Source organism: Eptesicus fuscus, chromosome 19, assembly GCF_027574615.1.
Source record: "Eptesicus fuscus isolate TK198812 chromosome 19, DD_ASM_mEF_20220401, whole genome shotgun sequence".
Taxonomy (NCBI): Eukaryota; Metazoa; Chordata; class Mammalia; order Chiroptera; family Vespertilionidae; genus Eptesicus; species Eptesicus fuscus.
Genome location: NC_072491.1, coordinates 8,755,033 through 8,880,007, shown reverse-complemented (window position 1 = coordinate 8,880,007; position 124,975 = coordinate 8,755,033). Strand labels below are relative to the sequence as shown.

Sequence of the window (124,975 nt, the reverse complement as noted above, 5' to 3'; positions counted from 1 at the left end):
CAGGGACCTCTCATCGCTTACGGGTGGAGTTAGGGCTCGGTGAACTCAGAAGGGGGAATTCTGATGGTGGAATTTCGGGCAATGCGACAGACTGCCGTGGGAGAGGTTAATGCTATGGGCCGTGGGCTCCAGTCCCAGCCTTGCTCCTAGCTCGCTGAGTGGCTTTAGCAAGTCAGTTTACTTCTTGACTTTGTTTTCCTTCTCGGTACAAGAGCATTGGCCTTGATGGTCTCTAAGGGCCCATCCATGGTAATGAGTTTGGTAGGGTCTGGCTGTCTCTGATGTTTCCTAGGAGGCTGATACTTGTCAATTTTATTTTTCACTTTATTGAGGAATAACTGAAAAATAGAGTTGTATATATTTCTAGTGTGCAATATGATGACAAATATATATATGATTACAGAGATCAAGATAATTAGCACATACATCACTTGATAAAGTTACTTTTATTTTTGTGAGAATGCTTAAGATCTACTTCCAAGTAATACCATATTAACTATAGTAACTGTGATATGCATTAGATCCTCAAACGTTATTTAAAAAAAAACACAACATTTTATTGATTTTTTTACAGAGAGGAAGGGAGGGGAATAGAGAGCCAGAAACATCGATGAGAGAGAAACATCGATCAGCTGCCTCCTGCATACTCCCCACCGGGTTTGTGCCCACAACCAAGGTACATGCCCTTGACCGGAATTGAACCTGGGACTCTTGAGTCCACAGGCCGACACTCTATCCACTGAGCCAAACTGGTTAGGGCCTCAAACGTTATTCTTATAACTGAACATCTGTACCCCATCCCCCTCTCCCCTCAGCCCCTGGCTACCATGAAACCCCTCAGCCCCTGCTTCCCTCAGCAGAGACCACCTCAGGACACTGGCCAAGGCTGGACCCCAGGCCAGGGCTTGCTCTCCATGGAAGGTGCAGTGGTATCTGTAACTCCACTGCAGCCCCGAGTAGGAGCATGGCTGCATGTAGGCCTCACTGACATTGGGGTGGCCTTGGCCCAGACTTCTCTCACATCAGCATTCCAACCCCGTCCCTGCTGTGTCTTCTTCCACAATAAATCTTCCTTTGTAGTGTACAGTGTGTTAAATTAATAGCATCCAGTGAGATTGACCGTTGGGAAGACGCACCCGGGGTAGCCTGTAGCTTCCATGTCAGTAGGCCCATGTGGACCCCGGTTTGAGAAATCCAGAGGTAATACATTTTGGTTAATATTCATTGCAGAATTCACTGAAAAGCTTTTCAAAAATGGAGGAAGTCCAAGAGAAAAAGGTGAACCCCCAGGTGTCTAGGTTCCCAGCTCCTTGGGGGGAGGTAGTGGTAGAAAGTGTGGTGATGGTGCCAGGGGCGGGACTATATCTGGATGGAGAGTGAGGGGCATGGCCAGTCCTGGACTAGGATGTGAGGGCCTGTGACGCAGAGCCCCGGATCCTGCTGTAGCAGGAGGGTGGCACTCAGAGGCCTGGCGCAGGGGTGGGAGGGGGTGGCATGCTGGGAAGGCGTGTGTGTGTGTGTGTGTGTGTGTGTGTGTGTGTGTGTGCAGTGCACATCTGGGTTTAATCAGCTGTCAAGTGGTTCATAAATACTAAAATGCCCATGGAAGATGTCTTTGGCTTACCAGTTTACAGCTGGGTGAGAGGTGCGTGTGCTTTGCCACCCTGGGGCATGGCATTGAATCACAGAGGATTTGTTTTTCATTCCAGAGATTAGCTGGAAGTTGGCTTTCCAAGGGATAACATTTTTGTTTTTGTTTTACTTTGAATCAAGTGGTTCTTTTCAAACAAGTACCTCCTCATGGTCAGTATTTCTCTCCTCTGGCCAAGGGAACAACTCCTCCCACTCCTGACAGGCCCCTCCTGTAAGTGCCGGAGAGGGTCATGGGAGGGCCTGGCTCCAGGGCCAGGGCTTGGGAGGAGGGGGTGAGGGGAGCTGAGCTTTCAGGTGACAGGTAAGGGCCTCTGTCTTGTGTGTTTTTTCCCAAATACCCGTGTGTGTGTTTGTGTAGCTGACAGGGGTCTAATTGCCCAAGAATGTGGTATTTCTCAGTTGCCTTCCTGTCCGTGTTTATTCTAGAGTGTGTAGAGCAAGCATGTCAAACTCGCGGCCCGCGGGCTGCATGCCTCGTTTATTTGGCCCATGTTAGCCTTTGAGTTGGGCATGCTTGGTGTTGAGGTATAATGCTGTATGCTGTAGGGATGCTGAGAGGCAGAGGACTGAATCTCTGCCCTCTGAAATGGAATGTTCCAGTTCAGAAGGCAGGGCATATACATCTACCATAACTTGGCAAGACTTAGAGCAAGAGTCATCCCCTGTGGAAACATGCTTACCTGAGGCGAGGCCGGCAGCTTAGAAGGGGGGCTGAGTTTCCCGTGTTCAGTGGGAAGTCAGAAGGTGGGACAGGGGGGCTTCTACAACGGGATCAACTGTGCGGGGCTTTAAAGACTATGGAACGTGGACAGTTGGATATGGTGGGAGTTCCCCATGCCTCTGCTGTGTTTCTGCATGTCTGGTGAGTAGGCACGGGTGACTCTGGTTTCTCTTTGTTTGGTACTATCTTTTCAAAGGTCTTTGGACAGCAAACGGTCTTGGAAGATAGCAATCATGTCTCCTTACAGAACACGAGGTAGGCATGCTCGCTGCTCACTATAAAAGACTGAGGTTCCCTCAGCGTTGGGCTCCTCTCCTTAGTGCCCTCCCTGTGTGAGCGAGTGGGCCTCTGTGTTGGGCTGTGGGAACTGGAGGTGGGGGAACCAGTGCTGAATATGCTGATGCTCAGGCCACGCGCTGCGCCATGAGTCATAAAGTCCTTTATCTCTGACCGGGGAGTTTGTGCCTTCTGCCAGCATCAATGAAACTGTGGGAGACTCAGTTGTTAGATTGCAAGTAGGGCACATCTCAGACCCTTCATAGTTCTCTTTTTTGTTAATCCTCACCCGAGGACATTTTCCCATTTATTTATTTATTTATTTATTTATTTGTTTTAGGGAGAGTGGAAGGGAGGAGGAGAGACACACAGAGAGAGAAACATCAATGTGAGAGAGACACATCTATTGGCTGCCTCCCACACCCACCCTGACTGCACCCTGACGAGGGCCGGGGATGGAGCCTGCAACCGAGGTACATGCCCTTGACCAGAATCAAACCCTCCACCCTTCAGTCCACAGGCTGACACTCTATCCACTGAGCTAAACTGGCTAGGGCCATAGTTCTTGACAGAGGTGTGTGTGTGTGTGTGTGTGTGTGTGTGTGTGTGTGTGCCTGCCCCTGGAAGGCTGGTGCGAGGGAGTAAGGGAAGGCACTGGGTAGAACTTTGCCGGTCAAACTATGGAGGCGGGACATGGGAGCCTTTGCTGTGGGTTTGCCCAGCACGGAGCGTGTGTGAGGGAGAAGTGAGAGGTAAAGCCGAGGGAATCAATATAGATAGCTTGTGAACTTCCTGCAAACTCAAAACGTGAGCATATGAGGGAAAACTGGCAGGGACAGAGTTGGCGCCTGGGAATGTCCATTCAGTTCTGCATAGGGATGGGTTTCAGTGTCGCCCACCCCCAGCCCCTGACAGCACACTCTGAGCACTTGGCCTCAAGGACCATCAGCCCATACCCAGTCCTGCCTTCCTCAGCTGCCTCGTGGTTTGTGGACGAACCGAGGCCCTGATTTTCCCCACTTCCTGCCGGCCTTCCCCGTTCTCTGTCCCCACACAGATCCGGGCCTCAGCGGAAAGCACTGAGGCAGCCTCAGCTCCCGGCTCCTGGTCCAGGGCTGGCGTTCCCAACTTCTGCTTTGCCTGGCCCGCTGGTTTGCTTGGACTGTGGCTGAGGATGGCGGCCTGCCTGGCACCCTTTCCTTTGTCATCCAGCCTGTCCCTTGCCTCTCTGGCTCCTTTCAGCCTCCCCATCCTAGTTCACAGGCCCGTGGCGGCCCCAGTTATTCTCCTTGCCTGCCTGGTGTGCGTGTAATCTGCCAAGCATCACCTCCGATACCAGGATGGGCCGTGACAGAGATGAAGAAGCCTTTGTGTGGCTGGCCATCCAGCAGCAGGAGGAGATAGCTAGGGCTGTTTGCACAGCCTTCACCAGCGCACAGCGTACCCCTGTGCATATGGCTTCCCGTTCCCCTTCCTGATTTGTACATGCATTCCTTCCTGCCCCTGAACCTGCGAAGGGCATGATCTTTTACCTCAGGGTGCAGATGCCCTGGGCATATCAATGGACTGGGGTGTTGGTGTAGAAGTCATAGTGGGATCTGGAACTAGGAAAGGGAAGGTTTGAGACAAAAGTAGCCTTCGGGGCTCTGCTGGTATCTCCTTGGCCGCCATTTCTATTTATGCCTGTCCTTCTTCCAGCTGCCAACACCCCCTCTCTTTGCCTGAGGACTTATTTTGGCCGCCAAGGCTTACTTTCCCCACTTACCAGGCTGAAGATTCCAGGGCAGTAATGTGTTCAGGAAACAGAGAGGAAAGAGTGAGCATCAGTGAGTTCTGGTACAACTCAAGTGGTCTATCACACACTGAGTGGCCAGATTACTATGCGTTCAGAGATCATAACAATCTGGCCACTCAGTGTATATCTCTAATGGTGTTACAGAAAACTGGAGCAGAACCAAGCAATACTTAGAGAGATGGAGTTACATTTGTTACGCGTGGGTCCAGAGGAAAATGTCTCTCAAATTCTGGGCCCCAACATGGAGGAACTTTCCCTATTTATATGTTTTTACCTTCTTTGTCTCCCAAATATGGGGTGTTTCCGGCCCCCTGGCAAGTTCTTAAAGAGCCCCTATGTGCTGGGGCCTTGAGACCTCAATCAAAGGCTTGGCCTGGTGCCAGCACTGATAATTTTGTCCGGGGAAGGTTTAATGGCCTCCCTGAAGTGGGAGTAGTCTTATTTTCCTTATTATTTAAGCAAGCAAGCATTTACAGAAGCCAAATAGCAGGGTTAAAATTTCAAACAGCAGTTTTTATATAAGATGGATGCTTCAATGAGAGTCTTTGAAAGAGGATGGGGCAGAAATATATTTGGGAAAAAATGGCTGCATCCTAGTTCATTGTATTAATGAACTAGAATTTATTTAATCAGTTTCTGTTGTCGGGCATTTAGGTTCTTTCCAATTTTATAGTATTAGAAACAGAATTCTAATGAACATTTTTACAAACAATTTTTTTTTATATCTTTCTATTTTCTTGGGATAAATGCCTTCAAGTGTGTATGCCAGGCCAAAGAATATAAACATTTTCTGATTTTAATGGCTTTTGGACTTATTTTCAGATGGCTCTGGAAAAACACTGACCCATTTTACATTCCCACAAGCAGCCCACGAAGGGCCTTTTACCCTATACCCACGCACACACTGGCTGATCTTGACCCATTTGATAGGCAGAGTGGTGTTTTTATTATTGCAAAATTGCATTCCTTTGATTATTACTGAAGTTGAGCCTCACTTTTACTTTCCATTTACAGAGCGCTCTGATCATGTCCATTTCCCACTTGAGCTTTGTATCCATCTTTTTTCCCCTGTTGTATGATCTTTCTTTATATGACAACTTTCATCTGTCATATGTTTGGAAATATTTCTCTCCATTTTTCATATTTATCTTTGGCATTTTGGATCAATTCCCATTGTGGCTCATTTCTAATCATCTTTTGGACTGATAGCACCTGTGAAAAGATAAACGGAGACATATTAAAATTATTTTAAAGTTTAACTGAGCAAAAATTAATTCAAATTGGGCAGCAGCCAATCTAGCAGATAGTAGCTCTGAGAGCTGCACAGAATGAAAGACTTCTGCAGGCAGGAGGAGCGGAAACGAGGAAGCTATGCTATGCAAAAAGCAGGTTGGTTGTTGCAAGGTCACTTTCCTTTTGGGGGATGGCACGGGTCTATCGGGAAAATTACCTTAAGTAGTTAGTGCTGATCAGGTGATTCCTGGCTTAAGATGGCATTTCTGGAAGAGCCGAAATTCATTAAGTTAAGACTCGGTTTGGTGACATCAGATTTAGCACACGTATCCATTTTGGGCCTGTTGTCTTATTTTTTAACAATATCTATATGATTTAGAGAGAACTGTTTTTATTCATCTCTGTATTTCCAGTACTTAGCATGGTTGGTGAGCAACAGATATGAAATGAATGAATGAATGAATGAATGAATGAACGAATGAGTAAGATTCACTGAAGAATCTCAGACCCTATGGATGCCTGAATTAGGATCAACGTTTAATTTAATCCCCTGAATGCAAGTCCTGTGTGCTCTCTTCTGGATTTGTTACAAGCTGGGTTTATAGAGGCCATCATAAAGTTTGCTCATTCTGGAATTCCCCCCAGCCCCAGGGCTGATTCCTTCCCGAACTGGCTCCGATACAGGGTCTAGTTCCACTGTCTCCGGGCTGTTTACAAAGCCAACCATCCCTTAAACAATCTCTTCTTTGAAATCCTCCATAATGAACAATGGAGAGCTGCTGCTGGGGGGAACAGAACTGCTCCAGGGCTGTGCTTTGGCTGGCCTGTCCCTCAGCTTCAAGCAGCAGAGAATGCCAGAAGAATATTGCCAGGACCTGGGACCAAACTTAAGGTAATTAAATAAAATCTCAGAATCTTCCCAAGGAATAAACAAAACCTTACATAAGGGACTAATTGTTAGAAAATCTGTAGGTACTTTGCAAGTCTTAGTAGCTGGGGCTATTTTCTTTAATTGCTTCCCTTTGGATATATTGAGTATTTTTCTCAGGTATCCCTGCCTCCCCGCTTTCTCTCCACTCCAATAGCTATAGTTGATTCAGTTCACTTAAGATTTTACTGAGAGTCTGCAGAATACTAAGCCTTTTGTGGGGACACGAATGTAGGTTGTGGCATTGCCCTGGATAGCCTATCTAATAAAAGAGTAATATGCAAATTAACCATCACTCCAACACAAAGCCGTCAGTAGGACATCCCCTGAGGGCTCTTGGATTGGAGAGGGTGCAGGTTGGGCTGAGGGACCCTCCCTCTGCCCCCCGTGCACGAATTTCATGCACCAGGCCTCTAGTAATGAGTATAATAGTAAATAACTTACAATGCTCCAGACAGTGTGCTAACAATTTTATATGCATCATTATATTTGCTTTTTGCAGTGACACTAGGAAGTAGTAGTCTTACTGTTTTCCCTTTACAGACAGGAAAACGGGGTACAGAGTTCCAATAACTTGCCCCAGTCACATGACCAGGATTCAAGTCCACGTGTGTGGCCTCAAAGACTGAGTTCTTAGCTGCTGCATTGTATTCCCCTCTCAGGACCTGCCTGGTGATTTAGACAATAACTTACTGGACTAATCACTTCATAAGGTAGAAAAACGTCTGGTCATTAAGTTGCACACCTGAAATGAATATAATATTGTGTCAATTGAAATTAAAAGATAAATGTAAAAACAACAACTAGAACAGAGCCAGAATGGGAGAACATGAGCAAAACATTTTTAACTGTTTTCAGTAGTGGTGGCATAGGGTTATTATAAAATACATACCAAAAGCACTCAGGAGCGTGAGAGGAGGGTAATTCTGACCAGCGTTTCTCCCTGTGGAGAGAGTGTGTGAAGTAGGATCAGACTCCAGTGCCATAATGGAATTACCATACATTTCTGGGATGCAAATGAACCCTCCCCTGCCCAAGGTTCCTTGAGTGGCGTGTAGAAGAGATTGCCCTTCTGTGGCTATTAATCAGATAAAACTCACCAGATCTCAGTGGAGTTTTCTCCAGCGACAAGCCCGACAAGGGCTGGGACACCGAGGGTTAGCTTGTTTCTAGTCCTGATGGCAGGGCCCCCCTCCCTCAGCAGAGGGCAGTGATTTCCCCCACGTTCTGCAGCAGGCACAGTGGTGTGTCCCAAGACATTTAAAAAAAAAATGTTTTCATTGATTTATTTTAGAGAAAGAGGAAGGAGAGGGAGAGAGAAACATCAATGTGAGAGAGAAACATCCATTGGTTCCCAACTGGGACCAAACCCACAGCCTAGGCATGTGCCCTGACCTGGAATCGAACAGCGACTTTTCTGTGCACAGGACGATGCTCAACCAACTGACCTATATCAGCCAGGGCTGCCCCAAGAATTTTTCAAACATGCAATACTTGACTATTTAGTCAGGGGCACCGACCTCTTTTCCCTTAGATGGTCAAATTAAAAAAAAAAAAAAAGACAACAGCCCAAACAATAGCCATTCGGTGTGAATGAATCAAAATCATACCTATTTTTTTGTCAGATCAGCAAAAAATGTATTTTTTGGTGTGCCAAAGAATTTTAGTGATTAGTTTATGTGTGCCACGAGATGAAAAAGATTGAAAATCTCTGGTATAGGGAGGTACTTACCAGTAACTGGATGCTTTAGGCCATAAATGAATTAGAAGCTGGGCTTGTATCTAGGAGATCAAAATATTTAGGCTCTTTTGTAAGATCCTACACATCTTGTGTAACATGATGTATCTGTCTCTCTCTAAAACTCCCATTGGACTATGTTTTGTTCTCATGACATTCTTGCCTCTGACTTCATTTTCCCCTAATTTACATTTCTCCCTAATTTATAGGGAGAGTTGAAACAGTGTAACATTTAATATTAATTAGCTCATTTCTCAGTGCAGGGCAGGAGAGAGATACTGTTTGTCTCTACTTGCTTAAATAAGCAATTTATGGAGGATTTTACAAGAATCACTATCTTACCACCAAGAATGCAAGGCCGTAGTCACCAAGAAGTACTACAACAGTCTTCATAATTTTGTGGTGAGGAGTCTTTAATCTGTCAATTACTTTCCCCTTTTCACCTTAATATTCTCAGAAGTATAATGAACAACATAAACGGATGAACAAAACCAGATCCAGAGTCAGAGAAACATCGATCAGACCATCAAACCTCAGAGGGAAGGTAGGGGAGAGTGGGGGGTAAAGGGGAGAGATCAACCAAAGGACTTGTATGCATGCATATAAGCCTAACCAATGGACACAGACAAGAAGGGGGTGAGGGCACGAGTGGGGGCGGGGGGGGGGATAGGGGAGATAATGGGGGAGTAAGGGCACATATGTAACACCTTAATCAATAAAGAAATTTTTAAAAAAAGATTTTCAGAAGTACCGTATTTTCTGGCATATAAGACGACTGGGCGTATAGAAGATTTTCCTGGGTTAAAAAGTCGTCTTATACGCTGGAAAATATGATAGGTAATTGAAGAGTATAAGTCTTATTAAAATACCAGTTGAGGGTACAAAGGTACACTGTATAGTACAGTAGTAATTTTAGTGAGTATATAAGGAATGCTAAACTAGTTGTTGTTTGAAAATTTAAAAAGCCCATAGAGATCCCTAAGCAGCTCATTTTATGTCCAAAGGGTATTTGGAGACAGACAGGTATTTTATGGTCTGAGTCCTAGAAGCCCCTGGTACCTTTTGAGGAAAACGGACAGGCCCTTAGTTCTCTCCTGGGAAAAGCAGAAGCAGACAGTTCTTTATTCTTGGTTTCTGTTCCGTGGACTCGTAACTCCACTACCCAGGCCACAGTTGATAGGACTAGGGGTTGATGAACCAGTGGATTAATGACTGACCCAAAGAGAGCGCCAGGTCAGTTGAGATCCAACCCAATCTACATTTGGGGAGGGAGAGTGAATTCCATTCACTCAGAGAGATGTTGGCCAGTAAAGTGGTGCAGACGCCAAGGGCCATGGAGCCTGGCAGGAAGTAGAAATGGTAGTCGCTGTAGGTGAGCAGACGCCATGAGGTAGAGGATAAGAGAGGGGAGAAACTGAGTGAGGGTAGCAGAGACTGTCAGTTTCTGAGTCACCATAGAACAGTGCCCCTGCACAGGGAGCGAGGGACGCTTTCTGTGGAGAGATGACAAGACACCCAAAGATTAGTAGACACCTCTCGTAGTGTTGCTTAGTGCACAGCTAACCCTTCCGCTGAGACTGCCCTTCTGTCACACTCTGAAGGCTCCTAGGGACAGGCATGATTGTGCTAGATAGTTCCACCTTCCAGGCCTCTCTCTCCCTCTCCCTCTCTGAAGGAGATTGAAACCAAGGATGAAGGTTTCATCCGAGCTGACCCAACCAGATGCTCTTCCCTGGGACTTTGGAACTGGGTCTGAGAGGCTGTCTCTGCCTGTGTCTGGAGCAAAGGGATGTGAAGCTGTGGCAAAGCTGGCATGTGGCGAGAAAAGGAAGAAATGGATGTACATCGTGAAGCAGACATGGAGAGGCCACGTGGAGAGAGGGAGGGAGACCGTGTAAGAGTCTTGGCTTCTGATCCTTCATCTCCATTTCCTGGCTCCAGTCCCTCAAAGATGTCCCTTAGTGCCTCAAGTACCTGTGGTTTTATAATACCCACCACCATCTTTTAAACGATTAAGGTGGCTTAAGGTAGTGCCCAGTTTTTGCAATGAAGAGTCGAGATGAAAACAGAGCCGGCGCGGTAACCTGTACGAACTTGTGCTTCGTGAAACCTAGAAGGGCAGCTGTCAAGATGGTTTCATTCCTCTCTTACAATAAACTCCCAGCTGAGCATTTAAAAAAAATATATTTTTATTGATTTCAGAGAGGAAGGGAGAGGGAGAGAGATAGAAACATCAATGATGAGAGAGAATCATCAATTGGCTGCCTCCTGCACACCCCCTACTGGGGATCAAGCCAGCAACCCAGTCATGTGCCTCCGACCCGAATCAAACCCAGGACCCTCAGTCCACAGGCTGACGCTGTATCCACTGAGCCAAACCAGCCAGGGCCCAGCTGAGCATTCTTATCTTCTTGCGTCAAGAAGGGACTAACAAACAAATATACCTGAAGAATCTGACATAATGGAATGAATGAAGTTAGATCTTCAAACACCAAATACCAATTTCTATTTGAGGGCACTTCTGCTGTTCTCTCTTCTCATTACCTTTACTTGTTACATGGCTGTGCTCCTGGAAGTCAGCGTCTGTCTTGGTACAGTAGGAATGGGGTGCCCCTGCTCAAATCCTCAGGCTCAGAGGTTCCCCTGCCCCCAATTAAAGTCTCACTATGATCCTGCCCATCCATGCTGACAGGGGTTGGCCTTCTTGGTGAAAAGACACTTCAGTTCAAAATTCGGGCTCAGTGATTGTGAGTTTGTGGAGGGCAGGGATTGTGTTGCTTTTATTTGTTTACCCTGGAGCATAGCACCTGGCCCAATACCTAACAGGTCCCCCATCAGAATGTATTGAGTGAAAGACGGAATAGATTGCATTTCTCAATTGCAATTTGAATGTACAAAAAAACAGAATATAAAACCTGAAATGCTATCACATAGTAAATTATAAAATCTGAGCATACAAGCCGGCCAGCGTAGCTCAGTGGTTGAGCATTGACCTATGAACCAGGAGGTCACGGTTCAATTCCCAGTCAGGGTACATGCCTGGGTTGCGGGCTCAATCCCCTATGTGGGGTGTGCAGGAGGCAGCCAATCAATGATTCTCTCTCATCATTGATGTTTCTCTCTCTCTCTCCCTCTCCCTTCCTCTCTGAAGTCAATTTTTAAAAAATCTATAAAAATAAAATCTGAGCATACAAATAGATGCCTAATAAAATTCTTTAGGATATTAATTACGATGATGCTATCTTCACTATGCAATCTTTTAATCCTCATGGTGTGAATCCCTCACGTGGGAAACATAGATACGAATATTGGGTCTATGTGTCATTTGCAAGAAATTTCTTTTCTCTACCCCAGACTGTGCTTTAATTTTGAAAGGAAAATGGCCGGCTCAGTTGCCATTGGGTTATGTATCACTCCTGCTGAATTCCCCAGGGAGATGACTTCACAATTTCTCGGAAGCTTTTACTTATTTCACTTGTCAGAGGAGTGTTTATAGTTTGGATATAAATTTTAATGGGCAGAAACATCTGTTCCCCATCCAACTGTTTTGCGTTGGGTATAGATGAGAATTCCTTGGCTGAGCACCAACCATCGATGCTGTGTATTGGATGCTCAGAAGGATAATGTAGAGCAAGGACAAAGGAGTGAAGACGAGCAAAGTGACCGAGGAGGAGAAAGTAGAAGTGGTGAATAGATACTATTAATAATGATAAAATAGGGTTCTTGAAAAATTAAATGAGATGTTACATGTAAATTACTTAGCAAAATACCCAGCTCAATAAAGGGGAGCTATTAATATTGTTAACGCCTCAGTTTTTCTTCCCAACTATCTTGTACAGGGACTGTCTCTTATTTTCCCGTATTCCTAGAACCTGGCATGGAATAGGTTTTTCACATCTGTTTGTTGAGTTGAATTGTAGAATTGATGGCTCCCAATAGCCTACTGGATGAAGTCCATGTTCCTGGAATCAGAAATAGGATTTAAAATATTTACTTTTTAATTTTCTAGTTATTGGAATCTTGGGCAAACTAAACTTTAAAAAAAATATATATATATTTATTGATTTCAGAGAGGAAGGGAGAGGGAGAGAAAGATAGAAACATCAATGATGAGAGAGAATCACTGATCAGCTGCCTCTTGCAGGTTCCCCACTGGGAATCAAGCCCACAACCCGGGCATGTGCCCTGGACCAGAAACCGAACCCAGGACCCTTCAGTCTGCAGGCCAGTGCTCTATCCACTGAGCCAAACCAGCCAGGTCCAAATTAAACTTTGTATGTTTCAATGTCTTCATCTGTAAAATGGTAATTTTAATCGTCCTAAAGTTCATAGGGTAGTTGTAAGGATTAAAAGAGACAATCTACATTCACAGAACCTGAAACATGGAAAGATTTCAGTAAATTGATACTTTTCTCATTCGTGTTATGAGTATTATTACATTTAAAGGCTTACTGCTTCACTAATAAACTCTCTTTCACTTTAAACTCCATGCTGTCTTGTCCTGTGTGAAGCCAAGAACCCACAATGGGCTGTGGACCATCGGGTTCCTGGGTCCCTGGAATGCCTGCATCATGCCAACAGTAGATTCTGGTGAAAAGAACACCATACTTTACGCTCCTTGAGGACAGGAACCTGGTCTTAAATTTCTCTGTTCCGGGGGCATTGTTAGACTCCTGAGTGGGTGTGAACTTAAATCTTACTTTGCATATCCTCTCGAGTAGTATCATTCCCTTTGTATACTCAGATGATGAGTGAATGAATGAATGAATGAATGAGGTGATACTTTATTATTTTTCCCACCAGACTGTACATTCCACAAGTGTAAGTACCTTAGCCCTAACCCTTAGAACATGTCCTGGCATAAGGCAAAGGCTCATGGGAATTGCTGTGTAGTGAATGCGGGAATGGGAGGACCTGGACAGAGAAGGTCCTCTTTCTTCAGGAGGTTCCCTTTGGCCTTTTGAGATACATTCTGCACTTCCCCTGCAGGATTTCATTTCATTTCATTTATTTTTGTAATTGATTTCAGAGAGAAAGGGAGAAAGAGAGAGAGAGAGAATGAGAGAGAGAGAGAGAGAAACATCAATGATGAGAGAGAATCATTGGTTGGCTGCCTCCTACACGCTCCCTACTGGGGATCAAGCCTGCAACCTGGGCATGTGCCCTGACCGGGACCTCCTGATTCACAGGTGGACACTCCACCACTAAGCCACGCCAGCCGGGCCCCCTGCAGGATTTTAGAAGGACCCCTAAAGGCCTGCAGCAGGCTGAGCTAATGAAGTGGAGGAAGAGTGACAGCTACAAACTTTCTTTCAATGGAAAGTTAAATCTGTTCAGCAGGGGTCTGATGAGAAGCTGGGGCTGGCCTAAAGAAGGCTGCAGCTGGAGGAAGTACCCATCTGGCTCCCACAGGCCTCTAGATGTTCAGAGGTTATTCTTAGCCATCCTTCAGTCTCGGTTTTGTCTTAATCAGGGCTGTCTTGATTTTGCAATTGGAGCTCCCCCCTCCCTTTCTGTAAAGCAATAATTTTCCATATAGTAATTCTTTCCTTCTTTACACCTCCTGGAGGGGGTGGGTGGGTTTTTTGTGCTCAAACTCTTTGCACATGACCTCCCACTCATTCAGCTCCTCGTCAGCCTTTGTAGCTGGTAGACACCTATTCCGTGTGCTGGGGATTTGGCCATACCACTCTCCTTGCTAATTGCTTTTCCTTACAAACAGCAATATGAGGATATTCCCCACCCTCCCTCCCTCTGCTTCATGTGTCCTGAATTCTGCTAGATTAATTTGAGTTGTAACAGGCAGCAAAACCCAGGGCAGGTGGCCAAGCTCTAATCCTTGGCTCCTGCATCATAATCATAATCACTCACATTCACACGGCGCTCTGTGGTTAACAAAGCCCTTCCACTCTCAGTAGCATGGATTGTGCCTTTAAGTGGAAAAATCTTCCCCATTAATGAAATGTGGTCCAATGAAGGTCATGGGCTTTGGCCAATCAAGTAAGATTGATTTAAGGGGAGTTAGGGAGTGGGCTGAGGTGAGGTTACCATGGGAACCAGATTGAAGTGTATCGCCCATTCTAAATAGAACAGTGAGTAAGACTGTGGCCCGGGGAGCACAGTTGTACTATTTATTAGCTCTGTGACCTTAGACAAGTTATTTCACTTCGCTCCTCTACATCTTCACCCATGAAACATGGGTAAGTGCAGTGGTGATGAGAACTAACTGAGAGAAGGCATGCATAGAGTTCAGTAAATGGTATTTTTGTTGTTTTGAGTTTTGTCTCCTAGCCACGGTCTTCTTCTTCTTCTTTTTTTTTTTAAATATATTTTATTGATTTTTTTTTACAGAGAGGAAGGGAGAGAAATAGAGCCAGAAACATCGATGAGAGAGAAACATCGATCAGCTGCCTCCTGCACACCCCCCACTGGGGATATGCCCGCAACCAAGGTACATGCCCTTGACCGGAATTGAACCTGGGACCCTTCAGTCTGCAGGCTGATGATCTATCCACTGAGCCAAACCGGCTAGGGCAACGCTCTTCTTTATGTTAGCTAGAAACCAAGGAAGCCTTCAACTGCTGCAGAAATACTATGAACAGAATAATTCATAGAACAAGAAACTACAACATTCTGTCAGTTTTTCCTCTTAAGAACTTGCTACTTTTCCCCAAATGCCCTAATTCCACTTCCCCCCTCCCCTCCCCAGTTTCATACCCTCAGCTGGTCCCAGTGAGTTGGAATCCAATCGCTTTGCCCAGGTGTAACTGTGATTTTGCTATAAATATTCACTCAAAACTTAACTGCTATTTAGTTGAAACTTTCCCTAAGTAGTTGTTTTCTCATCTGGCTTCTTGTGGGACAGAAAACTTAAGAAAGCAGATTTTTAAAAATTCAAACACAATATGGCTATACTGCCCCAGCCCATGCTGGACTGAATGCTCACGTGTTCCCCAATCTTTATAGAGTGTGTTTTCTTCATGTGCCTCACATATACCAACGAAAAATAGTTCATAGTGGTTTTTGCCTATGCATAGAATTTGGTGCTTATTCGTGTGAAGAATTAAGTTCTTATCAATGGGCAAGAGTAGAACTGAAAGGTTATTTGATATTCTTATAAACTCAGATTTATTCTTAACTTTACCCATATACTGTTTCTTTTGAGACCAGTCAGCAAAGTTGGAGGCTCAGCATGGAAAAAGCATGGGTAATTCTGAAATGCAGATAAAGGGAATTCACAAGTTACTTTTCTTGTGTTTTAGCATGGAGTCAGCAATACACTCCTTGGTGATCTCTCTCTCTCTCTCCTTAACCTCCCTCCCCTCACCCCTCACTTCTTTCCCCACATCTCTTGCCATTTCGTTCTGGCTAAGCCCTGAAGAAAAACTTGATCGAAGTGCAGGGCACCATCCAGGAAATGATGACGGCCACGCTCTGGTTCCAGCTCTGCCATCTCCTCACTCAGTGGAGGGCGTCCCTCTGGGTCTCAGCTTCCTCGTGTACAAAAGAAGGAAGAGGTTGGGTTCAGGGCACCTGGAACTGCAGGAGCTCTAAAACCTGTGGATTCCACCTTGGCCCGCTTCGGACCACCTGGCAGCCCTCAGCAGCGATAACGTGGGTCATCCCCAACGCAGGGAATTGCCTGCAGCATAACAAAATGGACTCTGCTCACAGCCGCTGGCCACGAACATAGATGCTGGTGCCTTTGGCTGCCTCCTGGAGCCACCAGCCAGCACGGAGATGAAGCCGGCTGGAGAGGAGGATGGGAGTGTTGGCACGGCCACGGGCATCGCCAAACCCAGCATCTGGGGGTGCCTGTGTCCCCAGAAGGAGGTCGCTGACAGCCTTCAGCCGGTGGTGCAGTGCAAAGACTCAGGCAGACCAGGTTTTGAGTCCCGACTCTGGCCCTGACATGAGCTGTGTGACCTTGGGTACGCTCTCTGGCCGGGTCATTTCCCCTCCATAGAATGGGGGTAGCAATGCATCCGTCGTGTGGAACTGTGGCAAGGACTGAGGTACTGCACAGGCCCAACAGAACCTACAGATGACAGGTGCTCAGAGGTCCTTAGTAAACGGTAGTGGTGGTGATGGTCATTATCCTTTGTCCTTTATGCACAGGGATGTAGCGGGGAGGGGAGAGGACAGTGGACCCCAGTGTCCCGCTTAGGGCTCCTCCCCACGGCTGGGAGGCATTGCCTGGCTCCATGCCCGGGCCCAGGCTCCTGGCACAATGTTGCTGATTCCGACGCTGATTGAATTCCCTGCTTGGAGCCTCAGCATCCTGACCCGGAGCAGGAGGGCGGCATGTAGCGCCCACCGGTGGAGCCTGAGTTATCTGTCACAGCTGCCCCTTCCAAGGTCTCGTCCCCCGCCCTCACCTCTGGCGCCTTCTCTCTGGGTCCCTGTCCGAGAAGGGAAACCAACAGTCGTGCAGGGCTCCCCTTGCCCCCACGTCGGCCGAGCAGGTGCCGGGCGGGCACAGGCGGGTTTTGCCCAAGACCCCCTCCCTCCTCCCTGCCGCTGCAGGGGTCTCGGCGCGCCTGGCTGGCCCCTGGTTTTGTGTTTTGGCAAAAGCTGGGCTCTCAACTCCAACCTGCCGCTTCCTCCGTCCTTTTCCGGACCGTTTGCAAATGCTATTATTATTATTATTATTATTATTTTATTATTATTATTATTATTTTTGGCCGCGAAGCTCAATGAAGTGGCCCTTCGTGTCTTTCTCCAGCTCCCTGCGTCCACCAGCTAAAAGGAAAGAAACCCACATAAAAACAGCCCGGGATGGAACTGGCGTTATTTTTTTTTTTAATAAAAAGGGGGAGAGGGGCCACGTGACTGCGAGTCACCGGTGGAGCCGAGAGGCTGCAACCCCGAGCTCTCCGCAGAGCCGCCCCTCCCGCGGGGGCGTGACGTCACGGAAAAGCCCCGCGCGCGCGGCGGCCGCGCTATAAACCGCGGGCGGCGGCGGCGGCGGGCGCGGCTCGGACGGCTGCCCCGCGCAGGACCGCGCTCTGCGCCGCGATCGTGGCGCGCACCGGTGCGTGGATGCCCACTTGGCAAGGCCAGGTAAGGGGGTCCTCTGGGGGGGGGGGGGGCTCCGCCGCCGCCAGGGAGGGACCGGGCAGGGGGTGGGCTTCCCAGACCCGGACACTGTCTAAGTGGAGCGCCGAGCCCGGGCAGCCGCGGGGGGCGCTCCGGACGGGGGGACTTGAAGGTGCAGGGAAGCCGCTCCCGGCAGGCTCTCCAGCTCAGCTCAGCTCAGCGGGAGGTCACCCGCTCCTGCGGACCCGGCGGGCGGGCGGCGGGCAGCCGTCGGGGGCTCTGCAGGCTCCTGTCGGAAGGCGAGGTGCGGGCTGCGAGCGGGCGTCCGGGCTGGCGGCGGGCGTGTCGGGGTGTGGAGTGCGGGGCGATGGGGAAGGGGCGTGTCTGCGCTCTTCGCGTTTTCCCGAGTGGATGTTGCAGAGGAAGGTGAGAGAGCTTCCTCGCGGGTGGCCTGCAGGACGGGCCTCCGCGCCCGGGGCGGGGTCTGGCAGAGGGGACGCCGTCGCCAAGGCGCTGCATGCCCCTTGAGGAGGGGGAGCCCTTGACCTTCTGGTTTGCTCCGGGAAGGGGGGAGTCGGAGTTGCATGAGAGGACCCCGGGAGCGGGCCTCCTGGGATGGGAAGGAAGCGTTTTCGCTGCAACTTTGATGGGGCCTGAAGGGGAGCGGGGCCTTCCCCGCCCGGACGGACCACCAGGCTGGCGGAGGGCAGAGCGGAGGCCTGGACCTCCAGCAGATTCCTGACGGCTGCCCCCCGCCCCCCAATAACGGCGGGTTCAGGCAGCTGGAGGGCACCAGGGCAACTTGACTAAACATGGAAGTTGCAGTAAGTGCTTGTCCGGTCCGCCCGGGGAGTGATGTCATCGCCGCGTGTTTCCCACCCGCACGCCCGCCCGCGGGGCGCTCGGCCGTCCGGAGCCGGGATTAGCCGAGAGCAGCCCCCGGCCCTCGGTCCCCGCGCCGCGCCGTGAACTCCCGGGCTTTCCAGCCACCCCGGGGCGGTGCTGCCTGCTGCTGGCTCTGTGCCCAGCGCCGGGTTGGGGGTGGGGGGGGGGTCCCCACGGCTTCCCTGAGGATGCAGGGAGACCCAGGGCGGTGGGCGATGCTCATGGTACTTTTTTTCTCTTTGCAAATGACAACCTGGCCAAGGAGCTGGTGCCTAATTGTGCCTGTGCCTGTGTGTGTATGTGTGTGTGCCTGTGTGTGTGCCTGTGTGTGTCTGTGCGTGTGCGTGCCTGTGTGTGTGTGCGCCTGTGTGTGTGCCTGTGTGTGTGCCTGTGCGTGTGCGCCTGTGTGTGTGTGTGTGTGTGCCTGTGTATATGTGTGTGTCTGTGCGTGTGTGTGTGTGTGCGCCTGTATGTATGTATGTGCTTGTGCCTGTGTGTGTGAGCCTGTGTGTGTGTGTGTCCAGTTGAGAAAGCCTGTGGGACTTGGGGACTGTTTCATTGACGTCCCTTCTGTTGGGACTACGTGGGTCCCCCCCCCCCCCCCCCGCACCCACACCCACACCCACACCCACACTTAACAGAGTGCCGCGACGGCGGACTGAGTGTGCGAGCCCCCGCGTCCCCGCTCGGCGCTCACTCCCGCTGACTCCCGGCCCCTTTGCCCCCAGGACCCAGCGATGACCCTGAACCACGTGACGCTGCGCCGGGGCCCGGTGGGCGCGCAGCCGCAGCAGCAGCGCTGGAGCGTCCCGGCGGACGGCCGGAGCCTCACGATCCAGAGGGCGCCCTCGGCGCGCAGCCAGCGCGGCCCCCGCCCCGCGGCCCCCGAGGACGCCTGCCGCCGGAGCTGGTCCTCCGACTCCACGGACTCGGTCATCTCCTCCGAGTCCGAGAACGCCTGCTCCCGGGTGGTGCTCCTCGGGGCGCAGGGCGTGGGCAAGTCCACGCTGGCCAACATCTTCGCGGGCGTGCACGACAGCATGGACAGCGACTGCGAGGTGCTGGGAGGTAGGCGGCCCCGCGGCGGCCCCGCAGGAAGCCAGGGCCGGCGGGCGGGTCCTGGATCCCCGGAGCTGAGGGCCGCGGGGACGCATTCTTGGCACCGAAAAGCCCTGGCCCCGGCCCGCGGGACCGGGAGACGAACATGCTTATGGATAAAACCCCGGGCCGGAGGGGATTTCTGAGGCCCCAGCTCTAAAGGGACTGGGCGGGGTGGGCTGGGGGCACTGGTGAACCAGGACAGCTAGAGGGTCAGGCGCCCACCTCTGGCTCTTGCCAACTCTGCCCTGGACTTTTCAGGAGCTCAGAGTAGAGGCGGCTTTTTCCCGTGGCTATTCCTAAAGCCACGCCGGTTTGAGGAGCCGATCCATCACTTTATTTCCACCAACATCAGCGGGTTTGGAGGGTGTAACATAGTTTAAGATTTGTAGGTGCAATAGTGCAATCTCTTAAAAAATTTTTTTTGAATTATAGCAGTAATGATACATATGTTTGTATCGAGTCTTACCGTTGTTTGTTTTTTTTTTCCCCAAGACCATTTTCCCTGCACGATCTCATTTAAGATATTTATTATTGAAGCCAGGCCTATTCCCAAAACTGATTTGAGGTGACCTAGTCCCCAAAGTATGGGTGCCTCAGGCACGTGCAAAGCATAGCGCTGTGTTCTGGGACATAATGGGAAGATCCTCATTGTCCATGGTATTCATACCGTGTCTTTCAGCCATGGTTTCCATCTTAGCATGCCCGACCAGGGTGGCTGCATGTCCCAGTTCGCAGCTGTAGACGTGAGGAGAGAACCTTCCAGGGCTTGCCCAAGAGGCATGGTCTGTCTGTACCTTCAGTTGCGAGTCACAGATGAATCGCGGACTCCACAGAGTAGAAGATGCTCTAGTGATGGCTCAGTTCTGCCCTGCACTTGTTGCCTAGGAATCTTGCTCCATCCTTAGTACTGTCTGCCCACGTCCAGAAATGTTTATTCTCCTTGGCTGTCGCCAGTGTCAGGGAATTCACTGCGTCTTAAGGCAAGTTCCGGTTCTGGGCTATCCGTGATGACTCATTAGACCATCGATTTCTCTTCTCGTGCTGGGCTCTCAGGGACTACAGCTAAACGAGAGTCAAGGGAGCGAGAGGGTCCGTATTGGACCATTGCTTTTCTCTTTCTTTGTGAAGGCTGGTGGATGACTGGGGCTATCTTTATGGCTCATTCATTCATTCAATAAGCATTTACCGAGCCCGCACACTATTCCAGGCACTGTCCTGGGTGCTGGGGGTCATAGCAGTAAACAGCACAGATGTACATCCATGTCGTCACATTCGGAGGAGAGAGACATAAAGCAATCAAGTAAGTTAGTTCCACGGATTGCGCGTTAGATGGAGACAAGCACAACGAAGGAAAATAGAACGGGAGGAAGGGATGTTAGTAGAGAAGAGGTGTTTAAATAGATGGTCAGGGAACGCCTCACCCAGAAGGAGGTAAGGGAACACGTCTTTTGGATGTTTGAGGGAACAGATTCCAGGCAAAAGGAACAGCAAGGAAAATGATAAAAGAAAAAAAATTATAAAAATTACACGTTTTAAATGATGAGTGTGAAAACAGAGAGGGATGGGCTCAATTATGGAGATGAGAGGAATCTTATTTGCAAAAATTCCAGTTAACTCAGCGGCGCCCCTGCCCGGTGGTTTCTCTGGGACGGAGCTGCTCCGGCCCGTTGCCCTGGCTCACCCTTCATCCACATCCAGTCTGGGCTCAAGTGCAGGGAGGGAAGTTTCCGTTATCGAGTTAGAGCTGGAGGCTGCTGCCTGTGTATTCCGAGGGAAATGTATTTTTTTATTTTTTTTTAAATATATTTTATTGATTTTTTACAGAGAGGAAGAGAGAGGGATAGAGAGTTAGAAACATCGATCAGCTGCCTCTTTCTTGCACACCTCCCACTGGGGATGTGCCTGCAACCAAGGTGTATGCCCTTGACCGGAATCGAACCTGGGACCCTTGAGTCCGCAGGCCGACGCTCTATCCACTGAGCCAAACCGGTTTTGGCGGAAATGTATTTTTTTAAGGAAGAAAACAGAACAGGGATAGTCTCAAGATTTTTTTTCTTGCACGTCTCAAAAAAAAAAAAGAGAGAGAGAGAGAGAGAGAGAGAGAGAGAGAGAGAGAAAAGTTTCTGAGCTCCGAGTTCCTGAAATTGCCAGCGGATGCCCAGTCGTCATCCCACTGCAGGGCACGGTGGGTTGTGAGGCTTATGAACGAGGCTGGCAGTTCCACTGGGCAGCTAGTGTTTTCTCATGGCACCGGAGCTTGAACCTGAGTCAGAAGCTCTAAAGTGAGTTTGTGCTCAGACAGGGTTTTCCTCTATAAAAGACCCAGGAATGACGCGCAGGAGTGCCTTTCGCGGCAAGTGGTCTAGGGATACACATTCAGGGGTGTTCTGCTTGTAAGTACCGGAGGAATAGACGTAGAATACTGTCAAAGGTGATAAAAGATAGTAATTGGTCTTATGAATACCTGGTTATTTACATAATTAATTATGTATTTAGTTAATTTATTTTCTAGCAATGCTTTTTTTTTGCATGATCATCTTCTACAAAAGTGTTCCTCTTTGCCTGACAGATATCACTGTTCTTTCTCTTTTAGAAGACACATACGAACGAACACTGATTGTTGATGGGGAAAGTGCAACCATTATACTCCTGGACATGTGGGAAAATAAGGTATGCGGAGCCCAGAGCTCTCTGTGAATTCCTTCAGGGTTTGTCTTCCAGTAGGCTGTTGGGTATGAGGGTGACCTTGTACTTTTTGGTGCTCCAGTAGAGGTAGGTTCATTTTCTTGGTTAAAAGCTTTTACTTCAACGATCACATGATCTCACTCATGTGTGGAAGCTAATGAACAAAATCAACTGATGAACAAAATAGATCCGGAGACATAGAAGCATGGAACAGACGGATGAATCTCAGAGGGAAGGTGGGGAGGGCGGGGATGAGAAGAGAGTAACCAAAGAAGTTTTATACATCTATGGATAACCCATGGACACAGACAATAGTGTGGTGAAGGCCTGGGGGCGGGGGGGGGGGGCGGTGCAGAGTGGAGGGAGTCAATGGGGAAAAAAGGAGGGGACATCAGTAATACTTTCAACAATAAAGATAAATAAAATAAAGAAAATAAAATAAAATGATTTAACTTCCCAAATACAAAAAACAGAAAGCTTTTACTTCTGAAGTATGACACTGTCCTAAGGAGCAGATCATTCACAAATGAGCTCTGAATAATAAGCAAGTTGCAGTGATTTGCCCTTAGTTTTACTAAAAAAATATTTAAAAAATATTTGTTTTAGGGAAAGAGCCAACAAGTGTGAATGGTAATTTTAAACTATATAAAACCACATTATATAAAGTTGACAGTCTCAATACTACCCTTCAACATTTGCTTTTTAAAGATTGGGCTTCTGTGTATATATGCTAGACTTTCTGTTCATTGAAAAGCCTCCTAATTCTCGCAAGACGACTCTTAATGTTATCACCTGGGAAAGGCAAAGGGCGTTTTGGGAAGCCAGAAAAGGCACATTTTTAGTAGTTTAGACAGGGAATGGAAATGTTTGGCAGAGTCATTGTGTAAGTTACCAACTCAATCGGACAGTAAAAACTTTTTGGCAAGTACTTTATGGGCTAGCAGTCTGTACAGCCACAGACATGATGCATTTTGGGGAGTGGGGACAAGTTTCATTTCTATCTCAGACCAGCAAGGGTACGCTAGGACACACTTACTTTGCAAACTGATGCCTCATTTACCAACTTGCGCTCATGGGAGACCTTCTCATTCCATTAGGGGGAGAATGAGTGGCTCCAGGACCACTGCATGCAGGTCGGGGATGCCTACCTGATCGTCTACTCCATCACAGACCGAGCCAGTTTTGAGAAGGCCTCCGAGCTGCGAATCCAGCTCCGCCGGGCCCGGCAGACGGAGGACATTCCTATCATTTTGGTTGGCAACAAAAGTGACCTGGTGCGGTGCCGGGAAGTGTCTATTTCAGGTCAGAGGGCTGGTGCTAATACCATAGATACAACCTCTGGGTTTTCTTTCAGACAGGTATTCTTCCTTTCCTCCTTCGTGAAGTTGGAACTAGGGACTCACTCAAATGCTTTATGGAGTTTTATGTGTCCTCTCAAACTCCTACATCCCCAGCCAGTCATCTCTGCTGGGTGCTGCTCCCTTGTCCATCTGGTCTACCTGCAGGATTCCAGTCTCCCCACACCCAAAGGTTTCCCTGGGGTTCCTTTAGGGAAGATATCATGCTCAGGGGTTTACTGGCAATCCCAAACCTTTTCTGCTGGTCCTTTCTGTTTTCCAGGGAGATCTCAAAGAGTTCAGAGAAGCAGAGGTAGTATCTTCGTGCAAGAAGGATGGGAACTCTGACTTAGGGGAACTGAGTTTCATTGAGGATAAGAATTCTACTCAGGCTGCCTCTAGTTCCTGTAGACCAGTGGTCGGCAAACTCATTAGTCAACAGAGCGGCAAACCACGGCTCGCGAGACGCATGTGGCTCGCGAGCCGCAGTTTGCCGACCACTGCTGTAGACCCTAGAAACACCCTCCTACCCTTTGCTTCCTAAGTTTCAGTTGAGACATCTTTTGGGTTTGGTACAATGGTAAAAAACAAAATACTGCATTTCCAGGCTCTGCTCAGGAGAAAAGGTATCTGTGAAAGGCTTAACGGACACACCTTGTTTGGGAGTGTCAGGAAATGAGTGTCTATGGTAATCTTTTTTTTTTTTCAAACCAAACCTTGGACACACGGTCATTAAACACAATGGAACAGTTGCAGTTGAGGCTGTTCCAGAAAAGCTTGTACAGTTTGCTGAATTTGTGAATTCCTCAAATTATTATTTTTTTTTCAAAATAGCTCATCAAAACTTTACAAAGTTTTCTAAAGGGAGAAAGCCAAGTAGTAGGATTCTTATTTTCAATTCAGGAAAATAAGAATCCTACTGAGTCAGGAGGAAGAGTTAAGAATATGAGCTTGAGCGTGAAGCAGGCCTGGATTCACAGATGCCACTCATAGGCTGTGTGAACTCCCTCAAGTCTTTAAAAGACCGCCCTTCTCCCAGTTTCTTTCTCTCTCTCTCAGAGGGAGAATGTATTTTTCAAGATTGTGAGCATTCAAAAGGGTTTACAAAGCAGTTCCCAGCACGTGGTAAGTGCAGTAAATGAAGGCTATGGTTTTGACTGTTAACAATAAATATCCCTGTTTTGATGAGCTGGGGCCTTCGTGCAGTGAATTTGGTGGGCCAGGTCTATAGCACACCACTCCTGCTTCCAGGAAGAGACTCCTTGCTTCTGATGATGCCCTGGGAGGACGTGTGTGTGTCAGAGGGGCTTCCCATACTCCCTGCGTGTGCGACCGACTCAGAGTTACCGTGAGGGCCACCTGCCATCAGCAACCCTCAGCTTGGCCGTGTGCTGGGTGGGGCCCTCCTGTGCAGCCCCTCTGAGTTCTCCCTTCCTCTCCCCGCAGAAGGGAGAGCGTGTGCGGTGGTGTTCGACTGCAAGTTCATCGAGACCTCCGCGGCGGTCCAGCACAACGTGCAGGAGCTGTTTGAGGGCATCGTGCGGCAGGTCCGCCTCCGGAGGGACAGCAAGGAGAAGAACGAGCGGCGGCTGGCCTACCAGAAGCGGCGGGAGAGCATCCCCAGGAAAGCCCGGCGCTTTTGGGGCAAGATCGTGGCCAAAAACAACAAGAACATGGCCTTCAAGCTCAAGTCCAAATCCTGCCACGACCTCTCTGTGCTCTAGGCACCCCGAGTCACCCAGATGTCCCCCTCAGGGACATGGTTGAAGGCCATTGGGACCGATAATCTATATTAGATTGAATCCTTAAATATTGTTAGATGCGGCCTCCCCTTCTGCAGCTGGGAGGTTATGTGTTAGCCTGATGGGCCACAGAATGCCCGGGAAATGGGAGATCTTTGTGAAGAGTCGCCGTGTATTTACAGGAAAAGCCTGAGCTTGCGACTTGGACACCCAAGACATTAAGGATGTGTTTGGTGTTCACCTGTGTTTCCTCTTTCCCTTGGATAGTAGAGAATCGAAGCCTTAAAAGAATGCCTAGAAAAATAACTTTTCACTATTAAAATTTCCCCCAGGGTTCTGATATTTGAATTGGAGGCCACCGGGTCATAAACAAATAGAAGAGGGTTTATTCCAGGGAGGAAGTTCCTTATATTTGTGGAGCTAGGACGGTGGAATCGAGCTCCTCGTGACTGTTATTGCTCCATCAAAGCTGTGAAAAGAAATGGTGGACCTGCTGGGAACTAAACCTGCAGACGGTGTTTGCTCAGCGCTCACAGTTGGGGATCCAAAAACTTGCAGAATTTGAGGACTGATACGTGTACCACTATGGGGTTCAAAAACTATATCTTCACTTCTGTGTCTTATCATTTCTTATTCAGGGCAATTTATTTTAATCAAATTAACTTAGTCAAACCACCTTTTATGTTTCATTATTTTTACAACCGTGAGGCCATCATAAAAGTATTTTTAAAATCTGAATTATTGATCATCTGGAGTGCAAAGTACCCCATTTTTTAAATGCAATCAAAGGCCTGAATTTTTATGACGCAAAACATAAATACTTCCAGCACTTTGAGTTGACTCTTGTATCCCACAGCTCTGCTCTATTTATTGTTATTTTGCAAAACAATAACCATTTTAACATTTGATAAAGCATATTTATGACATGTTTCTTAATAAGAAAAATGTCCATTTTATTATCATTTTATATCTTTTTTAGAATATGCAAGTATTTACCTATATATCTTATAATAAAAGAAATAAAATCGTTGATAAAAGGCATTCTTAAGTGTTTTTCCTCCCCAGACGATGATTACGATTGCATATTTTGATAGAGCTTGTAGAATGCTTTGAGGTTCTCAGGCTAAGGCAGGATTAGTCAATTCAAACAAAAAGAGCAGGGGTTTTGGTAAACAGTGAGAGGCTCTTACCTAAGGGCTGGGGTAAGGAAGGGGGAGGGGGAGACTTGCTCACAAGGGCTGCTGGGAAGTTATATCAGAAACTTCCATTTGCATGTTACTCTGTGGGCTGCTATGTAGGGCATGTGTTTGCATGAGGGGGCTAGTGTCAGGTTAAAGTCCCCATCAGGTCACTTGGCCAAAAAAAAAAAAGGATGCAGAGGCAGCAATACCATGGAAGAGCTTAGCTAAACTCTCAACAATGATGTTTATTGATTACCCTTGCCTCAACAGTAGCACATGCAGACCTGTTGACTCGAAAAGAGGCCCCAAGAGCTGGAGCAGACCTGAAATACCAGGCCTCTTTCTCCTCTTTGCACAGAGAGAAATGGAGACTCTGACAAGTGTGGTTGGCTCAGGGTGACTTAGTAACCCAGTTGAGTTGGAACCCAGGGCTCCAGACCCCAGTTCCATGTCTTTCCACCAGAGTGCATGCCATGAACCTGAGCCAGCACAGTTGGGCTCAGGGAGGACTCTGCCACCCCCCCTGGGCCTGCCTTCTTCCTTATGCCATCCTCTGGACACCGCCCTCTCAGTACATCTGTCAAAACTTCCTTGCCATGGGCTCAGGCTTCTGCCGGAAAGGAATTGTGTAAAGAGTGTTCGTAACTGCAAATACCTGACCTCCAGAGGACACGGCTTGGAGTGAAAAGCCTCAGATACTAGTCCCAGCTCTACTAATCACCAGTGAGCTTTAAAACCCTCACATATAATGGAACTGGAGAGCATTATGCTAAGTGGAATAAGCCAGGCAATGAAAGAAAAATACCACATGATCTCACTCATTTATGGAAAATAAAGAACATTATAACCTGATGAACAAAAGATAGATACAGAGGCAGTAAAGCATCGAACAGACTGTCAAATTACAGCGGGAAGGCTGGGGAGTGTTGGGGAGGTGGGGAGGGGGGGAGAGAGGGAGGGGCGGGGAGAGATCAACCGAAGGACTTGTATGCATGCATATAAGCACAACCAATGGACACAAGACACTGGGGGGTGGATGAGGGCATGCGACAGCGGGTAGGGGAGGCTGGGGGAAGGTCAATGGGGCGGGGGGAAAGGAGATATATGTACTACTATTTGTAATACCTTAAACAATAAAATAAAATTTTTAAAAATCCTCACATATAAAATAAGAAAAGTGATACCAACACCAAAGGGTTTTTTAAATGACAGGATGAGACAAGTAAAAGTGCTGGGCAATCTCTTAAGAGCATTCAACTCTCTACAGGTTATTAAAGGGCCATGCACATTTAAGAGGGTATTAGGGGCTGTTTGCATATCAATGGCTTGAACATTGTTTGAGGGAGAATTACAGGTGTGTGTCTTTTGGGGTAGGAGGGACTCTCGGTGCCCACCCCCACCTCACCCTTTGGATTCCAGCGTGTAGACACTCACCTACTTGCTGGCATATTGGACTGGCCTTGATCATTGTCCCTTGGAATGTATAAAGCCAGTTAAAAAACATTAGCAGTTGGGAAAATGCCAACACTCTTGGCAGCAAGAGAAGGAACTTTTAATTTTATTTCCTTTATTGTGCCTTTGAGAGGACAGATTGGGCAACGAGAAATGCTATTTTAGGGGTTAAGGATGAGGGCGTTTGACTCATAAAGAGTCAGTTTGATTTTTTCCATCCCCCTGCTTTGATGCAGAATAACACTCAACAGATAAACAGGACACCAGGGTTTCCCGGGGGCCCCGGTTCTAACTGTGAGTGTGGGAAAGAAGAGAGACGCGCACGCAAAGAATCCACCTCTTGTGACCGAGAAGGGAGATGCAGACAGGGCAGCCGTGTGCAAGGGTGGCTGGGAGACAAGATGACCCATGAGGAGGGGGAGGCGGAGTCTAGTTGCCCACGTCTGTATCCCAGCTCCACCTGCTCCCAGCTGGCTAATGTGGGTAAGTAAAAACTTAAAAAAATATATATATATATTTTATTGATTTTTTACAGAGAGGAAGGGAGAAGGATAGAGAGTTAGAAACATCGATGAGAGAGAAGCATCGATCAGCTGCCTCTTGCACAGTCCCCACTGGGGATGTGCCCACAACCAAGGTACATGCCTTTGACCGGAATCGAACCTGGGACCCTTCAGTCCGCAGGCCGATGCTCTATCCACTGAGCCAAACCGGTTAGGGCAAGTGAAAACTTTTTAAAGCTTGTGTTGTTTTTTTTTTTTTTTCATCTGAATAAACAAATTGAGTAAATGAATAAGAAGGGATTTACTTCTGGGGTTTTATGGGAACAAATAGAAACATGCGTACAAAGCTCGGACACTAGCGCACGATGAAATCTCAACAACTTGTAGCTATGTAGTATTATTTTCTTTATTCAAATGAAAACAGAGCCTCCTGAGATTAGTTGCTAGGAGGAAGTCGTGAGGGTCTGCCTAATAAGATGCTGTCTCTCCTTGTTATTCTAAATTGTCATCTTTCCCTAGGGGCGATCTTAGTGCCATGGGGGAGGGTAATTCCGTTTCACGTCCAGGCCAAAGGGTAGGCCAAGCTCCCTGCCAAAGGAGTTCCCCTTGGCAACCGAAAACAGGTTAAAAATTGGAAAAGGCCTTTATTAAGTCCTGAGGTTGCTAAGCAACCTGAAATCTGAATGTAAACAGTAGCGTCTATAATGGCTGGGGTAATTAGCCCTGGTCCCTGGGGGGTGTATGTTGGGTGCAGACCGTCTCCGGCCTTTTGCCTGGATTCCTGGTTTCTAAGGTCCCAAAGTTTGCCTCCAATAAAGGGTTTCCCTGAGTCCCCCTACTCGGGAACTACCTCACGGATGTCTGGACATCAAGACTCGGAGAAGCAGATGCCATTTCTGCTGTGTTTATGGGCGCCCCTCTGAATCCCAGTTTTTACTGATGAGACGCTGGATCTTCCTCCCTTAGGTGCCGGGCCCAGCAGGTTTCTCCTCACATGAGGTGAAGCCCTCCCCCTGCTTGGCCATGGGGTTTTTTCCCTTGAAAGTCCGGACACAATGTCACATGCCAACCTTTCCCAAAGTGTGTTCTCGGGGGACCCTTTTGCTATGTATAGAATACACATAACAAAATTTCCCGTTCTAACTATTTCTGTTAGGCAGAATAGATAGCTGCCAGGGCAGGAAAGGGAGAAATGGGGAAAGAAGGAGGAGTTTAATCACCCACTAAACAAAGAAGGCAGCCGTCTTAAGACCTGCTAAGCAAGATGACCAGATGTACCACAAACATTCCAAGATCAGCCACAGCAATGAAGAAGGGGACTCTGAAAGCTAGTTTGCTACCCAAGCTATCTGGCAGGGGAGCTCTGAAACCTATAGGGGGACGAGGGTATAAAAGCCCCTGAACCCCCACTGGGCGGGGTGCTCAGACTAGCTGAGTTGCCTGCTTGTGCTTTACGCCAAGTGCATCGTTAATAAATTTGCTTGCTTTTTGGTAACATTTCTAAGTGTACACGTCAGTGGCATTAAACACATACACGTTGTTGTGCAGCCATCACTGCTCTCCATCTCCAGCACATTTTCCATCTTCCCCTGCTGCAATTCTGTGCCCACTAAACAATGACACCCCAATCCCCGTCTCCCCAGCCTCTGGCAACCACATTCTACTTTCTGTCTCTATGAATTGACTACTCCAGGTTCATCATGTGGATGGGAAAAAAAAAAAAAGGCCACATGCTGACCTGATAAGCTCAGGGGAGGCCTGCGTGGCAGTCTTGCAAACTTAAAGACCTAAAGTAACCACAAAAGGTGGTCTGAAATGAAAACTTTCACTAAAAGCAGTTATGGTGGGTAGTCATGTCCTAGGCAGGTATTTTCCCTGACAAGGTCAATTTTTACCTTAACTGAGCCTGTTGTCTTTTTTGTATCTAAGCTAACATACCTATGAAATGTCAGGGTAACTTGTAACTTCGCTTCCCCTCCTTCCCACCCCCCACCCCCCCAACCAAATGGGCCTGGGCGTCAGGATGGAGACCATAAATTCCTTCGTTGTTATCATGTTAATTGTTGACTGTTAACTATCCTATACCCACCTAAGTAATGTGTCTATCACTTTACTTTTTATCCAATCCCAGAGGTCCCAAATCCCACCCCCCTCCCCTTTGCTTTCTCCCACCTCCCTAATCTATCACCAATGGATTTCATGTAACCCACTGTGCTTTCCCATGAGTTATTACTACTGCTCTGTGAGAGATGTTATTCTCCCCACGGGGTGGAGGGCCAGTGACTTGTCTAAGCACACTCGGCTATGAAGAAGCAGAACTGGATTTGAGTCCAGATTTTCTGATTCTCACTCCTGGGCTCTTTGCTCTGTCGCTTGCTGCCGATGTCTCCGCTCCCTCCTCCCAGACTTTCCCACCCCGGGGAAAGGAGGTGTCGTTGGCCAAGTACTTCCTTTGGGTCCTGCTGCACGCATGACCTATGGGATCTCACTGCCATCTCACGAGGTACCACTAGCATTGCCATTTTACAGAGGAGGGAACTGTGGCTCAGAGACGTTGAGTGCCTTGCAGAGAGTCACACAGCTTGTCAATGGCATTTGATCCCAGGCCTGTCTGGGGCCGCTCCGCTGCGCCGCCTTCTGGAATCACTGAGAGGACAATGGACTCTGCTCTCTCTCGGAGAGCTGAAGGTTGTGCCTTTGGCAGGGTCCTTGCTGGGCTACTCCTGGAGGAAGGAGAGCCAAAGGACTCTGGGGAGCAGGTTGTGAAGAGGCCTTGGGCAGGTGGGGGCCTCCACGGGAGGACATGACAGACTTCCTAGGCCCCGTAGGCCCAGAGGCCCCAAGAGGAGTCGGCTACATGACAGGAGCGTCTGTCATTTTCCAGAAGAGATGCTGTCACCTGGCCAGGGCCGCTGCTCCGGAGGTCGAGGCCCTCCCTCCCTTTCCCTGGGCCTGCCGCAGGGTCCCAGAAGGCCTTTCTCCCAAAAGCCCGCCTGTGGTGCTCCCTCACCCAGCGCGTGGAGGCTTCGAGAACACTTAACCTCTTGGCCAGGCAGTGCCTCCTCCTCGGAGCGTCTGCTTAGCCTCATGTCACCGTGGGGAGGCTGAACCATAGTGGGTGCACCCCCACGCTGCAGGTGGGAGGGGAGGTTTAAAGGTGATGGATCAGCTCACCTGAGGAACCACTGCTGGAGGGAGCTGGGCCTGAAGCCCGACCTTAGTGCCTGAGGGCAGGGTCCAGAGCTGAGCCAGCAGCCTGGGGCAGCCACGGCTCACACCTGTCCTTTGTTCTTAGGCACCTCATCTCATCTACAGAACCCCACGGGGCAGGCAACAGGGTCTCCATTATCCAAACGATAACTCGCCCAGGCCAGGAGCCTTCTGGATCCCTCCCGGGTGTCCACTCTCCCCTCTGCTCCCACTCACACCCTGCGATTTTCTAGACTTACAAAGTTCCAGGTAAGGTTGCCAGTTCACTGGATGTGAGTGATGGCGCTTTATGGCGAGTGGCTGGTCACTGGATGTGAGTGATGGTGCTTTATGACGAGTGGCTGGTAATTGCACTCAGGAAGTTGACCCTCCAGGCCCTGAATTTTAATGACCTTGCAAGCAACCAGGAAAAGCTTAGACTCATTTGTTAACAGGAAGCGTGTGGGAGGTGTGGAGGCTGGAGGGACCTTTTAAGGTAACTCAGGAACAGTTACCCTGGAGAGAGCAGAGCAGCCCAGAGATGAATCCACAGAAGAGGAAGCTTTGACAGGTGGAGAGGTCACCCACCGGTGACAGATACTAATGGCTGAAGGTCCCAGCCCCCATGGAGACGGGTGTGAGGCGTAGTCTGTGAGTCACTGTGGGAGAGAATCGCAGGCGTGCCCCAACCCTGGGACCTGAACCAAGCAGTCTCCATAGCCATAGCCGCCCTCCCATAAAATACGTGATTAATTAAGATAAAGGTTCCTTACAAATGTGAGGCTCCAGGCTGGGTTTGCAATCAGCGGGAAGAGGAGGTGATTCACACTCAGTTGATTGCTATCTGGCCTGCCTGATCTCCCCGGGCAAGGCTCTCTCCTGCTGAAGGCTTCCGATCTCTGCCAAGGGGGAGGGAACTGCAGCTCAGGCTCCTTCCAGAATGGAAAGAGCGTTTATGAGACCTGCAAACCAGCGATGGGGGAATCATGAGCTTAGTTGTCACCCTTCCCATCCCCTGGAGACCTGGGAAGGTAACACCAAGCCTGTTCCTTTGGCGTTTGAAAGAGAAATCAGGTGGCACACTTTTTCCCCCCTCTCTCAAGAAGCATAATTTAAAAAAATATTTTATTGACTTTTTACAGAGAGGAAGGGAGAGGGATAGAGAGTTAGAAACATCAAGGAGAGAGAAACATTGATCAGCTGCCTCCTGCACACCCGCTACTGGGGATGTGCCCGCAACCAAGGTACATGCCCTTGACCGGAATCGAACCTGGGGCCCTTCAGTCCGCAGGCCGATGCTCTATCCACCAAGCCAAACAGGTCAGGGCAAGGAAGCATAATTTAAAAAATATATATCTTATTGATTTTTACAGAGAGAAAGGGAGAGAGAGAGATAGTTAGAAACATCGATGAGAGAGAAACATTGATCAGCTGCCTCCTGCACACTCCCTACTGGGGATCGAGCCCGCAACCAAGGTACGTGCCATTGACCGGACTCGAACCCCATACCCTTCAGTCCGCCGTCCGACTCTATCCACTGAGCCAAACCGGTTAGGGCAGGAGCATAATTTTTAAGGGGAAATTTCCCGTGGACACAGATGATTCGAATCCGCAATTGGCACACAGAGAGAGGCAGGAACACACGCTGTGGACTTCGCTCTTCTGAGTCCCTGATGCTCCTGGTGATCTCCGGCTTGAACAAACCTTGTCTTGGATTTCCCCTCCTGTACAGCCCAGAGGAGCAGCAGAGGAGCACGCGGGAGCCTGGGAGGCTTGCTCTGAGCTTCCCCGCCCCGCACAGGCTCTGGGGAGAAGCCCCCGTTCTCAGGGAGGAATTTGATCTCGGGAGTGCTCCGGGGCTGGTCCCAGCTCCTGTCCTGAGGGCCCAGTCCCCCCAGGTGAGGAAGGGCAGGTGGCCCAGGAGCCCCGGAGCACTGGCTCTTGTTGGAAAAGGGGGTACAGGAGGAGGGAAGCCCAGGGGACTGCTCACTGGGGTGCAAAGTCCCAGGTGGGTGGTTGGGATGGCCTGTGGATGGGACGGGAGGATTTGGATCAGGGGACTGGGAGTCCGTTTCTCCAGCCCTCAAGAAGGGACAGGATACAATGAAACACCACGGCCCAGGAGGCCTGGGCGACTGGGATTTCAGTAATAAGGGTTCAGAGCTCTGAGCACCTAATTAGATTTACTCAGCTGAGTCCGACAGACCCGGGTCCACCTCTTCCTTGTTGAGTCATCTTGGGTGGTGATTGGACCTTTAGATTAGAAATGGCTTCTCATTTATAACACGAGGGTAATAAATCTCTTCCTGTTAGGGCCCATGTCCTCACATGGAATAATGCCAGCACGCTCCAGGGTCTGCGGCAGGTGTGTTCCTGAGCCCTCCAGCCCTTGACTGGAATCGAACCCGGGACCCTTCAGTTCGCAAGCCGATGCTCTATCCACTGAGCCAAACTGGCTAGGGCTGGGAAAATAATCTTAAGGCGGGTGGAATAAAGTTGAAAGGCTCTTTAGAAAAGCATTGGAAAATACTGAAATCGCCTCTTCCCACCATCAATCTACTTAAATATCTTGATATCAGTTTTCAACAGAGTTCAAAGATCCCCCCTAACAAAGATCCCTAACCCACCTGTGTTTTTTTTTTACCCCTTGATTAGGCCACGCAGTTCTGAGCACAAACAGAGCTGGGGGTGGGATACTGACGATCTAGTCTAAGACTTCCAAATCCGTGTGGGTGAGACATTTGGGAGTCAAAGAAATGCATTAGAATCGGGATTCAGATCCCAATTTGCCAGTCTCCAAAGTCTGTGGCCTTCAACACTCTCCCTTAAAGAGTAGTCGGCCGATTTGTTAGCGATCCGAACAAACATGGGAGAAGTGAGTTCTCATTGCCTGTGTCAGGCTCAGGAACTATGCCACTGACACTGAGACCCCCTGGCAATTCTACCTCCTTTCCTTTGCTTCGTGACCAAAAAAGAAAAGCACCAAAGAGCCCTGAATCCCAAAGGTAGGAAATTAAAGTTCAAGGTCCCAGTAGACCAGCATTTTTCGACCTTTTCCATCTCACGGCACACAGAAGCTAATTACTAAAATTCGACGGCACACCAAAAAATATACCTTTTGCTGATCTGCCAAAAAGTAGGTATAATTTTGATTCATTCTGACCAGATGGCTATTGAGTTGGCTCTTGTCAGTTTTCTATTTGACAATCTAAGGGAGAAGAGGTCAGTGCCCCTGCCTAAATGGTCAGGTATTGAGTGTTTTAGAAATCCTGTGGCACACCAGTTGAAAATCTCTGCTGCAGACCAATGATAAATTCCAAAACGAAAGTCAACAGTTCAGCATTGTTGTAGTGGGGACCACAGGATACCCCAGCCACAGACAAAATGTCCCGCCGTGGGGTGGGGGTACATTTTAGAAAGCCCACCGAGTCGGGAACTATCCGGTTTATCGCTGGGGTCAATGTGTACCTCGCGTCAGGTGCAACACTTGGAACAATATTGGTGGCTAGACCTGGCTGGTCTGCACCGAGCTCCACTAACGCTCACCACCTCCTCCTTCGCTCTGCGAGGGGGTGACCTTCCGCCAGACCCGCTGAGAGAGAGAGTGGGTCAGCGGCAGACAGAACTCTGCATCTTCAGTTCTTGTCTTCTTGCAGGAACGAATTCAAACAAGCGACAGAGAGCAGCAAAAGCAGGTGAGGATTTATTTGCAGAAAAGGAACACACTCAGGTACAGTCTGAGCGGGCAGCTCAGCCGGCTGAAATCAAACCAAGTGCCCCACTTATTTGGGGGTTCAGAGGATTTATATTCCTAAGTTGGAATCACCCCCCCCTCCCTCCTTCACGTTTCAGAAAAATACATCTCCTTAAGCTTCTGGGCTGCCCTACCCAGATGCTGTGCTATCAGTTAGACCACATCCTGGAGTCTTTTTTGTGTGTTTTTTTGCCTCTCCGCTTTCTTCATATTTGCCTCTGCTGTTTTTTTGCTATTTTTGGTTTGTCATGTCTCCCACGTATCCCCTGCAGACCCTAACTACTCTTGCAGCTCATGTCTACCCAGCTGCCTACTCCAACAGCTGGATATTCACCAGCCGAGTGATACTATCGCTCCGTGGCAGAGGAGGGCAGGAGGAAACCTAAGGATATCCGCTGGAGAGAAGACCTGTGCCTGGGACAAAGTGGTTGGTGTTATCTGTTCATGGAAATGCTATCTGGGCAGGCTGATCGATTGGGGCACGCGTCCCAGCGATGGGAGTCTCAGAAAAGGGGGGACGGGAGGGACAGCTGGTGGGACTGTTACTGGGGTTGGAGGTATTGGTAGTTTGGCTGTGGATCTGTGAGCTGATCGATCTGCTTAGGGGACTTGAGCCACCCCGGATTGCTGTTCCAGGGTGTAGGTAACCAGGGTGGTGGGGGAGACGCAGTCAGCAGGCTGTTACTGGAGCTCAGCTGAGGGGAGCTGTTACAGTGCTTTGTTGTTTTAAAAGATTAAGACCTAGATTCAAACCTTGGAGAATCCATTGTTATCTTCTTTGTTCCTCAGTAATAATAACAGCTACCTCCCAGGGTTGTTGTGAAGATTAAGTGAGGTTCTACAGAAAGCGCCTGGCAAAGGTTCCACATTAACCCGGAGGCTCCCGGCCTCAGCGCTGGCGGGAGGAGAACGTTACAAATGATTGTCGTCAGGTCTCACCAAAGACCAAGCAGATCGCAATCCCGGTGATTCTGTACAGCCACGGCTGAGAGCCCTGCTCCTGAACGTGTATTGTTTGTACTCAGAAAACTCTTTTGGGGGGTAGAAAAAAGTGGTGGACTTCAGTGAACTTTTAGTCAAGTCTGCGTTGTTAACCGCTACTGGTTTTCTCTGATGGAGTGGTGATTTAGAGAAGGTATAGCCACCTGTCAGGTGTGGTTCTAGTGATTTATTTTGTTACCTAAGTCTTAACTCATCAATGATCCTTTACAGCAGTGGTTCTCAACCTTTCTAATGCCACGACCCTTTAATACAGTTCCTCATGTTGTGGTGACCCCCAACCGTAAAATTATTTTCGTTGCTACTTCATAACTGTAATTTTGCTACTGTTAATGAATCGTAATATAAATATCTGTGTTTTCCGATAGGTAGAGCCTAAGACCATTGGAAAACACAGATATTTATATTACAATTCATTAACAGTAGCAAAATTACAGTTATTCACATTACGATTCATAACAGTAGAAAATAATTTTATGTTTGGTGGTCACCACAACATGAGGAACTGTATTAAAGGGTCGCGGCATTAGAAAGGTTGAGAACCACTGCTTTAAAGAGTTCTGGTTTGGAAAATTGCCCCCACATCCCCTCAAACAACAGAAAGACAAAAACTGGATTTGCTTATAATAAATTTCCCATGCTTTTGCTTAAATCTTCTGGTCCGAGATCTCTTTCTTTGCCTTCGAGAGACATGACCCCAGGGGTGGGGGTGGGGGGCGGCAAATACCTCGGCTTGCAGTCCTGGTTATCACTGGAATCCTTGGCAAGCATCTCATGGGATTGCTTTAAAAGGAGTTTGCTTCTTGTTTGGAAACGTTTTAATAATGTATGCAAAAAGCGTTTAAGTCATCATTTTAAGTGTATATATGTATCCCTTTTAGGCACTGTTTTTCAGCCCTATTCTACAGCTATGCTAGTGGCATATTGGTTTAAAAATGTGTTTTCTCATTTCACCTTTACAACATGTTCAGGAAGTAGGGTCCCTGTTACAGACAGAAAACAGAGGCACAAAGGTGTTTGGACTCTTGCCCAAGTCACACAGCCTGTGATGACGGAACCAGGTCTCCAACCCTGGCCTGTCTGATTCAAAGCCCAACATCCTATTCACAACTACAGAATCTGCCTTTTTATTCTCCTTCCAGCTCCGTGTCAGTAATTAAAATTCCACAGGAAGAAATCGGAGTGAGCCCCTTCCTGATGGGAGATGGCCAAGGTCCTAAACTGGGCTTCCTTGTACGCTTCTTGCTACTTCTGGCCTCTAGCTTCCAAGTCGGAGGATCAGACTGATTAACTCTAAAAAGGCCAAAACCACCCCCCAGAGAAACGGACAGATGACCGCATCTCTGAATTATAAAGGCTTTTCCTGTGCTCTTCAGGATAACAGGGTGGCTGTTTCTGAGAGCTGTGTTTCACTGTTTACACATCCTTCCAGATTAAATCCACAGATTAAGAGCATGTGTGTTCTGCCCTGTGTTTCAGGGTGAACACCACAGCATTTCAGGAATCCATTTTAATGGTAGTTCAGTCGTTTAACACATACTCAGTAACAATACGAATAATAAGGAAAATTTAAGATAAAAATTACTGGTTCCTTTGATCAGAGCAAAAGAGTTGTAAATAATTTATATGACAGAAAGAAGTGAACAATTGAAAGGATTTGGGCAAATACTTCTGACTAACAGCTTCATGGTGTTAAATACTCTTTAGCACTTTTGTCTGTGGTGATGCTTTAACCATTCCTCCAACATTAGCCCTAGAAAAATCTGTAAGTAATGTTTAATTTATGGGCAATGCTAGTGAGCAAGAAACAGAGTTTGGATCATCTCCCAGGGAGAAACCTTATGAAAATTTGGAATTATTCTTAAAATTCAAATTACATTTCTAATACTTGTATTCTTTAAAACTCAAAGTAAATAGAGTCTATGAATGCTAAACTTTTCCATTTTTTTGTACTTACACACTAGTATGTACTTTATCTGTGTGCTACATATCATGCATTTTGAGAACATTTGCCATGAGTCTATCCACACTCAAGCCTCACTGAACAGAAATATGTAATAATATTTTCAATAACATTTAATATCTGTCTTGATCTTGTTAATGGGTTGCCCTTTCAGTCTAGGGCCGTGGTCGGCAAACTGCGGCTCACGAGCCACATGCGGCTCTTTGGCCCCTTGAGTGTGGCTCTTCCACAAAATACCACGGCCTGGGCGAGTCTATTTTGAAGAAATGGCGTTAGAAGAAGTTTAAGTTTAAAAAAGTTGGCTCTCAAAAGAAATTTCAATCGTTGTACTGTTGATATTTGGCTCTGTGGACTAATGAGTTTGCCGACCACTGGACTCTAGGGGTTTATATTTGCTACGATCCTGTTCTGTATTTACCCGTGTGGCCACCTGATTGATTCCCTCAATTGTTCTTGCCCAGCAACGGACCTGAACTTTCTCTGTTCCTATGGGTCGCTTCACCTTATTGTGGCAGACCCTCCCTAGTTTCACATACCCAAATCCCCCCAACCCCCGTGCTGAGTCTAAAAACCTTCTATTATTTCTGCATGGTTGGTTGCTGGGATGAGGCTGGCTCACACTGCCGTGTGTTCCACCTGCCCTTGTTTTCCCGTGGACCCCCGCCCCACCTGCCTGCGTGTCACGCTAACTCCTCGCACCAGGATGTGAAACCCACAGGTGGAAGCTATTTGATTTTATAGAACAAGGTCAATTTATTCAGCAAATGGGAAAACCCAGGTGTTAAGAATTGGAGACTGGCTTAGCCTCGCTTGACCTCATCTCCCTAAACATAGTTATGTTGGCAGTAAGACAGAGGAGGAAGGATCCTTCCTGGGCCTGCTGGTCCACCCGGTGTGTGTTGACCACTGCACGCAATTAGGTGGTTTCACTTTCAGGATCCTCAGGATAAATGAGGCTTAGAGTAATCGTGAGGTCCTCTCAAGGGATCTGGGAAGGAGGAAGCCCATCTCTACAGGGGGCTGTGCTCTTGTGGAAAACACAGCACAGCTCAGGAGAAGCCCAGAAATGAATAGCAGAAGGTCAACGAAAACATGGTGACAGGTAACACATGGGACAGAAAAATAACATTGATTCTTCTCTTCAGTGTGGATTCCCAGAGTGACTGACAGGTGGGAATCAGAAATCCGTCTAAAAGAGGCCTTGACTTAAGAAATCTGGAGCTGTTGGCTTTCATTGTTTAATCGGAGATCTCATTTTGAGTGGAAAAAAGTAACTTCTGGATAGGTGAATCCATTCTCAGAATTGTGAGGAAAAGGATATTCCTTCGCGCAGACACAGGGAAAAGCCCTGAGTCTGACAGCCTAGCTCTGTAAGCAGGAGACAGGGAAAGACTGAAGAAAGAGGCTGTCTGGTCTGATAATTAATAAGAGTTTATAAAGGGAAATTTATATACAAAGCAAGAAGAAATGGATCCTTACACAGCGTGGCAGGTGCCAAAGAATTATAGAGGGCCAAGTGGCGATAGTCATGGTACTCATTCGTGAGTGCTACCACGTCCGGTCAATTACTGTAGGTGATTGGCCAGTTCAGGACAAAACCTGTTCCAGGAACCAGCTCCTAACAGGAGGCGAGGGAGGAGAGCTGATTTATGTCAGAATGAACGTCAATTACAATCAGTGTCTGGGGTGGGGTGGGGGGGCGGTTTGCTGAAAGCAACCTCTGTTCTGGCCCGAGTCCAGCTTGCTGGACAGACAGCAGTCCTGTCCTGAAACAGTTTCCCCACCACAAAGGGCTCGGCTTGTGTTTTAAGCGAAGGCGACTCCTGGCTGCTTCTTGCAGACTTCGAAGGCGCCCTGGGACCTCAGAAACAGGTGCAGCCGGGTCGTGTCTTTGTTGTGCTTTCTGAGTCATTTCCTCTGTGTCTTGCGGCCGCTTTTCGATGAACAGCCCCGTGGCTCAGACCTGGCATCCTGCGCTCTTGTGTTTGAAATGGAATCTGCTCAGATGTTTGTCCGTTGAGTTTTCTGTGCCAACCCTGTTACGTGCTGGGGTGGTGGTGCAGAAGATGCGTGAAACGCCGTCTTTGAGGTCCTGGAGCTCATACTCTAGAGAGAGTTGAGTACACAGGGAGTTTTTATGCTTCACCTTCTCCTTGTCTTCTCGTGTATTATCTACATTCAGAAAACTCAGAAGCGCGCTTTGAGGTGTATCCGCTGTGAATGAGCTTCTTTGGGTGCAAACCGAGTTCTTTCCCGGAGTGACGGTAGTAATAGGGTTTATGACATCGGATGGCTCCTGAGATCCGTGCAGCAGCCAGTGGTTAATGTTTGACTGCAGGGGAAGGGAGCGGCCTCGGGGGAGGCAGAGCAGTGCAGACGGCCTGCTCCCCTGGGAGAACCTGAAGTCCCAGCCAGAGTCTCAACAGCTGCGTGGTTATTTGCCCACAGAAAGGTAAGAGCTGACACGTCTTAGCTCTGTGGATAACGTATTTCTTCGGGAATGGCAACATACATGGTGGAGCAGGGCACGTAAGAAGTCGCTGGACAAGTTTGTCCCTTGAGGTCGGGCTGTGGAGTGTTGCTGGGAAGGGAAGTTGATTCCCGGGAGGACAAGTTTTGCTTCCCGAGCACCATTTCTTAAGCGCTTTCTTTCCACTCACCCACCTCTCATAACTTCATTGGATGAAGCGGCTGCGGCTGAGTCAAACTTGACAGTGGAATCGAGGCAAGGTGGAGGTGAGGGGTGTTTAAGTAAGTATCACAGCCACTCTGTGTGATGGGAAGACGGACGTGCCTAGCCCCTAGATGCTCTGCTTCTCGTCTCCTAGGAACTGGGGTTGGGATCTCACTCTCCCAAGGTGTCTTCGCTCAGATGTGCTCTTCAAAACCTGAGCATTCTAACTATTCCTCAGAGAACGAGGTGCTGTGTGGAATCCTTACGGCTGGGACACAGAGGGGAGGAGAGAGGTATGAGGCCTTTCTTCCAGTTATAAAAATAAGTCGTGGGGATGCAATGTGTAGCACAGGGAACATAGTCAGGAATCTCCTAATAACTATGGTGCTGACGAGGGGTTACTAGACTGATGGCGATGATCATTTTGTGAGGTACATACATGTTGAGTCACTATGTTGTATCCCTGAAACTAGTATAAAATTGCTTGTCAACTATAGTTTTTTATTTTTATTTTTAAAATTTAGTCTATCTACCTACCTGTCTGTCATCTATCTACATTCTCTATATCTTTCTATAAAATACTAGGTTTTTATCTCAAATGCATATATTTTCCTTTTTTATATAAATATATTTCTTTATTGATTTCAGAGAGGAAGGGAGAAGGAGAGAGAGAGAGATAGAAACATCAATGATGAGAGAGAATCATTGATCGGCTGCCTCCCGCACACACCCCCCACTGGGGATTGAGCCCGCAACCCAGGCATGTGCTCTTGGCTGGAATCGAACCTGGGACCCCTCAGTCTGCAGGCCGACGCTCTATCCACTGAGCCAAGCCAGCCAGGGCCAACTATAGTTTTTTAAAAGACAAGAAAACAAAGAACATGGTCTTTAAAAAGAAAATAAATAATAAGTAAAAGTACTGGAATAAGAATTGAAAACAGAGCGACAGACCTGCTTTCACCTTTGGGGAAGCTGGGCCTGATGTGTGTGTCGCTGGCTTCTGGCCTCCTTCGCAGCCTCCCTGGTGGGCGCAGCATCTGGGAATGGGTGACTCTTTGGAGATGTCAAGTCACATACGGCCTTCCGGTGCCTCCGGAGAGCCAGTCCCTCCCTCTGTTTCCGTTTTTTCTCTCTTACGGTGACTTTCTGGGGACAGATGCCCTCTGCGATAGGGGATGGGGTGCAGGAGATTGGGAGGACAATGCATTCTTTGATACTGGCTTGTCTTTATTTTTCCTCAAAAACGTAGAGGGCAAGTGAGAAATAACTGGAAAGAAGAGGGTACACGTTTAGATGACAAGGCAAATGAACGCATTCGGCTCCCCTCAGGGAACAAAATGAGTCTTTCACTGAATGAAAGTTTATCACGGTTCACAGGGCGTATCGCTCATGAGTCTTCTGGGTTGGGCAGTGGGTTAGGCCGGTTTTATGATTTGCCAGCCGGCAGGCACGGAGCACATTGCTTGAACCCTCTGAACCTTGGTTTTCTCATCTATCAAATGGAGACACGGCCGACGCAAGGGGTTGTGAGAATAAATCAGAGAAGCAAGGAAGGGCCTCAGTGCTGTGAGCTCTCCTTTCCATGAGGAAGTTCAAGTTAGGTGACTCGGGTCAAGTTGAGAAGTTGCTGTTTTGTTCTCCAGGGAAGAAGGACGGAAACCTATCACGCTACAGTAATTATACCTTTATTGTATAAGTGAGCAACTAATTCTACGTTATGGAAGTGGGATCCAACAATATCAGAGAATGATGCAACAGTTGGGATTTACTTCTTTATGAGGTATTTCAAAGCCCCTCTGGTGAGGTATGGGTGTGGCATCCTTTGGAGTTTGAGGAATATCTCTCTACCTATGTTCCTTGTGAGAACAAACAGGAATGTTTCCTTAGGTACAAGAACTGTTACCAAAAGCAGTTAGCCATTCAGCGGCTGAGGTATTAATTATACTAAACTTGATTTTTCACTTAAGCATACGTAAGAAACCAAGCCATACAAGCTATATATAGCACCAAGAAAACTTAATTTCTCTGAAAATATTCTGTAAAACTGACATATTGAATTTTCTTATTCGTGATATTCTGAATCAAGAAACAAAGAGAAGTCAAGATGGTAGATTTATGCTCTTAATGTTTAGCCCTAGCCAGTTTTGCTCAGTGGACAGAGTGTCAGCCCACAGACTGAAGAGTCTCGGGTTCGATTCTGGTCAAGGGCACGTACCTCGGTTGCAGGCCCAATCTCTGGCCCTGGTAAGGGCCCGTGCGGGAGGCAACCAATCGATGTGTCTCTCTCACATCGATGTTTCTCTCTCTGTGTCTCTTGCCCTCCCTTCCACTCTCTTTAAAAATCAATGGAAAATTATCCTCGGGTTGAGGATTAACAACAACAACAGCAAGAATGTTTAAACAAAAGATGGACACATCTTCCTCACATGGAGGGCCCTGTGCTTGGTCTTGGCAGTTCGACCTCCCTCACCTCCCTGGGTTTGGTTCCTGCCCTGTAGGATGTCAACAGGACCTACTTTATAGAATCGGGATATGAAATAAGTTGTCCAATGTGCTTAACTTAAATGCTCACAAAACGCTAGCTATTTTTGAAGTTTTAATGATAAAGAACTAGCTCATGAGTGAGATGTCATATGGGATGCGACCCCTCAATAAGCTGGAAGTAACTTATTTCCCCCTTACTCTCTTGCCCATCCCAGTTGTTGGTCTTGATTAAATTAAAGAAATCAGAAAGTTAACCTGCCACCCTTGAACCCCATGGCACATTTTTGTCATTGGAATCTTGCCTCGGGTTCACCTTATAAAGGAACTAGTATTATAGAAAGTGTTGTGGTTTTTTTCTTCCCTTTTCTTTAAATCTCAGTATCGAAACCCAGGAGGATGGGGTCTAATTTGGATTTGCCTCATACTGAATTTCTAAGGCCCGGATGTGACAAAATGCTCATCTGTACACTTTATCATACAAAGAGATGCTGTGTAATACATGAAGAAACTGTCAAAAATAATTAAGGTGCCTGTTACGAGGAACAGTGATTCCTACCCTCCTCTTGAGTCCCGGGAAGCCCTTGTGATGTTCTGCTTGATAGGGAGGAAAGAGTCCTTTGCCTGCCCCCTCCCAGGGTTTCTGCGCGATAAGCCCGCACACCCCAGGGGATTCATTGCCAACCCGTGTAGGCGGTCAGGGAAGCACCCTGGCAGAGTAGCCATCTGTTGGACCCATGTGGGTCTTCCCTTCCCTTTGACCTAGTCTGGACGACCCTTCCATTCAGGGTTGAGGTGTCGCGTGTGTTTGACATCACGGTAGGCGTGTCTGGTGTGAGTTTGAGGGGGCACATCCACCCCTCCTTTCCTTCTTCCTTCCCTCCTAATCAGCCTGAAGTGGGAGGCAGCAGCGCTGATTTTATGTCGGCCTGTTTCTAGCTTATTAATGGCCACTTTAATTGGGTCTCTAATTTGTCAAAGGTGCCAGTTGGTCTGATCCCCTGTGATTTGTCTAAACCTTAAGTGATAGCGATGGGGCCAGAGATTTGTGAGTGAGGCCAAAAGGGGCGTGATGGTCTGAACCTTCCTTGGTGAACAACGGTGTGCGTGAGCTTTTAATCTGCTCTTGATTCATATCTGGTCTCGCTTTATAATTTATAATATGCAATGCAGAGGTGGAAAAATGGCACCCAGGGTATTTGGTGCTGCTTGGTGCTGGTGGTGTTATGAATTCCAGTCCCATCCTTCCCCACCCACATCCCCTGTGATATTTGAAAACAAATTTTGCAGTCCTCTCTTTCTGCGCCTTCATTGTTCTTTAGAAATGCATGGCTCAATTTTAGAAGAAAATTAATTAATTTAATTCCAAGCCCTTAATGGATTTTTTTTTAAAAAAGCAAAAAGGATGAGCCCTAGCCGGTTTGGCTCAGTGGATAGAGTGTAGGCCTGCAGACTAAAGGGTCTTGGGTTCGATTCCGGTCAAGGGCACATGCCGGGTTACAGGCTTGATCCCCAGTGAGGGGTGTGCAGGAGGCAGCCAATCAATGATTCTCTCTCATCATTGATGTTTCTATCTCTCTCTCCCTCTCTGAAATCAATAAAAATATATTTCAAAACAAAACAAAACAAAAAATGATGAGAAATAACTGACTCTATTTAAAGCTTGTCTATAACTTAGTTTTTTATAAGGGGGAAAAAAATCGATGCTTGTGTACTGAGTTACTTACAAGTTTTGAGACGTGGGACAGAAGAATTCCCTGTCCTCACTCAGACAAATGCGGAAGTGACAGGACTGTCTGAAAATGCCTCTTGGGAGAGTTGGAGCCCAACAGGAAAATCAACCAACCTTCAAGCGGCCCCCCTGGGGTGCTGTGGGTGCTGCATGTATAATCTATAATAATGAAAGTGTAATATGCTAATTAGACTGGATGTCCTTCCAGATGTCCTTCCTTCTGGACAAAGTGCAGCGGGTGGGGGCCACAGCAGAGGCAGTAGAGGCCCCTGGCCGTGGTGGCGGTGGGGGCGGGGGTGGGGGCGGTGCGTGGGGCCAAGGCGCTTGCACGAATTTTGTGCATTGGGCCTCTAGTAGCTGAATAAAGCTCCACCCAGACTACCTCTATCCTGGGATAGCAGCATCTTTCTCAGGGAAAACTAGAGTTTCTTTGTGTATTAGTTTGCAAGGGCTGCTCTAACCGGTGAAGTGGCTTAACCAGCAGAAATGTATTGTCTCACCCATCTGGAGGCTGGAAGTCAAAATCCAGCTGTCAGCAGGGTTGGTTCCTTCTGGGGCCGTGAGGATCTTTTGCAGGCTTCTCCCCTAGGCTTATGGATGGCTGTCTTCCCCCTATGTCTCTGCACATCGTCTTCACTCGAGGCCCATTTCTGGATCCACATTTGCCTTTTTTTTATGAGGACTCCAGTCACATTGGATCAGGGCCCACCCTAACGACTTAATTTTAACTTCATCACCTCTGTAAAGACCCCATCTCCAAATAAGATCGTAGTCTGAGGTACTTGGAAGTTAGAACTCCAACGTATGAGGAGTTCCTTTTTTGGAGGGGGACACTATTCAACCCAAAGCACTTGGCTTGATTAAACAATGGGCCCAGCTAAGGTGGCTCAGTGGTTGAGCATTGACCTATGAACCAGGCGGTCAAGGTTCGATTCCCCAGTCAGGGGAGTGTAGGAGGCAGCTGATCGATGATTCTCTCTCATCATTGATGTTTCTATCTCTCTCTTCCTCTCTAAAATCAATAAAAATTTTTTTTAAAAGGGGGAGACTGCTGAGATGAAGGTCAGAAGGGAAATGAGGAGAAATATATGTGCTGTAGGAGCTAAACCTCCTGCGTGATGCTCCTCTGAGAAGGGGAGTCATGTCAGCATCTGCAGAGGAAGAGCCGCCATTGAGTGAAAAATGATAACTTTATTGAATTTCTGGAAAGATATGTAACAAATAAAGTGGTATCAGGTGGTGATATGATGTTTGTACCTTCAGAGGGAGAATACTATATGAATGAAAGCATAGGTGTGGAATTAGCCAGGCAGGGTGATCTTGGGCAAGTCTAACTTCCTTTGACCCTCACATTTTGATTTTTGATCTTTAAGAGCTAAATTTTAATAGTACCTGCTTCATAGGGTTCTTATGAGAAATCAATAAGGTAATTCACATAGAAGTCTCAGCATGTATGTGGCAAATGGTTTTCAATAAATGTTAGTCGCCTTTGTGTTGTTACTCTGCCTGAGCACAGATTGAGGACGCGGAGGAATGTCAGTGTTTTGTGGGCGGTGTGACTTTAATGAAAGCATCAGCTGTAAACAGCAAGACTACCAGCTCTGGTCCCCTATTTGTTAGTGGCCCATGGTCAAAACAAGTGGTGGCGGCTTTTCAAAATTCCCCCTGCCCCCCCGCCTTTTCCCTCCAAACCTTTGACCTGTGTTGCTAAGGATATGCTTGGCCTCTCAGATAGTTGCTGTAGAAACTGTCTGAATTTAGTCTTTGAATCTGGGGGAAACCCTGACACATAGCAAAAATTCCAAGCAGATGATTGGACCAATTATTTTAGGGAGTTGAGATAAAATGTCACTGAATTATCGTAAAAGCGACTCCAGTCCTTTCCCAAGTAGTGTTCGTGAGGGACTCTTATCAAGTACGTATGGTTGGGTGGTGTTAGGCAATTTTAGTTATAAACGATGGTTTCCTCCCAGCAGCCTTAGGATCCAGGATGTGATATTCATTCCGTGGAATTATGTCCAGGCAAAACTTGTTGGAGAGGCCAAAGTCCTCTCCTGGCATAATCCTAGCGTTGATGTGGTTGGCTGTGGGGATGTTGGCTATAAAGGGTGCTTATTCTTTTTTAAAACTAGGGGCCCGGTGCACGAAATTCGTGCACTGGTGGGAGGGGGGGTGGGGGGGGGGTGCCCCTCAGCCCAATCTGCACCCTCTTCAATCTGGAACCCCTCAGGGGATGTCCAACTTCCAGCAGTCGGACATCCCTCTCACAATCTGGAACCGCTGGCTCCTAACCACTCACCTGCCTGCCTGCCTGATTGTCCCTAACCCCACTGCCTGCCTGCCTGCTCGCCCCTACCTTGATCTCCTGCCAGCCTGATTGCCCCTACCTTGCCCTCCCCTATCAGCCTGATCACCCCAAACTGCCTGTGCCTTGGCCCCCCGTCTGGCCTCCCTCTGGAGGCACCACCCCCATAACCCCAATGCTGCTGCCACTGCAGCTGGTTATGGCTGCCTGAGCCTTGGCCTCTGTAGCCACTGCGGCTTTGTCTGGAAAGATGTCCGGAAGACAACCACTCTAATTAGCATATTACCCTTTTATTAGTATAGATTTGGGGACCATTACAACCACGCAGAACTTGAAGAAAACACATGGCCCTGGTCAGTTTGGCTTAATGGAGAGAGCATCGGCCTGTGGACTGAAGAGTCCAGGTTTGATTCTGATCAGGGGCACACATGCCTGGGTTTCGGGCTCAATCCCCAGTAGGGGGCCTGTGGGCGGCAGCTGATCAGTGATTCTTTTTTTTTTTTTTTAAATATATTTTATTGATTTTTCACAGAGAGGAAGGGAGAGGGATAGAGAGCTAGAAACATCGATGAGAGAGAAACATCTACCAGCTGCTTCCTGCACACCCCCCACCGGGGTATGTGCCCTCAACCAATGTACATGCCCTTAACCGGAATCGAACCTGGGACCTTCCAGTCCACAGACCAACGCTTTATCCACTGAGCCAAACCAGTTTCGGCTGATCAGTGATTCTTATCATTGATGTTTCTATCTCTCTCTCCCTCTCCCTTTCTGAAATTTTAAAAATATATATATATTTTAAAGAAAACACATGATCTTCACTTTGGGCTTTGTCATCTTACAATATCCTTTGTGCAGTGTTTTAACTTCCCTCAACTTTCCTTTACCCACCTTTAAAGTGCAATCTATTTTGGGGAAGATGATCAGGAAAGTGATTCCAGTGGGTAGAAGTTTTTTTTGGAGGGGATGGGTCATGAAGATATTTAAAAATTGAGCATGGTGATGGTTGTACCACTCTGAATTTACTTTAAAAAACCAGTTCATTGTACACTTTAGGTGACATGTACAGTATATGGGTTATATCTCAACAAAGCTGTTCTTTTATTTCTTTTTAAATAAAGACCAGTCTTATAATCAGTTGCAGGTGTTTTCAGAGGCCCCTCAAGATTTGCTTACCATGTCCCAAATCACGGCTGTGATTCCCAGTTGCCTCCAGTCCTAGTGGATCTGGATGGTGTGGTTTGCAAAGGAGAAGGTGGCAAGAGGCTTATGGAATTTCGGCAACCCCATTCCCCCAGTCTCCTCATAGGGCACCAGGGCCATTCCCACTGTGCCAGCTCTGCTCCCTTTAACCTGTTGTGCAAAAGAATCCTGCGTGCTCTGGCCAGAAAGTGCATTCTTTCTTAGCTGGCCCCGATGCTTTTTTTAAGGTCGTTTTATGGATTCAAAAGAATAAACAGAGATGTGGAAAGCTTTTGTCAACCCGGACACCCAGGGAGCACCGGGCTCTGCCCGGACACGCCCCCCCCCGGGTGGCGATCGCCATGCGGACACCCAGGGAGCGCCAGGATCGGCCCGGACATGCCCCCCCGGGTGGCGATCAGCATGCGGACACCCAGGGAGCGCCGGGCTCGGCAGGACACGCCCCCCGGGTGGCGATCGCCATGCGGACACCCGCGGAGCACCGGGCTCTGCCCGGACACGCCCCCCGGGTGGCAATCAGCATGCGGACACCCAGGGAGCGCCGGGCTCGCCCGGACACGCCCCCCGGGTGGTGATCGCCCCCGGGACACCCACGGAGCGCCGGGCTCGGCCCGGACACGCCCCCCGGGTGGCGATCGCCATGCGGACACCCAGGGAGCGCCGGGCTCGGCCCGGACACGCCCCCCCGCGTGGCGATCGCCCCAGGGACACCCACAGAGCGCCGGGCTCGGCCCGGACACGCCCCCCGGGTGGCGATCGCCATGCGGACACCGGGGGAGCGCCGGGCTCGGCCGGACACGCCCCCCGGGTGGCGATCGCCATGCTGACACCCAGGGAGCGCCGGGCTCGGCCCGGACACGCCCCCCGGGTGGCGATCGCCCCTGGGACACCCACAGAGCGCCGGGCTCGGCCCCGACACGCCCCCCGGGTGGCGATCGCCCCCGGGACACCCACAGAGCGCCGGGCTCGGCCCCGACACGCCCCCCGGGTGGCGATCGCCATGCGGACACCCGGGGAGCGCCGGGCTCGGCCGGACACGCCCCCCGGGTGGCGATCGCCATGCGGACACCCGGGGAGCGCCGGGCTCGGCCGGACACGCCCCCCGGGTGGCGATCGCCATGCGGACACCCGGGGAGCGCCGGGCTCGGCCGGACACGCCCCCCGGGTGGCGATCGCCCCCGGGACACCCGCAGAGCGCCGGGCTCGGCCCGGACATGCTCCCCGGGTGGCGATCGCCCCCGGGACACCCGCAGAGCGCCGGGCTCGGCCCAAACACGCCCCCCGGGTGGCGATCGCCATGCGGACACCGGGGGAGCGCCGGGCTCGGCCGGACACGCCCCCCGGGTGGCGATCGCCATGCGGACACCCGGGGAGCGCCGGGCTCGGCCGGACACGCCCCCCGGGTGGCGATCGCCCCCGGGACACCCACGGAGCGCCGGGCTCGGCCCGGACACGCCCCCCGGGTGGCGATCGCCATGCTGACACCCGGGGAGCGCCGGGCTCGGCCCGGACACGCCCCCCTGGGTGGAGATCGCCCCCGGGACACCCACAGAGCGCCGGGCTCGGCCCCGACACGCCCCCCGAGTGGCGATCGCCATGCGGACACCCGGGGAGCGCCGGGCTCGGCCGGGACACGCCCCCCGTGGCGATCGCCATGCGGATCCACGATCCACGGAACTTACAGGATTGGGCGCAGCCATCTTGGTTTTCCCAACGGCCGGATGGGCCACCCGGAGTCCCGCCCCCAGCCTCTGGCAGGCCCAATCATGGGCATAGCGGAGGTGCGGTCAATTTGCATGTTTCTCTATTATAAGGTAAGATAATTTTATTTATTTTATTGTTTGAGGTATTACAAATAGTAGTACACATATCTCCTTTTTTTCCCCCCATTGACCTTCCCCCGGCCTCCCCTCCCCTCGCACTTGCCCTCAACCCTCCCCACCCCAGTGTCTTATGTCCATTAGTTATGCTTATATGCATGCATACAAGTCCTTTGGTTGATCTCTTAGCCCTCCAACCCTCTCCTGCCTTCCCGCTGTAGTTTGACAGCCTGTTTGGTGCTTCTTTGCCTCTGTATCTATTTTTGTTCAACAGTTTATAATGTTCTTTATATTCCACAAATGAGTGAGATCATGTGGTATTTATCTTTCACTGACTGGCTTATTTCACTTAGCACAATGCTCTTCAGTTCCATCCATGCTGTTGCAAATGGTAAGAATTTCTTCTTTTTTACAGCAGCATAGTGTTCCATTGTGTAGATGTACCATAGTTTCTAATCCACTCATCTGCTGATGGGCACTTAGGTTGTTTCCAAATCTTAGCAATTGTAAATTGTGCTGCTATGAACATAGGGGCACCTTTCTGTTTTCTTGGGATATATTCCTAGAAGTGGTATTACTTGGTCAAATGGCAGTTCCATTTTTAATTTTTTTGACGCTGAAAAAAGAGCTAGAGGAAGACATGAACAAATGGAAGAATATACCATGTTCTTGGATTGGTAGAATTAACATCATTAAAATGTTCATACTACCCAAAGCAATCTATAAATTCAACGCAACCCCCATTAAAATACCAATGACATATTTCAAAGACCTAGGACAAATTCTCCAAAAATTCATCTGGAATAAAAAATAAAAAAAAGACCCCAAATAGCTGCAGCAATCTTGAGAAAGAAGAACAATGTTGGAGGAATCACAATACCAGATATCAAGCTATATTACAAAGCCACTGTTCTCAAAACTGCCTGGTACTGGCACAAGAACAGACATATAGACCAGTAGAACAGAACAGAGAACCCAGAAATTGACACAAGCCATTATGCTCAATTAATATTTGACAAAGGAGGCAAGAGCATACAATGGAGTCAAGACGTCTCTTCAACAAATTGTGTTCGGAAAACTGGACAGATACTTGCAAAAAAAAAATGAAACTAGGCCACCAACTTATACCATACACGAAAATAAACTCAAAATGGATAAAGGACTTAAATGTAAGATGGGAAATGATAAAAATCTTAGAAGAAGCCATAGGTAGCAAAATAGCAGACATTTGTTGTAGCAATATCTTCAATACAGCTCCTAGGACAATGGAAACTAAGGAGAAAATAAACAAATGGGACTACATCAAAATAAAAAGCTTTTGCACAGCAAAAGAAATCATCAACAAAACAACAAGAAAGCCCACTGCATGGGAGAACATATTTGCCAATGATATTTCTGATAAGGGCTTAATCTCCAACATTTACAGGGAACTCATACAACTTAACAAAAGGAAGATAAACAATCCAATAAAAAAATGGGCTAAGGACCTAAACAGACACTTTTCGAAAGAGGACATATAGAAGGCCAAGAGACATATGAAAAGATGCTCAAAGTCACTAATCATCTGAGAGATGCAAATCAAAACGACAATGAGGTACCATCTCACACCTGTCAGAATGGCTATCGTAAACAAATCAACAAACGACAAGTGCTGGGGAGGATGAGGAGAAAAAGGAACCCTCTTGCACTGCTGGTGGGAATGCAGACTGGTGCAGCCACTGTGGAAGACAGTATGGCGTTTCCTCAAAAAATTAAAAAAAAATGAAGCAATCTCATGCTTGGAGCCACAGAAAGCTGGGCATTGAGAAAGGAAACACCTGCAGGCAATGTTTAAGGTTGTGTCTAAGCAAACTTGGGTGGCAGAATGAATTTTCATTTGGCAAACACGGTTAGAAGTATTAATTCACGGAGTCCCATAACTCTCAAAAGTAGGTACTATTATTATTCCTGCCTTATGGATAGACAGACATGAGTCTGTGGAGGAGCCAGGATCCACACCAGCCAGCCTAAAGCCGGGGTTCATGCTCTCAACAATCGCATCATTGTGCAGGAGCTTTGTCTGCAAATAAAGCATGGAACCCTGGGCACCGCACTGGAGAGCAATGCCTTCCATTTCTCATTGGAGGCCCTTCTGGGAGGGATAAGACTAAATGTAAATGACAAAATAAAGGATAAGGGCATTGCTGCTTTTACTTTTTAGATTCAATCAAGACACCCCAACAGGTGGCCTGTCTGAGCATCTGACTAAAATAAGGCATTTATTTTATTTTTATTTGCTTTTCTATCATTCAGATGATATGCATTTGGAAGATTAAAAATACTAAAAGGAAAGTCAGTTCAAGGTGAGCTGATATACTTTGAGTGGCCAGATGATGATGATCTCTGAACGCATAATAATCTGGCCACTCAGTGTATATTCTATATAATAAAAGGCTAATATGCAAATTGTCCCCTTGACCAGGAGTTCGACCAGCAGGCAGGCCAGCCAACTGCTCATGTCCCCTGCCCCTGGCCAGGCTGGCCAGACCCCACCCATGCATGAATTCATGCACCGGGCCTCTAATATATATATAGATATACACTGAGTGGCCAGATTATTATGTGTTCAGAGATCATAATAATCTGGTCACTCAGTGTATATTATCCAGTTCTTAACCTATTTACAAGCAGATATTTGTTAGTGTATGTATGCTCCAGTTGTTGGTGCATCGAATACAGGAGGCAACCAATTGATGTTTCTGACATGGATGTCTCTCTGTCTCTCTCTCTCTGAAAAATCAATAAAAACATATCCTTGGGTGAGGATTAAAAAACAAAATAAAACAATCCTTTTGTCAACAAGTAAATATTCATTACTCTGTATCAGAATACATCTTTAAATCTCAAGTTAGTTTCCTTTAACACTTTATGTTTAATCTGAAATCTATTCTCTTATAGATGGGACACATCAATAGGATATCCATGTTGGACAATCACAAATGTTAGACTTTAACAAGCATCTGCTGAGGGCTTACTATAGGCAAGGCATAGTGTGAAGAGCTGTAAGAAGTTAAGAAATAATTTTTGAAGTCAGGCCTTTGCCTTGGAGGGTCTTATTTCCTCGTCGAGGCAATAACACAGACGTGTAGATACACATGAAAAGTAAGATGTGGGCAGGAGGGGCTCTGAGAAGATACTTCTGGCTGGAAATCAGGGATGAGTTCGTGAAGGAAGTGGGATTTCCGTTCCAGCGCCACGAAGACAGACACCGTGCTCTTATTTTGGGACCCTACTTCTTAGCATAGGATCTGGAGCATTATCGGAGCTTGTTATAACAGTTCAATGCTTTTCAAATACACGAATACTTTGGAGCTGATGATAAGATATGAGAAGTAGAAGTAGAGGTGAGGACGGATCCTCTCAATCGAACTTCATGGAGCAAATATTAATTGTCCACTGACTCTGGGTGGGGCCTGGTGTTGGGTGGGGAGAACAGCGAGTGCCAAAGCAGGGGCAGAGGAAAACTCAGGGCGCAAAGTCCATCTGGGTGTAGGGCTCCCTGGGTGTGGGAAGGGAGTGGGAGATAAGGCTGGAGTGAGTGGAGACCAGCATTGGGAAAATCTTGTACGGAGGAGTTTGAAGAAAAAGATCTCCAAATGTGTTATTATTGTCTATATTTTTACTTTCCTTTTTAATATATATATTCAATATATATTAAATCAATATAATCAATATATATATTGATTTCAGAGAGAAAGGGAGAGGGAGAGAGAGATAGAAACATCAGCGATGAGAGAGAATCATTGATCGGCTACCTCCTGCACGCCCCCCACTCTGGGGATCAAGCCTGCAACCCGGGCATGTGCCCTGACCCAGAATTGAACCGTGACCTCCTGGTTCATAGGTCGATGCTCAACCACTGAGCCACACCAGCTGGGCTATATTTTTACTTTCTTAAGCAAATATTGGTGACCGCTGATCATGTTCATTTTGCTAATATAAAAAACACCCACCTAATTAGACTTAAGAATAGCAACTTATTTTTTTTACATCTATTTTATAATCCAATATGCTAGAACCTGGGATCATTATTCGTTTCTATGTGTTTTCAAACCACAAAAGCAGTCCAAAGCAGTAGAGATATATCACTTTTGTGTTTAACAAAACGAGCCAATTCTACAATGATGTTTGGACACATCAACCAAATTAATTCTGAGGCAAAAGCTAATTTTGCAACATTCAAAGAATTTGTTCAGTAGGGTTTTAGTCTAGGCTCTTCCTTAAAATAGCTGTAGAATCTTGGGGCAAGGTACTTAATTTATATAGCATGTATACATTTTATATCTCCACCTCTCTGTGACTATATCTACTTCCCTGCAGCTATCACGCGATATAGAGTACAGTAGAAAGAATCAAAGAGGTTTTGGACTTTGAGATCTGACAGATCTGGTTGTAAGCCTGGCAGGATCACTTCATTAGGCGAATTGCTTAACTTTGAACCTCAATTTCTTTATATACGTACTAGAGGCCTGTTGCTCGAAGATTCGTGCAATAGGCCTTCCTTCCCCTGGCTGCCAGCACCGGTTTTCCTCCGGCACCCGGGACGCAGGCCTTCACTCTGGCTGCCGCCTTCCGTCTTCGCTCTGGCTGGAGCACTGCTCCTATAGCTCCCTCTGCCCCCAGCCCTCCCCCTCATAGCAGGCGTCCTGCCCGGCCGCTCCACGCCTGCATGCATGCTGCCCAGAGGCCCGGAGTGGCTGGGGGGCGGGGCTGCTGACATCTTTGTTGGGTTAATTTGCATACTCACTCCCGATTGGCTGGTGGGTGTTGTGAAGTGATGGTCAATTTGCATGTTTCTCTTTTATTAGTGTAGATACATATATAATATATGAAGAATAACAATTCCTACCTAATGTTGCCTATGAGAAACTCCTAGAGCACACATTTATTACTGAGTAATTGCTATGCATTTTCCATTTGAGGAAACTGAGGCACAGGGATATCAAGTTGAATATCCATGGCCACACAACTAACAACAGGGAGAGCTGGGTTCAGTTCAAGCTGTCTGATTGAGTCCGTCTTCTGTACCACTGTTATTCTGTTTATAAAGGACCCTCTAGTTTTCTCAAAAATTTAAAATGGAACAGCCTTTGAGCTAGGAATTCCACTTCTGGGAATATACCCTAAGAATCCTGAAACATCTATCAGAAAGAATATATGCACCGCTATGTTCATAGCAGCATTATTTACAACAAGAGGCTGGATGCACGAAATTCATGCAAGGGGCTCGGCCCTCGCAGCCCTGGCTGCCTCGTGGACCCGTGGACCCGCCCACTGGTCATTCTGGAAGGTTGTTCCACTGTCCAGTCTAATTAGCATTTTAGCTCTTTATTATATAGGATAGCCAAGGTCTGGAAATAGCCCACCAGTAGATGCGTAGATAAAAAAGACTGTGGTATGTTTACATAGTGAAATACTCGGCAGCTGTAAAAAAGAAGGAACTCTTACCCTTTGTGACAACATGGATGGAACTGGAGAATATTATGTTAAGCCAGTCAGAGAAAGACAAGTACCAGATGATCTCACTAATATGTGGAATCCAATGAACAAAATAAACTGATGAACAAAATGGGACCAGTAGCATGGACACATGGAACAGACTGGTGGGCGCCACTGGGGTGACTGGATGAGGAAATTGAAGGGATTAGCTAAAGAACATATATGCATACACCATGGAAATAGAAAATAGTATGGTGAAGGCCAAAAGAGGGGAAGCAGAGGGAAGTCTGCAATAATGTCAACATTAAAAAAAATGTTTTTTAATCCTCACCGGGGGAGTGAGGATATTTTTTTCATTTTTTTTTAAAAGAGAGAGTGGAAGGGAGGGAGAGGGGGAGAGAGAAAGATAGAAGGGAAACATAGATATGATGTGACAGAGACACATAGATTGGTTCCCTCCCACACACACCCCGACCGGAGGCGGGAACTGGAACTGCAACCCAGGTACCTGCCCTTGACCTGAAATTGAACCTGTGACCTTCTGGCGTGCAGGCCCATACCCTAACCATTGAGCCACTCTGGCCAGGGCAACATAAAAAAAAAAAAAGTTAAAAATGCTGCCTCATGACCCAGCAAAAAAATATCTACCACATAGATGAGCTTAATAAATGCTTTCTTTAACTCTCAGGGCATTTGGGAGGCTAAAACGGGGCAGTACTTCTACCTTTTAAAAGTCCCATTATAAGCTATCCAAATGTAAGGCATTTAAAAATTTCAGGGCCTAAATTTTTAAAGTGGTTTGGAATTTTAATAGCCATTTTTCTATGCTGAGTATATTAGTGGGATGTTCAATGTATAAAAACTTAAAGTTATACAGAAAAGATTAAGTGAACCAAGAAAATCTACAATACCTAAAGATAATAAAGTGATTGAAATATTAGTAAAATGAGTGCATTTAAAAAAAATTTATTTCAACAGACTGGTAGCTAATCACTTTGACCTCTGGTTTATTCACAGGAGATTGAATAAAAGAAAACCATGCTGGCCCACCAACTGCACTGCTTGTGTCTCCTCACACTTTATTTGGTAAGAAAAGAGCATGCTCTTTCTTTATTTACCAAAATATTTCCTGCCATCCTTCTATTGCATACCAGAGGAACAATCGTTATCACTTTTTTTAAAAAAAGAGTCTACCAAAATTAAATCTCATACCAAGGACACAGTTTTCCCCAAGGTGGTATTTTTGATGAAATGGCTACAAGTCGTGTGTCTGTACTTTCTCTTCAGCTCTTAAAAGCCAATCGCACTTGGGTAAGCTTTAAAACAAATCTATCTGCTCAGGTTTAGGCCACCATGTACAGCTGAAAGTACACTGATACAGGTCTTAGTGTAAGTCCCTTAATCGTGACATTTTTTTTTTTTTTTTTACTTTGACCATGAAAAATAACCACTAAAACACACAGAAAAGCATTTTATTTACTTCCAGCCCTGCTCTGCTCAGTATTTTTCTTCCCATATCTATTTTGGGGTTTTCTAGTTAAATTTGTCTTTAGCCATATGTTGAGCTAAACCTATTGACTGACAGGCTAGAGGCTGGAGCTGGATGGAACCTGAAGGAATACAACCCTTGACCTGATTTCACTCACCCGGCTCACAAATGTCTTACACCTGCCCATATTTTGTGTCATGAAGCTAGATTATGGGGAAGCCTCTGCTTTCTCTTTAGAAGGAAGCTTCTAGATGGTCTCACCTTAAATCTTGGTTCCTTTTTTCTGTGACTCAAAAATAACATGTCAAATTTCAAGACCCAGAGAGTTGCCTAGAGCCCACACAGTTCAAAATATTCACAGAGTGGTACAGAACTAAACTTTTGAAACTGCCATAGCCTTCCGCCCAGCGTTGGAGGATGGGGGAGCAGATAACCTGCAGTTCATCCTCAAAGACCTGGCCACTCAGTGTATATCCTATATAATAAAAGGCTAATATGCAAATTGTCCCCTCGACCAGGAGTTTGACCAGCAGGCAGGCTGGCCAACCGCCCATGTCCCCTCCCCCTGGCCAGGCTGGCCGGACCCCACCCATGCACGAATTCATGCACCGGGCCTCTAATATATATATATATATCTGCACTGAGTGGCCAGATTATTATGTGTTCAGAGATCATAATAATCTGGCCACTCAGTGTATATTATCAGAGGGTTGTGGTGAAGTCAGAGCTAGGTTCAAACTTGGCTCTGTGGCTTACCGGTGATAGGAACATGAGTGAGTGACTTGTGTTGAACCTCAGTTTTCTGCCCTGTGAAATGGGTCTGATGAGAGGACTTGCCTTATAGAATGCTGTGGCAATTCACTGCGATAATGCCTTTTTAAAGCCCTCAGATCAGTGGCTGGCACAGTCTAAGTGCTCAATAAGTGTTAGCGGTGATCATTACTACAGCATTTTAAATATTCAGTGTCTGCACTCATCTGGACGCTGACCTCCACGAGGAAGAGACTGTGTTTTAGTCGTCTTTGCAGCTGCAGCACAAAGCACAGTGCCAGGAACCAGGTAAACATTAAATTCACAATCATGGGCTTATATTAGGAAACAACACTAGATCGAAGAGAGAGAGAAGATTCTATCCCAATAATTTGATGTTCACAGGCTCTTCTGCTTTTTGTCTAAGAAGAGGACATACATTTTTTTTCCTGGATAAAAGTTAAAAATAGCATTTTCTTCTCTAGAATTTCACTCCGGTGGGATTTCTACCTAGAGTGGGAAATACTGCCTGAGCACGGCTGACGGCAGGAGCCTTGCTCAGGAGGCAGCTGCAGGCACAGCTGTGTCTGGTGGATGGAGGAAATTGCTGCCTGTGCGGTGGGATTTCAGGGTCACTGGGGTGGAGCCCCTGCTCTCTCCTGCCTCCACTCACCTTTACTGCCAGGCCCCTTTGCAATGAGGAGCGGAAGTTTCGTGGGAGCGTCTTGCCTTTAGCATCAGGCTTCTTCAGCAGAGATAGTAGTGTAAAATGGTTGCCAGTCATATATCCTATGCTGCCCACGGCTCTCTTGTTATTTTCTGAGAACTGGTTTTCATAAGGGGGTCAGGAGCACTGCATGAGCATGTTGCAAGGGCACTGAAGCGAGAGTGCGTGAGTAACCCAGGGTTTGGGGAAGGGTGCTGAGTAGGGAGGAAGGCAGGGAAATCAAGCAGAGCCTACCTCTGTTAGAGTTTTGCTTGGGACTCTGTTTCTTCCAGAAGGAAGAAGAGTTTGGCATTGATACTGTGTAATCCATGCAGAGAACTCTTGCTGGAAAGTGCAAGGAGGGTGGCTACGGGGCAGGTAGATCTGCCAATTGCACGCGTCCTTTGATGGCCTGGAAGGCAGTGCAGCAACATGGAGCAGAGATGGGGCTTGGTGGTCCAACAGGACTGACTCTAGCCCACTGTAGCAGCATCAGTGTCTCTGCTGTGGGAATTCTCTGGAGATGGTTTCCTGACTGGTGTTGTTGAGGACCAGAAGAAATGATGTGTGTGCAGGGTCCGGTCCCATGGCTGCCACCCAAGAAACGGTCAGTTTTTCTTTTTTTTCATTTTTTTTTTTAAATTTCTTTATTGATTTCAGAGAGGAAGGGAGAGGGAGAGAGAGATAGAAACATCAATGATGAGAGAGAATCATTGATCGGCTGCCTCCTGCACGCCCCCTACTGGGGATCGAGCCCGCAACCCAGGCATGTGCCCTTGGCTGGAATCGAACCTGGAACCCTTCAGTCCCCAGGCCGACACTCTATCCACTGAGCCAAACCGGCTAGGGCCAGTCAGTTTTTCTTAAAGTTACAGTTCAAATTCAGACCAAATTGGACTAAAATTTACCATGTTACTATATGCCAAGCAAGCATTGTATTAAACACATCTGCATACTCTTTTTCCCCTTATACATTCCATTGTCCCTGGGGACACTGTGAACTCTGTAGGGGCTGCAACTCTTGCATGAATTTCCTTATAAGCTAACTAGAGGCTCGGTGCATGAAATCCATGCATGGGTGGGGTCCCTAGGCCTGGCCAGCAATCAGGGCCTATCAGGGCCATCTCACCCAGTCCCAATTGGGGCCAGGACAGCCAGGGCCTGTCGGCTGCTGGCTGCCGGCCAGGGCCTGCTGGCCAGGGGGAGGGACCACGGGAGGTTGGCTGGCCATGGGAGGTTGGCTGTGGGAGCGCACAGACCACCAGGGGCAGCTCCTGCGTTGAGCATCTGCCCTCTGGTGGTCAGTGCGTGTCATAGTGACTGGTCGACCGGTTGTTCCTGTTGCTTAGGCCTTTATATATACAGATGGAAGGGAAGGGAGGTGTTGGAAGAAGCTGGTGTAAAACCATCTAGCATGTAGAAGGCAGAGGGGCATTGTGGGAAGGTCCCGAGCGTTTGTTCACGTAGATCCGCATGTATGTGCTGTGTCAACACTTACTCTGAGGAAGCAGCCTCACTTCTCTCAGCTTCATCTGTAAAATGGGCGTGAACAGTCTCCCTGGAGGGCCACGGCGTGAAGGGTTAGAGGAGAAAAGCAAGGCAAGGCTCATAGCAGTCCATCTTGGCATGGCAAACCCTCAACACATTTTAGACCTCTTTCTGCCCATTGTGACTAGCTTTCACACGGCCTCGAGTCAGGTTAAAAGGTGTTACGTTTCCTATGTCAGTCCTGGAATTAGCAAGAGATCTGTTCATAATAGATGGTGACGCTAACTTTTCTTTTTTTAACAGACAACTGGATATGGCCTGGAGGGGAAGTTCAGTGGACCCCTGAAGCCCATGACGTTCTCTATTTTCGAAGGCCAAGAACCGAGTCAGATCATATTCCAGGTAACGACTACTTTCGATCGCTGTCGTCTGGACTCCTCATGCTCTCTCAGTAGACTTTTATTCTTCCGTGCAGCAGGAAATAAAATAGAGGCTCGGCAGCTCTCCTTATCACGAGGGATTTCAGAAGCTGAGTTAAACAGAGAGATGGTGGCCTGACATCCTCATTTGGGCTTCCTCGATTGTGTCTGGGGCGAGTTCTACCATCTGGGACCAGAGATCTTGGTGCCTGTAGGCTGCCCACCCCCCCCCCCCCCGCAACCCTCCCCGCTAAAGGTGGGAAGAGTTCTGGAAGTGGGATGGCCATCTGACCATCAGGCTGGCTGTTCAGTGCGCTCCCTACTTGAAGCGTTTGAAAGGGTGGGTTCTCTGGAGTATGCGTCTGGCCAAAGGCCTGCTTTTCCTCACCACCACCTCTGAGCCCCGCGGGGCCCTTGCCTGTGGTTGACCAAGGCACCCTGGGAGGCAGTCCTGTCCTTTAGGCAGGTAACCGAGAAAAGCAGTGGATTAAGGGGTGGCCTGCAGGTGGGAGTGAGAGGCTTTAGCTATAAAGGGCTCTGAAATAATCCTGGAAATGTAATGGAGGAGAAAAACATGCTACTGCACTTACCGGAAATCCCCCGGGAAGCCTACTCGGCCTCAACGTGGTTGGGGATGCTTTGATAAGCCTCTGGGGGGTGCCCATGACCCCAATCCCCCGTAACTGGGAGGTTGCTAAGCTGCCTCCTAAGGCAGGTGCATTCCATGGATTGTTGGACAGGTCTGCCCACAGAGGAGAGGCTGAGAGCTGCCGCCTGCCCCCTCTCATTTGGTATCAGTGCAGATTTGTGCAGAGTGCCTAGAGCATGGCTGGCAGGGTGCCCATGTGTCTCTGCCCGCCCTGGTGTGCAGGGTGTTATAGAGGTCTTGACCTATCCAGTTGGGGAAGTCAGGCAGGGAGGGAGGAGCGAATGCTTTGGGAGCTAACGCTGCTAGGAATTCACTTGGAGAGGAAGGGGAGTGGGCACGTCCCAGTAAAGGCCCAGCATGGACACCCGCCCTGGGCTGGGAGCGGGCAGAAGGCCAGTGCGATGAAAGCAGAGAGCAAGGAGAAGAAGTGGGAGAGGGGGCTGCAGAGACAGCCAGGGCCCTGACTCCTAAGGCTCTTAGGTTTTCTCCCAAAATAAATTGGCCTGAATCAAGTCTCCATTCAGGAAAGACTGCTCTGTACAAACTAGAGGGAGGAAATGAGGATATGGGGCAACGGCTGGGGCTTACACATGAGATCATCTCGTTTACTGACTTTCTCTGCCTTGCCTGGGGCCCTGGGTTGTAGATTCTCTCACATTTTTCATTCCTTTCATTTATGGATTTACTAGAGGACCGTTGCACGAAGATTCGTGCAATAGGCCTTCCTTCCCCTGGCTGCTGGCACTGGTTTTCCTCCGGCACCTGGGACCCAGGCCTTTGCTCTGGCCCCTGCCTTCCATCTTCGCTCTGGCCAGAGCCTTCAGTCGTCTCCACGCCCCCCCCCCCCGCCCTTCCCCTCATAGCAGGTGCCTGTGTATGCAAATTAACTTGCCATCTTTGTTGGGTTAATTTGCATACCCACCCTGATTGGCTGGTGGGCATCATGGAGGTATGGTCAATTTGCATATTTCTCTTTTATTAGTGTAGATGCTTCATAAGCAGGTCAGAACTTTGTGGACTAGGCATACAATCATTTTCTGTAATGAACCATTTACGAAGTGCCTTCTGTATAGAGGAACTAGGCTGGGTATGGGGTACAAGATGACTCCCAAACCATCCTGCTCCCAGGGAACTCATGGGGTAGGAGAAGAAACCTAACAAGCATGCAAACACATGCAAGGAAGGGTTCTGATTAAAGTCTGGTGGGATGCAGGGGGGACAAAGGGCAGGTAAAGGAAGGGAGACCAGGTTTCTTTTTCTTTTCTTTTTTTATAATATATTTTTATTGATTTCAGAGAGGAAGGGAGAGGAAGAGAGAGATAGAAACATCAATGATGAGAGAGAATTATTGATTGGCTGCCTCCTGAACACCCCCTACTGGGGATCGAGCCTGCAACCAGGCATATGCCTTTGACTGGAATCAAACCCGGGACCCTTCAGTTTGCAGGCTGACGCTTTACCCACTGAGCCACACCAGCTAGGGAAGAGGAGGGGGAGGGGGAGGAGGGGAGGAGGAGGAAGAGGAGGTGGAGAAGGAGGAGGAGGAGGAGGAGGAGGAGGAAAAAACCCAAACATCTACAAACTTTTTTCACAAGCTTAGTACTCTCATAGACTTCCAGGTCATAAGACAGTATGATACAAATCTGAGAAAGTCTTCTTTTTTTCTTTGTATTGATACATAGCTCACATGCCATAAAAACCACCCTTTTCAAATGTACTATTCAATGCTTTTTAAAATATCACAAAGATGTCCAACCACTATCGCTATCTAACTCCAGGACATTTCATCAACTGTAGAAAAAACATGAGCAGTAACTCCTCATTCTCTTCTCTTCTCAGCTCCTGGCAAACACCAATCTACTTTGGGTCTCTCCAGATTTGACTATCTAGATATTTCTTATAAATGGAGTCCCACAGCATATGGCCTTTTGTGTATGGTTTCTTTTACTTAGCATGATGTTTTCAAGGTTCGTTCATCTAGTAGCATGTATTAGTATTTCATTCTTTTTTATGGCTGAATAATATTTCATGGTATGGATATACCACTGTTTGAATATCCATTTATCAATTGATGGACATTTATGGCTATTATGAATAATGCTATTATGGACATTCATGTACAACTTTTTTGAGGGGATATATGTTTTCAGTTCTCCCGGATATGTACATAGGAGTGAAATTGCTAAGTCATAGTTTAACTTTTTGAGAAACTGCCAAACTGTTGTTCATTCTCCGCACTATTTTATGTTCCCATTAGCATTGCATAAGGGTTCTGCTTTCCCCACTTCCTCGCTAGCACTTGTTATGCTTTTTGTTGTAGCTATCTAAAAGGGCTGACGTGGTATTTCCTTGTGATTTGGGTTTGCATTTCTCTAATGACTAATAATGTTGAATATCTTTCCATGTGCTTATTGGCTATTTGTATTTCTTCTCTAGAGAAATGTTTACTCAAAACCTTTTCCTGTTTTTAAAAAAATATATATTTCTTTATTGATTTCAGAGAGGAAGGGAGAGGGAGAGATAGAAACATCAATGATGAGAGAGAATCATTGACCAGCTGCCTCCTGCACACCCACTACTGGGGATCGAGCCCACAACCCAGGCATGTGCCCTTGGCTAGAATCGAACCTGGGACCCTTCAGTCTGCAGGCCGACACTCTATCCACTGAGCCAAAACGGCTAGGGCCTTTCCTATTTTTTAATTGAGTTTTTTTTGTCTTTTTACTGATGTAAGAGCTCTTTATATATTCTGCAAATTCCTTATCAGATATCTGATTTGCAAAATTTTCTTACAACCCATATAGATTATCTTTTCACTTTCTTTATAGTGTAATTTGAAACACAAAAGCTTTTAATTTTTATTTAAGCTCAATTTTTTCTTTTTCTTTTGTGCTTTTTAAAAAAAATCCTCATCCAAGGATATGTTTTTATTGATTTTAGAGAGAAAAGAAGGGAGGGGGAGAGAGAGAGAGAAACATTGATTGGTTGCCTCCCACACACATCCCAACTGGGGATTGAATCCACAACCTGGACATGTGCCCTGACCAGGAATTGATCCCCAACCAACTGAGCCACACTGGCCAGGGCTGTTGTTTGTGCTTTTGATGTCACATCTAAGAAACTATCCCCATTGCTTTCTCTCATCCAGAGTCCTGAACATTATGTTTGTGTATTCTTCTCAGGTTTTATAGTTTTAGCATTTACATTTAGGCCTTTGATGTATTTTTACTATTGATTACTTTTGGAAAATTACCCAAAATTGTTTGCAGTGAGTAAGCTCTGAGTTAGGTTAAAAAAAAAAAAAGAAGGAAGAAGGAAGGGAGGGAGGAGAGGGAAGGAGGGAGGGGGAGAGAGAGAGAGAGAGAGAGAGAGAGAGAGAGAGAGAGAGAGAGAGAGAGAGAGAGAGAGAGAGAGAGAGAGAAAGAAAGAAAGAAAGAAAGAAAGAAAGAAAGAAAGAAAGAAAGAAAGAAAGAAAGAAAGAAAGGGAGAAAGAAAGAAAGAAAGAAAGAAAACCTGTGAGTAAGTCCAGATAACAGTTCTCTTGGTAGGTACATATTTATAATAATGAAAGGGTAATATGCAAATTGACTGAATGAGGAACAGCGGGATGACCTTCCGGAGGAAGCCGGGGCTGTGAGGGCCGAGGCAGCAGGCGGGGCTGCGAGGGCTTACCCTTGTACAAATTTTGTGCATCGAGCCTCTAGAATGTTTATAATTGTTATAGTTTCTTGATGAAGTGACCCTCATAGAATGTCTTTTTTTTCTAATAAGAATTTTTGTTTTATATTGCTATCATTTTAAAGTCTGCTTTCTCCCTCATAGTATAGATTAATTTCACCTTCATTTTGACAGATAATGTTGTAGATATACAATTGGCAGTCATTTTCCTTCAACACTTTGGATCTATCATTCCACTGTCTTCCTGCCTCCATGAGAAATCTGCTGTTCTTTTTATTGAGTATCCTTTGTACATGATGAATCTTTGTACTTTCGAGATTCTCTGTATTTCACATGTTTGACTACGATGTGTCTAAATTTGGGTTTCTTTGAGTTTATTGTATTTGGAGTTTATTCAACTTCTTGGACATGTAGATTAATGTTTTCTCTCAAATTTGGGAAACTTTGGTTATTCTTTTTTAAAATAATCTTTCTGCCCCTTTTGCTCCTTTTTTTCCTTCTATGACTCTGATTATGCATGTGTTTGCTTGATGGTGTTCCATTATATCTAGAATTCTGTTAATAATAATTAAGAGATTGTCATATAGAATCTTATTAAATTAAAGCCACTTTTGAATTGTTTTCTGTAATATTGAAATACCTCCTAATTGTTGCCACAGTGTTCAGAAGTACTAAATGACATCTTTTAAAAAATCTTAGCAATAAAGCTACTCTTTTAAATATTTCTTAGAAGTTAGTAATGTTATAGTTTTCAGATATTTCCAGAAAAATCTCATCTAACTCCAGTTACCATTCAAAACATCAGTTGACTTTTGTCCATATATTAAAGTATATTGTATACTGTTTCTTGAAGGAAATGTATTTTGAATACTAGTTAGTGCTCAAGCAAACTTTTAGAATGTAGCAATTTAAAAACTCAGAACTTCTTAATTAGCGATTGTACAAATGAAAACATTACCTGAAATTGGTGACTTTCAACAAAATCTACAACCCGGTTTTTCTAACAACCTCATCTGACTTTTGCTTTTTCCCCAGTTTAAGGCCAGGCCTCCTGCTGTGACTTTCAAACTCACTGGGGAGACAGATGGAATATTTGAGATACAACCAGATGGGCTTCTATATCACAACAGAGCTCTGGACAGGGAAACAAGGGCTGTTCACAAACTCCAGGTGAGTTGAGACCAGGAAAAGTCACCTAACTCCAACCTTTCTGAGCATCCTTTGTCCTGGAAGGATCACCGGCACCTTCACCCCTTGCCTAGAATCCTCTTAGGGCTCTCCTGGCGTTAATGGTATACTTGGTAAACCTCATTTGTCCTTTTTTTTTTTTTTTTTACCATCTACAGAGGGGTATGGAGAAGGTCCCCTCTTCCTTAGGCCTTTTGACCACAGCAACCCCATTTACATTGCCAAGGCCCTCAGATGGCATTACTCATTCAAGTATGGCATGCTCCGCCACCTGGGTCAAAACCAAGCCAACACGTCTATGATTTTCACGGGCGCCTGCCTGTGTCTGTTGTGTGGGCTCTGGATCCACAAAGGAGGCAGCGTCAGTGCTGAGATGAGCTTCTTTGGATCTTGCAAGAAGCAGAAATAACCGATGGTCAGTTTTTGGGTGTGGTATCTGAATATGCAGGCACCATAGAGCGCTGATTGTGGCGGGGAGAGCAAGCCGAAAGCTTTCTGTTTAGTAACTTCTGCTATTGGATGGACAGGTTGACCATTAAAAGGCCTCAGTAAGAGGCCATCGTGCCACTTCCATAGCCTCAGGGACAAGGGGCTCTGATTTCACTGACTCCAGCTACTTAGAAAAGAAGCATGTTTAGCGTACAGCACACCCCAGCCCTGGGAAAACAGTCCTGATAACCCCGGCTTCACTGATAGGGCCCCTATTCTAGCAGCTCCCGATCTGGGCTTTTATGGGTGCCTTTCTCCACTTCTGTTACCGGGCGTCGGTTCTCTGAACTCTAATTTCTCTCGTGACTTGCGTTGAGTGATATGAAGTCCAGATTCACCACGGTGGTTTCCTTTCCTTTCTCCACCAGGTCTCAGCCCTGGATGCTCACGGAAATACAGTGGAGGGTCCGGTCCCCATCACAGTCGAAGTGAAGGACATCAACGACAACCGACCCACGTTTCTCCAGTCAAAATACGAAGGCTCCGTGAGGCAGAATTCTCGCCCAGGTAATGGGAGTCTGGAGGCATTGACGGAAAGCAGGAAGGGTATCAGGCAGAAGGGGCCGATTTATGTGGCTAACAGCTGCAGCTGTCACTCAGTGAGCACTTCCTATCTCATTGAGATTTCACAGCAATCCTCCGAGAGTTGTTTTATTATCCCTATTGCTCTTCTCGGCCTTGGCACCATTGACATCTTGGGCCTGATAATCCTCTCTCTTTTTTTTTTTTTTGGTCAGTTGCTGTTATATGCATTGTAGGATGGTTAACAGCATCCCTGACTTCTACTCCCCAGATGCCAGTAGCAACACCTACCACTAAGTTGTGACAACAAAGATGTCTTCAGACGTCAAATGTTCCCTGAGGTTCCCTAGTTGAGAACCGCTATTTTAGAATGAGCTTTAGAAGACCTTAATGCTCTAGGCCACTTTAGAATACTCTGGAAAGGTGAGCTCACTCTCCCATATCCTCTCAGGAATCTTACATTCTCATGGTCACTGCTTGCTCCCATTTATTTTTCTTCTCTTACTTCCAACCCTAGACTTATCCATTCACTATGCTCCTACCCTTCATTTCCACACACAAAAAAAACCCAAAAAGGCATAGGTGTGTGCCACAGACTTAACTGAGGATTTGGGGAGAGGAAAGAGCATTGCATCATAACAGTGCACAAAATAAACATGAGTGTTAGACTTCTGTGTTCTCAGAAAGGTTCTTGGCCATGCCCATCAACTCACTGTCAAGTTTCTCTCTCTGCTAGTTAATCTCACCTCTCATTCTTTAATGCCCACTTCCAATAACTCAGGGAAAGTGTTTTGTCCACTTTATTATGTGGAGCAATTTCACTGTCTTTGCCCCTGAAATTTCATACCAAAGACTCTCTAATAAGCTCTGCTAAATAAGAATCTCCCACAGCTTCCCCTTTCTCTCTTCATCAGTAGGGTATTCTAGATTAGTGGTTCTCAAACTTTTTGGCCTCAGAGCTCTTGTATTCCTCTAAAAATTATTAAGGACTCCAATGAAGTTTTGGATATATTCAGTGGTGTTGTATGTGGATCATATCCAGAGGGTTGCTGGTAAACGTTTAATAGCTGTCTGGGGGCGGGGGGGGGGAGAGGGTGGGCGGAGCCCTGCTTATAGCATTTACCAATTTCTGTGGGAAAAATATTCCTGCCATGGCCTATTTTAAGTTATCAATGGTGTTAATAATTTGCTCATGAAACTTCTGAAAATTCAACAATTAGCTCTCACGAGCTGGCTCCAGTACGTCACTAGTTATACCTACCGATATTTATCATATTAGAAACTAAAACGGAGAAACTTCAAAGTTTATTAATTCATTTAAAATCGTAAACATTTTAATAAAAACTATATTTTCAAAAAACAAAAATACGTATCAAGAAGAATGGCATTGTTTTATTCTTTGCAAATCTCTTTAGTGTCTGAATTAATTGAAAACAATTGGATTCTCATGCCTGTTTCTGTACTCATTCTTTTGCAATATGCCGTTTTGGTTGAAGCATATGAAGAAAAACTTGCCTCACACAGATTTGTACTTGGAAAAGGGAGGAATATCATAATAGCATTTTGAGATAGCTATGGATATTCTTTGATACTATACCTAAACTCAGCAAGTGGTGGTTTCTTAAAAGCTGGTTACCATGTGGAATCTGAAACCATATTAATGCCTTTTCTTTGGGTACTCCTTTATACTAAAATCCATGAAATAACTTGTGCTTCGAGTGGATCTTTTTTTTACATGTGCATAAATTTAGATTCCATTGACCCTAAAAACAGTCTTAGAGACTCCTAGAGGTCCCTGGACTATACTTTGAGAAACCTCATCGTAGGGAAAGGAAGCAGAATAAAGGTTTATTTCCCCACTGATATCAATTAAGGCATCCCCCCCACCCCCACCCCGCCCCGCTCAATCTGTCTCTGCATCTTAGAAAGTCAAAGTGGCTCTGGTTGATTTGGGTTTCAACTAATACCTGTTTCTCTTTCTGGGCATGTTTTGTGAAATAGGAAAGCCTTTCATGTATGTCAATGCTACAGACCTGGATGATCCAAACACTCCCAATGGCCAGCTTTTTTATCAGATTGTCATGCAGCTTCCCAAGATCAACGATGTCATGTACTTTCAGATAAACAACAAAACAGGGGAAATATCACTTACCCTTGCAGGTAAGCCTCCATAGGACTGATTCAGAAGAAGGGGCCTACATCTGTGTCAGCTTTGGACACATTTCCCTTTCTGATCTTTCCTACTTTCCCTAGGATCTAAGGAATTGGATCCCAGTAAGAACCCTTTCTATAACCTGGTGGTCTCAGTGAAGGACATGGGAGGCCAGACTGAGAATTCCTTCAGTGACAGCACATCTGTGGACATCACAGTGAAGGAGAACATTTGGAAAGCACCCCAACCTGTGGAGATTGTGGAAAACTCGACGGATCCTCACCCCATCAAAATCACTCAGGTAGTGCCTAAGAAATGCCTAGAGCCCATTAGATACATGTTCTCCCTTTGTACAAACCCACTCTCATGGTCTTCACTGGTGTATTTATTATGTGCATTTTTTACATAGCATAATTATAAAGCAAACTAAACAGACAAAGTTCCTGGCCCCAAGTCTCTGGAGTTTACTATCATGGGTAAACTCTGACCAAACTGGATTCATATCTCTAGTTCTCACTCACTCTATCTATCTATCTATCTATCTATCTATCTATCTATCTATCTATCTATCTATCTATCTATCATCTCCATCTCCCATCATCTGTACCCATCATCTGTATCCATCATCTGTACCCATCATCTCCCATCATCTGTATCTGTATCTGTATCTGTATCTATCTATATATCTTTAAAAGAGAACTTCATCTAAGATTCCCAAGACACCATTGATGTTTGTTGTTCCCTGTCAGTAGTCTGGGATATGGCTGCACTAGAGTGGGTTGTATATGACACACACATCATGTACATGTATATGATTTGAATTTTGAAAAGCTGCTTCTTATTCTGGTGGGGAAAGTCTCTATCCAGTAGACTCATCCCATCACAGACGGAGGGACATGGACAGGATTGAGCAAGAGTTGAGTAGGCAGCCTCTTTACCTTTGGAGACCACCCTCCCCCAACTCCATCTCCCCTCTTCATTCACACGCTCCCCCTTCCCACCTCTGCGACTGATGCTCTCACCCTGAGTCCCCTCTTCCCTTAGCTCCTGTAAATACATGCTGGCTCCACTCAGATCTGATCTTTTCTGGAAAATCAGGGGTTTCCTTGACAGGAAAGCTGTGGGTGAGTGAGAGAGCACTGGGTTTGGAAGCAGATGACTAACACCATGTCCTTGCTCCATTACGCTAATGACTGATCATAGAAGAAGTCATTTAACTGTTCTGAGCCCCAACCTCTCGACAGTAAAATGGGGATAATAACACCTCTCTGGGTTTTCGTGGAGATTAAGTAAGAGGTCGGGTCTGTGAAAGCAGATAACAGGGATTCATGTTATGAGTGAGTCCCAGCCTGTGGTTCCCCCTAAGACTGTTTTAAAATGACACTGTTGTTAAGAGGCCCTGGGATGGTCCATCCCATATATATTGTATAGCTTAAAAGAATTCTTATTTATTGGATGTTGAATTAATGAACCTCTCCACCAGGAGGAAAAAAGAATGAAAGCCAGAGTTATTCTGCTTTACCAATTAAGAAAGTATGTTAGGACTCAATTCCATAACAATTGCAGATTTGGAGCCTTTACTAACGTCTTTCTATCTGTTATTTAGGCAATTCCCATAAGAATTTGTAAATGCTAAAAGGAGTACATATGCTTGTTTGCTCTCGGGGCTGACAAAGAAAAGAAATTCTGGGGTGCCACACCCAGTGCCTTTCCCCACAATTTGGTATCTTTCCTCACAATGCACTTTGACCCTACAGGTGCGGTGGAATGAGCCAGGTGCTCACTATTTCTTAGTCGAAAAGGAGAAGCTGCCAAGATTCCCGTTTTCAATTGACCAGGAGGGAGATATTTATGTGACTCAGCCCTTGGACAGAGAAGAAAAGGATTCAGTGAGTAAAACGGGGAGGAGTTTCACAAGTGACAAGACCAAGTGCTGTGTTCCCCGAGAGCTGACAGCAGAAAAGATTTTACTTAAAACCACTAACCAAAACCCCAAACCATAGATGATTGATTTCAAGACATGATACTATCCCCACAAATCTGATTCATTTTTTTTCTCATGTCGCAATTCTAAGTAAACTGGAAATAAGGGGTTAAACAAAATAGAATTGGAACAGTCATTTTCTCTGCCTTTTAAAGGCAACGATGGGGTCATGTCTTAACGCTGAGCTTCCTGTTGTAGTACGTTTTCTACGCGATTGCAAAGGATGAGCTTGGAAAACCACTTGCCTTCCCACTGGAAATTCATGTGAAAGTTAAAGACATTAATGATAACCCACCTACGTGTCCACCTACAATGCCGGTATTTGAGGTCCAGGAGAATGAAAGAATAGGTAAGGAATGAGAGCTGTTCAAAGCTGTGTAACTGTCTTTCTTGTGTTAACTCTATACTCTCTTTATCCTCTCTGCCTTGGAGAAGGTGGGCAGGTAAACCTGATTGATGATCAGTTATCCACTAGCACAGTGCAGAGCTTGAATACACCTTGAGACTCACACAAGTATAGTTTTCTGGCTCAGTTATTATCTGGCTAGTGTTCTTGAATTGGAGCATTTATGGCTACCATCACCACCACTACCACTATTACTACCCCTACTAGTACTGTTACCACAATTACTACTACTACACCATCCTTACCACTAGCACTAACACCATATCCACTTACACCATTATCCTGTGTACGTATGTGAGATTATCTCATTTTCAAGGTTTTTACATAGATCCTTATTTGCCTTCTAACAAACTCAGTAACAGATAAAACAGCATCACATTTGATACATAATTTAAATCAGCCTCTATACCCAAGGTCAGATACTCTGCAATAAATAAGCCCAACAAATGGAAATTGACTTTTGACCCTTGATGCTCCCTCTCTAGGAAGCTGATAATAATAGTTCAGGAGGCTGGTAGATGAAGTTCAAGTCCTCTTCATTTTTGTCTTTTTGTTCTTGACTTAACTTTCTTTTCTTTTACTGTGTCTCATGGTAGCTTTAGTTTTGCACAGGGACACCTACAATGAGAACATTATGAACTCTGGAAGTTTTATGACTTCCCTGGATTTAGGAAAACTTGTCTGTTACTCCTGGGTGTTGAGTCCATTGGCTGAGCAGGCTGGCTTTTCTTGAAATGTTTTTGTCTGTCGTTTCCTGTAAGTTTCAGAGATGGTACAAGGTTCGCAGTGTTTTATGACTGCAATGCCTAGGTCTCTGTTGCCCTTCTGGGCAGATCCTCACATGTCTGTGGACCTTCTCATCATTTTCTTTTTCTCTCTCTCTTCTTGCCACACACTTTTGACATAGTGGCTGCTGTCCTGGTGGCTTGGGAGGCACAGCTTGCATGGCTTGCTTGCTCAATGCTTACATTTTTCTCCTCACTGTCAGGAGTCATATGTAGGCTATATATTGTCCGTGTGTGTTGCTTAGGTCCTTTCTTTTTCATTTATTCCAATTCTTGCTGCAACAGGAACTGTTAAATGACAACTCAGAGGATTTTAATTAATTACTAGTAGCCCTGCGCACGAATCCATGCACCAGTAGCTCGCCAGTAGCTCGCTGCCGCCCTCGAGTAGCTCTCCGCCCGCCCCCCCCCACCCCCCAATAGCTTACTGCCCTGCCCCCTCCTGTAGCTCTCTGCCGCCCGCTTGTAGCTCGCTGCCCCACCCTCCTGCTGATCTGTGATTCGGTCGTTACTTGCTTCGGCGTAACGACCATTTGCATATTATATCTTTATTAGATAGGATAAGGGAGAATCTTCTAACAGTGACAGTTGCGTAACAATGGGATGTGTGTCAGTAGCCAAGAATCACTTTTTGGAGCTCTGGGATGACCTGTGATGCCGAATGAAGGCAGAAGACCCTTGAGGACCCTTCCAGAGGATGCCTCAAGTCTCTTTGCATAAGGTCTAACCTTTAGTTTATTAGTTGTCTATTGCTGCATAACAAATTGCAGCATAAAACAACAAACATTTAGTATTTCACAGTTTCTGTGAGTCAGAAATGGGCCAGGAATTCTTATAAGTCAACACAGATTGAGTTGATTCTATATATGAAGGCTAAAAGAGATGTAAAACAATGCCCCTGCCCTATGTGTGTGTGTGTGTGGAGGGGGGGGAGGGGAGGCTTACTGTTTAGCTCAAGAAATACTAAGTTATTTCTTTGTACGTCTATATTCTCCTATTTGGTGCCTTATGTTAGCCGGAATCTTGTGAGGCTCAAGTATTAGCAATGCCAACAGCGCTTTTGGAATCCCACTTGCTACCAAGTCCTGTGCGCTCACATAGGAATCCGCCTTTCATAAAGCACCACCTCTCCAAGGTATTTCCGAGTGCCCCAAGAATCAGTGTGAGATGCCACTTGTTCCTGGCCTTTGTCTCAGAGACATAGCGCTCCTTTCTCTTCTCATCCACAAATACTTTACTCACCCTGAGTGGCACCCCTGCTGGAATTTCCGCGGTCACTTATGTCAACAGCTCGCGGGGCCTCTGGCAGCTGGCATTTCCTGTGGAGTGAGAGAACGGCGTCCTTGGCGTTATGCTCACTTGTTTTGGGGAATGGTCCAGAGCAGGGCTGCTCAGACATCACAGGATCCCAGAATTCAGTAAGACACTCTTCGTTCCAGCACACAGATCTTTTTTTTTTAAAGCAAGGGCAGACATGTGCCACAAAGGTGACTTGGTTGCGATGGATTCAGAAATAGCAGCGGCCACTATACTAAATACATCTTTGTCTCCGCTCTGTTGCTCATGATGCCCTCCTTCCTCAGCCCATGAGGCCCAGCTCCAGGGGTCCAGCTCCATTACAGACTTACATGGGAAGTCCCCTCCCCCATAATAAACATCCTTCACGTTTCCATATGTCAGTAGATGCCAATTGATATGGGAGGTGGGGAAAGACCTAGCTCCACAAGTGGCCTATAATCAAGTCGCAGTCCCACGTTGGGATTGCGGCTGCATGTAGAGAAACCCACGATGCCCATTTCACGGAGCCCGATGATCCAAAATCTATCCTGCCTCCCCCAGAGCTGGGTGAAGTCCTGAGTCATCACCTCTGACTCAGGGAACGCCCTGGACTGAAACACTCACAGAAATAAATCCTTGGGACCAGGAACTGCAGCGAGGCAGGGAGCATGCGTGCCCGCTCTTTGCCCCGTGTTATCTCTGGGGTGGAGTCCGTCTCTGCAGTTGTTGGTAGTGAGACCATTTGCCTTGTATATTAGTGTCAGAGGGTAGTTGTGACAAAGTGCCGCAAAGGTGGGAGCTTAGGACACTAGGAATGTATTCTTTCACAGTCTGGAGGCCAGAAGTCTCAAATCAAGGCGCCTGCTAGGGGAGCATTCTGGCTCTTCTGTTTTGGCTCCTGGTGGCTCTTGGCATGCCCTGACTGCCTGTGGTAGCACCACCCTAGTCTCTGCCTCCTACTTCACATGGCCTCCACCTCCGTGTGTGTGACTTGTGTCTTCTCTTCTTAGGAAAACACTAATCTCTAGATTTGGGACCCACTCTAAATCCAGGGTAATTTTATCACAGGATCCTTAACTAGTTACATCTGCAAAGCCCCTATTTCCAAATAAGGTCACAACGAGGTTTGGAGTGAACCTGAATTTTTATGGGACACTGTTATGGGCTGAATTGTGATTATCCCCTCCCCCGCTTTCATATGGTAAAGTCCTAATGCCCACTATCGCAAAAGCTGACTATTATTTAGAGAAAGGGTCTTTTAAGACATAAAGTGAAAACAGTGTCATTAGTGTGGGTCTTAATCCAATATGAATTCATGTTGGCATTGCTAATCCTTGGGGACATGAGTCCCACAAGATTCTGGCTAATGTAAGACACCAAACAGGAGAATATAGGTATACTAAGGAATAAGTTAATATATTATTGCCCTAGCCCAGTGGTCGGCAAACTCATTAGTCAACAGAGCCAAATATCAACAGTACAACGATTGAAATTTCTTTTGAGAACCAAAATTTTTAAACTTTAACTTCTTCTAATGCCACTTCTTCAAAATAGACTCGCCCAGGCCATGGTATTTTGTGGAAGAGCCACACTCAAGAGGCCAAAGAGCTGCTTGTGGCCCGCGAGTCGCAGTTTGCCGACCACTGAGCTAGACCATAGCCCCCAAAGGGCAGGGGCATTGTTTTGTATTGCTTTTACCCTAAGAGTGTAGAATAGACTCAGCACAACATTCTGAATTCATCACTGATGTGCTGTTTTTCCAAGAAGAGAAAATCTGGACACAGACATGTACAGAGGCATGACCATGTGAGGACACATGGAGATGACAGCTATGCACAAGCCAAGGAGTGAGGACTCGGAAGAAACCAGCCTTTCTGACACCTTGATCTCAGACCTCTGTGAGATCCAGAAATTGTGGGAAAATACCTTTATGTTATTGAAGCTGCCCAGTCTGTGGCACTTTGTGATGGTGACGCTATCAAACTAATACACTTCTCAGCACACTACACGATGGAGAGGGTTAGAAGAACCAAAAGAAATATAAGAACTTTAGCCAGCGGTTCCAAGTTATTTACAGAGTGTTCCAGGGACCTGCTTATCCAGTGGGACCATTTAAAATAGATGGAATAGCCCTGACCGGTTTGGCTCAGTGGATAAAGAGTTGGCCTGTGGACTGAAGGGTCCCAGGTTCGATTCCCGGTCAGGGGCATGTACCTTGGTTGCGGGCACATCCCCAGTGGGGAGTGTGCTGGAGGCAGCTGATCAATGTTTCTCTCTCATCGATGTTTCTAGCTCTCTATTCCTCTCTGTAAAAAATCAATAAAATATATTTTTAAAAAAATAAAATAAAATAGATGGAATAGAGTCTGCGATGGGTGAATTTTCTTCTTTCCTTCTTCACAGTGAGCAGTATTGGGACTCTGATTGCCCACGACATGGATGAAGAAAACACTGTCAACAGTGTTCTACAATACAAAATTGTGGATCAGTCCCCTAAGTTTCCCAAAGATGGACTCTTCCTCGTCCAGACCTACACGGGGGTGTTCCAGTTAGCCATGCAGTCCTTGAAGAAGCAAGACGCTCCTCAGTACCTCTTGACCGTGGAGGTGTCGGACAAAGGTCAGTGTCACACTCGCTGTCAACAGTGAAAATGCTTGTTTCCCTTTTATTGTGATTTGTTAGGCTGTTGTAATGCCTGGGCGTATTAGAGAAGGATGCTGCTTAAGAGTCCCTGCTTCCTAGGTGAAACACAGAAATGTGCAACACAGAGGCACCTGGTCCAATGACGGATCAGGCAACATTGTTGTGTGGGTCGCAGTCCTCCAAGAAGCAGGTGCCAAGAGGCGATTAAATGTACGAGAGTTCTATTAGGAGAAATGCCTCTGAGAAAAAAGTGGGGAGAGATACAGAGAAGGCTGGGAGAACCATCAGGCTGTAATGTAAGCCTGGCCCTGAGTGAAGGAGATAGGGAAGGAGGGCTGGTGGGAGTGTCAGAGACCACTGAGTACTCAAAGAAAAGTTTGGCAAGGTCATCAGGGAGTCCAAAATTGGACGCTGACGGAGTCCATGCTCTTAAGAATGGGCCTACCTGAGCATGCCTGCCTTCTTCCGTCACTGGCTGGGGGCAGCTGTGGGAAGCAAGGCTCAGGGCAAATGTGGTGATGGATTACAGAGTGTAGCAGTGGGCCGTCATCCTTTAATGTCTCTGTTGTTGGAGGTTGGCAAGGCACGTTGTCATGGCCACCATCATCATAAACAAAAAAATTAATTGCATTTCCCAATTCTTCCTTTTGGACTCAAAGTATCCTACCGTGTGAAAGGAAGCTTGATCTTCTATTAGCTTCTAGTTAGCCACTTGACAATATCAGGAAACGTTCTTCCATACTCCTTACACAGTTTCCAAGCAAGTGGTTCTTGATTTTTGTTGGGTCACACGACCCTTTGAAAATCTGAAGAAAATGATGCATTCTCAAACAAATGCACTCATTCTCAGACAAATGTGCAGACACAGAAAGTACATGTATTCTGAGACATATTTATTTTAGGGGCATGCGCACTCCAAGGTAAGAATCTTTCTTTGGGTTACAGCTGAATCTTAGATTAGCAAATAGTTCGGTTAAGTGTTATGCTAGGTGTGCCAGGAGGCATAGATTATACACTGAGTGGCCAGATTATTATGATCTCTGAACGCATAATAATCTGGCCACTCAGTGTATATCCTATATAATAAAAGACTAATATGCAAATTGTCTCCTCGACCAGGAGTTCAACCAGCAGGCAGGCTGGCCAACCGCCCATGTCCCCTCCACCTGGCCAGGCTGGCCAGACCCCACCCATGCACGAATTCATGCACCGGGCCTCTAATATATATATATACATATATATGCACACACATATATATATATATACACACACACACCACACACATACACACACACACACTGAGTGGCCAGATTATTATGCGTTCAGAGATCATAATAATCTGGCCACTCAGTGTATATATATTGATAAAATTAAACTTTCTAGTATACACTACAGAAAATTAGACACCAGGCTGTAATTAACATAGTGTTACAGAAAATCAGGGAGGGCTTAGTACTTTGGAGGCCCCCTGCTGGCCCTATTGAGGTTTGTGATTGCAGGTCCTGGGTAACCCCAATCTTTAGCCATCCTTGTCTACAAATATTCTGGGGACTAGCCCCAGCTTTAACCAACATTCCCTTATTCAGACTTCAATTATGATTAGAGGACATGCCCAGGGCATTGAGCAGGAGCTCTGGAGTAAGACTGCCTGAGTATATTCGTAAGGATCACAGCAGGAAATAGAGGGGCCCCCTCAAAAGGAGTAACCAAAAAGAGTCTGAAGAAAGGATTGTTTGTAAAGGTTGTGGGCAAGCTGAAGGAAACCAGCAGGCAGTGTGACGCACAGTGGCCAGCCTTTCCTACCCTAAGGCGTGAAGGGTTGAGGGAAGGGAGCATTCCCGGAAGTGGCAAGCCCCGGACCTGTGGCTATCCACAAGGCCGCCAGCCCTGGGAACTCCACCAAACCTTTTGCCTCCTGCCCTTCCTCCCACTTCCTGCCAGGGCTCCTATTGGCAGAACCCAACTGGTACCCAAAGGGCCAGAATGCCCCCTGATGCAGTTCACAAGGTGGGCCTCCCAGACACAGAGCAGGGAGGAGGGCGGGGAGTAGGTGTAGCGGACACAGGGAGCACGTGGGTTTAAATTCTGGCTGGACCACTAGTTCACTGTGTGACCTTAGTCCGGTTACCTAACTTCCCTATCCCGTGGCTTCCTCATTTGTGAATCAAATGAATGGTAACAGTACCTACATCATGAAGTGAGCATGAAGATAAAAGAAGTAATGCAGGTAAAGCACTTATGCCTGGTACCTAGAGGGTGCTAACAATTTTGTATGATGTCAAGACCTCAGTTCTTTTGTTATCTAGATTTTATACAAAAAATTACTGAGGTCCAGACACCTTGAGTGACACAATCAAGCTCTCACACATCTGATAAGTGGCAGAGCCAGAATTTGAGCAGTGGGATTCCAGAGCCCAGGTTCTTAATATTTCTAAGATACAGGACATCATGATTGTTAGAATGACGGTGATTCCAACAAAGAACCTGTCGTGTTTTTTCTTATTCGCAATACTAGAGGCCCGGTGCATGAAATTCATGCACTCGGGGAGGGGGTCCCTCAGCCCAGCCTGCGCCCTCTTGCAGTTCGGGAGCCCTTGGGGGATGTCTGACTGATGGCTTAGGCCCGCTCCACCGCCACTGCACTCACCAACTGTGAGCCCAGCTTCTGGCTGAGCGGCACTCCTGCATTGAGCATCTGCCTCCTGGTGGTCAGTGCGCATCATAGCGACCATTCGTTCCATTGTTCAGTTGATTTGCATATTAGCTTTTTATTATATAGGATTTCCCTGGGCACTCCATTCCCACCCACACGCCATGCTCATCTTAGACCCAGGTTGAAGCCGCTGTCTCTGACTAGGTCTTTGGCTTGTCAAACCTCTTCCTCAAAGCCTGTGTCATTTCCCCAGGGTTCCATGAGCCGCTTCTGCCCTTGTCTTGCCTCCAGCAAGCTGGGTGGTCAGCCATTTGAAGGGGACTAATTATCCCACTTCCTCCCTTACTTGGAGGGCAGGGAGCAGGCACCTGACCCTTCCTTCCCACCACGGGAGCAGAGGAGATGTAGGACAGTAAGTGCTGGGCTGGTCAGGGAAGGAAAGAGCCGGCTGGGATGCTCGGGGAAGGTTTTCTGGAAGGAGAGGTTTGCACTGGGCTTTGGAGGCTACGTCACTGTCAGTAGTTCGGAAAAAGAGGCCGCTTCACAGAAAAGGAACAGTGTGGCTCAAGAACAGCCCTTACCCTGGAGGGGGCAGGTGGAGGGAAGTGGGAAGCCCAGGCGAACTTCTTGCAGGACTTCCTTCGGCCTCCCTGTGGCCAACTTGTGGGTGCAGGTGGGGAGCCGAGGATCCCGTTTCCACGCAGATTGCATGTCAACAGCAAAATTGTGACCCCAGCGGTTACTTCACTTGCCAATGTTTTTCTTGAAGGTTCTGATGTTAATGCATGCTTTTTCAGTGAAAACATGTTTGTGACATGACTTTCATTTTCAGATTTCCAGACCCACTGTCAAGTGCAAATCAACGTTATTGACATCAACGATCAGATCCCCATTTTTGAAAAATCAGATGTGAGTAGCTGTCCCCTGCTGTTTTTTCTTTACTTAGTTCACAGCACTTGATCCCTACTTCTGGAATCAAGACACAGTATGCAGGGAAAAGGCCACACGTGACAGGTAGCCTTTGTCAATGCATTGGTAACAACCCAGACAGCTTCTCCAGTGAAATTCTTGGGGGAGCAGTCACTGGTATAGTATGTGGGAACGTCTGTTTATAAACTTCTGCCGATGGCTCATTTACTCCAAGGGCTGCTTAAAAGCTGCAGCCACAATCTTTGTCACATTGGAAGGAGTCGAATGGCTACGTGCAGTTGATCATTATATATGTGTGTAGTAGGATGATAAATGGATTACTGCTAGGTTTCAAACAAGCATTTTTAGTAAAAAGTTCAGTATTTGGAATATCGGCAACTTAAACGCATTTTGCAGTATTTGGATAAGAGAAAAGGAGAAGGAAAAAACAAAACAAAACACGAATCTCTGGCGTAAGCCAAGGAAAAAGTCAAGATGATTGCAAGAATTAGGAGCACTGGGCAGAAAAAGCAGGAGTAAAAAGATTCAGTTAAGGACATCAATAAGAATGTTGACTTGTCGATGTGGGCTTTAAACCTGAAGGTAGTTCTATCACTGTTCCCTTAGAGGGGAGGTCTCTCTTTACTTATTCTGGAGCAGAGAGAAGCCCATTTTACTAGTTTGTTTGAAGTCAATTATGAGATAGCCCAGAACCCTGTTCATATATCAAAATGTTCATACATCAAAATGGGGACAAGGCTGTGGCAAAGAAGGGGAGTTGATTTATGCGAGGGTTCAGGGTGGTACGAGGTGTGACTGAACATAACCTGTGTAATGGGCACTGAGGCAAAGATGCAGGAGCTGGAACCATTTGCTTCTCAGCCTCCATGTTCCCATCCTTGTGTCACATCTAGGCAGTGGTTTCAAATCGAAGGTGAGATCCAGCTTTGGGAGTGTCAGGGCTTGGAAGGGCAAAATGGGCTCTAGAGAATGAGTCTGCTGCTGTCACTGCTCTGGCCTTCTCCTGGGCCCCAGCTAGTTCCCTCTTTAAGATCGAGATCCCCCCCCGAAATGATCTGGGGGGTTTTCAGCAGAGGAGCGGGAGATGGTGTAGGCCAGTGGTCGGCAAACTCATTAGTCAGCAGAGCCAAGTATCAACAGTACAACGATTGAAATTTCTTTGGAGAGCCAAATTCTTTAAACTTAAACTTCTTCTAACGCCACTTCTTCAAAATAGACTCGCCCAGGCTGTGGTATTTTGTGGAAGAGCCACACTCAAGGGGTCAAAGAGCCGCATGTGGCTCGCGAGCCGCAGTTTGCCGACCACGGGTCTAGGCCAGTGATTACGAGCACAAGCTTTAAGTTAGACAGCATGGGTATGAATCCCAATTCTCTGTTTTTAGGTGAGTTTTACCTCTCCAATCCTTTGCTCTTCTGCCGAATGGAGAAGATGATACAGCTACTCCGTAGGGCTTGCTGCTTATCTTTATTGAGTACTTACTATGTGCCAGGCGCCAGGGACTTCCCATGCATCATCTCTTTTTTTTTTAAAAAAAAATATATATTTCTTTATTGATTTCAGAGAGGAAGGAAGAGGGAGAGAGAGATAGAAACATCAATGATGAGAGAGAATCATTGATGGGCTGCCTCCTGCACGCCCCCCACCGGGGATGGAGTCCGCAACCTAAGCATGTGCCCTTGGCCAGAATCGAACCTGGGACCCTTCAGTCCACAGGCCGACACTCTATCCACTGAGCCAAACTGGCCAGGGCCATGCATTATCTCTTAATCTTCACAGCAAACATGAAACAGTCCTGTTATTATTATTTCCATTAGACAGATGGTGAAACCGAGGCTTAAATAGGTTAGATAACTTGCTTCAAGTCACCCTGCTAGCAAGTGGCAAGCCTAGGATTTATACTGTTTGACTCCGAAGTTCAGACTCTTAACCACTACTCCTTGGTTGATTGTGGACTAATTAAAATAATGTATGTAGAAGTACCTGCCGCATGATAAGTACTCAATATGTAGTATTTATTTTTGTCCTCACTAATATAATAAGTAAGGTTAGTAAATGTATAGGATGTGGCAGTGGGACTCTGTTTGAGAATCCTACCAGTAGCTCTCTGAAATGTGTTTCTTAGTACAATGAATATCAGTCTATGAGTATGGTTGATGTCAAAATCAACTGCAACATATTTAGCCATAGGAAAAACATGCGTGGCGAGTATTGATGCAAACTATGACTTGTGAACGTTCTGAAGCTAAAGAGACAAGCTGGATCTTTGACAGTTAATTGTTCTTGATGACAATGCACATTCTTACTGTTTGCTTCTTAGTACGGAAACCTGACTCTTGCCGAAGACACAGCCGTTGGGTCCACCATCTTGACCATCCAGGCCACGGATGCCGATGAGCCGTTTACTGGGAGTTCTAAAATCCTGTATCGAATTACACAGGGAGATGACGAGGGGCGACTGGGGATTGACACCGATCCCCAAAACAACACTGGATATGTCATAATCAAAAAGGTACATGACTCTTTAATGGAATTTGTCTTTTTTCTTCGGTTAATGTCCTTATGGCTATGCAAGGACCTCTAAGCAGAGGTGATGGGTCAGCACTGACCTCTCAGGCATGAAGGACCCTAGAGGACTCTGTCATTCCTGTCCTCCCAGAGGACAAAGGCCAGGAACCTAGTTCTGGGTCTGTCATTCGCTGACCAAGTAAGCTTTGTGGGGGGAGGGAGGATTGCCATATAAAATACACAAAACACACGATAAACAATGTAATACTTGGGACAAACTCATACTAAAAAATTTGGTTGTTCATCTGAAATTCAAGTTTAACAAGGTGTTCTAGATTTTTATTTGCTAAGTCTGGTGGGGGTGTATGCTTAGGGCTTTACTTCTCCCTTTGCAAATGTGGGGGTTAGACTGGATGAACCCTATGAGCCCTTAAGACTATAGACCTTTTCTTCTAACGTGCCAGCCATCAACTCCTCTTTAAAAAAAGACTGGAAATTGATAGATAGCCTTTTAAGGTTGAATAGACACGTTTATCCTTTTTACCCTTTCTCCACCCACCCCTTCCTTTCGGGTCCCATTGTTTGCTAGAACAGCTCAGAGAACTCAGAGAAACACTAACATTTGCTAGTTTATCATGTGTTAAAGGATATGGTAAAGGATACAGGCCAACAGCGAGATGAAGAGACACGAAGGACAAGACTGCAGTGGGCCTGAGTGCAGGAGCTTCGGTCCCTATGGATTCAGGGTGCACCGCTCTCCCAGCACATGCATGTGTTCACCAACCCAGAAGAGATCCTCATACTTGTGGGATTTTTATGGAGGCTTCCTCATGTAGACAGGATTGATTCTGAACTCAATCTCTAGCTTCCCTTCCCTTCTCTAGAGGGGATGGTAGGGTGGGGCGCAACGTTCCAAGCTTCTAATCATGGCTTGGTCTTTCTGGTGACTAGCCCCCACCCAGGAGTTCACCAAGAGTTGCCTCATTAGCACAAAAGACATTTCTATTCCTCGGGGAATTCCAAGGGATTTAGGCGCTCAGTCTCAGGAACTGGGGTCAAAGGCCAAATATAAGAACCAAAGATGCTCTTTGTGCTCTTATCACTTAGGAAATTACAAGGATTTTAGGTGCTTCTGTGCCAGGGACTGAGGGCAGACACCAATATATATATTTTCTATTATTTTATTTGCCCCAAGTGATGCTTAGGATTAAACAAGTTTTATAGAAATGCTGTCCTACTTAGTTTGTACCCAAAGCTCTGGCCTGTCATGTGGTAGATCATGATACCCTTGAGGCCAAGGGGGTGTCAGGAGCAGGAAGGCTATTTCCTTGAGGCCCCATGCATCAACATCTCCTGGGACTCCATTTCTTGAAATTCAGGGTTTTGTTTTAGCTTTAGTTTTTTAAAATGCAGATTTTGTCACTTCTCCATTTTAGCTGGTCATTTGGAATCCTGGGTACAGGACCTATTTTTCAGCCAGCTCACGTGTCATCTGGAAAACGAATGCACGGTTTTTTCTCATGTTAACTATCCCCCATTGCAACTCCGCTCCCTCAGCGCTTTTATCTGTCTTCAGGTTGAGTCTAAGTCACGAGGTTTGGCCTTGCAAACCCTGGTGTGCAGAAGAGCAGCTGCGGGCCTGAGCATGTCCTTTCAGCTTATCTGGTGACTGTGTCTCCTAGATGGATGTGAGGCCACCCCAAGAGGCCGTGATGGGTCTCTGGACTTGGCCTTGCAGGCATATCCCTGCATTATGAAGGATGATACAGATGGTTCGGCAGACTTGCCCTTGGTTAAGCTCTGTTGATTATCATTAGCTAGTTTGCTCTCTTTCATTGCTCATGTTTTCCCTGGAGGATGTGGCTCGGTGTTTTTCCTGGTGTGAAAGTTAAGCAGGCTGATCGATGACAAGCGGCTCCTTTTTTCCTTTGTTCTTCCATTCGATAAGGTTTAAGGGGCATTGACATCTTTCTCACTGGTCTCCCTGCCTGAGTCTGGGTCACCTCAAATCCATGCCTCACAGGGCTGCTCCCAGAGGTATCTTTCTGAAACACGAATCTGACCTTGTCAGTCTGGGGCTTACCACCTCTCTCTGCTCCTCAAGGATAAAGTCCCTGCTCTTCAGCTTGACGTACAACGTCTTTTCCACCACCTCTTTCTACTCTCAGCCTCGCATGTTCTCTTCTGGTAACACAGTGGACTTCTCATTTGCAGACATACGATCTCATTTCTTCATCCCTCACCTCTGGGAGCCACCGTGATGGGATAGAAATTCAGGGGGGAGACGTAAGACCTGTTTGGTGGGGAGGATGGGAGGTGCCTCCTCTGCCTGAGCCCACAGGTAGCTACGCTGCCTGCCTGAGCCTGGGCATGGCGGGACCGGCAAGGAACAGAAAACATGTCCTTTGTCCTTATCATGGGTTGCTCTGGGGGCTGCTGCCTTTCTGCTTCATCTGCCAAGACTTCTGCCAATTTGATGCCTTTGCCTTGACCCCCTGAGATGGGGATTGGGTCTCTGGGTGTCAGAAGCTCCAGCTCCCTGCCCCTCACCCCTGCTCCCCAGATGATAGTGATCAAGACCACGTGGTAGTGATCAAGAGGTCATTGTGGGGCCCTAGCTGGCTTGGCTCAGTGGATAGAGCATCAGCCTTCGGACTGAAGGGACCCAGGTTGAATTCCGGTCAAGGGCACATGCCTGGATTGCGGGCTCCATCCCCAGTAGGGGGGTGTGCAGGAGGCAGCCAATCAATGATTGTCTCTCATCATTGGTGTTTCTATCTCTCTCCCTATCTCTCTGAAATCAAAATAAATATATATATTTTTTAAAAAGAGGTCATTGTGGGGCATACCCTGCGGACAGTGAGTACTTATCTCTGTGAACAACCTCTCTCTCTCTTTATATCTCAGCTGGCTTATCACATTTTATATCCTGAATATTTGTATTCTGTCCGTTGCTTCTTATTTTCTGTCTCAAATGACTTTGCATCTTCACGTACAATGCGTTCTCTTCCATATGAGCAGTCGTTCTATCGTACTTTCTATTGAGCTAGAAATCGAGTTGTGATGTTGTGTGTGTTTGGGTGTGCATGGAGGAGAGGGTTTTCTGGAAAGTGGAGGTCTTCTCTGGACTCTTTTCTACTGGGGCCCTCTAGGGCTCAAGAAGGACCCAGGCCTCTCATCTTTATGTTTCTTGGCTGATATGCCATGGGTCCTGCGTGCTAAGGAAGAGACAGGACGCAATGATGAATATAACACCATTTCTCCTCTCAGAGAACTTATGGACAGTAGAATCTGAAATAGATAATAATGTAATTAGAATCCTGGTCAGGGACCGAGATTGCAGAGGATATGGATGGAGGGTGGGGATCAGGGAAGCCAATCTGGAGAGGACAGCACTGAGCCCACTTCTGACTCAGGGGGAGGTTTTTCAGATGTTAAGGAAGGGCAGGCTGAGCTAATGCAATCATGTGTCAAACCTCCATGAGTTTTTCTCTTCACAAATGGATATTAACATTTTTGTTTAATCAATGACATGAATAGATATAGACTGAAGGACTGACAGCTCACCAAGAAGTCCTGGGTCCTGTAGGCGTGGGAGAATGAACAAAATAGTGCAGTTTCCATAACCTAGAATGTACCTTCGGGGCTTTGCTTCAGTTCCTTCACCTTTTTGAGGTGCTGGGTACCACTGAGACTCGGATGAAACTACATACACTATCATTAGAAAGAAATCACATCTGCACATACATATAATATTTAGATTTTGGCTTCTAGGGGTTCACAGATCGCCAGAAGCCCTTTAATCCCAGTTAAGAAGTCCAACTTCAGGGGTTGTTCCACTCTTTAGGATTGGCAGTTTTCCCCATAGAATCGGGGACTCTGTGCCTTTAGGGAGACCTTCAAAGTCCCATAGAACCAATCGCTTACATGATGTTTAAGTCCTTTCTGTGCTAGGTTGTCGCATGTTGTTTAAGCCCATTCCTGAAACCTTCCAGAGGTGAGAACTGTTTTTGAAGCACCTCTGTCTGTCTTTCTCTGTAGCCCTACTAAAATTCTTCCTCACGCTAAACCCAAATTGGTTTTTTTGATTTTTCATTTCTGGCTCTGTCTGGAATGACCTGGAACAAGAGCATCTATCTTTCGATCATCTCTTCCAACCTCTCCCACTCTCCATGAGTTTAAGGACTTTTACTTCGGGATTTGGGTCCTGAGGTTCCTCTAAAATCGTTCTCCATAGAATGGGGACATCTCTAAGCATTTTCCACGCTTGAGAGAATCAGTAGGTTTCTGCTGCATGAGTGAAGGAACTGTCCCAGGGTTAGATAAATTTGGGGAGGGCTGCATTAATTGGCTCTTCTAGGAGAGTCTGCATGCATGTTAGCACCTTAAAAGCGCTGATAAGTCCTGCAGCACAGACTTGGTTCATGGCTCCATTATCATTGTGAGAAGTAGGTGTTTTTGGGCACTGACTCAATGAACTGCTGCCCTGTGAGGGTTTTTAAAGGAGAATAGGGAATGAATCTCATAGGGAACTAGTCATCCCCAAGTTAATTTTCTCTGTGTTTTTCCCCCCACACAGCCTCTTGACTTTGAAACAACAGCCGTTCACAACATTGTGTTCCAAGCGGAAAATCCCGAGCCTCTGGTGCCCGGTGTGCAGTACAATGCCAGCTCGTTCGCCACGTTCACCCTTTTGGTGACAGATGTGAATGAAGCGCCTCAATTTCCCCTACACATCTTCCAAGCAAAAGTCAGCGAAGACGTGGCCGTAGGCACCAAAGTGGGCAACGTGACTGCCAAGGATCCGGAAGGTCTGGACATAAGGTAGAGAGCAGGGCTGGGCAAGCCTAGCTGTGCTGTGACCAAGGCCAGCGGGAGGGGAGAAGGGCTAGGGGCGGGGGGGGAGGGGGGGGGGGGACGCAGAGGACCTGGCCTGACTCCAAGGCTCTCTCCTAAGGGAGCAGCCAGCGATTTGAAGCCATATCCAGTGCACTTGGTGAACTTGACCTTGGTTCCTGCAGGGGTCAGTACCCTGCGTGGGGAGCGGGGGAAATCCAGGCTCAGACAAGTGGGAAGCATGCCAGGTTGCATCCGGCCCACTCACTGCAGGTCCCACTGAGAGCTGGTCAGGTCAGGAGATGGGGTCCAGAGACGGGGCTGCCCAAAGCCAGATCCTGTGTCTGAACCAGTCCCCACGGCCAAGGTTTGGGGAAGAGTTCCAGCCCACCCCCTAAAGTCGACGGGAGGTCTAGACAGAGAGAATGAAGCAAAAGCCCAACTGGACAGACTCAGCCCCCTGACACAACTAAGGGAATATTCTGGATGCAGAGTGTACAGGTTCCTTGCCTCTCCAGAGAGTAGGTCTGGGGTAACACGACCCATTCCAGAGCACATCTCTGGCGAGGCTAGCGTTCAGGCCGAGGTGGTTAAACAAATGCATAAATCTTAGCAATTCGTAATCTTTTTTATTTTATTTTCCCAGTGCAATAGGATTCACAAAGATTTGCCTTACAAATGTACAATGATCATTAATTTGCCCAAGAAATTTATGTATGTGTATATATCTATATCTGTGTCAACATATATAACCTCTTTAAGGTCACATAGTTAATGAGCACATAAACAGGACTAGAACCCAGATCTTTTGCTTCTATTGTATGACAGTCTCATGGTGTATGGCATAACCAATGTATGTGGTTATGGTGACAATTCTTTAAGTTTCTCTAAACATTTGAGGGGAATCTTGTCTCCCAACAAGCACTTGGAATCAGTGCTGAGACCTTTTTTCTGATTGTCAAGGAGTGAAGTTCTCACCTCCTGTTTTAATCTTCTAGTTCATCCCTTCTCTAGTTTTATAAAGAAGGCAAGTACAGTGGGAGCTGTACTGTATGGTTTGTACAGATACACTCTCTATATCAGAGCCACAAAAATTCTGATGGGGGACAATTTTACAACCATTTCTTGTTTAACACATGCTTCTTCCTCCTTCATGAGAATGCTCTAAAAATCATTAGTCAAAGACAAGAGAATAAAACTTTGTGTTTATGAGTGGGGGAAACAAAGGCATTTAAAAAAACTCAGATAGATCAAGGAGAAGATAGAATGTATAGATTATTAATGAGATTAGAAAGATGAGGAAGAAGACTGAGCAGGACAGCGTCCTGTAAGAAACAGTCTTGGAGGACAAATGAGAAAAGTGTGTTAAGAATAAAGAACAGTGAGCAGTTCAGAGGCTAGTGAGGACATCCTTAGTGCTGCTGCGGAGGCGGGAGAGGCTCCTGCCACCACCGCTGCACTTGCCAGACATGAGCCCGGCTTCTGGCTGAGCAGCACTCCCACTGTGGGAGCACGCTGACCACCAGGGGGCGGCTCCTGCATTGAACATCTGCCCCCTGGTGGTCAGTGCACATCATAGCGAGCAGTTGAGTGGCCTTAGCATATCATTAGCATGTTATGCTTTGATTGGTTGAATGGCCGACTGGATGACCGGACACTTAGCATATTAGGCTTTTATTATATAGGGTGTTTTGCATATTTGTATGCATGTAATTCTTTTATAACTTCTATTAAATTGTGGGGTTTTTTATTGAGGAAAAATTTCCAGAGGTGAAATGCTTTGGTCTAAAAAGGAACAGCCTTATGGCTATGATGTGTTGCTCCACAAAGGGCTGTACCAATTGTTTTTCTTGTGGTTCAAGGCTTGTCTCTCTCAAATTCATCTAACACACCTGCCCATGAGTCCCACTGGTAACACCAATATGATTGGGTTGCCTTCCTGCTGAACTCCATTCCAAGGCTGACCATTGCTTCCCACGATCTGGCTCGCTCCAGGCTCTCTGGCTTCGTCTTTTCCATCCACTGCTTCCCATTTTTACCCCGACACTGCTGGAGCGTCTGGCTCCCACACAGCAAGCTATTCCTTGGCCTCAGGCCATAGCGCGGCAATCCCTTCGGCTTAAAGCAGCTTCCTTTTCTTGCCTCAGCTAGCATCTACTCCTTCAGAAAGGCTGCTCTGATTCCCATGAGCTTCTCTGGGGCTCCATAGGGCCCCTTTCACTGTCTTTACCGCTTTCCCTTGGAGTTATTTATCTCTGTGTCTGTCTCCTCTCCTGGCCTGAGAGCCCCTTTTGGTAACCTCCCGTCTGCCTGAGATTTGCTAAACACTCAGTAGGTGTTTGTTGAATGAGAGAGTTCACGGGGCCACCAGTGGCCTCTGAGTACCCACCCATTCCCACAACGTCTCCACCGCTGGGTGCTCAGGTTTTCTTAGAAGGGTGGTTTGCTAATCCGTTTTAAAAGCTGGTCCCAGGTTGTTTTCATTAGAATTCTTTGATTGCCAGAAAAGTTTGTTTTTCCGCCCGAGTTTGTGGCTATACATTTTCTAATGAAACAAGTACAACTACCACTTTGTAAAGATGAGCAAATCCCCGTTTTGAAGATGGAAGCTAGGCAAATAAAGCATTAGTAGTATTACATAATGACCTTTGAAATATGCCGTAAATAACACGCCAGGGATAATGTTGACATAACAGCATAGCGATGCATGAAGTGCCCTCCCGTTTCCACATAAAGTAACCCGGGCTTCCCTTTGCTCTTTTCCCTTCATGAAGTTATTCCCTGAGAGGCGACGCGAGAGGCTGGCTCAGGATTGACCCTGCCACTGGCGAGATCTTCAGTGCGGCTCCGCTGGACAGGGAAGCTGAGAGTCCGTATCGCGTACAAGTGGTGGCAACTGAAGTAGGTGAGCAAAAAAAAAAAAAAAAAGTAACAAGTTAATAGGGGATGCACCAGTAGAAGTAGGAGGGAGGGAAAGTGAGTGGGTCAGATTATCAGAATATCTTAGAGTGGAAGAACAAGAAGGGTACAAAAGTGAAGGGAGCCCTAGCTGGTGTGGCTCAGTGGATAGAGCGTCAGCCTCAGGACTGAAGGGTCCCAGGTTCGATTCCGGTCAAGGGCACATGCCCAGGTTGTGGGCTTGACCCCCAGTGGTGGGGCGTGCAGGAGGCAGCCAATCAATGATTCTCTCTCACTGATGTTTCTCTCTCTCTCTCTCTCTCTCCCTATCCCATCCTCTCTGAAAGCAATAAAAATATTTTTTTTAAGTGGAGGGAACTACTTCCTGTTTTGTTTCAAGAGGAGAACCGCCTGCGCTGAGCACCTGCGGGGTTGCCTACAGGCTGCCAGGGCTCCTGGGTGCTTCCTGAAGGGGTACAACTCGAGGAAGGACCCCGTGTGCCCGCCCGATGCCCACCTGCTCTATAGTGCTTGGGGTTCTCCTGGAAGCGGGCTCAAACCGTTGCCTGGCTGGCCTACACTGTTCATTTCTCCTTCGGCCTTAAGTGGGACACCTCCTCCTTTCTGAGGCAAACTGTGCTACTCGGTGTTCTCGCTTTGCTGTGAGGAGCTTGCTCAGTGCAGACACGAGGAGCTCGCCTTCTGACTCTGACGCCGTAGGCTTGGGGGCCCTGAGCATCCATCTGGGTTTTGATGAAACGGGGTGAACTTTGGGAAGACTTATTATTTAGATAAGCCAGGGGTGTTTGGATGGTCCTTGTGTAACCTTTGCATCTCATTTAATTCGGTTGGGGTGGCTATATTACCCTCTAGTTCTAAATGTGGACTTCCGCCAAAACCGGTTTGGCTCAGTGGATAGAGCGTCGGCCTTCGGACTGAAAGGTCCCGGGTTCAGTTCAGGTCAAGGGCATGTACCTTGGTTGCGGGCACATCCCCAGGTGGGGGTGTGCAGGAGGCAGCTGATTGATGTTTCTCTCCCATCGATGTTTCTAACTCTCTATCCCTCTCCCTTCCTCTCTGTAAAAAAGTCAATAAAATGTATTTTAAAAAATAAATGTGGACTTCCAGGGAATTTTAAAAAATTAAAATAAAAATAAACTCACAGAAATAGTATGCTTACCAGTGAGAAGAGTGGTGATTAAAACATTGACCCAGGGTTGGGAGCGGGAATGGAGACCATTGCAGTAGGTGGGACTCATGAAAATGTTCCTCCCCAGGGAACAGATGAGTAAGAAGAAAGCACTCAGTCAAGTGAAAGCAGCGAGAGGAGAAAGGCCCCAGCACGTGCCGCATTCGGAAGGGATGTGTGCAAGCGACAGCCTCTTGCTCTTTCCTAGTTATGCCACTATCACACTGTATAGGCATTTAACTCTTTTTAAAATAAATATTTTTTATTGATTTCAGAGAGGAAGGGAGAGGGAGAGAGAGAGACACACACACATCAATGATGAGAGAGAATCTTGGATGGGTTGCCTCCTGCACGCCCCACACGGGGGATCGAACAAGCAATCAGGCATGTGCCTTGACCGGGAATTGAACTGTAACCTTCTGGTTCATAGGTCGACGCTCAACCACGGAGCCACACGGCTGCGCCATGCATTTAACTCTTGGTTTAACAGCTCCCGACCGACCGGAGGAAGTTTCTGGCTGGGCCTTCCTGCTGTGCGTTCTGCGGCAACACGCCGTGGGGGCAACACTTCCCTCTCACGTGCCCTAAAGGCCTTGCCCATTGAGCAGATGGATGAATCAAAACCGGGTTCACCACCCTGCTCCAATTTGCAGTTGGCGTCCCTGACATAATGGATGAAATGACCCGCAGAGCACAGCGGCTTTTCCTCCTTTGGTGAAGTGTAGTCAGGGACACAGAAAACATTTGAAAAGGAAAGCAAGAAGACAGGGATCACGGGAATTGAAGCGGGTTGGAGATTGTAGAAACAGTATCTGTGTTGACGTCGGGGAGAATGAGAGCAGTGTCTTTGCGCTGCACTGACAGCCGTGTTTGAGCGCTCAGGGTGGGAACTTGCTCCTCCTGCAGCACTGTGGGGTAGGTATGTTAATGACCATGTTTTACGGATGAGGAAACCAAGGCACCGAGCAGCTACGCAGCTTGCTCGCGATCACATAGCTACCAAGCATTTAGGCTACCGGGTCCAAGTGTCTCACCACCCTCCCAGAGTGAGTAACTATTGTGCAGCCCTTCACTCTTTCCTAAGAACACGGCCTGACGCTCTATCCACTGAGCCACACCAGCTAGGACTCCCTTCACTTTTGTACCCTTCTTGCTCTTCCACTCTAAGATATTCTGACAATCTGATCCTCCCAGAGCCACATGCATTACAGCCGAATAACCGAGGCTGAGAAACCATAACGGGCATGCCTGAGTCAGTGGTATGGAGCAATGGAAGATGTGGGCTCTGACGTCACACCTCCTGGGCTGGAAGCTCTTCTCGCTGTATGACCTTGGGCCGGTCACACACCTTCTTTGGGCCTCAGCCTTCTACCTGTACATGCGAATCAGAGCCGTTGTGAAGTAATGTCTATAAGACATCAGCACATCAATCTGATTATTATCATGAAGGCTTTTAACCAGGTCTGATTCTAAACGTTGGTCATCTTTCTGCTACCTCAATATACCCAACTACTTGAATTGTAATAAATAAATAAAAAAGAAAGAAAGAAATATCCTTTCTTATTAAGAGGAAGTGAGAGAGCTGATATTCCGTTTCAACCACTCCATTCCCTAGGTGGGTCCTCCTTGAGCACCACAGCGGGGTTCCACCTGGCCCTGACCGACGTGAATGACAACCCCCCGCGGCTAGCGAAGGAGTACACGGGCTTGTTCTTCTGCTACCCCCTCAGCGCGCCCGGAAGCCACATCATCGAGGCCACGGACGATGATCTGCAGCCATTTCGGGGTCCACAGTTTACATTTGCCCTTGGCAGCGAAAGCTTACAAAACGACTGGGAGATTTCCAAAGTCAATGGTGAGTTGTCAAACGCACATCGAGAAAAGCGCTGGTGGGTGATGACATTGGCTTGTATTGGCCTCGATGGGCCTGCAGCCCTCGGCACAGGGCATTCTCCCAGGCTCCAGGGAGGAGCCGCCTGCTCTGGCAACTGGCAGAGGGGAGCTCCCCAGAGGGGAGAAGCCCCAGGCTTAGGAGGGAGGGAAGATGGCTGACACACAGCCATCCACCGTAGCATATGGAGACGGATAGTTGGATACTAGTAATCTGAGCAGCATTTACAAAATTTCCAGTGGCAGCTGAGAAACAGATTTCATAATGATGTTTAAAAACAGCTTTATTGAAATACTAGAGGCCCGGTGCACGAAATTCGTGCAAGAGTATGCCTTTCTTCTCCTCCCTCTCCCCTCCGCCCCACTGCCAGCACTGGCTTCCCTCTGGCACCCGGGACCTGGGCTTCCCTCGCAGCCCTTGTTTCATCTGGAAGGTCGTCTGGAAGGACATCCGGTCTAATTAGCACATTATACTTTTATTACTATAGATAATTGACATACAATAAGCAGCACACATTTAAAGCATACAATTTTATAAAAATTGGCATATGTGAGCACCATTGAATGCAGTCAGCATGATCAGGATAAGACCCCCTCCCCCAAAAAAAGTCTTACATGCTTTTAAAGTCCCCATTTTCAGCCCATTCTGCCTTTTCGCCATCACCTGGTAACTACTGATCTGCTTTCTATCTACTATAGATTAGTTTGCATTTTCAAAAATTTTATCAAGCCTTGACCAGTTTGGCTCAGTGGATAGAGCGTCGGCCTGTGGACTCAAGGGCCCCAGGTTCTGTTCCAGTCAAGGGCATGTACCTTGGTTGTGGGCACATCCCCAGTAGGAGGTGTGCAGGAGGCAGCTGATCGATGTTTCTCTCTCATCGATGTTTCTAACTCTCTATCCCTCTGCCTTCCTTTCTGTAAAATATCAATAAAATATATTTTTTAAAAAGAATTTTCTCAAAATAAAGTAATACAATATGTAATCTTTTTTCATCTGGCTAATTTCACTGAGCATATTTATTTGGGGTTTCAGCCATGTTGTTGTGTGTATCAATACATCTTTTTTTTTTTTTAATTGCGGAGTAGCATTCCATGGCATGACTATCACAATCTGTTATTCACTCACTAATTGATTGTCATTTAGGTGACTTCCAATTTTTGCTGTTACAAACGAAGCTGCTACGAACATTTGTGAACAAGTATTTTGTTGGAGCACATACTTTCATTTTCTGGTTAAATATCTAGAAGTGCAATGCTGGGTACTGTGGTAGCTGTACGGTTAAATTTTTAATTTAAGGAACTGTCACATTGCTTTCCAAGTCGTCTAACATTTTAAAGTCCCACCAGTGTGTTAGAGTCCTCAACATTCTCCTTAATACTTGCTATGCTCAGTCTTTTTAATTTTAGCCATTCTAGTGGGAGTGTAATGGTATTTCATGATGGTTTTAATTAGTATTTCCCTAGTGACTAATGATGTTGAGCATCTTTTCATGTACTTATATGCCATTCATATATCTTCATTGGTGAAGTGTCTGGCCAAATATTGTGCCCATTTTTTTTTTAATTGGCTGTTGGGCATATATTGTTGAGTCATCAGCATTCTTTGTATAGTAAAGGTACAAATTATCTGTCAGGTACATGATTACAAACCTTTTCTCCCAGGCCGTGGCTTGCATTTTCATTTTCAACAGTGTGTTTTGCAGAACAGATTTAAGATTTTTGATGATATCTGACTTATTTTTTTCCTTGTTTAGTTGGTGACTTTGGATGTGATGTTTAAGGAATTTTTGCCAAACTTGAGGTCTCTAAAATTTTCCAATTTTTCCCCCAAGGGTTTTATAGTTTGGGGTTTTATAGTTTTATCTTTTACATTTAGCTCTACGATTGATTTCAAGTTAATTTTAGTACATGGTGCATGGTAAAGGTCCAGGTTCATTGTTTTTAATATGGCTAATTGTCCTAACATTATTGAAAATATTCTTCTCACATTGAATTGCCTTGGCAGCTTTGTAAAAAATCTAGTGACCACACACACACACACACACACACACACACACACACATATGTGGATCTATTTCTGGATTTTCTTTTCTGTCTCATTGATCTCTTTGTCTTTATACCAATACTACACTGTTTTGATTACTGTAACTCTATAATAAGATGAAATCAAGTAGTGTAATTTTTCCAACTTTGTTAATTTTTGAGATTATTTCATCTATTGTAGGTCACTATACATTTTAGAATATAGTTTATCAATTTCTACCAAAAAAGCTGATGGAGATTATGATGGGGATTGTGTGAATCTGTAGCTGAATTTGGAGGACAATTAACATCGTAACAGAATTGAATCTTCTACCCATGAACATGACATATGTCTCCTTTATTTAGGTCTTTCTGAATTTTGCTGGGCAATATGTTTTAATTTTCAGTGTATCGTCCTTGCAAATGTTCCCCTAAGCATTTCATATTTCCACCTAAGCCTGGTATTTAAAATATTTTAGTTATTAAGTAGTTTCAGGCTTAAGGAATAGAATTGATGATTTTTGTGTGTTATTCTTGTATCTTATAACGTTGCTGACCTCATTATCAGTTCTTTCTTGTTTTTAGATTCCAAAAATGTGCTACATATACAATCGTGTTGTCTGTACATAAGAACAATTTCATTCCCTTTCCAGTCTGAATGCTTTTATTTATTAATTTTGCTTTATTGCTGGCTGAAACCTTCAGTACAATGCCGGATGAAGGTAGCGAGAGAAGAGATACCTCGGCGTGTTCCTGACCTTAGGGAGGAAGCATTCCTCTTTCACCATCACGTCTAAAGTTAGCTGTGGGTGTTTGTAGATGCCTTTTATCAGGTCGAGGACTTTCTCTTCTCTTCCTAACTCGCTGAGAAGGTCGTTTGCTTTTTAAAAATTAGAAATGGGTGTTAAAATTTTCAAGTGTTTTTTTTTGCATCTATTGAGATGATTGTATGGTTGATTTGTGTGTGTGTGTGTGTGTGTGTGTGTGTGTGTGTGTGTTTAATCTGTTAATTGGTGAATCAACTTTGGGACGTAAACCAGTTCCTGGGATAAAGCCTACTCGGTTGTGAAATATTTTTTTTATATTGTTGAATTTGATTTAATAAAATTTTAAGGAATTTTACATTTATATTCATGAGGCGTATTAGTCTACTTTTTTGGGGGTAGTGTCTTTGTCTGATTTTGATGCCAGAGTACTGCTAGCCTCATGGAATGAGTGAGGAATGTTCTTCTCTTTAATGATCTGGTACCGTTTGTGTAAAAACAAATTTTTTTCTTCCTTCAAATTTGGTAGAATTTACCAGTGAAGCCATGTGGGCCTGGAGTTTTATCTACAAATACAACTTCTTTAATAGATATAGGGCTATTCAAGTTATAGACTTCTTCTTGGTTGAGTTTGTAGTTTATATCTTTCAAATAATTTGTCTATTTCATTTGATTTATTTAATTTATTGGCACAACTTATTTGTAATATTATTTTATTATTCACTTACTATCTTTAGGCTTTGTGGTGGTATGACCTCATTTTGATATTGGAAAATAATGTCTCTTTTTTTTCGCTGACCAATCTGGCTAAAGGCTATTCATTTTATTGATATTCTCAGAGAACCAGCTTTTGATTTCATTGATTTTCTCTATTGTGTTTTTGCTTTGTATTTCATTGCTTATAGATATATATCATTTTCTTTATTCTTCTTATGCTATATTTAACTTGTTCTTGTATTATTTTCATTATGGTGGAAGCTGAGGTAATTAACTTGAGAATTTCTTTCTTTGTTAATATAGGCATTTGGTGCTATAAACTTATCTTTTAGTGTCACTTTAACTGCATTCCACAAAGTTATGCATTGTGTTTTCATTTTCATTCAGTTTAAAATACTTTCTAATTTTTTTTTTTTAGATTTCTTCTGTGACCCATGAGTTATTTAGAAGTGTGTTATTTAGTTCCCCAATATTCGAGTATTTTCTATATCTTTCTGGTTACTTTCTAACTTAATTCCTTAGTGACCAGAGAACATTTGACTGGGATACATTTCAATTTATTGAGCCTTTTTTTGTTTTGTTTTTTCAGTACTTTAAAGATTTCTCCACTGTATTCTGGATTGCATTTTTTCTTTTTTGTTCCCTTGAATGTAATGTGTCTTTTTACTCTGGATGCTTTTAAGATTTTCTCTTTATTACTAACTTTAAGCAATTTGATTATTATGTGCCTTTTCATAGTTGTTGTGTGTTTTTTTCTTTTCCCTGAGATTTGCGGATTGAGAATTTAGTTTTTATTAAATTTGGGGGTGGGGAAATTAGCAATAATTTCTTCAAATATTTTTTCTTTGTAATTCAGTGTTCATGGCAACTTTACGAACGTAACTACTGGGGATTATGATAACTGACTGTATTTAGTATTCGTTTCTACAGAGAAATCATAAACTGAGGACTTGAAAAATGCATGAACTCTTTTTGACATTATGGAAGGTACATGTGGAGTGGAGATATTTGGGTAGTTTAACTCATACTTACACTTAACCATTTCCCAGTCACCCTCGGTATGTGATTCGAATATGAGCTTGATTCCTGCTGATCTGGGTACCGAAGCTGCCATTCATTTTACTCCTATTCTGACAGGAACTCATGCCAGACTCTCCACCAAACACACCCGCTTCGAGGAGAGAGTTTATAATGTCCCAATCCGCATCAACGATGGGGGTCGGCCACCCTTGGAGGGGACTGTCTCTTTACCAGGTGGGTATTTTGCTGCAGGCAACCTGGGATAGTGTCTGTTCCCACGGGGAGGTGGAAAGAATTGTCACCTTTGAGATGAGATTCTGCCCTTGTTTACTTAAAAGCTTAAACTACCAAATCCTGTTCTGCTTTCCAGTCACTTTCTGCACGTGTGCGGAAGGGAGGTGTTTCCGGCCAGTAGGTCATCTGCCTGGGATCCCTACCGTGGGCTCGACAGTTGCCATACTCCTGACCACATTATTGGTCATTGGTGAGTGTAATCTCTCAGATTCAAGGATTTCTGTTCTGGTCCTCAGAAACATTAGCTCACCTACGGGTCTGCTCTGGTGGCTGGTCAAATGGCAACCTAGGCTACAGCCAAGAATATAGATCACCAGTAAACCATATCAAACCCTCCTGGTTGGAGGTACTGTTGTAGAATCACCCTCTTCCTTTCATTGCCTGATTGGTTGCTTTGGGAAATATGAGGCTCTAAAGCGTAAATGTTGGTGTGTAATTATAATCCATGGTAATCTATTGTGATCCTCTGTATTTCTGTGGTTTCCGTTGCATCGTCTCCTTGACATCTGATTTTATTGATTTGGGCCACTTCTCTTTTTCTCTTTGAGAATATGGGTGAAGTTTTATCGATTTCGTTTCTTTTCAAAGAACCACCTCTTTTTAACTTTTTTCTTTAAATCCCTATTTCATTTTATTTCTGCTCCGATCTTCATTATTTTTTCCTTCTCTTTGCTTTGGGTTTGTTCTTCCTTTCCTAGTTCATTTGGGTTTAGAGTTAGATTTTGTACTTTTACTTGAGATTTTCTTTTCTTTTCTAAGTCCGCCTTTATAGCTGGGAACTTCCCTCTCAGAACTACTTTTGCTTGCATCCCGTAAATTTCAAAGAGTTGTGCTTTCATTTATCTCAAGATAGTTTCTAATTTCCTATTTGATTCCTTGGTAGTTTAGACGCATGTTGGTGAGTCTGTATGTATTTGTGTGTTTTTCCAGTTTTATCCCCCCTGTAGACTTCTAGTTCATGCCGTTGTGGTCAAAAAAGATGTCTGATATGATTTCAGTCTTAAGTTTATTGAGACTTGTTTTGTGATCTACATGTGTTCTATCCTGGGGAATGTCTCATGTGCACTTAAAAATATATATATGTTAACATGTATCTATTAAGTTAATGTGGTCTAATGTGTCCTTTAAGGTCAAAGTTTCCTTGTTGATTTTCTCTCTGAATGATCTATTCCTTGATGAAAGTGGGGTACTAAAGTCCCTACTATGATTGTATAACTGTCGATCTCTCTTTTTATGTCAGTTAGTATTTATTTACATATTTGGGTGCTCCTACATTCGGTGCATAGATGTTTACAAGTGTTACATCCTCTTGTTGGATTAAGCACTTTATCATTATGCGATGCCCTCCTTTGTCTCATCTCACAGTCTTCGTTTTAAAGTCTATATTGTCTAAGTGTTGCTACCCCAGCTTTCTTTTAATTTCCACTTGCATATGTCTTTTTCCATCCCTTCACTTTGTCTGTTTATATTTAGGTCTTTTGTAGACAACATTATGTACAGGTCTTGATATGTTTTCCTTTCAGCCACCCTCTGTTGTTTGATTGGAGCATTTAGTCTATTTATATTTACAGTAATTATTTTGATAGGTATGTGTTTTTTGCCATTTTGTTTGTTGTTTTCTAGTTATATTTGTAGTTCTTCTCTGTTCCTTTCTTTTTCTCTTGCTTTCATCCCTTGTGATTTGATGAGTTTTTTTAGTGTTATATTTAGATTTCCTTCTCTATTTTTGTGTGTGTCTATTATAGGTTTTTGGTTTGTGGTTACCATGAGATTATATAATCCATATCATAAAAGGACTGTAACGGTGTCACGACCAAACAAGCAGCGGCTCTCGCGGTGGGTGGGGTGGGGTGCTGGCAGCATCCGCGGAGCATACGAGGTATTGCAGGGCAGTGGACATGGCCCTGATGGCAGGCTAGGCCTAGGGGACCCTACACAGGCACGATTTAATCATGCGCTGGGCCTCTAGTAGTATATAAGTCTATTTTAAGTTGTTGGTTGCTTAAGTTCAAATGCTTTCTAAAAGTACTACATCTCTATCCCTCACCCATTTTATGTTTTTGACATTATATATCTTTCTTTGTGTGTGTATGTTTGTATCTCTTAACTGATTATTGTTGATATAAATGATTTTACAACTTTCGTTTTTTAACATTTATATTAGTTTTATAAGTGGTTGATCCACTAGTTTTACTACATGTTTGCCTCTGCTAGTGAGATTTTTTCCTTTTATATATTTTCTTATATCTAGTTTTGGCCTTTTTTTTTCTGCTCACAGAAGTTTCTTTAATATTTCTTGCAATGCCAGTTCAGTGGTGACGAACTCTTTTAGCTTTTGCTTGTTTGAGAAACTCATTTTCTCTCCTTGAATTCTGAAGGATAAGATTATCTGATAGAGTATGTCTTGGTTAAAGGTTTTTCCTTTCATCACTTTAAATATATTGTGCCACTCCCTTCTGGCCTGCAAAGTGTCTGATGAAAAGTCAGCTGATTGTTTTATGGGGATTCCTTTGTATGTAACTTTTTTTTCTCTTGCTACTTTTAAGATTTTCCTCTTTGTTTTTTAACTTTTGACATTTTAATTATGATGTGTCTTCATGTGGGTCTCTTTGGGTTCATCATGTTTGGGATTGTCTGTGCTCCCTGTTCAGGGGTGGGGAATGTCTGGCCCACAGGCCATATAAAGCCCTCGAAATCATTTGGTCTGACCCTGCCAAGGCATTAGAGGTGAGTTAATTAAATGTTTGACAAACTATAGAAGGCTAATTTATAAGTTGACAATTTTGTATGACCCACAAATGATGTTATAAATATCCAAATGGCCCTTGGCAGAAAAAAGGTTCCCCACCCCAGCTTGGATATCTGTTTCCATTGCCAGGCTAGGGAGATTTTCCAGCCAATATTTCTTCACATAGGTTTTCTGTCATTGTTCTTTTTCTTCTGGAACCTCTTTAATGCAAACATTAGTAAACTTAATGTCCCAGAGGTCTCTTATACTCTCCTGATCATGTTTTTTTTTTTTTTTAATTCTTTTTGCTGTTTTAATTGGGTGATTTCCATTACTTTGTCTTCCATATCACTTATCTGATTTTTTTTAATCAGCTAATCTGCTGTTGATTCCCTCTGTGCATTTTTCATCTCAGTTTATTGTATTCTTTAGTTCTGATTGGTTCTCTTTTACATTTTCTATCTTTTTGTTCTTTCTGTGTATACCCATACTTCTCCTGCGCTCAGTGAGCATCCTATGATCATTACTTTGAACTCTATCGGATAGATTGCTTATCTCCATTCATTTGGTCCTTTTTCTGGGGTTTTATCTTGTACTTTTGTATGGAACATATTCCTCTGTCTCCTCATTTTGCCTAAGTCTCTGTGTTTATCGTACATATTAAGTAGATCAGCCATGTCTTACAGTATGGAGAGTGCCCTTATGTAGAGGTGTTCTGTGGGGTCCAGTGGCACAATTGTCCCACTGGTATGTGGGACAGACCCCTGGCTCAGCTGGATGTGGTGTTCAGTCGCGACTGCTGCTGATGCACTGATGTAGCATGTAGGCCTCTGGTGTGGGTGGCAGAGGTGTGTGTGGGTTAGCGCCCCCCCTCCCCGCCCCAGATTGGGGCACTGCTTTGGAGGGGCTCCAGAGCCACCAGGGGCCACCTGCCAGGGTCCTTGCTTTACGTTTCTAAATGGGTCTCTGAGCATCCCGCCTTTTCTGCCATGATTTCTCCTGTGAACTTAACTGCCACATTAATTAAAAAACAACAACTCCCTTTTCCATATTGGTCTCTGACTTATAGTACACATTTAGTGCTAAAAGGCACAATGTAATTTTGAAGGGGTTCAGAGATGGGGGAAATCTTAGAGGTTAGATAGTCTCAATCTGGAGCCATGAGGAAGGTGACAAGGAAAAGGTGATATTTGATGTGGACACAGTGAAAGTGGGCTTTAGGCAGGTGAACACGTCTGAGAACAGATTTCTGGTTGTTCTGATTGGACTATTTCTTCTGTGGAAAGGGATGAAAGACTGGAATCAACATTTATTGACGATGTACAAAGTTCAGGAACTCTGTCTGATGCTTATACACTTAAGTTTCAGAATAGTGCAGGCATTAGATTCTATATTCTTTGATAGAGACCAAGCAATAGCTACCAGCTTAGATATGATTTAGGACTTGGTGCATACTTACTGACAGTAAGAAAAGTGATAAGCTTACTTATCCAAGAAGGTCAAGGCCTACAATCCCCTTTTCACCAGGACAAAACAATTGTGTTGAACCACAAGCATAAATGAAGTTGTATGAGTCACTTCTTCCTACCAGGGTACTTATTGCTTTATAAATAAATGTGACAATATATTTTAAGATTCCATCTATTTGACCCTGAGTTTTCTCTTTCAGGTGTAATTTTAACAGTTGTGTTTATTCGAATGAAGAAGAATAAAGGCAAAGATAATGTTGAAAGTGCTCAGGCATCTGAAGTCAAACCTCTGAGAAATTGAATTTGAAAAGGAATGTTTGTACAAGTGCCATTTGGATAACACCACCATTTAACCCCATAGTTTTTGCTTTTCATCCAACATATGCACTATAATTTTTTACAGATATGCCTTCTTGCCCTTTAATATTTTATTCCTTTTAGGTATTTTGTGTGCTATAGACATCAGAGATATTTTCCATTTTCTCATGACACTTTTCCTTCTGCAAAAGCCTTAGCTATTTATCCCAAACCAAAATATATGTGTTTTTCCCCTTTAGGGAAAGATGGGATGATGAAATAGCCTGGGGTTTTTTTTTTTGTTTGTTTGTTTTTTCTTCATCAAGGAGATTTATCAGTCATCCACCACAGAACTTCCTGGATTCAATTTATGCTTCTTATCCATCCTTTGTCTCCCTCCTTTCTCCTTTAGTATTTCACTAATTTAAAAACATTTGTTGGAGAAAAAAACAAAGTGAAGTTTTATTTAAAATTAAAAGATGAACTTTGTCCCTTAGTTTGAACAGAAACTCTTGGGTGTTGTTAGCCTTCTGTAGTTCAGTGTGGCTTTGTGTTGCTCTTCGTTTGAGGTTCTTCTACTTGGGAGTGCCACAAGCCTTCCACTGACCACATAGAGGCCCACAGCAGAAACAACCACTGGCTGGGTTTACGTACTACCTGCTACACTTGCATGCTGCCCATGTTTTCTTTATGTGTATATTAATAAAGTTTTGGTTATTGTATATTTAATGTGTGGAGGAAAATAAGGAAGCATGAAAGAAATAGTGACAAAGATCAAGAATAAATGTTGGCTGTGGTTGGTTTTGTTGCCCGAATCTCTTTGGTTCTGTTTCCTCGTTCTTTGCATTTGTTGAGAAAAGGGCTGGATCACAGTAGTTAGCTGCTGTTTATCAAAATTGCCTTCCACGTAGAGTTAGCCCAAGAGGAGGGGTCTACAATGAAGTAACATTTCACTGCTCTCGTGACCATGGGATGGGTTTAAGGCAAATATGCTAGAAAATTTAAAATTTAAATGAGAACCTTAGAGATTTGGGAACATTTCTCATCCCAGAGCTGTTTTCTGACTCCTGATTTGAGTCTTGAAAGCATTTGACGTTACACAACCTCTCAGAATTTTCTGAAAAGAACTCATATCTAAGAAAGGTGCTCTTACAGTAATGGTTAAAGCAGGCCATGGAGTTATATTTTTCATAAATAATCCTGCTTGTGGGTTCCTATTCTTAAAGTGAAAAAAGTGAAAACCAAAGAAAATATTCAAACTCTGTTTCTAAGACTTCAGTATTGCTTCCTTGTATCCTGTGCTTCAAACTCTACCTGTGTTTCGTTTTGTTGTTGTTTTCCACAAGAGGCGATTGGGAGTCTCATGATGGGTGAGACTCTCTCCTGGATCACCACACATTAAAAGACAAACCAAAGAGAACAAAATCCAGAAACACCAAAAGCATATTTACTTCACAAATGATTCCCCCACCTAAGGGATAGTCTAACATCCTCAGCAGCTTCTATAGAGATTTTTGCTTGTGTGTTATTGACCAAGAGTGACTGTGACCTGACATTTAGGTCACTTAAAAAAAAAACTGCATTATTGCTTCTCCTGCTTATTTTCAAGAAATCATATTATCATTACTGAAAGACCAAGGCATTCCCAAGGCCTTTGGTTTTGGTTTTGGGTTTAAGTCTGCTGAGATGGCCGAAACCGGTTTGGCTCAGTGGATAGAGCGTCAGCCTGCGGACTCAAGGGTCCCAGGTTCGATTCCGGTCAAGGGCATGTACCTTGGTTGCGGGCACATCCCCAGCAGGGGGTGTGCAAGAGGCGGCTGATCGATGTTTCTCTCTCATCGATGTTTCTAACTCTCTATCTCTCTCTCTTCCTCTCTGTAAAAAATCAATAAAATATATTAAAAAAAAAAAAAGTCTGCTGAGATGGGCTCAGGAGGTCTCTCCTGCCTCAATTTAATGTTATCTTCTCTGGACCAACTTGTATCACCTAATAATAGGCTGAACACATGGAACCTTTTAATCTAAAATCATTGATTAATATTCATACTTCTTGTGCTGTTTCGTTCTTGGGTGGGCCCTTCCTCCCAACCTTCTCTTCCTTGCATGACCGGGTCCTACCCATTTTTAATATCATAAAGACCACTTTAAATACTGGTTGCCGGGAACCAATTCCAGCATGTCATAATTACAAGAGTTTCACCAAAAGGTTGGTGAAGTTTGGAGACTCAACAAGGGCTGAGTCATAAAATGTAATTATCTGTTGGAACGGCTAAACTAAACGGCACTTCCCCCAAACCTGAATAGGATTATTGCTTGCTGCCAGACAGCTCAGAGCATCTTAATCTGCATGTTATTGCCTCCTGTTGGCCAAACACCTGAACAGCTGTAGGCTATTCCCCAACCAGACAATGCTTCTGTAAACCCTATCCTTTGAAGTGTAGAATCTCCACCTTGCCTTAGGACAAATTGTGTTAATAAATAGCATGGGGTTCTTAGCCAAAGGGATAGTCTTTAGCTCCTTTAGCTGAAGCACCTCTGACCCCCAATGCTTTTCAAAATTATCTTTCGTCCTTGGACTCCTTCTTAATCTATGCATCAGCTCCTTTCTCCAGATTGCTGCATCCCTTCCTAATGCTGGGACAAGAACCCCAGCAACTGGTCCCTCTAGGCAGGCTTCTCTGATTTCCTACCGGAGACCAGCCCACTGCCTCATCTGAACTTTCACACTGTTGTGAGGAAAAGTGTCAGGCTAGGATTCATTCCCTTTTCTGGTAGGAGCACTTCTATTTCCCATGACCCTCATGAAGTACACACTCTGAACTCCTTGAGGGCAGGAGACCAAGTCTTATTATCATTGTAACTTTGTTGCCAACAAAGAACCTTCAATCAAATAGCTTCTTGGCAAATGCAGAATTAAATGGAAGAGTTCTAAGACCTTCTAGAAGTTCAGTTATTTGCTCTTTTTGGCAGAACAAGTTGCCTCAATTCAATTGAGTTGAACATTTTGCCTGTTAACCATATAAACCAAAACCAGTGGACACATGAACAAATAATGAAGCAAGACTTTATACTCTATGGAGATACAAGAATAATAAGTATCCTTCTAGACAAGTAAGATAAATAAATGCCTATTGAATGGCAGGCAGAACATGTGTAAAACAGTAACAAGTCTTGACCTTCAACATATATGGTCTGGAAATCCATAAAATTCAAAGTTGTACAAGTACTTAAAAAAGTAAGTGAATCAAATCATGTGCTTTATTATACCTGGTGGGGGTGGGGGCGGGAGGGAGGGCAGGAAGAGTTGACCAAAGAGACTATAATTGGTGAGATCTATCTCTACTTCTAAAACCCTTGAGGGAATCTAAAATATGGTTGTCTAAGGTGCTTTCTGAACACTGGGAGTTGCTTTGTGATGCACAGTAAAAGCGAGGTCAGCATCCATAATGGTTTTCCCCAAACACCCTAATTCCTAGGCTGAAGAGCCATATGAGAATTCAGCTAGGAATGAAGTCATTTGAGTCTGTGTTTTCTGGAATTCTGCCCTGAATAGTTTTCTTCTTGACATTATGTCCAGCTCTTTAATAGAGCTTAACATCAGTAATGTGCATAGCCCTTTTATAAAACCCCAGAATGGTGAGAATATAAAAGAAGCATAGACAAATTCTGAGAGTGAGGGAAATGAGAGAAAATTAAGGGAAAAAAGCGTTTGTTGAGGGTAAGCATGCCTTCACCCTGATGTTACACGGTGGAGCCTGCTCTGCTATGAGAGCCTTAGCCATAGAGTCATCTTGGTGGGTGACAGGATATTTGCTCCCTGAATTAGGACACTATCAATTTAGCTAAGGATCAACTTTTCTGGATTAATGAATTATGCATTTAATTCACAATTACTATTACTTCTTTTATTCCTAATAAGCAGACAGGAAGTCGTGGTAACAACCACTACAGCCTTTTTATATGCAGTTTTCTTTCCATTAATTTTCTCTCAGCAGAATCCTGTCAGGTCTTCAGAACAAATTTTATTTATTTATTTTTTAAAATATATTTTATTGATTTTTTACAAAGAGGAAGGGAGCGGGATAGTTAGAAACATCGATGAGAGAGAAACATCGATCAGCTGACTCCTGCACACCTCCTACTGGAGATGTGCCCACAACCAAGGTACATGCCCTTGACCGGAATCGAATTTGGGACCTTTCAGTCCACAGGCCGATGCTCTATCCACTGAGCCAAACCAGTCAGGGCCAGAAAGAATTTTAGATGTTCCCAGACTCCAGGTTCAAAAATTCTCCCACCAAATGATTCAGTGAATGTTCACAATAACATTTACCCTCCTTGGGCTGTTCCTGTCTCTGATATTGTGCTGCCATCAGAGCCTGATTATAAGATCAACTGAAAAATATTTTAAAGAAGCTAAAGGTATGAAAACCCCTTTGGAGCTACCGAGAGACTTGGTTAAGGCTCCCCAACAGCTGGGGGTGCAGAATTTATAAACCATGTGAAGAGTTTTGACGCCTGGAAAAAGCTCTAAAATGTTTCATTGAATTACTCAACTGGAATTACTTTCAGATGAGCAACTTTAGGGCTGACATTACCAGCTTTTTAAACCACATCATATGTTCCAAAAGCAAAATGGAAGAAAAATAAAGCCCCAAAGTACAAGAGTAGTGATGCTGGCAATTTGGATATGCCAAAGAGAAGCTAGAAAGTGCTTCCTTAAAGTGAAAAAGTATGTGTGTATGAGCAGTATAGTATATTTAGGGGTACGACCTGTGTTTTCAGGCATCCACTGGGGTCTTGGAACATGTCCCCTGTGGATAAAGAGGAACTGCTACTACTATATGTGCCCAGAATGGGACAAAGACCAAATATATATATTTCTTAGATCACAGTATCACAGATAGTTAGTGTATGATAAATTATATTCATTAGTATTATTATTCTCTTTTTTTTTTCCTTCTCACATCAAGGCCTGGATCTAGCTGCCTTAAGACCCAGATGTGTGATCATAGGGACATTCCAAAAATATAGATGTTTCTGGTATTAAACAGAACCATGAGGACAAGACTTTTAAGCAGAGGGGAGCCCCCCAAAAAATCCTTTAAATCACAACTATCCAGAATTCTTCTTTGGACAACATTGGTCACAGGTGTTTTGTTTTGTTTTTTAAATATATTTTTTATTGATTTCAGAGAGCGAGAGAGAGATAGAAACATCAATGGTGAGAGAGAATCACTGATCGGCTGCCTCCTGCACGCCCCCCCCCCCACTGGGAATCAAACCGTGATCTCCTGGTTCATAGATCAACATTCAACCACTGAGCCACGCTGGCCGGGCGGTCACAGGTGTTCTTAAAGCAGCCCTGTGGGCCTCTCACTGTGGGTGCTGTGTTTGGGGATCAGAGAGCCTGGCCATCGGAGGTGCTTTAAGTCCTCAGAGGTTCTATAGCTGTAAGAGCTTGGCCCAGTGGCCGGCGAGCTCTCTGCCTTCACCGCCACCCCCAAGGCCCTCTCTCCTCTTCATCTGTCACTCTCTCCAGCAAATGAAGCCCTCTTGGCAGAGTTATCCTGAGCAAGACTGCAAATGCGATAGGGATAATATTTTGAAAATATTAATCTGATAAAGATTTCATTCGCTTACAGCGCTTGAGTCATAAGTCTGAACATTAGGCTTATTGCTCAGAGAAAAGATGGTGGTTGCTTCTAAAAATAGCAAAGATAATATTTTTCATAGCCCTTTCTTGGATATGGGTTTCCACATTAGAACATTCCAAAGCACAGATTGGCTTATTTTTCACAAGGCCGTCTGGCTCCGGGGCCTGCTCTTCAGAAGACACATTCCTCATGCCTCTCAGTGGGGGGTAAAGGGAAACAGCATCACATAATAGCTCCTCAGTGAGGGTCTTCCTCTTCACCCACGCCAGCTGGGCCCGTTTTCCTCTTTTTTTTTTTTATATTTTATTTTTATTTTTATTTATTTATTTATTTTTAAATATATATTTTATTGATTTTTTTACAGTGAGGAAGGGAGAGGGATAGAGAGTTAGAAACATCGATGAGAGAGAAACATCCATCAGCTGCCTCTTGCACACCTCCTACTGGGGATGTGCCCGCAACCAAGGTACATGCCCTTGACCGGAATCAAACCTGGGACCCTTGAGTCCGCAGGCCGACGCCCTATCCACTGAGCCAAACCGGTTAGGGCTAATATATTTTATTGATTTTTTACAGAGAGGAAGGGAGAGGGATAGAGAGTTAGAAACATCGATGAGAGAGAAACATCCATCAGCTGCCTCCTGCAAACTCCCCACTGGGGATGTGCCCGCAACCAAGGTACATGCCCTTGACCGGAATCGAACCTGGGACCTTTCAGTCTGCAGGCCGACGCTCTATCCACTGAGCCAAACCGGTTAGGGCCCAGTGTCCTCTTTGTAATACTTACTGAGCACTTGCTAAATGCTTAGGCTTGACATTTACGTACTCATATACTGTTCACAGCAACGCTGAGGTTCAAAGAGATTCATTCATTCAACATTGAGTACGTATTGTTTCCTGGGCACTGGAACACGGGGATGAATAAGACATAGTCCTTGCCTTCAGAGAGGTCGCTTGCATAAGACATTGGAAGTAAAGGCAGAGCTGAGATTGAAATACAGAACTATTAGGCCCCAGGACTTGTATTTATCTCACTCTGTCCAACACACCTTCATTGACTTCCTCGGGTGACAAGGCGATAAAACAGCTGGGACTTGACCCCAGGCCTCCCATCCCAATCTCCCTCCCACACCACTGCAGCACTGGTGACCCTGAATGTGGGCAAACCCCCTGGGAAAGACTGCGTGGGGTTGGGGTATATGGTCTCACCTGGTTCCGAGGCACCACCCCAAAATGGACAACCCTTTTCAGGCCTGCCTGAGTGCCCACTGGCCACATCCCCTTCCCACTGCTGGAAAAAGACACCCACGTCATCCCTCCTTCTTTGCTTGTCCTTCCTGGGGTGCCTGCAAGATGGCAGGGACTCGTGTAGGCTTTTATTTATTCTTGTCTCCTTGAGGTTTTGCTTATGTATTCTATTTTCCAAAATGCTGAGTGATAAATTATCTTTTTTTTTTTTTCTGGTCAGCTTATGGCAGAGCTACGCACAGAATAACACATTTTACAATAAATTGCTATAGATGTACACTGCTCTTGAAGGCTGTCCTTGCCACACGGTCAGAGCCATTGGTCTTGACCTCCAGGATTTGTCTCACCCACTGAAGGTTGCAGCACATATAATTTTTGCCTAAATGTTTACAGTGTTAGAAGGAAGTTTGGGATTGTTTAAATGCGGGTTAGATCCAGGTAGCTGAGCCAGCATGTTAAGGTCCGCTGAAGTGTAAGGTCAATAATGGAATCTCGCAGGGTGGAGGCTGAGGGGCTGGCAGGGATGAATGCGCAGTCTGGGACTTGGGTTTAATCCGCAGGGAGGTTTTTTAGCGTAGTGCTCAAGAGCAGGGGTTGGCAAACTTTTTCTGAAAAGCGTCAGCTATTTTAGGCTCTGTGGGCCACAGGGTCTCTGTCACAGCTACTCAGCTCTGCCTTTGCAGCACGACAACAGCCATAGACAATACTAAACAAATGTTTTAGGTTCCAATAAAGCTTTATTTACAAAAACAAGCAGTGGGTCAGATACGGCCCACCAAGCAGAGCTTGCTAGCTCCCATGCAGAGCAAAGTCCCTCCCATCAGACTGCCCACCTTACAGCCTCTGCCTTGAACTGGGGACTTTGGACAATCAGCTGAACCCCTCCAATGCTTAGATTTCTTATCTTTAAGTCAGGCTGCCTCGTGGGATTGTTCTAAGATTGAATGAGATGGGGTTTACTTAGGGCAGTGGCTGGCTCCTGATAAGAACTCAATAAATGTTAATGATTACCACTAAGCCAGTAGCCCCTCCAGCAGCCTTTCTCTGGCGAGGACACACCGCCGTGATGACCGCGAGAGAAGCAGAGTTAGGGGACCCTGAGCCGTCACGCACTGTAAACAAATTCTCTGTGAAGTGAGAGACTTACCCAGGGCCCTTCTCCAAAAGGGTGTGGGGATCAGAGCGCCTTCCGAGGCTTCCTCTGACCTCCCCATGCAAACGTGGCTGGCTTCTGCTCTGACGTCATGTCTTGGTCAAACCTCTGTTAGGGCAGCTGGAGTTCCCGCTGAGGTCGACGATCAATGCTTGTCCCACTCCATTGGGAGCCCCCCCTCTGGGATCCAGGACCCCGAAAGCGCTGGGCTCGGGTTAGGTGATTAGTGTGTTGGTTTATACACTGTTCAGTGTTTAGGGCCCCACGCAGGTAAAGAAATAGCTCTGCTGTAAGAGCCCTGAGCTCTATAAAGCCAGGCCAGTGTTGTTGTTTTTTAAGTAGAGCAGAATGGGGTTTATTGAAGGTACATTCCAAATGAGGAGTGGGCCAGGAGAGAGAGAGAGAGAGAGAGAGAGAGAGCCAGTCCAGTTTGGAGGAAGTTTTGGAAGGATCCCAAAATGCTGCTAACATTCGCCTGCTTTCACTGCAGCTCCTCAGCTGGGTCTTCTCAGTCTCTGAATGTGTTTCCTTTCTTTCCACGGGTCAAAGACTGACTGATCCCTGTAATTGTTTTCTTTTTTAATTTTTTTATTTTATTTTATTGGTTCTTTACATAGAGGAAGGGAGAGAGAGAATTAGAAACATTGATGGGAGAGAAACATCGAACAGCTGCCTCCTGCATGCCTCCTACTGGGGATGTGCCCGAGACCAAGGTACATGCCCTTGCCCGGAATCGAACCTGGGACCCTTGAGTCCGCAGGCCGACGCTCTATCCACTGAGCCAAACCGGTTTCGGCTGATCCCTGTAATTCTTATCGGATGTTCTCAAATAACCAACAGGCCTCTGATTATTATCCATCCTTTTTTACTTATAGAAATAAAAACAAGTTAAAATGCCAAAGTCAAACAATCCGAACGTGGCAACTCTATGGTGGAGGGAGGCCATGCCCCCGTGCAGAGACCCAGATAAACGAGGTGAATGCAAGCCAGGCAGCCTGTTTTCCAGCAGCAGGCAACCTCCTGTGCTTTCCTGGCAACGTGGGGAAGGGAAGTGCCAGATGGGGACATGGCTGCCATCCACCTCAATTCTGGCAGGTCCACGGGCCCTGGCCCCTGGTCCCTCTCTTATGTGAATTGCTTCTGGAAGCCCGGCCTAGGAGAGCCAACGAACTCTGCAACACAACGTGCTACCGGCTCTGGCCAAATGTACTCCAGCGTCTGCCTCTCTGTTATGGTGAGTCACTCTATGGGGCGGGGAGAGGGAGGGAGGGAGGGGAAGAAAGCCCCTTTACAAAGAGTGCAGGGAAACTGGGGCCACCACATCCCAGTTCTTAGTGCAACCTGGGCGTTCTTGCTCCCTTCGGTCTAAGCCACAGAGTCAGGAGTGCAGCAAAAGGGAAGGATGAGGGGTCCGGGAGATGAAGACCCAAACCAGCAGATACCGGGGCACGGGGCAAGCCTCGCACGAGATGCTGAAACACATGATCACATTAACTTCCCACAGAAAGCCGGGGTCCTTCGTGCCAGAGTACTTCTCTACCGTGAGACCTAAGTGTGGAGGCAACTGCCAAATCGTAATCCGTCTCCACAGCCTCCCAGAGGTTCTGTCACGGCCTCCTGCTGTCCCCAAGACCGGTCAGCATTGGCCGCTGGCTGTCCTCAAACTCGGCTTTCTCTCTTTTCTTCCCCGCAGGACCGATGCGCATGCGATTCCCTTTATTGGGAGCTCTCTGCTCCTGACGCCCCTCTCTCTAGCCTTCCGTCTAGTTAACTCCATATTTAGGTCTCAGTTCAAGGTTCCCCTTAATGGGAAAGCCTTCCCCAAGCCTGCAGTGTATGGCAAGTGTCTTAGTTACAAGTTGCATTTCTTTTTAAAAAAATATGTTGTATTGATTTGAGAGAGATAGGAAGGGAGAGGAAGAGAGAGATGGAAGTGAGAGATTAATCAGCTGCCTCCTGCACGCCCCCTACTGGGGATCAAGGCCACAACCCAGGCATGTGCCCCGACCAGGAATCAAATTTGGAGACCTCTTGATGCATGGGATGACACGCAACCAACTGAGCCACACCGGCTGGGCACAAGTTGCATTTCTTCTCCTCAAACCTCTTCGCTCAGCTTGTAATCACTATGACCTCCTGTTTCATGGGTCTATGCTCAACCACTGAGCCATGCCAGCTGGGCTTAAATAGATATTTAATAGTACTTGTACAGAGTAGGAGTTTACCAAATAGTAATACTGCTATTGACACTATTATCGTTATTAGTATAGAAGGGCAGTCTGCCTAAGGGGAGCTGATTACTCCTTTGTGCCACTACTGTCCCTTGTATATAAACATTTATAGTTCTGTACGTATAATTATCGTTCTAGACTTACATTATTTCCATTTGCATGTTCTCTTTCAAGTCCCAAGGACTCAATAGTGCCTGGAATATAATACATGATCGGTCTATTGACTGTCAATGTTTTTGTAAACACACAGCTTCCACACTTAACTAGGAACAGGCAGCCAAGAATCACCAGACTTGAAAAAATCTAAGTCATAGAATCCAAGAAGTAGCGATCAAAAAAGCAACTAAGAGAATAACCAGGATGATGGTGGAAGTAAGTTCCAAGAATTACCCATAGGCCTCGAGAGAAACCAGAGGTGATGGAGCAGAAGAACAGGGGAAATCTCCAAGGAAAAGGTGTGACTAAGAGGGTTCCCAGTGTGTTGAGGGAACTTCACAGCTTTGTAAGGAAATCTGGTTCTAAATCTGGAGTCCCAAGAGCCAGGCACCCTGGAGCCAAGGCAGAATGGCTCCTTTGTCTAGAAGTTTATGTAGGTATTTAGATTTCACATGCTTGCAGTGGCCGTGCCCATCCTGGCCAATTACCTGTTTCCAGGTGTGATTGACAGGCAAGCATTTTCCCACGGCATTCAGACCTTACTGGGCATGTGTCTAAAGTGCCTTTGAATAGTCCTGTCCCCCACCAATCAGCAGGGAATAGACGTGGAGAATGTTACATTCAGCTTTTTGGTAAAGCTGTGTAAATGGCATACTTACATTATTTGGTCTTCCCTTTCCCTCCTTTCCTGTTAAATAATAACCTGGTTATTACAACAGCATCAGTTTTAAATAATAAAAATAATTATGATGGAGAGATAATACTCATCTGTATCTACACACGTGGCAAGATTTTAAACATGTTATCTTAGTGCTAAAAGACACTTTAGTTGGATTCTCTTGTTTAACAGCTGAAGAAACTGAGGCACAAAAAGGTCAAGTGACTTGCCCAAGGTCACACTGTAAATAGTGCTGCCTTGGAGATGTCCTTCCAGAATGCTTGGTCCTCTCATACATGAATTGCAGTGTACATGGCGCAATTAAGTCAATGGTCAAGTCTGAAAGTAGAAAATAAATGGATACAGTTTAAGAATAATTATTCTTGTAAATTTTTCTTATGCAAAGTAAAGACAGATCATTTTTTTCCCTCCTTGAGAAATGTAGAATGGCAAGGAAATTAGTATAGATTTTAAAGGTTAAGTGATAGTAAAAAATAATAATAGATAGTAAATAGTATATTGATTAAAGGTGAAACCAAACAACGAATAGGTCCAGGCTACCTGCTACTACTTGAGTCAATTAAGCAGAGACAGGGTTGAATCGTAGATGGGTGCTTTATTTTCCAATATTGCCAGCAACATGGGAGAGCAGCAGGTCATCCACACAAAAATCTGCGCTTCCCCCCACCCCCATAAACTGCTCATATTGGGTGGAAGGACAGGGATTACACGGGGAAGCATTACAGGAATGGGTATAATGGTCACAGGGTACAGGCAATTCGGGCTGGGGGGGGGCTGTGAAGGGCAGTGCCTAGGTGGTTGCACTCTGGAACTCCATTGTTTCGGCAACGAGGTGGTTAATCTTTCCATAAGGAGAGGCAGTTCTCAGATAAGGAGAATGGACAGCATTTCGAGGTTAACTCCAGAGCATACAACTCCCAGCCAGGTCAGAATGTGCTTCCTTTAATCAGAACAAAAGAATCACAGTTCACAGAGCATGATTAATATTTCTTATAATGATAGCTAATCCCCACTATTCTATTTCTGCCCCTAACAAAGGCACTGAACTTATTATCTCACTTTGTCCTCTTGACAGCCCATTGAGATTGAAACCGTTCTTATCACCATTTCAACAAAGAGAAAAAGGAGTTTTATGAAAATTTTCCAGTGAAATGGCCTAGATTGTGGATGGTTGGATGGACTCAATTTTGTGGCCTCACTTTAATGGATGCGAGCAGATAGGAGCCTATTATGAGAACAGAAGCCAAAGGATTAAAACATGTCACGGCGGCCTGGCTGGTGGCTCAGGGATTGAGTGCCAACCTATGAACCAGGAGGTCAGGACGGTTCGATTCCCAGTCAGGGCAATGCCTGGGTTGCGGGCTCGATCCCCAGGAGGCGGCGTGCAGTAGGCAACCAAATCAATGTTTCTCTCTCGTCATTGATGTTACTATCTCTCTCTCTCTCCCTCTCCCTCCCTCTCTGAAATCAATAAAAATATATTTAAAAAAACGAAACAACAACAACAAAAACATGTCATGGCAGAGGGTGAAGTTAAATCTTGGAAAGTTAAGCATGTGCTTTATGTTAGTCATAGGGATGAGCACAGGGACATACAACGTATTAAAAATAGTTGTGGGCAGTTAAATAGTTAAATCTACATATAAACTCATTTAACCCTCTTGGCAACCAGAAGACCTAGTTACTAAGGTTTCATTGGGTCCATTTTATTTTATTTATTTTTAATCTCTTTATTGATTAAGGTATTACATATGTGTCCTTACCCCCCCATTACCCTCCCAACCCTTTCCACTCCTGCCCTCACCCCCCTCATTGGGTCCATTTTAAAGATGTGGAAACTAGGCAAAGAGAAATCAATTAACTTGATGGAGGTGGAGCCAGGATTTACTCCTAGTTCAGTTTACTTCTGAACCCAGACTGCTGATCACTAGCTCTATTTCCTCCTGATCCCCTATTCTTTTATCTGTAAAGCAGGGATTACGTTTGGGAGATTACACCTCACGATGCCTGATGCCTAGTAAACGAAGGGGCTTTGCAAACTGTTAGGTGCTACAGGAGCGCTTTTTGTGGAGTTGAGATGGGAAGGGAAGCTTCCTTCGGAACCACAGAGTTTAAAACTTGACGTTTTCCTTGGATTGTTTGCTAATTATTTTTCTGGATCTGAATCCCATACTTCTAGATGCCTCCTGGCAGTTTTCCTTCAGCATGCGTTACTAAAAGATGCATGAAATCCCAAGATGCGAATTCAGCTCTCTTACGAAAATCATCACCAGGTAAAAGACCTGGTCAGATTGATGAAGAGGACAAGTGAAGAATCAAAATGGCAGGCTGGCTACCAAAGGGATTTTCCTGTTGACCTTGGGATTCTGAAAGAAAATGATTTAAGCAGGGCCCGTGCAAGGTTCTCACCAAGATTTATGGACAGAAACTTAACTACCTCAGCAACCTCATCTCTGTTTAATTGCTCCACTGTCAGTGACCTCCCCAGTGGAAAATCCGAGTCTGAGGGGAGGGGGGAGCTCTGAGGATTCATAGCCCAGAGAGTGAGAAACCTCGCTCTTGCAGAGGCTGTTGGCCTCCGTTAGCACGCATCAGAAGTAACCGTTCTTGAATTAAAAGGCCAAGGTGTAAGGGGAGGACTCCTGACGGCCCACAACTATTTTTAATACCTTGTATGTCCCTCTGCTCCTCCCTTTGACTAACATAAAGCACATGCTTAACTTTCCAAGACAGAGCAGCTTGCCAAAGGAGAACTCTGGGACATGTGTTGTTTAAAACAGCATCCATTTCCTAGAATTCGTCCTAACCAAAGCCAAGGGTGACTTCGGGTCTTAAAACTGCCACAGTGACATGTTTCCCAATTTAGTCGGCAGGGCATCCACCTGGTGGAAGACAGAAAACCTTCTACCGAGACCAAGGTCGTCACAGGACAGGTAGCATGTTGTAATTCAGAGAACTGGCCTTAAGCTTGGCTAGTATCAAATCCTTTCTGTTTCCCCCTCTGCTGTTCTACTTTTCAAACTTTGTTCTAGATAATGCTTACATGGCAGCCAATGCAAACAACAAGTCACCCAGCTGGAAGACTTCCAACAAGAGAATACAAACATACGGGGACAGACACACCCTGCGGGCTCGCCCTTTGGAAATGCGTTCATAGATGTCCCCGAAATCCAGCACCTGTGCTCACATTTATACACATCCGTGGGCTCACCACAGCCAAGTTCACCCAGCCCATCGGAGGAAGTTCACAATCTGGCCGAGATCCTTATTGTGAAGAAAAGGGAGCAAGGGAAGCATGCAGGCCAGTTTCCTGACTCTTCCCAGGAGCCAACTTCTTTAGCTTTGGCCGAGATGGATTTAGGCGATCCTCTTAAATCCTTCCACTGATCTTTAATTTAAAGCGGTTATTGATTTTTCTCTGGAAGCCGAATTGGCAGATAGAGTCACCGGGGCTCAAATAGCAGCCTTGGTAAAAGGTGTACACATAACAATGGACGGGTAGCAGCAATTCCACTCCTAGGTACATACCCAAAGATTTGAACACAGGGACTCAAACACAGCGCTATTCACTATAGCCGAAAGGTGGAAACAACCCAAAAGTCCAAATGTTTTATATATATACTAGAGGCCCGGTGCACAAAATTTGTGCAAGGGGCTCGGCCATCATAGCCCCAGCTTCGTCCGGAAGGTCATCCAGAAGGTCGTTCAGCTGTCCGATCTACTTAGCATATTACGCTTTTATTATTATAGAAGATATAATTAATATATGATGTAGTAAGCAGTTAGGCAGACATGAGCAGAGCAGGAACAATAGGCCTAGAAATTGGCAAAATGGGGAGGACAAGTATCGTAGGGTGAGAACTCATCCCCAGAGTGACCTTCCTTCCCCTCGCATATCATTGGTGGTGTGGTTTGGACCCTCCCATGACCTTCCCTCCCCTGGCATGTTGCTAGTCACGTGGTAGACCCCTTAGAGAAGGAACAAGGGGCCGGAGAATAGCCTCATAGGACTCCCAGATAAGCCCTTGCATGACCACTCCCTTAAGCATTAAGTCCTCAGGACAGTGAGGTTCTGACCCCCATCCAATAATCTGAGGAACGAAGCCTTCGGGCTGTTGACCACAGAGACAGAGTTTTGATCAAATAGAGATGACATCTAGGCCCCAGTTGTGTTTCCACCCCAGGCCCAGAAAAGCAGCAAAATCAAACAAAGCTATGCCATGGCTGCCTCAGGACCAGATGTAATAATTAATGACCCCCTATTCTATGCCGACCAATCAGTAGAGACTGTGGCCCCGAAAGGACACCCCTGGAAAACTGGTGAATATTCTACTGAGATCCTCCCCGAGCCCTCCAGGTACTGAATGTTTTATTAGCACCATTTCACAAAGGATATAAGTTGAGAGAGGACAAAAACGTGCCACAGCAAATCACAGCACGAAGACTCAAATCTAGATCTTCTGCCTCCAAAACAGCAACATCTCATAGGCTGTGTTGCCTTTCTCAACAGTTAGTCCCCTGTCCAGATAAGCCCCTTGAAACTACCAGTTTAATAATTCTGCCTAATGACTAGGGAATATATGATCAAACTGGAGAGAGAGAGAGAGAGAGAGAGAGAGAGAGAGAGAGAGAGAGAGAGAGAGAGAGAGAGAAATGGAGAAAGGTCTCACCAAGTTATTAACAACATAACTCATAACCATCTACTTTTCTTTTTTTAAAAAATATATTTTATTTATTTTTTACAGAGAGGAAGGGAGAGGGATAGAGAGTTAGAAACATTAATCAGCCACCTCCTGCACACCCCCCACTGGGGATGTGCCCGAAACCAAGGTACATGCCCTTGATCGGAATCGAACCTGGGACCTTTCAGTCCGCAGGCCAACGCTGTATCCACTGAGCCAAACCGGTTTCGGCATAACCATCTTTATTCGGCATAACCATTTCATGATCTCCTTATGAAGAAAAGATAGGAGAGTGGGGGGATAAAGTGGCCAAGGCGTGGATTCAGCATTCAGTAATCCAAAACAAAGATAAATGTGAGAAAAGCATAGAGCCCCGAGCGACCTTACAGCCAAGAAGTGTGCTGCCAAGTCAGGATGAGCGCCCGTCTCCAGGATGACATCAGCTTGGAAAAGAAATGGAATCATGGGAGGCCTCACAGAACCACAAGACCCCGGCTTGCCGAGAGTGAACCAGATGGAACCCGACTTCGGCGGCTTTGCCCCATTTCCTGAACTTATAAAGCAAAAGTCAAAAGCAAGCCTTTCCTCCACGCATCTACGCCTGTGAGTCTGTCTGCATGACCCAAACCCCTGGGTGGCAGAGTTCCAGGCCCTCATTCTGCTGTTTTGACAGCTGGTCATAGAATCGTAAACATTTTCAAAGTGATGAGGTATTTACAAGCCGGCTGCGCATGCTTCCAGGAATAGCCCCCGAGGCTCTGAATAAGGCATGTTGTGGATTTCTGCTGCTCCTGCCTCTGCCTGGGGTCATGTGGGTTTTTATAGTCTTCCCGTGAGTCATGAACATGCGGCGGTTAAACAGCCAAACTGGGCTTTTCATCCAGATGGATAAACCCTGTAAAACTCTCTCCACTATCGTTTCAGAAGGTAGTTTTGTAGAAGGCATTCAGGGACATTTTGTAAAAGTCCTTAGCATTGACACGGCTCCAGAAACACATCCTTCGCATTTCCTGCAATACACATGCTTGGTTAATAGCAAGAAGGGTGGAAATAACCAGAGAACAGAAATACAGGTGATGAGGTAAAAAGCTGCCCCGGTGACTCCCCAGTCATTTCTTGATCACCTGTTCTGTGCCAGAAACCCTCGCTGGCTAACGGTATAGAAATGGTAAACACATTCCCTTCTTTCAAGGGGGCTCACACTTAATGGGAGAAATGAGCATATGTGCAAACCATTGCGATCCAGTCACTACTATGCAGAAGGTACTCTGGGAGCACAGAGGAAGCGTGGATTCGCTGGGAAGCGAAGGGTGGGCATCACATTTGAAGTGGGTCTGGAAAGGCATATAGGAGTGTGTCGAACAGGAACGTTAAGGTGGGATTTCAGGCAGAGGAGTTCCACATACAAAGGCAAGGATCGCGGAGAGGAATCTTAAGTTTGAAAATTGACATTTACCATACTCTAGCACCTAAATTTTGAGCAATTGCAATGAGAAAAACTAAAAGCCATCTGCAAATCACATACACTCTGATGTTAAAATTATCAACCTGAAGTAGATCTAGTGGAGCAGCATGGATCAGGGAAATAGGACCAGAGATAGATTAAGACCAAAAAAAAAAAAAAAAGCCCTAACCGATTTGGCTCAGTGGATAGAGCGTCGGCCTGAGGACTCAAGGGTCCCAGGTTCGATTCTGGTCAAGGGCATGTACCTTGGTTGCAGGTACATCCCCAGTAGGGGGTGTGCAGGAAGCAGCTGATTGATGTTTCTCTCTCATCAATGTTTCTCCCTTCCTCTCTGTAAAAAAATCCATAAAATATATTTTTAAAAAAGATGATCTGAATTCAAATATTATGGCAAATGGTTCTAGTGATACTGGAATATGGGTTTCCCCTACATTCCACTGTGAAATGAGTGGATGTTACTGTTAGAATCACAATATGAACTATTTGTAAATAAGTATGCTATTATGCTGCATATATATATTTTTTTACATTTTTATTTATTGATTTTAGAGAGGGAGCGTGAGAGAGAAACATTAATCTCTTGCTCCATCTATTCGTGCATTCACTAGTTGCTTCTTTTATGTGCTCTGACCAGGGATCAAACCCACAACTTTGGCGTATCAAGACGATTATGCTGCATATATTAATTCCAAAATGCAAGTTCAGTTATTTTCAGCAAATCCTTTTGTTAAGCTTATAATGACCTCAAGTAAACATGCCCTTCAAGTATTGCTGAGGAGAGGTACAAGAAATGAGTAGAGTCCACTGATATTTGCCTAGTGGATAGAGTAGAGAGGCCTTACAGAATGGTATCTGCAAAAGATCAGGCACATACTAAACTCTCAGTAAGTGGTAGCTCAATGGTGACAAAAGGCATCTATAATAATAAAAGAGTAATATGCTAATTAGACCTGACGTCCTTCCGGATGACCTTCTGGACGAAGCCGGGGCTGCAAGGGAAGCTCGGGTCCTGGGTGCTTGCTGGTGGCTGGAGGGAAGTCCGGGTTCCGGGTGCCAGAGGGAAGCTGGTGCCAGCAGCTGAAGGAAGGAAGGCCTACTCTTGCACGAATTTCGTGCATCGGGCCTCTAGTATTTCTATAAACAGCAATTAGAAAGGAATTATTAAAACAGATGATGAACTCCCAATTGTAGGATGATGAATGATCAGGAAGTACTTTGTAGGGAGGAAGGTTATATCTTCTCTTTCCATGTCCAGACCCTTATGCACATGATGGCAAAGGTTCCCAGGCAGGCAGTCCTCTTGATCTGTAATGGAGGTTCTGCTCTGTTACCCACGGGCCTGCACAAATACGTCATGTTGATGTCAATCAAAGATGATTTAGTCTCTGGCCAGAGGTGATCCTGATACCTTCTTGGAAAATTTTTAATAAGGAAAGATTCTACCTAAAAGTCATATTAGAGACCGATGCAAGATTTTTCACTTAATCTTTACGCTTATTGGCCTTTAACTGGACTGTTTTCTTCTTTCTTATCCATTTGCCTACTTTCTCTTTTCTCTCCCTCTTTCTAGAGTTCTTTTTCTCTCATCATTTACTATAGGTGTTGAAATATTTTTCAAAAATTACTATGAAATAAAAACAATGAGGAAATGTAAAATTGCTGCCACACTCAGGCTAGGAAATAACTGACAATTCTGACAATATCAAATAAAGATACGTATGTTTTACTATTACTATACATCACACCAGTAAACCACAGAGCTGGCTATAACATCACCCCTACTTTTGAAAAGTAAACATTATGGCCAAAAATGTTCCAAGAAGACATGGAAGTACTTGGAACAAAAATGTTCCAAGAAGACAATGAAATTTTTTAATATTTCCATCGGATACACATAGAGTCAGTAGTATTTCACTTGTTCCAGATAATACATTATTCCACCAGGTTACACCCTGCATTTAAACAAACCTCTAGGCTCTGTTTATTTCAATATTCCCTGCAGCTGTTACTTAGGTCTTTGCTCCATAATTACTGTTTACTCAAAATCTCTCACTTGTCGGGGGAATTGCCCGTCATCTCTCACATTCACGTGATGACTCTTATATTTTGTCCTTTGTGCTAAATGTTGGAGTCCTAACCAAAATATTTGCACAATACTAAGTACATTTCTGTGAACCATCAAAACAAAGTCTGGCCCGTTTGTGGTAGCTCAGTGGTTGAGTGTCGACCTATGAACCAGGAGGTCACAGTTCAAAACCCTGGCAGGGCACATGCTCCGGTTGCAGGCTCAATCCCCAGTGTGGGGCAGGCAGGAGGCAGCCAATCAATGATTCACTCTCATCATTGATGTTTCTATCTCTCTCTCCCTCTCCCTTCCTCTCTGAAATCAATAAAAAACAAAACAAAACAAAGTCTGTAGAAGAAAAAATGAAAATGTACATCAAACATCATCATTGCAATATGGAGTCTTTTGGAACAAAGGATATTAAAGTTGCAAGAAGCACAGCTATAGGCACCCTCCTGGTTATGAACAATAACAACAAAAACAGCTAAAAAGTATTAGTGATCCCATGATCCCAGCCTGCTCTGAGATCCTTCCACATTTAAGGAGAAAGAAGGAAGTCAGGAGCCTCATTTCCCTGCCCTGATCCTGGTCCTCCTGTCAACTCTTCAAACTCTCATCCTCCGCCCACCCCCCACCCCAACCTCCTCCATCTTCACAGTAAATAGAAGTCCCTGTAGGAGATCCAGCTCCATAGCAGCTGCTTTTACTATTAAAGTTTATTTAACATATCTGGAGAGATTAAAAATGGCGGAAGAGTAAGTAGGTCTGTACCACGGATGAAGGTCTGAGCCTAGGACAGAGGTCTGGGCACGGGAGGGCGGTCTTGGGCCCAGGAGGGAGGTCTGGGCCCTGGGGTGGCGGGGGTCTGGCTTGTGGACTGGACCTCTTGATCAAGAAATGGTGATCTGAACTACGGATGGAGTACTAGGCCTCCACTATTGGACTGGATGCTTTGTTTGAGGTCTGGGCCCCGGGATGGCCTTCTGGGCCCTGGCTTGATGGTCTGGGACCCGGATATAGGTCTGGGACCTGGGTGTAGGTCTGAACCCCCGATGGAGCTATGGGAACTGGGATGGAGGTCTAGGCAGTGGAGGGCGGTCTGGGCCCTGGGTGTAGGTCTGGGTCAGGGGCTGGTCCTCTGGGTCATGGAATGGTGGTCTGCAGTACTGGGGAGGTGTGGACCCCGATAAAGGACTGGATACTGGGTTTGAGGTCTGGGCCCCGGGATGGCCTTCTGGGCCCTGGCATGAAGGTCTGGGACCCGGATGTAGGTCTGACCCGGGATGGAGGTCTGGGCCCTGGGGGGAGGTCTGGCTTGTGGGCTGGACCTCTGGGTCATAGAATGGAATTCTGGACTATGGATGAAGGGCTGGGCCCCCACTACTGGACTGGATGCTTTGTTCGAGGTCTGGGCCCTGGGATGGCCTTCTGGGCCCTGGCTTGAAGGTCTGGGACCCGGATGTAGGTCTGACCTGGGATAGAGGTCTGGGCCCTGGGGGGAGGTCTGGCTTGTGGGCTGGACCTCTGGGTCAAGGAATGTTGGTCTGAACTACGGATGGAGGCCTGGGCCCCCACTACTGGACTGGATGCTTTGTTCCAGGTCTGGGCCCCAGGATGGCCTTCTGTGACCTGGCTTGAATGTCTGGGACCCGGATGTAGTTCTGGGACCCGGATGTAGGTCTAAACCCCGGATGGAGGTATGGGTCCTGAATGAAGGTCTGGGCACTGGAGGACTGTCTGGGCCCCTGGTGCTAGGTCTGGGTGAGGGGCTGGACCTCTGGGTCATGGAATGGTAGTCTGAACTAAGGATGTAGGTCTGGTCTGTATTCTTGGTTGGAGATCTGGGCCACGGAATGGCCTTCTGGGAACTGGCATTAAGGTCTGGGACCCGGATGTTGCTGCATGGACATTCTCCCCGGAACAAGCGGGAATTACAGCTAAAATACAGAAAAACTTCCTGAAAAATCAACGGAAAATTCGCAGGAGAGAACCCTGATACCCGAGGACCAAAAGTGGAGACCGCATAGAGACCGGTAGGAGGGGCGGAACCGCGAAAAGTTTGGCCGGGTGCCCGCAGACAGCAACTGAAATCCCGGAGAGGTAGCTCAGCTGTGGGGGGTTGCCACTGAGAACTCTGAGAGATCTAATCCCCAAATTGCGTTCCCCAGCAGAGAGTACCAACACTGAGAAGGGCACCCACATAACATCTGGCTGTAAAAAGCAGCTGGGTGCTGTCTGCCAGGGAGTGACAGCTGAAAATTCAGGCACCCTCTTAAAGGGCCAACGCACAAAACTCCCTGTGCTCTGGCAGAGGGAGGGTGAAGTGGACTGGAGCTCTGAGAGCAGCAGCCAGATCTGGGGACTCAGGGGATAGAGCTCAGAAGGCAGACACCCCAAGCTTCCTGGGCTGAGTCAGTCCCTCTTAGACATCTTTCCCACAGAGACATTTGCCTTGCCTGGGGGGGAGACAGTTGACACACCCTATTGGAAAACACCTGGCCCTGAAGCCATTGAAGAGATTAAAAATAACAATTAGGCTCCAGGCAGAAGCAACTGCCCCAACCTGTTGAAAAAACTCTTGCCACACCTGAGGACCATTGCCTCGGGGTGTGTGTGGGGGGGGAGAATCAAATTGGAATCCTATCAGTCTGCAGAGGCAGTCTCTGGAGGCTTTGAGTCTGCCTGATCTGATTAGTCAAAACATTGTCCTGTAGTAGAGATAGAGAGGTAAAGAGCAGCGGTCGCCAACCTTTCGGACCTCACGGACCACCGATTGGCTACTGCTGGTGTGGATCTGGCCTCGCCCTGCCAATGTGGCTCAGTGGATGAGTGTCAACCCATGAACCAGGAGGTCATGGTTTGATTCCTGGTCAAGGGCGCATGCCCGGGATTCAGATTCAATCCCCAATGGGGGAGCGTAGGAGGCAGCCGAT

General features: G+C 46.0%; 2 protein-coding genes across 2 annotated transcripts; both read left to right on the top strand.

The window, feature by feature from the left end:
• Positions 1-17,305: 17,305 nt before the first annotated feature.
• GEM (GTP binding protein overexpressed in skeletal muscle) lies at positions 17,306-26,187 on the top strand. The gene is made up of 5 exons (XM_028156113.2): positions 17,306-17,407; positions 18,997-19,336; positions 21,963-22,039; positions 23,152-23,356; positions 24,838-26,187. The coding sequence occupies exons 1-5, from the start codon at positions 17,387-17,389 to the stop codon at positions 25,113-25,115; spliced, it is 921 nt and encodes a 306-aa protein (XP_028011914.2). The 5' UTR covers positions 17,306-17,386; the 3' UTR covers positions 25,116-26,187.
• Positions 26,188-28,067: 1,880 nt separating this feature from the next.
• On the top strand, positions 28,068-103,430 carry CDH17 (cadherin 17). Its single transcript, XM_054708357.1, has 18 exons — positions 28,068-28,249; positions 56,885-56,953; positions 60,604-60,702; positions 66,082-66,216; positions 67,092-67,230; positions 69,247-69,405; positions 69,499-69,698; positions 71,155-71,286; positions 71,580-71,730; positions 76,254-76,469; positions 79,979-80,055; positions 82,395-82,586; positions 87,162-87,406; positions 90,193-90,323; positions 93,121-93,360; positions 98,036-98,152; positions 98,289-98,402; positions 102,610-103,430. Exons 2-18 carry the CDS (start codon positions 56,906-56,908, stop codon positions 102,708-102,710), a joined length of 2,496 nt encoding a protein of 831 aa, XP_054564332.1. The 5' UTR covers positions 28,068-28,249; positions 56,885-56,905; the 3' UTR covers positions 102,711-103,430.
• The last annotated feature ends 21,545 nt before the right edge of the window (positions 103,431-124,975 follow it).

Coding starts and splice junctions, on each gene's coding strand:
- GEM (XM_028156113.2), top strand. CDS start 17,387: ATGCCCACTTGGCAAGGCCAG. Junction 17,408..18,996: donor TGCCCACTTGGCAAGGCCAG/GTAAGGGGGTCC, acceptor CTTTGCCCCCAG/GACCCAGCGATGACCCTGAA. Junction 23,357..24,837: donor CCGGGAAGTGTCTATTTCAG/GTCAGAGGGCTG, acceptor CTCTCCCCGCAG/AAGGGAGAGCGTGTGCGGTG.
- CDH17 (XM_054708357.1), top strand. CDS start 56,906: ATGCTGGCCCACCAACTGCACTGCTTGTGTCTCCTCACACTTTATTTG. Junction 67,231..69,246: donor GAGGCAGAATTCTCGCCCAG/GTAATGGGAGTC, acceptor TTTGTGAAATAG/GAAAGCCTTTCATGTATGTC. Junction 69,699..71,154: donor ACCCCATCAAAATCACTCAG/GTAGTGCCTAAG, acceptor TTGACCCTACAG/GTGCGGTGGAATGAGCCAGG.